The 144179-nt window shown below is 40.0% G+C and overlaps 1 protein-coding gene across 1 annotated transcript; it reads right to left on the bottom strand.

The window, feature by feature from the left end:
* Nucleotides 1-38479: 38479 nt before the first annotated feature.
* TMEM47 (transmembrane protein 47) lies at nucleotides 38480-138931 on the bottom strand. Its single transcript, XM_063457881.1, has 3 exons — nucleotides 138240-138931; nucleotides 60088-60228; nucleotides 38480-40456 (listed from the first exon to the last, which is right to left on the bottom strand). The coding sequence occupies exons 1-3, from the start codon at nucleotides 138457-138459 to the stop codon at nucleotides 40278-40280; spliced, it is 540 nt and encodes a 179-aa protein (XP_063313951.1). The 5' UTR covers nucleotides 138460-138931; the 3' UTR covers nucleotides 38480-40277.
* Between the last annotated feature and the right edge of the window lie 5248 nt (nucleotides 138932-144179).

The following is a 144179-nucleotide window of genomic DNA, read 5'->3' as shown; positions in this document are numbered from 1 at the left end:
ACATAAGGTTTGCAAAATATACTGTGCAAACTCACTTTGTGTGTCAAAAAGGCAGAAAAAACGCTTATGACCACTACACCTGGTACAAGCTAGCGGAAAAATGATCCCACGCTAAGGTTCAAAATATGCCTTTTGAAATACCCTGGGATGTCTTCTTTAAGAAATGGTATGGCTTTATGGGGTATTTGGATTATATAGCCTGGTAAAATACTCTAAAATGGGACATGGGCACAGCGTAAAAATTCAAAATTTGAAAAAAAATGGAATGGCTGTGTCCCAAATGTGCCCCTCCGATGTCCACATATACCTGGCAAAGGTACATACGGGGGTATTTTTGTACTCAGCAGACATAGCTGAGCACCATATGAAGTATTATACAGTGGTAGTACACATAAGGTTTGCAAAATATACTGTGCAAACTCACTTTGTGTGTCAAAAAGGCAGAAAAAACGCTTATTACCACTACACCTGGTACAAGCTAGCGGAAAAATGATCCCACGCTAAGGTTCAAAATATGCCTTTTGAAATACCCTGGGATGTCTTCTTTAAGAAATGGTATGGCTTTATGGGGTATTTGGATTATATAGCCTGGTAAAATACTCTAAAATGGGACATGGGCACAGCGTAAAAATTCAAAATTTGAAAAAAAATGGAATGGCTGTGTCCCAAATGTGCCCCTCCGATGTCCACATATACCTGGCAAAGGTACATACGGGGGTATTTTTGTACTCAGCAGACATAGCTGAGCAACATATGAAGTATTATACAGTGGTAGTACACATATGGTTTGCAAAATATACTGTGCAAACTCACTTTGTGTGTCAAAAAGGCAGAAAAAAACGCTTATAACCACTACACCAGGTACACGCTAGCGGAAAAATGATCCCACGCTAAGGTTCAAAATATGCCTTTTGAAATACCCTGGGGTGTCTACTTTAAGAAATGGTAGGCCTTTGTGGGGTAGTTTGAATTTAAAACCTGCAAAGATGCTTGGAAATTGCACATAGGCCCGGCGTCAAAATTCAAAGTTCGGTCAAAACTGATATGGCTTGGTCTCCTATATGGCACTGTAGCTTCACAAAATAGTGCCATAGACATACAATGGGGGTGTCCTTTTACTCAGAAGACTTAGCTGAGCATAATTTGGGGGGTTTTAACTTAGTGGCACACATGAAATATACAAAATGCCCAGCAAAAATGCAATCCATATGTAAAAAATGCACAAAATTATTTTTTACCACATACTTTGGCATGTAATGGTAAAAAAATGGGGGCATGTTAAGGCACAATATGCACCTTATGAGATACCCTGGAGTGTCTTCTTTTACAAATGGTAGGCCTTTGTGGGGTGTTTTGAACAGTCAAACTGTTATAATACCCCAAATGGAAGCATAGGCTCATTAAATCCGTCTCTCAAAATTCTACTGTGAATACTGAAAAGGACAGGTCTCCTGTATGGCACTGTAGCTTCACGAAATAGTGCCATAGACATACAATGGGGGTGTCCTTTTACTCAGAAGACTTAGCTGAGCATAATTTGGGGGGTTTGAACTTAGTGGCACACATGAAATATACAAAATGCCCAGCAAAAATGCAATCCATATGTAAAATATGCACAAAATTATTTTTTACCACATACTTTGGCATGTAATGGTAAAAAAATGGGGGCATGTTAAGGCACAATATGCACCTTACGAGATACCCTGGAGTGTCTACTTTTACAAATGGTAGGCCTTTGTGGGGTTTTTTTGAACAGTCAAACTACTATAATACCACAAATGGAAGCATAGGCTCATTAAATCCGTCTCTCAAAATTCTACTGTGAATACTGAAAAGGACAGGTCTCCTATATGGCACTGTAGCTTCACGAAATAGTGCCGAAGACATACAATGGGGGTACCGTTGTACTCAGCAGAAGTAACTGAACACATAATAAAACTTTGTACAGGAATAGCACACACCAACTTTACAAAATACACATGAGAAGTTCTTTGTTATAAGTTTGTGTGCGAAACCCCCCAAAAAACACAATTTTACTCCAATATTTAGCAGAGGTTGGCGGTAAAATGGCTACGTAGAAAGTGTCAAAACAACCTTAGGTAAATAGCCTGTGGTGTCTACTTTATATAAATATATACTTTTGTGTGGCAATTTTGTTTTCTTTTATGGCTTTTAGGCTTACAAGACAAACATACCAAATTCTAAAATCGCTCCACATAAAAAGTTTATTTTACTCCTTGTGCTTTGTGACCTGTAACTACCAAAAAAAACTGAAAATCCCAGACACATTATATATTCTGTAATTCAGAACAACTAAATGAATTTATTTTTAATTACTTTCCTTAACCTGCACTAATTATGTACACATTATTATTGCAAAAACTGTAAAAAAAACAAAAAATTCATTTTTTTGCATATTTCTGTATTTTTTTTATAATAAATAAGCATTTATATATATATTTGTTACATCAAATTAAAGCCCTTTCTGTCCTTTAAAAAACGGTATATAATATGTGTCAGTGCAATAAATTAGTAAAATGCAAATTGCAGTTGAACGCAAATAGCAAAAAATGCAAAAAATGCCGTTGTCATTAAGTGAAAGACAAGCTTCTGAAGCTCTGTCCTTAAGGGGTTAAAATATCTTTCCAAACCCCCCAAAAAATTTGATAAATAATTAAAGGGTTAATCCAACCGAATTTTGGTTAGAATAACTCCTGCTGGTATGATTCCCTCTTCCCTGGGATAAGAACTGACCTGCAATCCCATGATGTGACCAAGTTCTCTTTGCAGCTCAATTATCCTTCAGTTTTATCATTCCACTCAGTGCAGTGAAAGGGATGTCCTGGAGGACAATCTGAAGGGAGTACATCGGTGCCATGAAGGGGGATTGTGGTGCCATTGGATTGACTGCTGCTAGCATTCAATGCACTCTAACAACAGATGCCCAATATATCTACCTTTAGCACTGCAACATTTTAAATCAAAGCATGGTTTGTGATCCATAGGATAAATGACCAGAAATCAACCATGAACTGCACATTTCAAAATGGTGGGTCTTGTGAGCATGGTACTGTTTTTCAGAGAATGATTAAGGTAAGATGCTAGATTGGGGCTCCCTCTTAGAGTCCTGGGCTCTGTTCGGTGCATGTTGTGTGTTGTATCTCTGTGCTGGAGACTTATGGAGACTTAGTGTTTTGTGTGAGATTGCGTGTGAAGGTGGCTAAGAGCTGCATTGTGGGAGGGGCGAGCTGAATTTGCCTGTGTGTGCTTGACTGTTGTGTGAGTGGTAGCTGAAGTTTGAATGTGGAAGAATTAAAGGGCTGTATGTGTATGTGTGTGTGTAGGGGAGTGTGACTGATTGTGTGTAAGAAGTGTCTGAGTGTGTGTGTGTGTGGGGGGGGGGGGGCTCTTGTCCCCCCTTCCTGCATATTGTTTGATTAGAGAGGGTTAATTCATGGTGGTCCAATGGAAGTAATTCTTTGAAGGATCCCTGGTGGTCCAGTGGGTGATCTCCCTCACAGATCAGGTGTTCAGCCAATGGCTCAGCGCACTGGCTGTAATGCTCTAAATAATTGCAAAGTGTCATATGACCATGAGAGAGTTCTTACAGTGATCTTCACCCGATAAAGGTCCAGACCTAAAGGCTCCTTAGGCTCATGGTCCCTGGCACTTTTAATCTCTTTGTCAACCCAAGAAGAACCACCTCACAACAAGAGCCTTTGGGCCTTTGTCTGAGTGTAGGCCCTAAGCAGCCACCTATGCTGCCCTATGGATGATGCGGCTCTGCTGATTCTGATCTAAGAGTTAAAATCTTTCTGGGAATTACTGTGCTCAAAGCACAGACTTTTCTCTAGGAGCTACTTGAGATATTTTTTTAGATGATTCACAACAGTCATTTTTGATTGTTAATAAATCTGGAGAAAGTTTCATCATGTATTTCTTGTCACATCCTAATTTAGTACTAAGCTATATGATGACACACAGATTTTGGCTCCTGGTTAACGTTAAAGTTCTTGCTCTACTCTTTCAATTTGTGATATATACCAACTATGCATAGATAAAGCCCACTGGCTATTTCACTCATACTAAATTGCTAATACACTAGTTTGAGCTTTATACTACTACATATATGAATTTAGCATCATTTATCAACTCTGTTGTGTATCTATTTAGTGATGATTATTTGTAAATCATTAAAAGTATATATTGTACTTGTGGTTTATTTTTGTCCTTTAGCTCTCATGTAATTGTAAATTTGTTTTGTTCTTCAAATTTTTATTTTGCCCTTAAACTATCATAATTCTTTTATTTTATTCTCAACAACAGTGCAAAATAGCAATCAACAGTACACATTTTGCATTTAAATACATGCCAATATAACCTTGATCTGTTTATATTTAGTTTACTAGAAAAATATCTCATGACATTTTATTGTGCATTTATGAAACAATGACAATACACAAAGGGACAATGTACTGTGTTCTGCAAGAACAAGCACAAGATAATAAATAATTAATGGCCCTAGAAATGACTCTAGGTATAGACAGATTTATTATGCTGTTATATATTCATTATCTATAAAGTACCATCTATGTTATTTGATGCTTTTAAATTCATACCAGGAAGAAAAATAAAACTCTAGAGCTCCCAGCTTCCCTCTAAAGGTATATAAATGGATACATTCATAGCATTTTCAATTAGTATCGCAATAGTATAGAACATTTATAGACAGAAGTATATATTCACAATAAATGCATGGAAAATAACTTGCTATGCGCTTATTATATAAAGTAATGTATTTCCCCGAACAAAGGATGAAACTGTACCTGCAAACTTTAATGGTGGTAAATTGCTTATACGTGTAAATATTCAGCCTTCCCACCTACCTGGAAAATGCTTGCTTCATGCAAAAGTGATGTCATGTGGGTGTTTAAGTATAATCATCAACTCATGGTACAGAGGCAAATGGACAATTCATGTTGATCTCTGTCAGTGTTCTGCAATTATGCTTCATATTGTAGAAATTGTGTTAATAGATGTCCTCCAATTTCTCCCACTTTCATGTATTTTCCTCCTTCCAGCCATCCAACTTTTTGAATGACTATACACCTATATGATGCATAGGATGGAGGTTTAGACTTTTTTTTAAATCCATTATGTGCTACAGTAAAAGATGGAAAAAAGAGTTTTATTTATAATTCTCGGGTGTTAGAGAGTCCCCTGTCCTACTCCTCCAAAAGAAAAAAAGAAGCAAAATAAAGAGTTAACATTCCTCTATCTGTTGGTGATGTACAATGCATTGGCAATGCTTCGCATAAAGAATTTTTTAATTCAATGCTTCACTTCAAATTGGCACTTTAATATAGCACAAAAGAGGAAATACACTGTTAACCCCCAGAGAACTTCATCTTCAATGATTGGCTAGTTCTTTTAATGAGTGTTTCCATTATAATACTAATCACAGTAAACACTCTGAACATTATATTTTATGGTTATGTTTGGGCTTCCGTGAGGGCTAGGGTTAGAGTTATGTTTGGGCTCAAGTTAGGCTCATATAATATACTTCCATTGCAAAAAAAATACATATTATATGTAATGTTTATTATTCATTAATTGATTGTTCATTAATATACATATCTATGTATACATTTGCAAGACTGTTAAATCAGCTTTAATAAGAAATATTGTGTTAGGAATCGTTATCACAATGTGATATTTATTAGCAAATTAAAAATGACTGATTTTACAATCTTATACTTGTAAGAAATTAAGATTCTAAGGTTACATGAATGAATGACAATGCAAGAATATCACCTACATTCATTCCAATAGCAAAAAAATAATTTCTCTTTGCAAGCGTTATAAACTGGGAGAGCCAGTGTCATTTCATATTAATTAACAAATGCTAGTAATGTGCTGGAAAGTATGACAAATACAACCGAAAACTGATTAATAAATTTTGGTGTATGCAATGAACGCAATGTTAACTAATGGTCCAGGGAGGCAGAAAATTTTACTTTCTGGATTTTTTAAAATAAAAATCTCTGTATCCATTAAACTCATCATTTTAATGATTCACACTGAGTAGATCAGTTTTAGCAGGGAGGCTAGAGAACACTGAGAGGGCAAGTGAAAGGGCATGCATGTCATAACCCCTCTTAAGCTTTTAAAAGTGTAGTTTGATTTTATTGGTTGTTGTATATTCAGAATTTAAAGAGAAGCTGTTGTTACTGTCTACATGTATATAACAAACTGTTAGGGGGGGCGTGGCTTGGACGTCGACCGGGATAGTAGCCTAAGCTATACGCTCCGCTTCACCGGTCCATAAACGGCCCTATTAAATAGCATTTACTAGCCTTCATGGGACGCACCCGCAAAGGTGAACCTCCTAAGACCCCCAGGGGTTCCCAACTGAGCCACACTCAAGGTCCGATGGACGGCTACCTGCACAATACCGCAGACACGCATGGTGAGGCCTCGGGATCCAAGATGGCGCCTACCTCTCCTGCCGCCGGAGCTCCCTCAGCCTCAACCCTGGACGGCATCGGGGAAGAATTACACGCCATTGCAGCCTCTATGGCAATGAAAGCCGACCTCCTGGTGTTCACCACAACCATCCAGGACGCGCTGCGAGCCGAAATGGCAGGCATCAGGACGGAGGTGACTGCACAAGGGCAGCGCATACAAGCGCTGGAGAACTCCCACGAGGCCTATGCTACCAGGCTGGCATCCACTGACACAGCACTAGCCAGACAAGGTGAACTCCTCCTACAACTCCGCAGAAACACAGAAGACCTCGACAACCGCGGACGCCGCTGTAACATTAGAGTACGAGGTATACCGGAGGCAGAAGAGGAGGAGGACGTGGAAAGCTCCCTCACGGCCCTTTTCCACCTCATACTGCCAGATGATGCCCGGATGGATATTCGCTACGACAGGGCACACAGGGCCTTGAGGCCTCGCTCCATAGAAGATGGCACCCGAGATATTATCTGCTGCGTCCATTCATTCTCCGTGAAAAACACCATAATGAATGCCACTAGAAGCAGACCCACATGGGAATTCCGAGGAGCGCAAGTATCTCTCTTCAACGATCTGTCGCCGGTTACGCTGGAGGCCAGGAGGGCCCTGAGGCCTATCACCTCACTCCTCCGAGAATGCAACATCCCATACAAATGGGGCTTCCCATTCGCTCTATCAGCCCGACACCGGAACGGATGGGTGTCGCTTCGCTGGACTGATGAGATCCCCAAATTCCTTGAAGACCTGAACCTACCACACGTGCAGGTCCCAGACTAGATTTTGGGACCACTAGATGCAGGCCCGAGACCACAACGTGCACCTCGCCGACGGAGGGGGAGATCTCCACCAGGACCCCCACGGCGGAATAACCCGGAGTAGCACCCGCTGCTCTACAAGCGCTGACCCGCTGGAATGTTGCTGCCCTGTTCGTCCCCAGGAGAACGCCGAGCTGTAGCAAGGTACTGTTTTTCCCCTGCTCTTAATGCCCCCATCACACCGCTTACACCTCCCCACAGCTACTGAGTAGAAGCTGGGCTCTGATCACAAGGACTCTGGGGGAATCGCATAGCTCCCAATACTTACCCCTCCACAGCTCTCACTGCACCCGCAGAGCCATTGCCCCCACAGCTAAAGGCTCACCCTCCCCTCTCGAACTGCCCCCTTATACCATACATGGACCGAACTCCCAGTTTCGTCAGGAACTTGCTAACCTACCCATATCTACTCTGCACGGGGAGGTTGTTCAGGGCTTTGGGTGGCGGGTAATGGGGGGGAGGGATGTTGGGGCTTGCACCCGCTATGGAATGTCCGCCATGGAATACAGTGGCTTCACCGATGAGACCCGCGGAACTAACACACTTACTGAGCTGGGACATTGGACTTCGGCCCTCTCCCCGCCCTGATTAGCATATTGCCTCATAATGATACCACGGGAATGTTTATTAGGAATATGAGTACTATACTACCCCACACAGACGCCCTATGCTAGGACCCATACAGCTTGAGTACAGTACTGGGCAGGGAAACTGGGAAGGTAGTGAGGCTGCAGAACAACTGGTAGAATAGCCCGACTGTAGTAGGGGGGATAATACAGAAATGGGCGGCGGGTACTGAGGACTGGGTGGGGGGGAGAGAGACGAAATGACAAGTTGTACGGCCACTACCACTGCAGATATGACAACTTACTTCTGGCCCGGGAGGTTTATAGATTAACACCTGTGCCATGTCCATACCCGAAACGGATGCTAGTGGGCTACTATGGGGACCACAAGGAGACGACCGATACCCCCGGATAGACATAACCGACTACATAGGCTAACTAGACCCTGACGATTGGGAGAGGGAAACATATATTTACTGGGACTTGCCCTGGGGATGGGGACGAGGGTTGGCTTAACAGCGGGGCACGCAAGAGATGTTGGTGATTTACGTTATTAATGATTGTTTTCTTCCACGTTTAAACCTTACGCCTCTGGCTTATTATTTGTTGGTTCACATTATACTCCTGTATAAGCTGACTTACACCTCCCATGCATTTACACACCTGGGCAAGGACCTGGACGGATCGAGACACCTTGATTTCTACTTTACAAATTATATTCACACTGCATCTATCCTGAGTTTGACTACAACCACTACCCTACACTCCCACTTGTGTAAGACTCCCGGCGGAGCCACAGGCTCGTTCACCCACCGATCCAGTCATCGGGGTGTCACCTGGCCACTCCCGCCGGGACACGAGTGATCCTCTCTACGAGGAAGACCCGGGGTCACCACCTCCCCTCACCTCAGGGGGGACGACACCCAAAGGGGCGACTCACACGACTCACCCCCTTATTTTTAATCCCTTCAATACGGGTTACAGCCTCCTACTCCTACCCCACCTACACACACACACACACACACCACACTACGCGCACAATCCCAATCGAGACTGCGGTATACGCTCGAGCGTCGGACGCCTAACGAGTGTAGGTACACAATCGAACAATTGACCATAGTTGGACTTGACGGGACTCCTGCATACTTCACCTTACGTGGGTATATATTTTGCAATAGAGTGGGATTACACCTCTTGGGGGGTCGTCGGCCCACCTGTCTTGTGTGTCGCCACGCGGCTCCTCCCGCTGCTGTCCTGCACGTGGGGCCACCGGGGGGCTCATGGCCTATAACCGCACTCCCCTGTCCGTCATGACTCTCAACTGCAGAGGCCTGAATATACCAGAACGCCGCTCACACCTACTAAGAACCTTACACCGCAGACATATCTCGATAGCGATGCTTCAAGAGACCCACTTCAAAGCTGATGCGGCTCCTAAACTCAGGAACACACACTATCCGTTGAGTTACTGCAATAACCACCCAACCGCTCGACGTGCGGGAGTAGCGATTCTGCTGGCCGCGTATTGGGCTTCCGGGAGCTAGATAGACTAGCGGATGACCAGGGCCGCTTCCTCTTCCTAAAAGGAGTAATTGCAGACAGGACTTATACTCTCGTGTCCATATACGTCCCCAACTCAAAACAGGCACAGTTCCTACGTGGGGTTCTACATAAACTTCAAGAATTTTCGGAAGGAGCTCTGATCGTAGGGGGGATTTTAACGCTCCGCTAGACCCTCTCTTAGACTCTTCCACCGGCCACAGCTGCATCTCTCAAGCTCATATCAGGTCTATCCGCAAAGCGCTGGGGGAGCTGTCCCTGGTTGATTGCTGGAGGACACTAAATCCTATCGACAGAGATTACACACACTATTCGGCACTGCACGACCGCTACTCTCGAATAGATTTTGTGTTTATCAAACAAGCCGGGCTATCCCGCCTCCGTTCGGCGACTATCGAGCCCGCCACATGGTTGGATCACGGCTCCGTCCTGATTGAACTAGAGTCCCCACTCTTTAAACCAGCCACCTGGTCATGGCGCCTTAATGAATCCTTACTCCATGACCCTGCGGTAGAGGAAGAGATCTCCCAAGCACCGAAGACGTACTTCACGGAGAACGGGACGGACGGGATATCACCGGTGTCAGTGTGGGAAGCCCACAAGAGTGTCATCCGTGGTGTCCTTATCAGCCTCGCGACTCGCAAACGGAAAGAAGCGACCCGCGCCATGTCGGATATATACGACACCATTAAACGCTTGGAAATCCAACACAAATGATCACAGCTCGCCGAAACATACGGAGAATTGATGGAGGCTAGATGCTCCCTGCACACTCTCCTCACGAAACGTTATCAACGCTCGCTCCAACGATCGAAGACTTTTTTTTATACACATGCGAACAAGAGCGGGAAATTCCTTGCGCGCCTATTGAAAGGTGACACGCCATAAATTCAATTAGAATAGCCCAGAATTATGATGTGTATGAATTGGAAAATACTGTACACATCTACCTTAAATATACTCTTTATATATAAGTGTATATTCCTCCTAATAAGACACCCTTAATTGAATAATAAGAACAATTATGAACAACCTTTTTCCATTTCGGCAATTTATACAGAGTGTGGTATGAGAACATGAATCCATACCACTACCTCTTGAAAGGGGAAAAAAAGAGAGAGAAACAAATATTAATCTGCCAATGTATAAATGTACAGGCAGACCAAAAAACACTATCCTTTATAAGAAACAGATCAGATCGATGTCCACATTCAATCCCATTGGCTCTAATGTTTGTAATTGATGAATCCAGAAGGTTTCCCTTTGGGATAAATTTTTAATCCTATCCCCCCCACGCCAATGGGGGGCAACTCTCTCAATACCTATGCATCTGAACTGTTTCCATGAAAAGGAAGGGCATGTACTGCAATGAGCAGAAACTGAATGAGTAGTTAACCCCTTTTTGATGTTGTTCAAGTGCTCGAGTATACGAACTTTTAAAATTCTTGTAGTACGGCCCACATACTGTCTGCCACACGGACACTGCAGTAGATAAACTACAAAGTCTGTGTGGCAGCCTATGTCTGATTTAATGTGGTATATCCTCCCAGTAATGTAACTAGAAAAGGTGTCCGATCTCTCAATAGACACAGTCCTGCAGGCTTTGCATACATTGCATCCCCTGCAAGATCCTATATTAGTATTTGCAGGGGAAGTTTTAATAGCATAGCTGGGAGCCAGCATATTTTTTTAATTTTGGTTCTTTTTGAAGATCACTTGGGGGTATTGGGATAAATGTTTTCCCAACACTGGGTCTTGCAACAGTATTGACCAATGATTCTGTATTCCCTTTTTGATCTTTCTATGGTCAGTATTGTATTGAGTCAAAAAAGCAGATCTAAATCGATTACCCGTAGTGTCAGAGGTGAGTTTGTCCACTAATAATGTGTTCCTTTTAATTTGTGTTAAATGGCGAATTTCTTTTTCCAAGGCATTTCTCTTGTATCCCTTCTCTAGTAATTTCTTTTTAATATGATGTGATTGAGTGTGAAAATCGTGATCATGTGAGCAATTGCGTCTGAGTCGTGTGAATTGGCTTTTAGCTATCCCATTAAACATTTAACCACGGCTTATGGTGACAGCTATCCTGATGTACGAAGCCATTGCCATCAGTTGGCTTGAAGTAGCATTTAGTGCGTATCTGGCCAGCTTCATTAAACAGTGTGAGGTCTAGAAAATTAATTGTATTTCAACTCCAAACTGGGGTAAAGATTAGATTATATTGATTAGAGTTTAAAAATTTAACAAACTCAAAAAACGAACTAGAAGACCCCTTCCAAATAATAATCACATCATCGATATAACGCCGCCAGAGCACCAGGTTTTCCCTCCAGTCATGCCTTGACCACACAAATAGTTCTTCCCATCTGCGGACATAGGTGTTGGCATAACTGGGGGCAAACCTGGTGCCCATGGCAGTCCCCGTGATCTGTAAATAAAACTTACCATTGAAAAAGAAATAATTGTGCTCTAAAATAAATCTAACAGCAAATAAAATAAACGTTTTTAGGCCCTGTGGTAAATCAGGGTCTTGGGCCATGAAATGATCAATCGCCTCTAACCCTAATGAGTGACTGATAACTGTGTATATGGATGTAACATCCAGAGTGGCCCAACTATATTCCGGATCCCACTCAATGTTTTCAATTTCTTGTAGGAACGATTTTGTATCTTTAACATAAGATGGTGAGTTTTGAGCATATTTCTGCAGAAAAGAATCTGCAAAAGCAGATAAATTAGCAGTAATCGAATTAATCCCGCTTATATTGTCATCAAAACAATACCCAGTTTAATGATAAAGAATCAAATTTTCAGGGGCGTTTGAAAGGCCCACGAGAAAAGAATATTATTCAATTAAGGGTGTTATTCAATTAAGGGTGTATTAGGAGGAATATACACTTATATATAAAGAGTATATTTAAGGTAGATGTGTCCAGTATTTTCCAATTCATACACATCATAATTCTGGGCTATTCTAATTGAATTTATGTTAATATCTATGGGGCACCTAATTGAAGTCCCCTATCATAACTCTGTATATATTTCCCCAAACGGAAAAAAGTTGTTAACAACAATTCTTGTGATGTTTCATCCTTAATAAATTGTTTTATTTTTTCCACCACCTTGGAAGTCCTGTTTTTTTCACTTATCGTTTGGAGCAAGTGGAGAAAGGCATCAGCCCCCCATTATTATCGGGGGAGGCACCCTAGAACGCTATCTTTCATCTACATCTCGTGAGTGCATTTCATGATCACTTACTAAATATCAAATGTAGATTTACACTATGTACACTTTTGTCTTTCAATTTTAGACTTCTCAGCCGTATCCCAAATATTCCTGTTGTCTTGTATTTTGCTGTGTAAAGGTCATCTAATCTGGGTGATGACCTGGGAGGCTGTCTTACTTGAATGCTAAGATAAGTATATATTTTGTCACTTATACACATTATTTACTGTGGTGATATTTCAGCGGAATATGTAACCCTGGGCCCGCTCTTTCCGTTTTGATGGTGTACAGGGGCAATGAAATACCTCGGTATCTGGATCACCGAACATCCCCAGGAATTATACCAGCGCAACTTCGACACACTGTTGCGAAACATAACAACGGACCTGACGAGATGGTCCTATCCCCACATTACCTGGCATGGCCGCATAGCGGTCCTAAAAATGAACATCCTCCCTAGGATCCTTTATTTATTCCAGACCATACCTACAACTCTACCGGCAATGTTTTTCTCGACTTTGAAATCAGCGATCATCAAATCTGTCTGGAGGGGGGAACGATCCAGACTGCGATATGACATACTGTGCCTGCCGAGACACAGAGGAGGCCTTGCCTTGCCGGATATGAAAAAGTATTACCAGGCGACAGTTTTACAATGAATACTAGAATGGCACAACATGGACGCGACCAAACAATGGGTGACCCTGGATCAAATGGGTGACGCTGCAAAGCTGAAGGCCACTGTCTGGCTGAGGAGAACTACCAGGGGCAGCAGGGGGAGGGGAAGGACCTGTCGCAGAAACACTAAAGGCCTAGGAAGCCATCAGGGAGACACCACAGGTCTCCCCGACCCCCTGTCCCTTACTCCCGATTCTACACAACCCCAACATTGGAGGCGGACCACCGGCCGAGGCATGGGCGTTCCTGGGTGAGGCGGAATACATACCGATCTGCCAAGTTACTCACGATGGCACACTGAAGTCCCTGGACACGCTGCTGGGAGCGCGCCCGCGATCCCCCATGGCGATCTTCCGATATATGCAATTACGACATTACTACGACTCACTCCCACACCGGGACATGCTGCGCAGAGACCTGACGTGGTTTGAAGAATTCTGCTTTCGCGGCGCCTCCCTCGGGAATACCATCTCACACCTCTACCAATACCTACTGAATGGCCCTAACCCGGAGAACAACACCTTCCAACGCCACTGGGAGCATGCCTTAAATACAACGTTCACCCCCACGCAATGGGACAAGGCATTGACCTGGCAGCACAAAAGCTCCTCTAGTTCCCACTATCAAGAGGTTAATTACAAGTTGCTCTCCATGTGGTATAGGACACCGGTCCTGCTCCACAAAATTTTCCCCAATACTTCTCCATTATGCTGGAGGTGCCAGGAAGACAAAGGGACACTAGTCCACATTTGGTGGGAATGTAAACATATTGTCCCATATTGGGATCAGGTCAAATCCGATATCCACCGAATTCTAGGGGATGACATTGTCTGGTCGGTGGAACTCGTCCTACTTCATATATCAATGCAACCGCTATCCACATATAAAAAATCCATCTTGCGGCATTTGCTAAACGCTGCAAAATCACTCATACCGGCGCACTGGAAAACAACAGACGTCCCCACTCGGGAAGAATGGATCCATCGTGTAGCAGATATTCGAGAGGCTGAAGCTGTGCAGGCTGAGTTGGCGGGCAGGGGATCGAAATGTGCGGAGCTATGGGCCCCTTGGCTTGCCTTCCGGGCGGGGCGGTAGGGGGGAGTTGGACATGGGCACGGGCCATACGACATACCTATAGAGGGCACTACATTTTGGAACGACCCACCGGGGACGGCGGACGTGAGCTGCTCACCACACCATCCCCCAAGACAAGGGGGAGCTGTGGGGACATTGCCGACTGGGACGAATGGGCGGACTTATGAACACGGGGAAGAGACACACACGCAAAACTAACTGGCTCGACAGGACACTATCCCATTACAAAGACACGAATAGGGAGATGAACAGGTAACACTCACGTTATGAGACAATAGGGCAAGAACATCGATACCCCCACACGCAGAGGGTCATGTGACGGTCGATCATGACATTGCGCCGGACACCGGTAGCTGTGGAAAGGATCAACTCACACTCACATGGCCCCTTCCCTCGGACTTACTATGACTACAACAAAACGTAAACATAACGACTACGCAAGTCCTGGATAGTCCCACAAGTTGAGGGTACACAAGGTTATTACAGATGCAGGTATTGAGGGTATACGGCAGTCTCGGACTCACACCCCAACACTTTATCCAGTATACATCACACCGCTCAATACACCACGCCCCTGCACTACACCATAACCCATGCAACCCCCTTTCCAATAGACCCACACTGCGCACCCATGTACGCCCCTCCTATACATCATCCCTGGACATTCAGTCCCCATTAACATTTCACTTAATCAGGCAGCTGATCTAGAAGTGGACCAGTACACAAAACTCACCATGGGTTACACACACCCAAATCTGGCATCACCGCAATGCACTCGATTCCACCACCTATCCCTGATCAGGAGGTCGCTATACGTTGACCCGTCCGTTTGGTCAACAGACGCAATTTGGCCAAGGGGCGGACACTGGTTGAAAACACTACCTATGACGTGACCTTGCACCCTGGCAGAAAACATGAGCTTACGCTATCCTATCTACCCCGCAGACCGATTTTTATCACTCTGATACCGTAAGCTAACTCACCCACACGACACCCTAAGACGAACACACACCTCCTCATACTTTCCCACATCCCCACCCCTGCTGATACAAACCATACGAAAATATCATAAATACACAAACGACCTCTGGCACTCTACAGAACCCGCAACATCCGCATAGTCCCACTACCGGCGGACCTCACTCAACTACACAAACCCTCCACTATCACACACTATAACTATGTAATTGAAACTACAAAATATGTATAAGCTACCAATAGACAATGGAGAATATACGGAGGGTACAGTCCCTCATGTTGCTTAGTTATTTAATGCAGACGGCAAATGCTCATTCAATGTAAATTCATGCTCAAATGCTAATTGGGGCCTGCGTGCCCGAAACGCAATTTACATATCTGTCAATAAAAATGATTATTTAAAAAAAAAAAAAAAACTGTTAGAAGTTATCATAACTGTAGTTTCAAAAATAACCATAACTTAACCATAACCATAACTTTTTGTTTATTACGTGACACAAAGTAATTTGATGGCAAGACAGGAGGCTTCATATTTGCTTAATATTTCTTTACTATACCTCCCAGGAGCAAAGAAACAGTTAACAATGATGTAAAAAAATTCAACCAATCAGAGTGCACAACAATGTCATCAAGCTCCTCCCAACTCCTCTTTCTTTGCTGCTTGCCACCCAGGTGAGCTTATTCTAATTATATTGCCTTATAATAATTTAATTACCATATGAAGAGCTTTTTTTTCTCACATAAATTCTCACTATTTTATTATTTATTTATTTTACTTCTATTTAGTCCTTTGGATTAATGTTCAGTTTTATTAAACACAGTTTTGACTGTTTTGGGACCTTTTCTCTGGATTTTTACCTGTTATATGCCATTTTATTACATTAATTTAGTTACCTAAATGGGCCGTGCTTTCTTCCGTGTGTTCTCTCACAATATCTTCAAAAAGAGACCGCTGCCCAAATAGTATCTAATTACTTTTGGCCGCAGACTCCATTTCCCAGAGTCCGCCCTCATACTCGTGTCGGCTCTGACATGCCCTTTTCCCCGCCTCTGCCAGACTGACAGCATCCATTTTATTCCGACTCTGCGCTTCCGACCCTTTTCGTCTCAGCGCAAAGGTCAGAAACGTTCAGAAACTGTGGACAGCTGCAAAGCCTCTTACAGCTCTTGGTGAGTTTTGTCCAAATCATTATTTTATTTACCGTTCAAATCACTTTGCAAGAGTTATTTTATCCTGATATTCATTACTCCTATTTGTTTTGCTGTACATTTATCAAGACCTACTTATCTGAATTTCATTCAATAAACTAGAGGACTTTTGTGGGTGATTCACACTTATCTATTGTTTTCATTTTGAATTTATTGTGGGTGACCCCCACTTGTTGTTTTCTGTTTTAAGTGTTCCCCACTAATATTATTGTGGGTGACACCCACTTTCTATTTAATATTTCCAAATATTTACAGGTGTACCTATTGATTTATCAGGGTTAATTCCACTTTCCACTTTGATTTTGTGCGGTCATATTTCACCTTACTTTCTAATTGATTGTGGGTGATCCCCACTCACTCTATATAATAGTGGATTATTCCACTTTGTGTTGTTGTGGATGAACCCCACTGACCTTTATTAGTGGTTAAACCCCACTGTCTTATTAATCTGTGCTGCCGCGTTTACCCTATTTCTAAATTATAATATTTGGGTTAACCTCATTGTAACAGAACCTTACCTTTGCCTGGGAACATTTATTGCTAAACCGGCCCTTTAACCACTAACCAGGTACATTCACATTAACAGAGACTATAACCACAATGGAATGTGCTTACCTGGTTCATGTGGATTACTTTTAACCCAGTTCGGGACATTTAAACACTTTCATCTATTTTATGCAATCCGTACGGTAGAGATTCAGCATGTATAAGAATGAACACAAACTACCGAACACCGGACCACCCTGCTATTTAATTATGTGATATTTTACCTCCCAGGTCGGCACTTACCATCCGTATGAAACGCACAAACTCTTTGTTCCAGTTACTAGGTGGCCGCCATTTCTGGACTTTTACACGTGTTCGCGGCCATCTTAGTTCACGAACAGCAGTGATTTGCCGTCGAGTGTCTGGAACCAAAATCGGACACTCGAGTAGGCGAACACCGCTGAGACCTCCAGAACACCGTAAATTCGTGCTGGAACTACCGACCGTGCTGCCGTTCGGTAGAAAGACTATACCACATACAGGGATTGTAGCGACCATCAGGATGGCAGGATTTTTGTGCCTTTTCACTGCACGAACGAGGACCGACCGCAAGGCCAAAACTTATGGAACTATTTTCGGCTAGTGTGCCTGTGCGGTCGGTCAAAACTTTAAAGTCCCATAACTCCCGAACCCCTTTACCGAATGGGATGATTTTTAAGTATGTTGTTCCCCCAGACTTGGGCTATCTGGGGATATTGGATTTATGGATGTACCCCAAGTATTTAGGGTACATCCAAAACTCGGGTAAAAATGTGTGTGTGATAATTATGTTAACTGTTTATCTGAGGGGAGGAAATGTGTGGGATGTAACATGTTTGTAATTGGTTATTGTCCTAATTATGTAGGTGTCTCCCTTTCATGGGCAGAATCGCATAAAAGGAGAATCCCTGTCATTAAAATGTAGTTCTTCTGGACCCTTCAAAACGTAGCCTCGTCTTGTTCTTGGAAGGGGATTTTTACTGCATTATTACTTTACTTTTTAACAGCTGAACCTGACTCTCCTCTTGGATTTCGTAGATGGGAATAACCAGCTTCATTACTATACAGCAACTTGCCGGGAAAAAGTACGTCTCCAACGGCTGATACCCTCTCACTACCTGGGTAGCCGTTACACTCATTTTATTGTACAATATATTTTAAAAAATTCTTATCTTTGTTTACAAATATAATATGTCTGAACATTCAGAGCCTGCCATTTATTCAAAAATTAAGAGCATGGCTCTTCTCCACTATTGCGGAGCCAATTCCTAAGGCATTAGCAGCCTTTCATGAACAGGCTTCTACTGATCAGGAGGGAGCTCTGCTCAAAACGCCCCTGGAAAGGGGATAGTGTCTCTGCTGGCTAGGGCAAAGCTTCCGCCAAATCCATTAAATTATCTGTACCACGCTCTTCTCAGGATAATTTAGACCCTGTAGAGAGCTCTACATCTAAGCTTGAGGGCCACGTGATGGATGATTATTACTCCAGTAATTCTGATGAGCATCTTCCGGTGAATGCATCTCAAGATTCCTCAACATCAGAATTTGGTAAGGACACCTTTATTTCCAAGAAACCCGCTACAGACTCAGATTCCGGTAATTCAAATTCCAAAGAGCCCTTCTCAGGCATCCTACCTTCCCGAACGCAGGACCAGCTACTGAACACTCCTAATCGCCGATCCGCAAAACACACGAATAATCCCCCCAAGTACGAGATGAGGCTCTGTATTGAGGGTCAAGCAGGAATCTTTTTAATGTGGGCTACATGCCCGGCTTTTATGCAGGTCTTCCACCAAGGGACACTCCCATAGGGGACCTGGTGGAAAACTGGGACAAGTTTCTGTAACAACCAATCAGAATACATACAGGTATAAATACTCCCACATGAGCACTACAGTCCCCTCCTCTCTATCCTGGAGGTAATTGGGTTAAGTGCTAGAAGTAACTCAATTACCTTCCAGGATAGGGCATAACATCCATATGATATATACAATAAAAAAACATAAAAATACATAATTCCAAAACTACCGAACAGAATCCCCACCAGATAGCTTGGATCTGAGCGCACCATATTCTTGAACAGCGCTCAGATCCTATACACACAGTTCAATCCCCATGGAGCCAAAGTCTTTCACATAGTCTTTCATTGTGCGAATGGGCTTCCATGGGATAGCTATCTGGGGTGACTCTGTTCTCATCGTAATGTACCGAACGGCCCAGCGTTCGTATGAACGGATGAACAGATGAAGGAAGGTCAGCGGCTTCATTGGTGTTCGTATGAAAATAGTGTCCATTTTAGTTCCATAGATTCGTCAACGAATACCGCTGGGCGTTTGCATATCCAAGATGGCCGCCGCCACGTGTTCGTTCATACGAACGACGACCACTCAGCCGATCATTTGACAATAGAAAGTGTCTGCGGTTAACCACAACGTTCTAATGAGGCCAAGAGGTTAACAAGCAGCACACTTCCCTGCTGTGTGGCCGGCCATTTGGTAGTTCTTTTGGCAAAAGGGGAATTAAGCATAGGGACCATATGGACAGGGCAATAACTGAATAAACAGATGAACCAGCATAAAATAAAAGTAATACAAAGACAGAGAGGTCTGTCACAGGGTCCATTCACCTGGATCTATGTTGGAATGACTAAATCAAGTATGCTAGAGATTTTCTTTTGCTGGATCTTTTAGAATTCAGTCTTGAAAAGAATATTCTGTAAATCCCAAAGCAGCCTATTGTACCTCCTTGATGGTTGATGTAGGAAAATACTGTTTTCTTCAGAACACATTGACTGCTAAGATAGGGAGGCAACCTCAACAGTCAACTCCAGAATGTTTAAATGTAGATCGTTTATCTGATAGGATAATTATCCTTGAGCCATAAAATTCTCAAAATATGCTCCACATCCAAGTGATATAGCATATGCCATGATCTTCTATCAGTCTGCTTCATCCACAGGAAAACTTTTCTCAAGGTTTCTGTTTTTCTGTAATTTCAATCTGATATTGAGGAATTAAAACCTATTCATTCTATTTCACTTTGCAAGGGTGTTGTAGAGATTCACTTTGCAACACCTTACAAGGTTGTTGTAGAGATTATAGACCATTCCCAGGAGACTCATGCCAAAAATCCCATGCCAAAACTCTTGTGTTTGAATGAAATTCTCTTGGGCCTTGTTGAAAATATTTGTGTATTATAATAGATCTGTAATTTTATCATTATGACAATTGTTAAAATAGTATTTAAAAATATTCTGATATTTAGAAATGCCAATACGATGTATGATGCATATTGCATGTGGGTGTATTATGTTGGTATATGATTATCTTGTAGGCTGGAAAATAAGTTGATTTAAAATGTACTTTTTTTAGCAGTCATGTATCATACCTTCTATCCATAGCATTATCGTGAAACTTGAAATTACAGATATAAAATGACAACTACTGAGAACAAATAAACATATTAAGTTAAAAGTGTTTGTGTGACCAATATTAATGGAGAGTTGTATCTAATCTAATGGACTGTAATTGACTTTGTGTATGTGTATATAGATAGATATACTCTTCTAGTCAAAAGATTTAGAACACCTTTATTTTTCCAGTTTTTATAAAAATATAGACAATTAAGTCCAGTAAATTGCCTGATTAGGCTAGAATAATGTACATTTTAGAGTTGTAAACAAAGTACTTTTTCAGAGAACAAGTCAGCAACTTACTGCCATTCTTCAGCAATGGAAGTAAATTTGTCTTTGAACACTATTGTTATGACACTGGACTGCAGGCTTGACCGGTCAAGTGGAAGTAAGAAAGTCATTGCTAAGATAACACAATAAAAAAAGCATTGTCTAGGCCAGGTATTGGCACCATTCGGCACTCCAGATGCTGTGGACTACATCCCCCATAATGGCAAAGCCTCATGGAAGGTATCAACCAAAACATCTAAAGTGCAGAAGGTTGCCTATACCTGGTCTAGGCCATGACTACTGAAGGCTGGAAGCTGTTATGGACTGTTGAATCAAAATGTTAAATGTTCAATTTATTATGTAGGGTTGTTTGTATGGTATTGAGCAGTCCAAAATATGGTTTCTGACTGTCTGCTACCAGTTGATGGAGGATGCAGGATGATCTGGGGGTCTTCTGCTAGATTCAAAATCAACAATTTGCACAAAGTGCGGACATTCTGACCCAAAAATACTACCAAAGTATTTTGTAGCTTCAATAAACAATATCTGATATGTGTATAGTTGGTCAGGGAATTGTTAAGACACCCATAAAGGAGTGAAACCACCGTTTAGTAGATCTTCCCATTCCAGCAACACAGGCACAGCTACTGCAGACCACCAAACTCCTGAACAGAATACAAGGGAATGCTCCAAACTCCCAAACTGAGAATCATACAAAATCCTTCTCTCCTGGAACAGGCAAAAGAATAATCCAAAGTAGCAATCCCCCCACACACGAGAGCAAGCTCCGTCTTGAGGGTAAAACAGGAATCTGATTTATTGAGGGCTACCTGCGCAGTATTTATGCAGGTCTCCCACCTGGTGGACACTCCCCTAGGGGACCAGATGGAAGACTGGGACAAGTATAGTACAGTAGCCAATCACAGTGGCCCAGGTATAAACACTCCCCTTTTGTACAGACAACCCCTCCTCTCTATCCTTCAGATAATTGGGAAGAAATCCAGTTATCTCCATGGATAGAGGCAAACCGCCATTTTACATGGTATGATGAAAATACATAAAATTCAATAACTGTAAAACTACCGAATATATTCCGTACATTTAACGTATCCCCAGATAGCCTAGATCTGAGCGCACATTACTACCGAATGGCGCTCAGATCCAATACACACAATTCAATCGCCATGGAGCCAAAGTCTTTCACATTGTTTTTTCGGTATACGAATGGCTCCATGGGATGCCTATCTGGGTTAAGTCCATTCATGAAATAAAAAGTCCCGAATGGACCGGCGTTCGTATGCCGGATGACCAAGAAGGGAGATCGGCGGTTCCAGCAGTGTTCGGGAGACAAAGTGTCTGTATTGGGTTCCATAAGATTATCGACGAATACCCCTGCTCATTCGTGCGTCTAAAATGGCCGCCGCCTCGTGGTCAACATATGAACGACGACCACACAGTATTTGGTTCCAATTAAGAGGTGTCTGCAGTTAACCACAACGTGCTAATTGAGGCCAAAAGGTTAACCAGCAGCACACTTCTCTTATGGGTGGCCGCCCGTTCGGTAGTTTTGTTCAGTAGAATACGAAATAAACGAACGGGTAAGTACGGGCAGGTAATTCCACGAATACATATGAAATACACGAACCAGCAAGATAGTGCTCAGACAGGGGGATCTGTCACACGGCTCCCTCCTTGTGGGACACTCCGGCAGACCCGGCTTGACCCTTTGGCGGGTCAACTTGGGAATGACCGGACTAGGAGGTGGTAGGGATGTCAGTTTGCCGGGACAATCCATCTGCATTCCCGTTCTGCTTACCAGGTCGGTAGCTGATGGTGAAGTTATAAGGTTGGAGAGCTAAACTCCATTGTCTCCTGAGACCCAGTTAAGCCAGACTAAGGGATTGTGGTCCGTTATAAGAGAGAATTCCTGTCGGTATAAACAAGGGCTCAACTTAGGGATAACAACACACGAAAAGGACTTGGGAATTGTTATAGACAATAAACTATGCAACAATGTGCAATGTCAATCAGCAGTGGCCAAGGCCAGTAAGGTATTGTCATGCATGAAAAAGGGCATTCATACTCGGGACAAGAATCTCATTTTGCCTCTTTATAAATCACTGGTAAGACCACATATTGAATATGCTGTGCAATTTTGGGCACCTGTTCTAAATAAGGATATTATGGCACTAGAAAAAGTGCAGAGGCGTGCTACAAAATTAATAAGAGGAATGGAACATATCAGCTATGAAGAAAGGATAACAAATTTAAACCTATTTAGTTTAGAAAAATGTCGCCTGAGAGGGGATATGATAACATTATACAAATATATCCGGGGCCAATACAAACCATTGTGTGGAAATCTATTCACAAACCGGACTTTACATAGGACACGAGGCCATGCGTTTAGACTGGAAGAAAGAAGATTTCGTCTAAGGCAAAGGAAAGGTTTTTTTACTGTAAGAACAATCAGGATGTGGAATTCTCTGCCTGAAGAAGTGGTTTTATTAGAGTCCATACAGATGTTCAAACAGCTACTAGATACATACTTGCAAAAACAGAATATTCAAGGATATAATCTTTCAATGTAGGGTAATAACTGCTTGATCCGAGGATAAATCTGACTGCTATTCTGGGGTCAAGAAGGCATTTTTTTCCTAGCTTGTTGCAAAATTGTGCTTCAAACTGTGTTTTTTTGCCTTCTTTTGGATCAACAGCAAAAAAACAAATGTGAGGAAGGCTGAACTTGATGGACGCAAGTCTCTTTTCAGCTATGTAACTGTGTAACTTCTTCAGTGCGCAGACCAGGGCTAAACACTCCTTCTCCACTGCCGCATAACTTACTTCTCGAGGTAATAACTTTCTGCTCTCCTCCATCTTCCCCGACCTGGCTCAGCACAGCTCCCAGTCCATACATGGAAGCATCTGTGTGGACGAGAAAACGTTTGTTATGGACTGGGGCAGCCAAGAAAGGGGCTTCACAAGAGCTTTCTTCAGGGCTTGAAATGCAGCTTCAAAAGCTGGAGACCACAGGACCTGCTTAGGTAAATTCTTCTTAGTCAGGTCAGTCAGGGGTTTGGCGATAGTACTGTAGTCAGGGACAAAGCGTCGGTAATACCCTGCTGTCCCCAAGAAGGCTAACACCTGGGTCTTAGTGATAGGTGTGGGCCAGTTAGCCACTGCCTCTACCTTGGCTGGCTCCGGTCTCTGGCTCTCACACCCCACTCTGTGACCCAGGTACTGCACTTCAGCCATGCCTAGATGGCACTTGTCTGGTTTCAAGGTCAGGCCAGCGGTCCGAATCTTGACCAGAACCACCACTACATGGACTAGGTGTTCCTCCCAGGACTCACTGTAGACCGCAATGTCGTCCAGGTATGCACAAGTAAATTCCTGGAAGCCATCGAGGAGTCTATCCACCATACGCTGGAAGGCAGCCAGGGCATTCTTCATCCCGAATGGCATGACATTAAACTGGTACAGGCCAAATGGGGTGATGAATGCTAACTTGGGGATAGCATCCTTGGCCAGGGGAATCTTCCAATAGCCCTTACACAGGTCTATGGTGGTCAGATAGCGTACCCTGGCAATACGGTCTAATAATTAGTCTACCCGGGGCATCGGATTAGGCGTCAGTGGTGGTCCTCTCATTGAGCCGCCTGTAGTCCAAACAGAACCGTGTGGTCCCGTCTTTCTTAGGCAGTAGGACTACAGTCGAAGCCCAAGGGCTATCGGAGTGTTCGATGATCAGTCAAGTCATCTCCTGTATCTCCTTCCGCATTCCCTCTTGGACTGCTTCAGGTATACGGTAGGGGTGCTGTCGCAATGGATTCTGTCCCGGGATCTCAACCTTATCTACAGCTAGGATAGTGTAGCCGGGCTCTTGGGAGAACGTTGCCTGCTTCTCCCACAGAAGCTGCCTTGCTTGTACCTTCTCTGTGGGGCTTAACCGGTCCCCTAGCTGCACAAGACTAGTGAGGTCAGTCTGGGGGTCCTTCTCTAATAAATTGGGCAGGGGTACATTCTCTGTGTCGTCTGCAGCAGGGGCCCACACTGCAGTGACATCCTCTGGTCTCTTCTGATACTCCTTCAGCATGTTCACATGAAAGGATTGCTGGATCCTCTCATCTGCACAGCTGGCTATAGCATAGGTAGTATCACATACCTGAGCTAACACCTTATACGGGCCCTGCCAAGATGCTTGCATCTTGTTTGTCTTCACAGGCTTGAGCACCAAAACATTCTGCCCAACCTGGAAGACACGCTCCCGGGCAGCCCGATCGTACCACCCCTTCTGTCTCCCCTGGACCGCCTGGAGATTCTCCCTTACCATCAGGGATAGTTTCTCCATGTGGTCCCGGAGTTCCAGGACATATGGTACTATGGGGGTTCCCTCCTGCTCTGTCTCTCCCTCCCAGTGTCCTCTAATTAAATCCAGGGGTCCGCGGACCCTTCTCCCATAGAGTAACTCAAAGGGAGAGAACCCAGTGGACTCCTGGGGCATCTCTCTGTACGCAAATAGCAGATGAGGCAGGAATCACTTCCAGTCTCTGCAAGTGTCAGTAAAGGTCCTCAGCATCTGCTTGAGGGTGCCATTAAAGCGCTCGCAGAGACCGTTAGTCTGTGGGTGATAAGGTGAACTGATCAGCGGTTTAATGCTGCACACCTTCCACAGCTGCTGGGTGAGCACAGCGGTAAACTGGGTTCCCTTGTCGGAGAGAATCTCATTAGGGAACCCTACCCTAGTAAAAACCTTAACCAGGGCATCAACAACCGTCTCTGCCTCTATATTAGACAGCGCTACTGCCTCTGGATAACGAGTGGCATAGCCCACCACGGTGAGAATATCCTTCTTGCCGGATGGACTAGCCCTGGCCAGTGGACCCACAATGTCAATGGCCATGCGGGAAAAGGGTTCCCCAATGATAGGCATATACATAAGCCTAGCTTTTGGGTGATCCCCCCACTTACCTACCCATTGACAGGTGTCACACGTACTACAATAAACCCGCACATCTCAGTTAAAATTGGGCCAGAATAAATTTTGGGTGATTCTATGAGCTGTGCAGCGGGATCCTAGATGTCCAGCTAATGGCACATCATGCCCAATCCGCAGAATCTCTTGCCGGTATTTTGCAGGAACCACCAGCTGCCGATTCTGCAGAGGGGCAGCCCTTTTCTGGGAAGGTTTAGGTACCTATACAGCCTATCCCCCACACACTCATAGCATTCCCCATCCACCCCCTCTTCCCTAGCATCTGCCCTAGCCCTATACTTCTGAAGGGTCGGATCCTCCCGGGTTTCCATCCCATACGCCTCTGGGGTATCCCAGTCTAAGGGAGCCTGATCTAGGGTACAAGTCGGGGGAGAGGGTCTTACCTGGGTCTCAGCAGCAGGTGAGCCGGTATCGGTGGCATGGGTCTGGGCACGAGTCGTCACAGGGTTAACTTCAGTGTGACCCATCGGGGCGTATGCAGAAACAAGGGGGGCCAAGTCATTTCCTAGAAGGTTGTCAGCTGGTAAATCCTTCATGACCCCCACATTCACATGTCTAGCGCCCACTCCCCAATCCAAATGTACCTGGGCAACAGGCAGGCGGAACACAGCGCCCCCTGTGACCCTCACAGCTACAGTGTCTCCGGTATGCTGGTTCTCGGACACCAAGTTCTTCTGGAGTAAGGTCATGATAGTACCGGTATCTCGCAGACCACTGACCTCTTTCCCATTCAATTTAACCAGTTGCCGGTGCTGCTGTCTATTATCCTGGTGGGCAGCTTGCACGGGGTCTGCTTCGTGCAGGATGCCCCAACATTCCTCTTCTTCTGTGCAGTGGGCAGCAGGCTGAGGATTACGCTGGTTTCCGCCGGCGGGTCTCCTCCAGGACTGGGCTTGGTTAGCGGTGTTGTGTCCTAGCTACTTGCATCCGAAACACCGGATGGGCTGGGAGTAGTCCCGTGAGTTAAACCGGGGTGGCTGAGGGTAGTTAGTGGCTGGAGGTGGTGCTGGAGTGTGGTGCGCCGGGGTTTGGTAGGCGGTAGCGGCTGGGGGGGCTGCTGGACGGTACTCCACTCTTGTAGGGGACTGGTGTTAGCATTGTCCAGTTTACGGGCATCCGTATACTCATCTGCCAGGCGGGCTGCTTTATGCAGGGTGGAGGGTTTACGGTCCCGGACCCACTCTCTGACTCCTGTGGATAATTTGTCAAAGCAATGTTCCAGCAGGAACATCTGCAGCACCTCTTCCCCGGATACGGCTTGGCACCCCGCCATCCAGTGAGCTGCTGTGCGGTGTACCCTACATGCCCACTCGACTTAGGAATCTCTGGCTAGTTTAGCAGTGTCTCTGAACGGCCTCCGGTATGTAACGGCATACCTGGAGAGCAGAGCTTCTTTCACGGCATTATAATCCCCGATCTCCTTATCAGGAATGGCCCGAAAAGCCTCACTGGCCCGGCCGGACAATATAGTGACCCAGTCTTCTGCGGGTACCGCTCAAAATCAGCAAGGTGCCCATCAATCTCTCCTTCTGTTTCAATGAAGGGTTTAAATGCTGTAAACTGTACTTTTTTCTTTTCCACCGGGGTTACTGTGACTTGGGCTGCTGCAGCGCCGCTTTGGCGAAGTATGCTTGCCTCCACAGTTGCTATGACCCGGTCGATGATCTCTGTAGTCGGGTTGGGACCATCATGTGCCGGTCTGATTTTAACCGCCCGGTCAAAGCTTGCCTCTTCAGGGGTTCTATCTGGTATGCTGGGCCCATTGGCTCCTTCAGCCCCTGATACTCCATCTATTTCGGTCAGTATGGCAATAATCTCCCTCTTCCTGAGGTTGCTGGCAGGTCGGACCCGTTGTTCTAGCAGGTCTTTAAGTGTAGCTCTTTTCAGCCTTTCGTACGGTACTTCCATTAATTCTATACATGTTAAGATCTTTTAACCTTTCCTGGTAAGTTTTATCCTGCAATCCATGAACCAGTTTAGTAGCCCTTCTCTGAACTCTTTCTAGGTTATCAATATCCTTCTGAAGATACGGTCTCCAGTATTGCATACAATACTCCAAGTGAGGTCTCACCAGTGTTCTGTACAATGGCATGAGCACTTCCCTCTTTCTACTGCTAATACCTCTCCCTATACAACTAAGCATTCTGCTAGCATTTCCAGCTGCTCTATTACATTATCTTCCTACCTTTAAGTCATCTGAAATAATTACTCCTAAATCTCTTTCCTCGGATGTTGAGGTTAGCAGGGTATCAAATATCCTATACTCTGCCCTTGGGTTTTTACGTCCAATGTGCATTATCTTGCACTTATCCACTTTAAATGTCAGTTGCCACAGCTCTGACAATTTTTCTAGTTTACCTAAATCATTTGCCATTTGGCTTATCCCTCCTGAAACATCAACCCTATTACATATCTTAGAATCATCAGCAAAAAGACATAGCTTACCACCAAGACCTTCTGCAATATCACTAATAAAAATATTAAAGAAAATGGGTCCAAGTACAGATCTCTGAGGTACCCCTCTGGTAACTAGACCTTTGATTGGAATATACTCCGCTAACAACAACCCTCTGTTGCCTGTCATTTAGCCACTGCCTAACCCATTCGACAATATTGGGATCCAAACTTAAAGATTGCAGTTTATTGATGAGCTTTCTATGTGGAACAGTGTCAAAAGCCTAAGTCAAAAATCTAGGTAGGCAATGTTTACTGCACCACCCTGATCTATTATTTTAGTTACCCAATCAAAAAAATCAGTAAGATTAGTTTGGCATGATCTCCCTGAAGTAAACCCATGTTGTCTCTGATCTTGAAATCCAAGTGATTTTAGATGTTCAACAATCCTATCCTTTAACATGGTTTCCAACACTTTCCCCACTACTGAAGTAAGGCTTACTGGCCTATAGTTGCCAGACTCCTCCCTACTACCTTTCTTGTGAATGGGTACAACATTCGCTAATTTCCAATCTTCTGGAACTACTCCTGTTAACAATGATTGGTTAAATAAATCTATTAATGGTTTTTCTAGTACACCACTAAGTTATTTTAATAACTTTGAGTGTATCGCATCAGGCCCCATCGACTTATTTGTCTTAACTTTTTTTTTTCAATTTGACAATTTTTATTTTTAAATAAAATTAAATAAAACTTGGGATACAGAAGAGAGAAGGGGGGTAGTGTGGGAGATCACATATTGTCATCATACAGTTTATCCGTTGTTACATGGTACAGTAGTGTTTAACAACATTTTATACATTTTGTTCGTCCTGGACTTGCCCTCTAATATTGGGTTCTGGGACCTTCCTTACTCCTCATCCTTGTAAACGCACCCCTACGGTCCCTATCCGTGTGGGCTCGAACTGCTTTGTACCGATTTCAGTGTGTGCTTCCCAGTTTGTGTTCTTCTTAAGTTTTCAAAGTTCTAAGCCCTCCGTGTCTCCCCTCTAGTATCCCGGTGAGGGAGGGGGGTAGAATAGCTGGTGGGGTGGGGGGGGGGGGGCGAGAAAAGGGGGTGGATCAGCATGTTACCCTTCTACCGGTTCTGTCCTCTTGTTCATTTTGATGTATTCCTCTCTGTACCCTTGTACTACTATCTACCACCTATCTATCCTCTCGGTCCCCTCTGGTCTATATCCCTTGGGCTCCATCTTGTATGCCTGGGGGCCTATACCTGTTGTATTGCAAAGTCTCCTCGGGGGGTCGAACCATTGGTTTGGGGACTATTCACTGTCCTCCTGTCTCGTGGGGGCATTTATGGCTTCCCAGGTAGGTTGTGCTTCCTCAAACCTCTGGCTGTTGCCGTAGGTTTTCCTTGCTACCTTTTCGTATTGTAAATTAGTAGAGATTTGCTTTGTTAGGGCTCGTTTTGTCGGAGCTGTTATGGTTTTCCATTCCCTAGCTATGAGCGTCAGGGCTGCTATTAGTATGTGGGAGATCAATATTGCCCCACTCCCTTTGAACTGGCCCGAGTTCATAAATATGAGGCACATTTCTGGGGTAAGTGTGACGTTGGTGTCTACAACCTCTTTAATAATGCTCTCTACCATCTCCCAGTAGGGACGGATCACCTTTCACGTCCACCATATGTGGTACATCGTGCCTTCCGTCACCCCATATCTCCAGCACTGTGCGGATGTTCCCGGGTATATTTTTGCCAGTCTGGCTGGCACCATGTACCATCTATAATACACTTTCCTCATTAGTTCTAAGTGCATTGAACACAATGTCTTCCCTTTGTGTGCCATTACTGCTTTTGCCCATTGGGTTTCATCGAATTGTTTCCCCATATCCATCTGCCAGGCCTCACTGAATCTGTCCAGATGTACTGGGGTACCCACATTTAGGAGCGAGTAGCAGAGATCTTATCCCTTTTCTCTGCTTTGGATTCAGACATGTTCTCACTAACCCTGTAAGTGTGCTCACCCCTTCCGCTGTGGGTGTTTGGGCCCCTAGCATTGATTTAATTTATAGATATGGGAATATCAGTGTGGGGGACTTATTTGTCTTTACTTTTGACAGTTGAATCATTTGGATCATTCACACTGCTATTACTGTGACGATACATTAGCTATAATACACCAGGAATTATCCATTCCTTCTTGAAATCACTTTTTCTTGTTGAGTGTGTTCCTAATTTCTTCATTTTCCATTAAAAGATTGTAGTTTTACTTAACTTTATTTCACAGCTTTACCAGCATGTATAAAAATGTCCTTGCATGTGGGCATTTTGTCCAAATTTTCTAAACTCGTTGGAACTTAACTATGCTTACCTTATTATAATCGGATAGAAATTATATGGCTAACTGAAATGCAGCAATACCATTCTGGATAATCAAAACTGACTTTGTTGATTGATATATATTATACAATTGATTATATTCATATAATTTTTTTTATTATTATTCTTTTTTTGGTTTGACAGTTGGTACATGGCATATCAACAAAAGATGGTGACATAGATCATTTATCACTATATATGTCAGGGAAAAGTAACAATTGGTGTACAAGGTGCATTATATACATTATATTATGTAAAATAAACGTTTGTTGTTTATTGCTAGTGGAGCCTATTCGGTTCCCAAGCCATCAAAGGAATTTTTTAATAGGAACATGAGGAAATGTGAGAACACAATTTAACTACTGTTCAAAATAAGAGAAAGTGTTGACTAACCCCATACTTGAATGCGGACATACTGTTTTGTATTTTTAGTTATTTTATTTTATTAGTTGGAAGCCCTGATGAATAGATGGAGTCATGTCTCCGGTGCAGATCCGTACAGTTTTCAGAAAGAAGAGAAAGCATGAAAAGATCGGAAGAGATTGAGGAGAAAAAGAAGGAGATACATCAGCATGGGTATATGTTAAGAAGGAGCAGAGTATCTGGGGGGGGGGGGGGGGTGAGAAGCATCGTAGACTATTAGACATTGGAACTAATTCAAATATCGAGGTGGCTGAGGCATTGATGGAAAGAGCGAGGTTATTCATATTATTTGAACTGATTTTGCTTCTTCTGGTTTATCTAATCAAAAACTGGAGTTTAATATACCTTGGAATAAAATGTGCATTTTTACAATTTCTGCAACGCAGTCAACTTATCCTGACTTTCAAATTAATATTAAATCTTTTTTTTCTTCTAGATTTATGAAAGTCTCTTTAAAAGTAAAATATGTTCCATAGTTTTTTCTTATATACCTGACATTCAGACAGAGAAGGAATAAGATCCCACAAGGCCCTAGACAAGTTAGCAGTTTGGGAGCCCCTCCTCCATTCTTCACATAGGGATAGCTAATGGGGCAAAGTCAATACATGGTTCAGTGGTCCCTTTGTAAGTCTTGCAAACTAGGCAGGTCTTATAGTTAATCCTACTCTGCATTAACAAACATTAATTCATTCCTACAAAAAAGGCATACTAACTGGCACTATCATGAGAGGTAAAGGTAAATTGGAATTGCATTCAGACAACTCCCCTTTGTAATTGAGCGTATATTATTTTAGTTAGTAGAGAATAGAACAGATGTAAGTGATAGAGGAAAGAAGTATCCATTGAATTATCTTTTATTGAATACATTAATTCCACAGATTCCCTTTGCCTAATGTGATATGGAATTGGATAGCATGGGAATATAATGCAAAGTAGTTTGCTAAAAAAAATAATGCTTGCAAGAGGGAACATTATTGAGAGGGTCATCATATACCTAGTCATTAGTGAGTAAAGAGTGATTTTGGAAGAGGAGTGAGAAATACTATCAGATAAAGGAATTCTTGGCAATAATCCTTTTTATGTTTTCTAGTGTCACAGCCTCTAGCACTGTCCATTTTTGGTATTTTTGCAGGTAGTACCTCTAAACAAGTTATTTAAATGGTCTTGGCTGCCATGGAGAATTGCCTTCACACCTGGATTTCACCAGATAAACCAACTTGGGGTCATGTCTTTAAAAATTGTGTTCAAATTGGATTGGGTTGAGGCCTCCGAGAATAGGCAACAATGTTTTTTTTTCAATTCGTGGGAGCTTTATATTTAATCTTTAGATTAGCATCACAAGAGTTTTATGCACAAAACATTTCAATTCACTCACTGGTACTCAGCAAATATTTCACCAGAAGCTTCCGGGGGGACAAAGGGAAATCTATTTTATAACAGGAGTTAGTTATTTGGAGCAAACTGTGTTATTGTTGTTGACTTTGCTATTAATTTAAAATGGTAATTTTGCTTTTATATATATATATATATATATATATATATATATATATATATATATATATATATATATATATATATATATATATATATATATATATATATATATACATATATATATATATACACATATAATATTGGAACTTAAAAGTATGCTTTGTGTTATTATGGATTTATCTTGTATGATACATCTAAGGAGGTCATCATTGCAACCATGACACCTGTCCTTTTGACTCATTTAAAGCAATAACATGTCTTTGGAAAAAAATACTGACTGAGCATCATGGGATAACAATCAGCAGTGCCAAGCTTAGTTATCACTTTCCACGCTCACAATAGAAACTGAAATGTTTCTTTTAATTGGGATAAACATATCGCTCTTAGAATGAGATAAGATATCTGTGGGAATAGACCAAGACAGAGAAGTAATTTGCATAATGTGAAACATGGCATTTCAAATACAAAATGTGCATGTTTCACTGTGAGATCATTCAATTCGCTAAGCTGAATATAGTTTTCTTCTGTTTGACTTACTAACACGATTAAACATCTGGCTTAATGAGTAAAAGGACACAAGAACCGCTTGAAATATAGTTTATTTTTAGACAGAAATGGAATCCTAGGCACAGTATTAGGCATTATAGAGAACACAGAGGCAATAGGTTAGTGTGCACTGTTCTGTACAAAAATACAGTCTGAATAAATTACATTTCTAGCTATAAGATTGGACTTTATTTACCGGTCAGTTCATTGCATGTTTAATATTATACACTTACATGCTATTCCATATATATCACTTTTATTTCAAACACATATGTCTCTCTATATTTAATTTATCTTATACTGTACTTACAAAAGTTAAACATAATTGTGCAAGAAACAGGAGCTGGATATTCAATGGAGGCACATAAACATGTTATGCCATATAAATATGAATAAGTACTGTAGCCCTGCTGGCATTATCATGACAATTCAGTATATAAAATAAATTGAAGACTAATCTCATTGTAAGTCCAACCCTATACAATGACTAATAAGCATATTAATAATGTTGTCACTATACACACAGGCTTCTTTAAGAAAGGACATACCATAGACGCATTGTTAGCAAACAACTGTAGGTGGCGCTTTGTGCCACTTTTTTGCATACAAACTTAGATTTTTTTTTTCTTAAAGTGAAAAAAAAAAGATTCAAATATCACTTTGACTTTTTGTTACAGTTTGAATATGCATCTAACAAAAAATAATATTGGTGACATTTTGGTGTTATACTTTATATTTTTTATGGAACATATTAATCAGAAGACAAAATATATAATTACTATAAGCATTATATGTTTATCATGTAAGCATGTGAATCAGTGATCTTTCAATAACTAAAATATAATGTTGTTGTTTTGAAGATGAGGTGCTTATCAAAAGGACACTCCACAGCGCAGAGGTATAAGAATGAATCAGCTAAGCCATCAAGAAAAAAAAAAAAACAATTGCACCATAGCAACTTACTCTCCTTAAATAAGCATTTATGAGAAAATATAGGATGTTACATTTCCTATTAACCTTTTTTTTTAATTGTTTTTTAATAATAATAGCAATACACAAAAGAAAGAAATAAAGAAATTAAGGAAATTAATGCATAAGTAAATGTAATTTTTGGTTATCTTAAAAAGTAAAACTGTAATGCTTTAAATAAGATGTAGATACAAGGAGATGTATGTGTTTCTATAATACTCCCTATAACAAATTAGGACATTTTTGAATATATGTCATGTTGTAAATGCGCACATGCTCACTACCACCAAAGATGCAGATCACATCCCAGGAAACAAAAATAGAGATGCGATGTTCAGGTGGTTTTATAATCCTTTTTGGAGTGCCCCTTTGGTGTTTCTCAATAGTTTACTTAGTCCCTTTTATAATAATTAAAAATCTAGCTAAAGTTATATGACTTTGTGACCTAAATCTGTTTTGATAAACAGCAAACAGTACCTTTACGATGGCTAAGCATAGGTAGTTCTTTCATATTCCAAATGTGTGTAAAGACTTTTCCGACTCTTAAATCGTAAACATACTTTTAGTTGAACACAAAACAAAGTGGCTCAATGAACTGGTATTTGATGTTCTACTTTTACAGTATCTATATATTTTATTTAGCAACATTTTGTTCATGTATTTTATAAGCATCGTGCAGTAAATATAATAAACAGTACAAATAATGGTGATGCTCTATATAAAGTAATATTGTGCTTGGTTTATGCAGCAATTGTCTTAGATTCCATCATATAGCCTTTCATATATTAATTACCTCCCTGGTCCTTCTGCATTTATTAACGCATCTTAAAGCAAGCCATGATTTTAACACATATTTTACAGCAACAAGAGGGGATGTCTCATCTTTTACATTCTTAAGATTAACTTGCATGGATTTCATTACATTCTTTTCAAATATCTACAGGCTTGCCATAACCATCCATTTCTTGTCAGGCTCTTTTCTCTAAAGCTAGTGTTATTTTCTAAAGTGCTTTGTACAGTGTCAATACTCTCTATGCATTAACTTGTAGGTGCCGTCTTATGTTTTACAATCAGTAGCAATCATGTAGTAGTACTTTACTATACAAACTTGAAAAGGTTGTTATGGAACTTCATTTCTACGGATGTTTTGCTAGTCCTATAGTCGAACGGCTCTTAGAAGCAAGTATGTTTTATGTGTGGACCAGACAAAAAATACCATATTTACTCGAATCTAATGTGCCATTAAATCTAATGTGTATTCAAATTTTGAAACCTCGAGGCCAAAATATTTTTTTCACTGGCGAATGTAATGCGCATTTGTACTACTGTACAACATGTAGGTCGATAAGCAAGTGCCGCCCTCTGACTGGGTTGAAATTCGCCCATGTGAACAAAGATGTAAGGAACAGATTAACTTTACACAGAAACCAAGTCTTGCATCTGTGTTGCAGTGATGCGAATTTTGCCCTGGCGAATTCACGTCACATGCCCATTGTATCTAATGTGCCATTCATACTCTAATCTAATGTGCCACCGAATGTAATGCACGTTTAAATTTTGGAGACTTTATTTTGCCAATGAAGGTACACATAAGATTCGAGTATATACAGTGATATCCCTAAAAATATTTACAATTGTTTATGGTTGCTGATTTCAAGATACTTTTTAGTTATATTATCCTACATTAACGAAATACTTATTAAAAAAAATATGTTACTAAATGCTATAGATTTACAAAAAATGCACAAATCATATTTCTTTAGGCTGTGGTGTGTACACATGTGTGTGCTATAAATTAATTCAGCTGAATCCTATGTATACATTGTGAACTATGAGAGTGTTTTTTTCCCTTTTGCTAATTGTGTTATTTGTTACGGTTTCTTCTATTAAAATTCTGACTCCAACTCTAAACTATGTGAACACAAATACTAACTTTGGTTTATAAGAGTAACACTCCTATCATGCACCTTCTTCTATCCATTCTTTGCATCGATAAGCGAAATGAGAATTAAATAATTTTAAAAATGCACAAGTGATACCTTTTTTGGATAAGGTATCTTTCAAGCAGCTTAGTACCCTTAACGCTTGAAAAATATTAATTTTGCTTTGCCAATAGATGTATCAATTATACAATTATTTTATTATGGTATTCTCATTTGGTTAACTAGCTAACCTGGAACCGATAAAACAATTACTGTATTTGTATGCTGCAATTTATTGATATAATGAGGTATAAATACAGACTACATCAGGGCAACTGCATACAGGCCAACTTTGTATATAATACTAGGATTTTTGGAATATGTATTTTAAAACATAAATAATGATATACTAGAAATTGCCAGGATTGGCACATTTGTGTAATATGATAGATTTTACACTTTCATTACCACTACTATATATGATTTATAATTGCCAATAAATTGCAGTTTTTGTACAAAATTGTTGTTGAAACATTTCACTTGCAAGTCATTGACTGTATATGTATATAAATATTGCTCAATTACTTTCAGTGACAACAATAAATGTTGTTTCTGTTGGATATCCTATAATACAGTATCAAAATATTTTATGTTTGCATTTTACAATAGTTCAATGCATATCATACTATGAGTTGTTAGGTAATCATTCTGAAGAACTAGTGGATTTATTAACCAATATTATATGTCTAATGTTGTGTTGCCTTTTTTATATTTATTGCGCACATTGCTGTGCTTGTGCCCTCCAACCCATTGTTTCTACGAGTACTGATGATCTCCGGGCAGGCAAGGGATTGCCTCGACACTGGTTTTGAGATTAGTTAACACTTTTTTACATTTACAGGTTGAGGGGGTTTAAGATACTCCACCACACTGTACTGTTATATATAAATGAACTGTATGTATTTAGAACTCTGGAGTGTTTCCTTAATCATGGTGTGTAATGTAAAGTGTTACCTTTATGGATACAAAGTATTTGAAGGCTGGAACATTGAAAGCAAGACACATCTCTATTAACAGCTACATTTGTAATAATTGTTTTATTTCCCCTACTAAACCTTTGTTTTTTTAATTTGTTGTACAGAAAACCTTACAGCAAGATATCTAGCTCGATAGGACATGTGAAGTAGAATCACTAAACACAATAAAACCTAATTATTGATGATAAGTTCCATTAATAAAATAAAAAAAAAATATTTAACATGTAAATGTTCACAAAAACATGACATTTATTGGGAAGGAAATATAGCTGGTTCGCTTGTTTCTAGCTGTGTCACCTTTAAGCAGCTTAACTCTTATATGACCATAATGAAAGAAAATAATTTAAATGTTAAAGTTTACTATTAAAAATCTGACTCCAACTCTAAACTATGTAAACACAAATACTAACCTTTAATACTTTAACTCTAAAGAATTACTGATAATTCTAAAATTTGTTAAAAAGCAGCAAGTGATCTGTCTGCTTTTACAGTGGTGGCTGAAGTGGTAAAAGTAAGTTCTTCCTCATTGGAACCTTATTCTACCTGCTGCTATTAAATTTTCTTCCTTCCAGAAGCTGCCTTCAAATATTTTCCAAATGCATTGCCATTACACAACGGTTCAGTGAGAAATATGGGGAAATCAGTCAATAGCTGTAGAATAATGCTAATCTAATTCCACATCCTAACACAATCTATTGGTGTTAACATTCAGTTATAGTTTAGTTTTGTAGAATTGCTATACTACCCAAACAATATATTGTATAGCTGTAAATTACAGAGGCAGTGTTAAAAAAACAGCTTTTCATATTCAACAAACGGCAGTTTTCCAGGTGGATACTGGTAAGCAGTAAGACCAGGAATAACTTTCTGATATCTCATGGAATAATGTGGTACCTACTCATTTAATTAATTACAATTCAATGTACTTATCTGGTAAATCACTAAGTTTGATATCAAGCATACATAAGTGTTCCTAAAATCATATTAATTGATGGTCCAGGAAATAAAGAACAAAAAAAATAAAAAATAAAAGACTGACACATTTCAGTGCTGAATATTACTTTTCAAAGGAATTCATGTATATAGAAAATGATGAAAACTTAGTAGTTAGCAATTTCGTCTATACGTAACAATACAATATTTCCTTGCAGCTAATAATAAATTGGTAGGATGCATATTTTTCTAGTAGATTCTAACATATTTTATGTTTAACCCCTTAATCAGTTATTTTTATTGATTTACCAAAAGATTATAAAATATTTTCAAAGAATACCTACATAGAACTTTGTACAATTTACTAAAAATTGAAGGTGATAGTGTTCTAATAAATCGCACATCAATTATACTAGGTGTAAAAAAATATTCTAATTTTACAATAATTATTTGGCAAAAATAAAATATGTTGACTCAAAGCAGTTATTAAGTGAGCAGACAAAACAAAACTGCAGACTGCATTAAAGTTCTATGTATAAGATCACATAGCTTTTTATTCAGATACATGAAAACTTTGATTTCCTTGTTGATATAATTCTAAATATCATATGATTAAGATTTAATGGTAGAATATTTTCAGACAGTTATTCTTATGTACAAACTTGGCAACCACAAGCTGTATCCAATTTCTTAAGGTGCTTAACCTCTTAACTAATGATGGTCCATGTCACCTAACAATCTAGGGCTGAATTCCCATAGCAAGCAAAGCTTATTCTGCTTACTTAATTTCCTATAGTCTTCAATAGAAGAATTTAGAAAGCAACATATATCCTTACTCTTCTAAAGTAATCCAGCCCTTTATCTTGGAAGATCCAATTCCATATGGAATCTCTCACTTCTGTAGTGACAGGAATGATGTCCAGAAAAAAAAAACATGTCTTCATGATCAAAATGTGATGATGGCATAGAATGTTTTAACTGGGCAATGCCACAGAAAACTGGCACACAAAACACCAAAGTAAACACAGTTCACACAAGTTAAAATTGGTGTTGGTAAAAACTGAATAGTTTCCAAATTTGTTAGTGTCATAGTGTCAGAGATAATCTTGACACTGGCTATTGCATTTGTCTTATCTGCTGATTGTAATGAATCATATTATATTTTTTTTTTAAGTCATGTAGCTGGTATACTCTGGTATTTTGGCATCTTGTCTACGGGACTAATACGGCTAATCCAATTTACACAAGTAATTTAATATATGTACGGTGGGTGCAATATACTGTCACATAATGTCTTGTGCCCTTTCAAGGAAATTATTTGTAAACTAACAAAATATATTTTTGTCACGAGAATGCACACAAGGGTATCAGTCATACAGGGGCTCTAAGCTAAACAAATATTAAGGATTACTTAAAGTAACATGCACTTAATCAAGTAAGGCTTTGTAGAACACATCAAATTAGTTGATTAACTGCATATTATTCAAATAAATCCCTAAAGCATGTCATGACTGATGATAACTTAGAACTGGTTGGATAGGCTCGGACTTAGAATACGCTTTTTCCATTGGAAATATCGATACGCACTATAGCAAATGTATATACCTTTTTTTCACAAAAATAGTTCTTTGCAAGCTAACAATCAACTAAATAGTTTTTTTAGATTTTAAACACTAAATCAGAGTTCAAATAAAAACAGTAAATGTATTTTCTATATTGATTTCTGTTCTGTCCCTCTTATCCTAAACAAATAGGAGTCATGTTCCCGCAAATGTTGATTAAATTGTATCTGTGCTCTAGATTGCTACTATATAAACCACAGATGTTATGAAAACTCTGAAGTCAGTTTCTGTTTTCTTTTTTCCAGACATGACACAAACCTCATCCATCATTTATTCTTCCAATTTTCAAATCACAGCATCCAACTAAAGCAATCCAAGGAAGTGGTTAGCATAACAGCATGAAGCAGTGGAAAGATTCCTCCTTTTGGGTTTTGTATGAGAAGTATCCTGGTAGGATTTAAGCATCCAATTCACTCTTGTTTTTTATGCAATTTGTAATGTGACAATGGGTGTGCAACTTCGTCACTTCTACTGATGTAACAAGACATTAGCATTTTTACAGTTTGGCATTTTTTTTTATTATATCCAATATTCCAACAGTTTCTGTAAGTGAATGTAAAGCTGGTTATACTATTGGCAGCCAAAAGGCAAGGGAATAAATCAGATGAGCAGATTCTTTTGATGATTCCGTTGTGTTTTAGAAAACATAGATAGAAAAAAGTTGAGTAATCCTATTTGTTACACTTTCTTTCACTCAACGCGTCTAGTAGTAGTCCTCATAGTTTTTGGGGTTCAGGCAGTAAAGTATGGCACCTCCAAATGAAAATATAGTTGCTCCCCAAGCCAAGCCGTAACCCCAGTTAAATTCATGATATATTTTTAAAGTGACCGTTTCGATGAACTTGATTGGATACAACACAAGGCCGCAGACCTGGAGAACAACTGAATCAAAAGAAAAATATGTTATTCAAAATGACAGGCAGAACAAAACAACATAAACTGTATGTCCAATCTCAAAATGTACTGAATGTCACTCAAGTGATTTGAATTTTGATTTATACAGTGTACACTTTATTATAATAAAATAAATACATGTGTATATAAGCTATGGAAAAGCACTAATTAATTTCTAGTGTACAACAAATATGTTCAAAGAATCTTCAAACATTGAGGAATTGATTCTGAAACAGTCTCGTACTGCTTAAAATATCTTTAGTTATCATATTTATATTTGTATAAAATACAAATAAAAACATTACTAATAACAAAACTATGCAAATTGTATTGCTAAACATATATGTCCATGTTTTTTTTTCATGTACGTTAGTCGCACTATATAAATTCTGAATAAATTGAAATGTTGTACAAAACCTGTATATTTTTGCTAAACAAAAAAATAAATGCTAGATCAAAATAAGATAAATTGACTAATATGACATTGTAATGTACTTGAAGTATTTGGGGAATTTTCATTTAATGATTTGTTCACTTTAGAAAGGTAGAATGTATTAAAACTGATAAGCAGTTGATAGACTTGTGTTTAGACATGATTTTCATTTGATAGGAGTTTCTAATAACTAGCATTCCCGCTTCTCAGCTTTATCTAAAGAAGCTTATTGAAGTGACTGGTATTAGAGTAAGCTCTCAAAGTCCCAAATCAGTCTTTACTTCCTCTTTGATTGCTTCTAAAACTTTATAGAAGTCTGCGACTTGGTACACACAATTTCCCTTAGCAATCATACGAAATCTTTTTTTTCTTTTTTCATTTACTCATTCAGGATTGCCAAATTGTACTATTAATCTGCAGATCACAGGCAAAACTATGATTCCCATAGACATATATATGCAACAAAATTATTCATAAATGCCTTATACGAAATACACAAATACCAAAGATCAGAGAAGATCCATAACAGATACACTTAAATACAGTGCTTGTTATATATTGCTTAGAATATGTCTCCATTAAGGAAACTATAAGCTCTTGTGGTAAAATATATGGAACTTTTCCCTTTTCACTGTTAGCATTACATACAAGTTAACATAATAATGGTATTAGTATTTAACATGGGATTGGTAAGCACAGATAGTCATCCTGGACAATACATTATTCCTTAGGGGTGGTACATGCTATTAGTGCCTGTATGTCTCTCCATCTCTCTGGCACTCAATTTGCAGGAAGTCTCAGCACTCTGAAGTGGCATGGGTTTACCCAGTTCCCATGCATTAGCATAAAGAAAAGCATTCTTCACTTCCAGAATCAAGTATAAACACTTTGTTTCATGTGTTTGTGTAAAATAAAATGTAGTCTTTAAAACCTCAAACACCTTCATTTATACTATAGTAATGATTAACAGCTTCTCAAGGAACTTATTTAGCTGCTTGAAGCCAGCGATCACTGATCAAATGCCTGCAAGTGTGCAGAAAATGTCACTGCCTTCAAATTCAAAGGTTTCAATGGGGCATATCATATCATTTAGTCGCTGTTACTGAGACATGGTATAATGAGAAAAATGACTGGGACATAGCAATACCAGGGTACTCTTTATATAGAAAAGACAGGGAAGGCAGGGGTGGGGTGGCCCTGTATGTGAAGGATAGCATAAAATCTAGCCTAATAAAAGTTAGTGAGGTGAACATAAAGTCTGTTTGGGTTACGTTAGAATTTGGTAATCACACAGTAATTCGTGTAGGTGTGATTTATAGGCCCCCAGGACAAATTAAAGAGTTAGATAATCTACTAGTTGAGGAAATAGCTAAAATGACAATGAAGGGAGAAGTTATCATCATGGGTGACTTTAATCTTCCTGATGTCAATTGGAAAACAAAAATAGCTGCTTGTGCCAGGAGCACACATATTCTAAACTCCCTACTGGGATTGTCTCTAAAACAAGTTGTTGAGGAGCCAACTCGTAAAGAGGCCATACTATATTTAGTGTTAACAAATGGAGATTTGGTATCCGATATTACTGTAGGTGAAAGTTTAGGATCCAGTGATCATCAATCAGTGTGGTTTAGTATAAGAACAGTGACTGAGTCACACCACACAAAAACAAAAGTTTTAGACTTTAGAAAAACAGAATTTTCTAAAATTAGAATATGTGTAAAGGAGTCATTATCAGACTGGAGCAATTTAAATGGCGTCCAAGAGAAATGGGATTATTTAAAAGTTGCACTACTGAAGGCAACAGAAAATTGCATTAGGCTTGTCAGTAAAAGCAAAAAATTCAAGAAACCACTGTGGTACTCCGCAGATGTGGCCAAAATAGTAAAAAACTAAAAGTTGGCATTTAGTAATTATAAAAAAACACAGAGTGAGGAAGACAGAATGATCTATAAGATTAGGCAGAAAGAAGCTAAGCAAGTTATAAGGGCTTCCAAATCACACACAGAAGAGAAAATAGCACAGTCAGTAAAAAAGGGAGACAAAAGTTTTTTTAGATACATAAATGAGAAAAGAAAAGTAAAACAAGGATTAGTTAGATTAAAAACAAAAGAAGGAAGGTATGTAGGAGAGGATAAAGGTCTAGCTGACTGCCTCAATTAATATTTTTGTTCGGTATTTACAGATGAAAATGAAGGAGAGGGACCTCAGTTAAGAAAAAGGATAAATTAGTTATTTATTACACGTGAGTTTACAGAGGAAGAGGTTCTATTTCAACTGTCAAAAGTAAAAACAAATAAGTCAATGGGACCTGATGGAATACACCCAAAGCTATTAAAAGAGCTTAGTGGTGTACTAGCAAAACCATTAACAGATTTATTTAACCAATCATTGATAACAGGAGTAGTCCCAGAAGATTGGAAGTTAGCGAATGTTGTGCCCATTCACAAGAAAGGTAATAGGGAGGAGTCAGGCAACTATAGGCCAGTAAGCCTTACTTCAGTACTGGGGAAAGTGATGGAAATCATGTTAAAGGATAGGATTGTTGAACATCTAAAAACACATGGATTTCAAGATCAGAGACAACATGGGTTTACTTCAGGGAGATCATGCCAAACTAATCTTATTGATTTTTTTGATTGGGTAACTAAAATTATAAATCAGGGTGGTGCAGTAGACATTGCTTACCTAGATTTCAGTAAGGCTTTTGACACTGTTGCACATAGAAGGCTTATCAATAAACTGCAATCTTTAAGTTTGGATTCCAATATTGTTGAATGGGTAGTCAATGGAGTATATTCGAAGCTTGGGCTTGTCACCAGTGGGGTACCTCAGGGATCTGTACTTGGACCCATTCTCTTTAATATTTTTATTAGTGATATTGCAGAAGGTCTTGATGGTAAGGTATGTCTTAAGATATGTAACAGGGTTGATGTTCCAGGAGGGATAAGCCAAATGGCTAATGATTTAGGTAAACTAGAAAAATGGTCAGAGTTGTGGCAACTGACATTTAATGTGGATAAGTGCAAGACAATGCATCTTGGACGTAAAAACTGAAGGGCAGAGTACAGAATATTTGATAGAGTCCTAACCTCAACATCTGAGGAAAGGGATTTAGGGGTTATTATTTCTAATGACTTAAAGGTAGGCACACAATGTAATAGAGCAGCAGAAAATGCTAGCAGAATGCTTGGTTGCATAGGGAGAGGTATTAGCAGTAGAAAGAGAGAAGTGCTCATGCCATTGTACAGAACACTGGTGAGACCTCACTTGGAGTATTGTACGCAGTACTGGAGACCGTATCTTCAGAAGGATATTGATACCTTAGAGAGAGTTCAGAGAAAGGCTACTAAACTGGTTCATGGATTGCAGGATAAAACTTACCAGGAAAGGTTAAAGGATCTTAGCTTGGAGGAAAGATGAGACAGGGGGGATATGATAGAAACATTTAAATACATAAAGGGAATCAACACAGTAAAGGAGGAGACTATATTTAAAAGAAGAAAAACTACCACAACAAGAGGACATAGTCTTAAATTAGAGGGACAAAGGTTTAAAAATAATACCAGGAAGTATTACTTTACTGAGAGGGTAGTGGATGCATGGAATAGCCTTCCAGCTGAAGTGGTAGAGGTTAACACAGTAAAGGAGTTTAAGCATGCGTGGGATAGGCATAAGGCTATCCTAACTATAAGATGAGGCCAGAGACTAATGAAAGTATTTAGAAAATTGGGCAGACTAGATGGGCCGAATGGTTCTTATCTGCCATCACATTCTATGTTTCTATGTTTCCTACATTCAGTGAGGGGGGATGAGTGCATGGATTTTCCCTTTTCACTCTTAGCATTACACTAACATTCCAGAGAGTGATAAAGGGTGTTATCACAGTTTCAAATACTTTTAGTTTAGAAATACATGATTTAACTGTTAACATTTTTTAGTAAGCTGTATTAGTAATGGCTTCAGGGACCTTATAATTACCTTCAATCAAAATATTTGACCATTTATACTATCTCAATTTGTCACATCTACTGTATATGAGAATTTATTTTTTATTTTATCCTAACATTTAAGACCCAGTGTGAAATATTGTCACAAAGTCTAACGTTTTTATTACCTATATTATTTTTATAAAAGATGAAGGAATAAATGAACAATATAAATTGTGTAAAGTTTCGTAATTTAAAAATTAAAATGTTGTCTGAAAAACATTTTATATACAAAATTGCTATTTTGCAATATATATGTTTGTATGCTATCTATGGATCCCTTGCTTGAATATATGTTATGCTAATATTTTTTTTTTAATCATAAAGTGATTGGGTGTGAAGGGGCGAATGTGCTAAGGGCTAATTGGCTAATTCTGTGGGAGAAGAGATGTTTTGAACTTTTCTGAACCTGAACTTTCTGTTTTTAATACATTTATCCCAGGCAGATGGGATAAGGAAAAAGTACCGTATATACTCGAGTATAAGCCGAGTTTTTCAGCCCATTTTTTGGGCTGAAAAACCCCAACTCGGCTTATACTCGAGTCAGAGTCTGTATTATGGCAATTTGCATTGCCATAATACAGACTGGGGGGAGAGGGGGGCTGGCAGAGCTGTACTTACCTTTCCTGCAGCTCCTGTCAGCTCTCTCCTCCTCTGCGCCGTCCGTTCAGCACCTCGGTCAGCTCCCAGTGTAAGTCTCGCGAGAGCCGCGGCTCTCGCGAGATTTACACTGGGAGCTGACAGAAGAGCAGAACGGACGGCGCAGAGGAGGAGAGAGCTGACAGGAGCTGCAGGAAAGGTAAGTACAGCTCTGCCAGCCCCCCTCTCCCCCCCACTGAACTACCACTGGACCACCAGGAAAGGAGAGCCCCCCTCCCTGCCATATATCAAGCAGGGAGGGGGGACGAAAAAAAAAAAAATAATAATAATAATAAAAAAAAAATTAATAATAAAAAAAAGGGGTATAAGGACCACTATGGGAGGGGGGGGGGGGGGGTATAAGGACCACTATGGGAGGGAGGGGGGGTATAAGGACCACTATGGGAGGGAGGGGTGGGTTAAGGACCACTATGGGAGGGGGGGGGTATAAGGACCACTATGGGAGGGAGGGGGGGTATAAGGACCACTATGGGAGGGAGGGGGGGTATAAGGACCACTATGGGAGGGGGTGGGATAAGGACCACTATGGGAGGGAGGGGGGGTATAAGGACCATTATGGGAGGGAGGGGGGGTATAAGGACCATTATGGGAGGGAGGGGGGGGTATATGGACCACTATGGGAGGGATGGGGGGGGGATAAGGAACACTATGGGAGGGAGAAGGGGGATAAGGACCACTATGAGAGGGAGGGGGTGGGATAAGGACCACTGAGGGAGGAGGAGGGGAAGTCAGGACATATGGGGGGGGGGGAGGGGGCGGCAAATTTTTTTTTGCCTACGGCGGCAAATATCCTTGCACCGGCCCTGCACACACTGCATTCACACACTGCATTCATGCACACACACACTGCATTCATGCACACACACACTGCACTCATACACACACTGCATTCATACACACACTGCATTCATACACACACTGCATTCATACACACACGCTGCACTCATACACACACACATACGCACACACTGCATTCATTATACACACACTGTAAATAAATATTCAATTAATATATTTTTTTTAGGATCTAATTTTATTTAGAAATTTACCAGTAGCTGCTGCATTTCCCACCCTAGTCTTATACTCGAGTCAATAAGTTTTCCCAGTTTTTTGGGATAAAATTAGGGGCCTCGGCTTATATTCGGGTCGGCTTATACTCGAGTATATACGGTAGGTAGTCCAAGACTTTTTTTTTTAAAATGTTACGGTGTCTGCAAAACACCTTTAATAAGCCACCTTCATCTTTTTTGTGCAGTACAGCTATGTCAACTAGTATCTTGCAAGTAGATTTTAAAGTTGGCATAATTTGACATTTGTGGCTTAGTGACTATACCCCAGGATAAACAGAGTGAATCCTTCTTTATTTATACTTATGCCTGTATAAAGTTCAGAGAATAGCCTGGCAAACTGTTCATGTGAGTAATTTTGAAAAAAAGACAGTTCTGCTCTAGTTCCCCAGAGTTATTGCACACCCTGCTGTAAAAGACATAATATGGAGCATTAATCGTGGGACTTCCTGGGAACAAAAAATAAAAAAACACCAAGACCTATTTCAAGTCCCTGGTTAATGAATTTCTGTGTTGAGCATCTCAGTTGAATTAAATGTCCTTTCAAAGATATCTAGACTCTGTGACCTTTTTTCTTTTTGTTCACAAGATTGCATATAGTAGGGATTTTGCATTATACTTTAATCCACTGTTATTTAAAGTTTCATTGAGTTTTATATTAACATATTTATACACAAGAAACCAAGTTTTCAATTAAATTATGAATCAAACATGTAATATTTTAAAAAAATGCATACTTATATGCATAATTATGACCATAAATGTATCCATACGAAGATTATAAACTGCTCATTAGTGGAAATATACTGTATTTGTATTTATAGTTGTTTCTTAAATAAACCAGCAAACAATTTGTTATTCTCTGTATTTTCAAAATCATGTAATGTACTAGACAAGAAAGCCTACAAACAATAAATTAAGCAATGAATTGATTTGAAAGTATTTTTTGAAAAGTGATGTGATATTGGTCCAAATATGAAAGGTTCAATGAGCATTGTACCACTTTAGTTGCTACTGGAATATCATTAATAAATAAATCCATGGCATATTATTTACAAGTAATGGAAATAATAACACCAGTACAAGATATAAAAAAGGCATTGAAAAATTACTTACAATACGCATATACCTGTAATCACTGGTAATAGGTGTGTAATTCTGCCACTATTAACAGTATAGCATAATTTGAAACACTTTCACGTTTCAATAATTGTGAGCACCTAAAAAAAAAAAGCCATCACATTTTGTATTTCTTATCACTTGAAAAGTCTATTGCATCCTAACACAGGTGCAATCAAAATTTTGTTATATAAGATGAGATATATCCTAGTCAGTATTTAAAGGGATGTATTCCTGGCCCTATCGCCGCTTCCCCTATCCCTTACCCATCCCCCCTCCCCCTCGCACCGCACCCCGCCTGGGTGAACAAAAGGTTAAAAATCCTTTATTAACTCACCCTTTCCCAGCGTCATGTCCCTAGGCGCTGGATCCTGGCACCACCCCCTCTGACAGTCCGTGATTAGCAGACACTAATACGCATGCTCTGTAAATGCCGCACGTTCATTAGACCTCACCATAGGAAAGCACTAAATCAATGCTTTCCAAAGGTCTGTTATGATTCAGGAAGCCCTCTTGTGGCTGTCTGGTAGACAGCCACTGTGGGCAGACTTACAGCTGCAATGTAAACATTGCAGTTTCTTTGGAACTATGATGTTTAACATTGCAGAACTTGGTGCAAAAGGGACATTGCACCCAGACCACTTCAATGAGCGGAAGTGGTCTGGGTGCCGACAGTGTCCCTTTAAGTGAATAATAAGTGAAAATATTTTACCAGGAAAGATACATTGAGATTTCTCTCGTTTTCAAGTATGTCCTGGGTCCACAAAACATTGCATTGATACATTATGGTACAATAAAATACAAAAACAATATTAATACACAATACAGTATATATAAAATTTAACATGGAACAGGTAGGAAATATATAATCAGCCATGACACGTGCATTCTGTTTTGAGGTATGTAGAGAGGGATCTCTTAAAGGACTTTAGGCTTGGGGAAGGTTTTAAAGTGTGCGGGAGGTCGTTCCACAATTGCAGCACTCTGTAGGAGAAGGAGGATCGGGCTGCTTTCTTTTTGTATTGAGGTAGACTAAATAAAGTGCTGGTACTGGATCGGAGTTTATAAGAGGTGGGAACAGCCGAGGAGAGCATTCTGCACATGATAGACATATGCTGAAATTATTTGGTTTAAGTAGCTGTGTGATGTGAATAATTCATTAAGACATTTACAATTGCAGGTGTAAAGCACTAATCTCCAGAAACACTTGTACAATTGTATTGAGCTTCAATAAAAAAAAAAAATGAGATTACTTTCAATTCAATTTATGTGCATCACGCATATTCCTAGTCAAAAATGACTTCCCAAGTTGCATTTATAAGGGAAATTGTCATGTAGTCATAGGGACTAAATGCTTGGCTTTGATAAAAGCCCACCTTCTAAAACCTGTTATGACACCAGCAATTTTATACCTGAAACCGACAAGCTGTGCATAAAGATTTGTGTTGATATTTCTAGTCCATTGAAAGAGAGGGATCACTGTGACAGGCTTAAAAATGTGCAGAGTGACCGTAACAGCAGATATTATAATAACTAACATGGGTGGAAATTGAGCTAAAACACTATCTATTATATATTTCTTAGAGGAAAGATTTATTTTATTTAAATAAAAATATTGTGATAAAAGAAAATGAATCTTAAACATTCTCTTATTTTATTACAAATATTGACAGGATACTATTGTACCAATGATTAAAGGACCACTATAGGCACCCAGACCACTTCAGCTCAATTAAGTGGTCTGGGTGCCAGGTCCATCTAGGGTTAACCCTGCCTGCTGTAAACATAGCAGTTTCAGAGAAACTGCTGTGTTTACATATGGTGGCTGTCTCATTGACAGCTGCTAGAGGCGCTTCCACGCTTCTCACGAACAGTCCCCCGTTTGGTCTTTCGCATACCAGCCTTCACGTATTGCTAATTCATGTAAACGTCTAACTCATACGAACAAGTATTTCTGTTGGTTCTTGGAATCGCATGAACACTCAGTGGTTTAGAGTATGCGTGCAATTCTTCCACGTTTTAGTTGTCAAATAGATGAATGTCAGATGGTTATGCGAACTGTGTTTGTTGCATGTTAATCTAATATTGTAACAGTCCTCCTGAGGGAGTTGTTTTGTATTGCAGTCAGATTGTATCCTAAAGCATATAAGTAATAGTATTTATTAGATATGACTCACCGGTGGTTTAATTATACATATGTTTGCGTGTTTTAGATTCAGCTGGATTCGAATGGAGCCGGATATATGTATCTCCATCTTGGATATCTAGTACAATAGTCATTTCTAGGTGACACACTTGTCCAACCTTCTCCTGCCAAAGAGCTCATCCTTCGTTTTCCTTTATTGCCTCATGTCCTTCAGTGGGGTAGGTTACTTTTAATTATTTGGGTCCACGATCTGGCCCACGCAGAGGCATATGTTCTCAGACACTATTCTACATTTTCTCAAATTTAGGTTGCTGTACTGGGTGACATGCTTTGTCCAACCTTTTCCTGCCAAGGAGCTCATGCTTCCTGGCAGCGGTTGCCTTTGTTGCCTCGTGTCCTCCAGTTGGGTAGGTTACTTTTACTTATTTGGGTCCACGATCTGGCCCACGCAGAGACACTATTCTACACTTTCACAATTTTAGGTTGCTGTACTAGGTGACTCGCTTTGTCCAAGCTTTTCCTGCCAAGGATCTCATCCTTCCTGGCAACACTTGCTTTTGTTGCCTCGTATTCACTGTAGCGGTCCCCTGGTAACCCGACCGGTTAGTTCTGCTGATTCCCTTCCTTCAGCCATTCAGGAACCCTAACAACAAGCAAGTATACATTTACCCCCCAGCAACTGGACACAACACACAGCTCTGGAGGTACAACAGGAACGTCTATTTTGTTACACATGGTTTTACAGCCATAGAGACATGGGGTCTCCAACACAAAACAACAGGGATTTCAATCCCAAGAAGCTAAAGAGGAGGGAGGAAGGACAACGCATCTAGGTTAAACTGGGCTGGCAGTGTCTCTGTGGCAAAGTCCGGCTCTGACAGGAAAATGGAGGGGGAAGAGGGGAGAGGTACATGCAGACACTACATTCACAAAAGGAAGTGGAGGGGCACTTCACACCCCTTTGTTGACCAACAGCTGCATGTACAGGCACAATACATGAAATACATAGAAATACAAGTGGGAGCACATAATACAAGGGGAAAACCCACAAATAAGCAGTGGGCATGGTACTTAATAATGGTGGTCCATCATATCCACCAAGTAGGGTAGGTTACTTTTACTTATATGGGTCCATGATCTGGCCCACGCAGTGGCATACGTTCTCAATTTTGCTATAACCTGCTATTATCTTTACTCCACTCCTGTCGATCCTACTTTCAGACTTTACAGTCTCAGGTACGACATATTACTTTTCAATATAAAGTGGTCCCCTATTAGTAGAAATTACTGGCTGTTAGGGATCTGGGATCTATGGTAGGTTTCTGGCCTTTATGCCATAGGCTAGTGGTCCTCATCCTCATAAGTATATGCCCATTGGTCCAACACATAGTTATTAGCCTCACATGGTTGCATAGTGAGGGCCTTACCTGTCACTCCCATTCTGTCTTCTGCTTTAATTGTCACCGAGAGGCCAACACCCTGCCACAATGTTCGGTTGCCTCAAAAGTCCCTCGTACTAACGCATAGTTAGAGCCTCTCAAGCCACTTGGCAACTAGCAGGGCCTCACCTGTCACCTATTAGTGGAATTGTTTTGCCGCTTGGCAATAGCTAGTCTACCATTACTGATTGGGTTTTACACTAAATGGTGCTTTTATATTTCAGTATGTCCCAGGCTCCTGATGTCCTGGAAGAACTGTCCAAAGTTGTCTTTGCCTGAATTCGTCCTGGCTTTTGGGATATATAGGGATGTTTATTGTTCTGTTTATCCCAAAAAGAAAGAGGAACTGGTTGTGTGCATGCATAAGCTTGTGGATCTGGGGTACAAGTACTGTGGTCAGGGCCGGATTTTCCTATAGGCTTACGAGGCTTCAACCTAGGGCCTCAAGATCAAGAGGGGCCTACATTAAAATTGTTAGCAAAATTAAAATTACACTATTCTAAAAACAGTGAACACTAAAACACTGAACCGAAAATAAGGAGAAATTCTACACATTTGATATGACCAGTGGCGTACTAAGGTGGGGGCGGTCCGCCCCGGGTGCCACTTATTAGGGGGGTGCCCGGGACAGACTGCAATGCCCCACCTGCCACGATTGCCGAGACCGGCGGTCTGCAGCTCCGCAATGTGCTGTGCCCAATCAGAGCGTTGCCGCGGGTTACCAGCACTCTGGTTGGGTCTCGCGAGATCCATGGTCTGCATCCATGGTCTGCGGACCGGAAATGAGGGCCACCGGACCACCAAGGATCCCACCGGACCACCAGGCAGCCCCCACTTCCCTTATAAATGCAACTTGGGAAGTAATTTTTGACTAGGAATATGCGTGATGCACATAAATTGAATTGAAAGTAATCTCATTTTTTTTTTATTGAAGCTCAATACAATTGTACAAGTGTTTCTGGAGATTAGTGCTTTACACCTGCAATTGTAAATGTCTTAATTAATTATTAATGAATTATTCACATCACACAGCAGTCCCCACTGGACCACAAGGTAATTTTTTTAGTCACCCCCCCTCTCCTCATCACCCCCTTCCTCTCACAATCACCCCCCCTCTCCTCATCACCCCCCTCCATCTCACAACATATTGATATATATCACAGTAATGATGTATTTTATTGTCTCTCATGTAATTTACAAACTTAAAAATGGGAGGTGAAAGGGCCTCATAAGTGGAATAGCCTAGGGCCTCTTTTCATCTAAATTCGGACCTGACTGTGGTACTACTTTCTACGACTACCACCGTTCTTTTTCAGCAAAAGTGGCTGCAGCTCTTACTCAGTTCAACTTCTCTATAGATTGGAGTAGACTGGACACTGAGTTATTCTGCAGACACTTTGCAGGCCTCAGGACCCCGGCTTGTGCGGTTTGACTGTGTGGTTTGCCTGCGGTTCGCTTTTTTGGTTGACTGATTATCACAAGGGTTTCACACGAGTATCATTCCCTTGCCATCTGGTACGCTTGAATGTAACAATTTACAGTCAGCCTTAACAGATCCAGATTTGGTGGGCAAACTGATTAGTACTGAATTGGACCTGGGATTTGTTCTCGGCCCTTTTAGGACCCCCCTTTTTCCTCATGTATAACAAATCCTATTGGAATAGTCACTGGCAAATCTTCGCAGAAAAGAAGACTGATTGTTGACCTTCCCGCGCCACATTCCTCCATAGTTCCTAGTCTTAACTCCCTCATACCCTCTGAAGAGTTCTCTTTACAGTACTCTACCATTAACAATGCCATCTGGGTCATTCTCACAGCTGAGGAAGAAGCATGGCTTAGCAAAACCGATATTGTCAATGCATTTAAGTTACTTCCTATCCACCCCTCACTATGGCATTTGCATGGCATTGAGTGGCATGGTCTATATTATTTTTCACCAGATTCATGTTCAGTTCCAAGAGTAGCCCCAAAATATTTGCTATTTTTGCGGAGACCCTATGCTGGTTGCTACTTAACGTGTGCAGATGCTCTATGTTTGTACATTACTTACGATTTCCTCATGATAGAAGACAACTCCCACCCCTCTCACAGTCTTGCAGCTGCAATCGGTCTTTGTGAATCCCTGGGTAAACCAGTCTCCCCTCAGAAGACTGAGGGTCCTAAAACGGTAATTCTTTTTTTAGGGATTCAACTTGACTAGGTTTATATGCTGTCCTGTCTTCCTCATGATTATTATTATTATTATTACGTTATTATTTATATAGCGCCAAAAAATTCCGCAGTGCTTTACAATGGGTGGACGAACAAACATGTAGTTGAAACCAGACAATTTGGACACACAGGAACAGAGGGGTTGAGTTACCATGCTAGAAGAAGTGGGGTAAAGTGACAAAAAAGGTAAGGATAGTATTAGACTAATATCAGTCAGGAGCTATTAACAGTTTAATTGATACGCTTTTATGGAGAAGTGGGTTTTTAATGATTTTTTTGAAAGAGTGGAGACTGGGTGAGCATCTAACGGAGGAGGGAAGTGAGTTCCACAGGAAGGCGAGCATCAGAGGTGGGAGTACGGACAGAAGATAGACGTAAGTCTTCAGAAGAGCGTAAGGGCCGAGACGGGACATACTTGTGTATTAGGGAGGATAGATTGGTGGGAGCAGCAGTATGTAGAGATTTGAAAGCAAGAACCAGAATTTTAAATTGAGTCCTATATCTTACAGCAAGCCAATGTAGGTACTGACAGAAGGGTGAGGCGTGGGCGGGGCGGGCGACAGGAACATGAGCCTCGCCACTACATTCATTATGGACTGTAACGGTGCAAGTTGGGAGCATGTAAGACCACTGAGAAGCGGATTACAGTAGACAAGGCGAGAAAGGACAGTAAAATGGACCAGCACCTTAGTTGCAACTGGCGTTAAGTAGGGTCAGATGTGCGCAATGTTTTTGAGATGGAAGCGGCAAGATTTGGCGATAGACTGAACATGAGGCATGAAGGAGACGTCGGAGTCAAAGAGAACACCTAGGCAGCAAGCCTGCGTGGTGGAGCTAATGGTAGCACCATTGACTTGGAAGGAGACAGACACAGGAGTAGCAACACTTGAGGGAGGAAAGATCAGAATTTCAGTTTTGATCAAGTTGAGTTTAAGGAAGTGGGCAGCCATCCAGTTAGAAATAGCAGAGAGAAAGTCAGAGACACTAGTCAAGAGGGACGGGGAGAGATCAGGAGAAATAGATTTGCGTGTCATCCACATAGAAAATTATACAGGAAGCCAGTATCTATATAATCTATGTCATCCACATAGAAATGATACTTGAAGCCAAAGGAGCTAATGAGTTTACCAAGGAAGGCATTATAGCTGGAGAACAGTAGGGGACCAAGGACTGAACCTTGGGGGACACCAACAGAGAGGAGTTGGGGAGAAGAATTACAGCCAGAGAAAGCAACAATGAAAGAGCATTGGGAGAGGTATGAGGAGAACCAGGAATGAGCAATATCTTGTAGACCAATATTGCGGAGGATGAGAAGAAGCTGTTGATGATCAACACCATCAAAAGCCGCAGAAAGGTCAAGGAGAATTAGGATAGATAAAGTGATAAAGTTGAGTGAGCTTTGTCTAGTATCAACCTTTACTTGAGATTGGGTTCCTGCAACCGGAAGGAACTGCAGTCTCTGCTTGGCTTTCTCAATTTGAGGATCATTCCACCAGGCAGATATTTTATTTCACGACTACTCTGTTTGCTCCCTCACCTTTCTTCAAACTACTCGCGCGTCACTTTGGGCCCTCGCGCAACGGCAGACTTGAGCATGTGGCCCAATGTCTTGGAACGGGAAAGCAATGTTTATCCAACCAATCTCTGATAGTTCCCCGACTATCTGGATAGATGCTGCGACCAATATTCACAGCCATCTGTGGCAATAACTGGCTCTGGGGTCCTTGGCCTGTTGAAGTCAAGTCACATCCAGGTTTTGCTTAAGACTTCCGCATTGTTTGAACTGTACCCTATTGTGGTGGCAGCAGTTACCTGGGGGCCTGGCTGGGCTGGTTACTTAGTCAGATGCTTCTCAGATAACCTAGCTACCTGCCACATTGTCAACAAGGGTTGAGGGATTATCATGAGGGTTTCACACGGGTATCATTCACTCTTCTTTAATTATCATGAGGTTTTTGAGGAAACTCACTTGGGTGGAGGCCATTCACCAGTTTTTTCTCTCATGTATTCACATCCCGGGGGTCTCTAACGTATCGCTGATCACCTCTCTCATTTCCGCTAGCAGGCATTCCATGAGACTCTACCCACTGCCTCTCATCTAGCTACTCCTGTCCCCCCATTTCGAGACATAGTAATGGTTTGAATGTATTGTTGTCACATGCACAGAACCTCACCCACTTGGCACTCGCGGATAACACTAGGAAATCCTACGACAGGGCTTTTCATATTCACTACTGATTTCTATATTCATGACACATTTGCAATGGTGTCTTTATTGGGTTTCACTTCTTTTTGCCACCTTAAGCTAAAATTATCCTATAGCACTGTCAAATTCTACCTAATAGGCATTCAACATCACATGTTAATGATACACACTAACAGCACAGGATTCTTCTTCTCTTACCAAATCAAAACCTTGCTGAAAGGGATACAGAAATCTGACAAAATATTACCCCCTAAGAGACTACCTATCTAAGGTAAACTATTCCAATCTATATCCAGTTTATTGAACCACATACCAATAAAGTAATCAAAACAGCCATATACTTAGCCTTTTACGGTTTTACCCAGGATCACTACATCCTGCCACTCAACCATTCTAAAATGAGTCAGAAGATTTAATATACCTTTCTACCCTACTTACAACAAAAGGTGCCCAGTTCTGGTTTTAGGCACATACTTCAGCACTTTTCAAAAATGACCTCACCAACCACTTTGTGAGCTACATGGCTCCACACTCACTACATCTACATGCAGTTCGCGTGCTACTAACCAGACTTGGCCTTAATTCAAATCACTACTCAGGCCACACTTTTTGCATAGGGGCTGCCTCATCGGCCTCCTCCAATACTACTCTAGCACATATCATTAAATCCATGGGACGCTGGAAATCATCCACGTAACTCTATATATCCCGTAACCAGTTAAAGAGATTCGTCAAGCCTTTATGACTTGTCCAAATAATTGATGTATTGTAGAACGAATAACATTTTGTATGGTACACTTCCTTTTGCCCTCTTTTTTACAGGCCTACTGGATTGTCGGTTCCGGCACACCACAGCCGACTAGTGTTTTTCAACTATGTTATTATTACTATTCATATGATATTACTAATTATATGTTATTTAACCATTACGGCAATATTGCCCTGACCACAAATTTAAGGCAGGGCCTGTAGTTGTGGGTGGGGCTTGGGGTCCCATTGGTCTGGCGAGTTAACCCTCCCACCACTCGCTCTTTCACATCACACTCTATAGGTGGGCCCTCTTTTTTACAGGCCTACTGCATTGTCGATTTCGGCACAAAACAACCAACTGGTGTTTTTAAACTATGTTATTATTACTATTCATATATACATATAAATAAATATGTATTCACTGCCTCCTGTAATCCTATGTGTAGCTTTATAGTATATAATTTTAAAATCAATATTATATATCAGTTTAATATTTCATGTGAATGTGATGTTCCTTCATTGCAATAGTAATAAATTTATTGTAAATGACTGTACTAAATTCAGTGATTCATTAATAAAGTTACTTAATGGCAGTACAGACTCAGCTCCTTATGAACTTCTGATGAAGTGCTAATTAGGCATGAAATGAGCTGGAAACTCTACCATTTTTTCAAAGTCAAGGGGTTTATCTGCTTTGATTTAGTAAGTATGTTGGGTCATAAATAGCATTTCAAGAATGCTGTTCTCTCTTGTTACAAGGATTTAGGGCTTTTCTGTAACAGAGCTCTCAAAGCAAGATTTATCCTTCTTGTATTGTAAATGTGAATGATAGTGGGTCAGAGAAATGATCTGGAAGTCCCTCTCTGTAATTTGTGACATTAGAATTTTGCTCTTTTAAAAAGAGAGCACAAATTTGCATTTAATGGTTCATTAGAACTCAATTTTTTTAAATGCAGTCGAATATAGTCGAGCTGGAAATTAGAGGATTTTTATAATTTGGCTATTCTCATCTATATTTTATAACTTCAGTCATTTTAATGCATTACATTTTCACATATTAAACAAGCTTTCATTGAAAGGAGTTAATGGGTGGTAGAAACACTTTTATAAGACACTTCCCAGCTATAGGTGCATTTCCTCAAAGTTGGACATTCAAATGGACATTTTCATCAGAGTATACTGGAAAAATTACGATACAAATTGCTCACTCCTGGCAGCAGAAAATTTCCATTAGACCCTATAGAAAATGTTGATTGGTCTAGATATAACACAGCATACAGTTTTAGAATTGTTCAACTTATTCCCTGGACAGATATGACTCAAACTATAATTAACAACTCTAAATTAAAGAACAACCACAAAAAATAACATAGCACACACACACACACACACACACACACATATATATATATATAGATATATATATATATATATATTCTTGTTAATTGAAGTTTGAGGTGTGGTGCAGTCTTCATGCAACAAAAATGTACTCTACTGAAATATAAGAGCCACTATGGACAGTTGAATACAGTCTTCAGGAACTCCGTGAACATTTGAGGATCCCACTAATGGTGCCTTCTACATCTATATGAGGCAAGGCAAGAGTTGGATCAACAGGTTTGGAATCTTTTGCCACTGGACCATCTGTGGCTTCAAAGTGGCAGCCAAAAGGACAAGAATCAGTGCCAGTGTAAATAACAGTGAACAATCAGAGAAAGTGGTAATAAATGTGAAACTCAAAATTGATCACATACCTGATCATGCACAGTGAATTAATAAGAACTAAACAAAATAAATAAGAGTCACTGCTGACCTCCAGCATTAGTCTGGAAGTGGAAAAATGTCCCTCCTCACTGAATAAAAAGAATGATGAAGAAGGTTCCAAAACAGTCCAAAAATGCTTTACGCAAAGTGCTTTAATCCATTCAGGGGAAAAAAAGGGTTGCACTCAATCACAGAGTTTAGCCCAGGGTGCACTGAGCATGGGTCAGCAAACCCCATATAATCTGTATACATAAAAAAAATCTCAGGCACTTACTGTGATTTCTTCAAGGCAGTTCATTGCAACGTTTCGACCTGAAACCAGGTCTTTATCAAATTTGATAAAGGCCTGGTTTCAAGTCGAAACGTTGCTATAAACTGCCTTGAATAAATCACAGTGAGTGCCTGAGATTTTTTTTATGAATCCATTTAGGGTTCATAATATATAATGATATGAAGCACTCAACTTATGGGACAATGCCTGGGGACTTGGTGACAATGGGGACAATGCATTCCAAATCCTCTGGCTGGAAGATCTGTGCCTTTCTCATTGTACAGTACATGAATACTACAACTAATTTTAGTTAAATGGCCAATAATTGACAATCCCACCACATATGCCATACATTAGCATATAACTATAGACAATCTTGAAATAAATATTTTTTCATACCTATTTGATCTTAGGAGTATGCAAACTAGCCAATTAGCTTCAGAGGAGGTATTTTATTTTCATCATTATTTTCAGTGGATTTGTGTTTGTTGCTTTATTTTAATTTGTTTAATTGTATTGTCTGTCCCATGTGCTTTTACTCAAATATATGGGTCAGTATACTCAGCATATTTTCTCATACTAAGCTCAGAGGCAGTTGATTTGAAATCCTTTCTAAGTATTTTCTGAAGCTCTAAACAATATTAATTGTGCTAATTAGAGTAATTTGGTTGGAACAACCTTGCCTTTAGTGAACGCATGACTTCAGAGATTTTTTTTTCTTCACATTTCGATTTTGTAAAATGCTTCTGCAAGTCATTTACAAACAAAGGTGATGCCGAATTATCTTTTGTAAACAGACCCCATAGGCAACAAACAATGGTGCTCATATTTTATGTAAGAGAAAATTAAAGCAATAATATTGTTATCAGACTGAAATAGCCGCACATTAATCCATCCATGTTCAATGTTTAAACCACATGGGATTTTTACCATAGCAATAATATTTTGTTTACTATATCTTCAGCGTTCAGGAGCACAGTTCAATGTCAGCTATTTGCCACAGATGTCATTAGCAGAGCGGCTAAATTACTGTGATTAATAAGCGAAGAATAGAAAAATTCAAAGCGGCAAAGAAAAAGCTTCTTACATTGATAGGAAAGCAGCTACATTTAAATGCAATACTATTCTTCTTCGTATTGTTGCTTCAAGGGCTTGCACTTACAATTCATTTCTCTGTCTCAAGTGGTTAAATAAGCAACAACAAAAGCAGAAAATATGTGAATATAAAATGAGAAGTGCTGTCAGCTAAGGCAGAATCATTTTCAGCAATTGTGTATGCTTTTTCAAAATATGCAGACAGATACAGAATTCATGTGTAGGGAAATCCAGGTTACATAAGGTTGTCATTTAATTGTAGCAAATGTTTTTTTATCTTGTAATATACCTAAAAGAAAAATCAATCAATCTATAATTTAGTCTTTGCCAAAGAAAATATAAAACCTATTATACTACAATAATTTATAAGCTGTTTTATAATTTATAAGAGAACAGAGTAACAATAAAACATTGAAACAGAAACAATAGACTAAGAGTATTAATTGAATTGCTCTGTAATAATATGGATTACCTGCAGCAAATAACATCACCGCCACTGGTCTGTAGAAACGCCTGCGAGAACCCACGCATATAGAGATTAGGCCAACCAGGAATGCAATGAGAATAATTGCAGCACCTCCCAAGAGTAATGCAAGGGTAGCAATTTGCCAATCTACAAATAATAAAAGATACATTGTTATTGTAAAATTGTGTGGTGTGCTAAAACTGCAGATAATGAAAGCTGAAGCAAAGCAATCACGTTCAATTGCGAAAAATAGAAAACAAAGAAGGAAACTAGAGCCACTTTTAGGTAGTTTTAACTTATCAACAAGTAGACATTATGACTTTATTTTGATTAATAATGATATGGTTTGTGTCCACCGACATTCCCATTGTAAGGTCTTGTGTATTATAGGGCAGTAGTCCTAAACTAATTATCTGTAAAAAGAAACAAAATAAACATCTCCATTCCATACTCTCACATTTGCACACCTAACTGCACCACAGGCCAAAGTTCTTCATTGATTTTTCCTGGAACTAATTCTATTGGGTGTCCATATTCTGACTGTAGAAAAAACATTTTCAAAGAATGTCTTTGGGGAAAATGTTGTGATTGCCTTGGCTATTTGATAGCTTCAAGCTAAAATGTTTTTTCAGTTATTGACAATAGAAATAATATATTGCTTGTGGTACTTGTGATGTTTTTTTTTTTTCCATATCATTAGGTGTCAACTAGTCAATAAATAAAGCTACAGAGTATTGTTTGTGTACTTTTGTTTAGAGTGTTTGTATACTTGAAGATTCTGTTGTTGATAGTGATGTGATAATGTTGATGTTGTGGTCTCTTAAGGCCAAGTTGAGAGGATAGAAAGATATGTGTCAACAAATGCAAGCTACCGAAGAAAAAATAAATGGAAAGCTATTTAAGGTACTCACCTCCTTTGATCTCTAACCGTATCAGGATCAACAGCACATGTTCCACTCACCTCTCCCAATTTCAGTACACTTTCTAAACAATTACTTAGGTGGCCCTTTTTATTTTCAGGCACAGTCGTACATTGGTTCTGGCACATCCCAACAGAAACATGTATTTTCCCTAAGTTATGTATTATTATGTTATGCCATTTGTGTCCTGACAACAAATATGTATATACATTTGTGGTCGGGACACAAATGGCCATGAGCTGTTAGAGTGAAGCATAGCATAACAATACATAACATAGGGAAAATACATAATTCAGTTGGGCTGTGCCGAAAACAATGTACGGGTAGGACTGAAAAAGTAATTGTTTAGGAAGTGCACTGAAATTGGGAGAGGTGGGTGGGATATGTGCAGCTGATCCCAATATGAGGTGTATATATATATTCTGAAGAATGGACAATGAACAATCATATATGGTTTTGGGAAAAGTGATCTGGGGGTGCTACATTGTGATTTAATGCATTGCTAATGTGAAATGGGTTAGCCTTAATTTATATTTTTTGTAGGATATCTGCTCATACCTACCTAAAGAATGCTGTACATCTTATGAAATAAGAAAACCTTAAAGTAATTGGAAACAAAACTGGAATTTCAGTAGCATTGCATGTTTCCTCTGCATTATTAGAATTTTACATACACACATTCACATACAATGGCAATTACTAACGCATTTCAAGTTTCAGAATACTACGGATGATAAATGTAAAGTATTATATTCCCTCCCTGGGAAATAATTTTCCCATCTAAACCATGCCAACTCTGCCCTGAATAGGAGTAAATCAATTTTAAACAGAACTGCCTTCCTGGCAGCTTTGGACAACTAGAGCGTGTATGAGTTATAGTAAACAGAAAACAAAATAGCAGACACGTAAGCTTCTATTCACATGGAATACAAGTGAAAGAAAAACAAAAACAAAAAAGCTACATGTATCAGCAAACCATAAAAACTCGTTTCCAACACTTTACTAGCTGACAGCAAGCAACACATTGATGAAACTGCGTAAGATAAAATCATGCTGTTTGTAAAGATCTAATTCTCATGAGGATTGGGAATATATTATCTCATGCAGTTGAATAGTCTGTATTGACAAGTTACTGATGTATTAATTTTCCTATAGTTATATACTCGATTTGGATGTAACATCAACTTAAATGACTGTCACTTAGATACAGAAGTTAAAACCCTAGAACATACAAATGCCATAATATATATCCTCTAAATGTAGATATATAACATTTAAAGGGAAGCTTCATATTAAAAAAAAAAAAATCTAAACATAAATTAACAATGCACTGTTTCTATAGGAAGCATATTTCAGATTGCTGGAATTAAGGGTCATACAATTTCCATTTTGCATTTATTCAGTTTCTTTTTGTGATGTGTATCTTTTTTTGTCATGTAAGCTAATCGTTGTTTGAAAAATCATTGCACGATAAAAGACTCATACATATTACATATTACAATGAAAACCTCATACAATGAAAGACTCATACATATTACAATGAAAACCAGCTTAGTATGACTTTAAGTTACCTAACAAGCATCACAGTCATGTCCTCATTCGAACAATCCAGCACTACCATTCAAGTGATCATAGGTTGATAACAACAGTATAGTGAATGCTGACACTGTATAACTGGATGCCTGGAATCTAGTTTAACATTTAACCTCTTCACTGCCATAGCAAATGTAACTCAGGTTTTGCCCTCACCGGAAACAGACCTCATGTAATTACTCTAGCAAGCCATACAATAGCTCACCCACAGGCGAATAAAGGTACCCCTATGCATGGGCTGGCGAGGTACATTTTAAGATAGGGTAAAAAAGATCCTGGGCTATAGGGCCTAACTTTCAGGGCTTGACACCCCTGCACATTAATTATTTTTTTTAATTTATAGCCTAATTTGTTTTCAGAAATATATGATATCATTTATTATGAAACTACATTTTTTTTACTATACACATTGTGTCTTGAAAATACTTTAGGCGTGGCACTAGAAATACAATCTAAGCGCTAGAATATAATGTTCCCATATATTTGTTGAAATCCCCAAATTTTTCCAAAATGTCATTACACTATATAAAATGAGTGTAGGTGTGTGTAGTGATATATTGCTAGTTTTTGCTGCCCAGCAAACGTAAGTGCAGCCCACAATCACCCCAAACACTGCCTCACTTCCTGAACCTCTCACTATGTGTGAGTGTGTGTAACTCATATACTCACACTCTCTTACTCACATTTACATTTTCTCTCTGTTGGAGTGGCCAATTACCTGTAAAGCTCTTCACTTCACTAATTAACTGATGTATGCCTTACAGCCAATCACAGGAGATGCCAGGGAGAGGATAGGAGATGCATATGAGGGAGGTATGATATTGTGGTAGGCGGGTACTGAGGGGTGTGATACACACAGAAGTAGTATGCCCAATGCCAAACTGACATAAAAATGCACCACGCTGACTGAGAGCCACCTAGTCACAAACAGCAGACCAGCAAAAGTGCGCTACTAAAACTACTAAAGCCTCTCTGTATGGCCCTCATCACAGTGTTAGCGCAACTAATGATATGCTGGCACTATGCTTGCTGGGATAGTTGCCTGGTGTGATCAAGAGACCGGGGAATCAACCTTCATTGACAGGACCTGAAAATAGGGACTAAATACTAATAGGGACAAAATCATGGATCTTGTAAGGAGAAGGGCCTAAAGATGTAGGGAGATGTACTGCTGATTAGCACCTAAAGCTTCCAGCTGAACCCTCTGCTCTCCCAGCTTGGTAAGGATGGCTGGTTGCAATCATGGTAGTTGCTGCTGCACCTCCAAACTACCCAGATATCACGAACGTGGGCTATTGGCCCAGCCGAGACAGTGGGGAGAGTGTGGAAGTAAAAGGGTTAATGACACCAGACCCCTGGTTACCTGTTGTTAGTCCCAGCACCCACTAAATTAACCCCTGCAATCCCTTCTACACTAACACCCTAGTACACACTTTAATGCCATCACCAAGACTTTATATCTGGGCGTCTTAGGTTACCTCACACAGAGTAGAATTATAGTATCACAACCTTACTTTACTGATCAGACATATATAATTAACCCTTTTGGTAACGTGTTTTCCTGAGCTTTCCTCAGAAGAGTGAGGAGAGAGAACAAAGACACAAGCTGATTAAGTAAACATTAAAACTGATAAAAAGATTTACAGTGCTGTGTACAAAAATACAGAAATAAATGACATAGAGAAACACAGATAACAAATTGCAAAACAATAATAAATAAAACGGGAGAAAACACAAGAAATCCTTACATATATTTAGCCCTTATATATACCGTATATACTCGAGTATATGCCGACCCGAATATAAGCCGAGGCCCCTAATTTTACCCCAAAAAACTGGGAAAACTTATTGACTCGAGTATAAGACTAGGGTGGGAAATGCAGCAGCTACTGGTACATTTCTAAATTAAATTAGATCCTAAAAAAATTATATTAATTGAATATTTATTTACAGTGTGTATGTGTGAATGCAGTGTGTGTGTATGAATGCAGTGTGTGTGTATGAGTGCAGTGTGTGTGTGTATGAATGCAGTGTGTGTGTATGAGTGCAGTGTGTGTGTATGAATGCAGTGTGTGTATGAGTGTAGTGTGTGTGTATGGGTGCAGTGTGTGTGTGAATGCAGTGTGTGTATGAATGCAGTGTGTGTGTGTGAGTGCAGTGTGTGTATGAATGCAGTGTGTGTGTATGAGTGCAGTGTGTGTGTATGAGTGCAGTGTGTGTAAGAGTGCAGTGTGTGTATGAATGCAGTGTGTGTGTATGAATGCAGTGTGTATGAGTGCAGTGTGTGTGTATGAGTGCAGTGTGTGTATGAATGCAGTGTGTGTGTGTGTGATGCAGAGTGTGATGCAGAGCCTTGGTGGGGGTGGGCATTTTTATTATTATTTTAATATTAATAGTTTTTTTTGTTATATTATTGTTTTTTTAATTATTATTATTTTTTATTTTATTATTTTATTTATTTTATTATTATTAATATTTTTTTGTCCCCCCTCCCTGCTTGATACAAGGCAGGGAGGGGGGCTCTCACTCCCTGGTGGTCCAGTGGATGGGCACTGTGTAGAAGGGGGCTGGCAGAGAGTTTACTTACCTCTCCTGCAGCTCCTGTCAGCTCCCTCCTCCTCCGCGCCGGTCCATTCAGCACCTCTGCAAGCTCACACTGTAAGTCTCGCGAGAGCCGCACTATGACCCCGCGGCTCTCGCGAGACTTACACTGGGAGCTGACAGAGGTGCCGAACGGACCGGCGCGGAGGAGAAGGGAGCTGACAGGAGCTGCAGGAGAGGTAAGTAAGAGCTCTGCAGCCCCCACAGCCCCCTGTCTGTATTATGGCACTGTAAGTTGCCATAATACAGACAGTGACTCGAGTATAGGATGAGTTGGGGTTTTGCAGCACAAAAAATGTGCTGAAAAACTTGTCTTATACTCGAGTATATACGTTAATCCTTGTGGGAGATTCAGATGTTACAGATCTCCAAGTAGTTGTTAAAAAAAGAAATCTCCCCATGGATAATCCAACATTCTCATTATATAGCTCAAACTAGTTGTTTCTAAGTGATCAGAACCCTGGGCGGATCAGAGGGGTTTGGCCTGGCAGTTTATTGCCCTCTCCAAATTTTCTTAAATAATGTTGTCTTTTGAAGAACCCAAAGTCAGAGCATATGCACCAATACCTTTTACAATGCCCTATGTCCAGCTCTGGTGATGGTTATCTAGTAGTTTATGGCTTGGGCCTGGTGTAAGATCAAAGCCTACAATAAATGTTATCCCAATGTTTACAAGAACAACTCATAACATATATCAAATGCCAACTCATGCATTTTTGATCTTGCTGAAAATGCGCATGCTAGATACAGGTGCATATACAAATTAAGTCATATGTATATAGACTAGAATAAGGTGCTTATATTATAGCATGTTAAGATGTTCTTGTACATGGAGAACAGCCCCTTCTACTTATAATGGTCTAAAAATCACAATATGGGGCAGAGCCACTGGCAGTCACTTTACAGTGCAAGGGACGGGAGGGGAAGAGATCATATGCATTCTGTTAATCTGATAGCCACGAGAGACACAGCAAATAGAATGGGTGTCATTAAGTGACACTAGCATTAAGTGACAAAAATGCTGCACCAAGACATGCACCACTTATTAACACGTCCTTTGCTAAAACATTCTATCTGATATAGGCTTGACAACTTGTAAAACTGCAAGCTTCAACTTTTTACACTACGTAGGTGTCAGGCTCTTCCATATGGACAGACCATTCCTGTGTTTAAAAAGGCTGGCTAAAACCAGGAGTTGTGATCTGTCATTTACTCTGAGAATAAGACAACTGTCAAATGTGCCATCCACTGTCCACTCACTTGCTCAATATTACTTAGATGCATCTCTGAAAAGCTACCTGGATTCTGACAATAGACTAATGTAATTTTAAAACTGTTAGTGAGTTAACTCATTCTGTTAGACATCCCAAGAGAACAAGTGTCTGAATCACAAACGTAGGTGTGTGGCAGGTACAGCATGACATTGGGGAATTAAATGTAAACCACTGCTTAATCTTTAGTAATGTGGAGCTATATTGATTGTTAATTGAAGCCTAAAATAGTAGAGGTTAGCATGTGGTACATACCCCAGACTTTAACCCTTTAACGCCGTTCCGGCGTTCTATGCAGTCCCCATTATAATGGGCTTTAAAGTCGTTGCAGCGGCATAGAACGGCATAAACCAGGCAGCCATCCCCCGGCAAATAAGGCCTCCGGGGGGCCATGGGATCGCTCTCAAAGAGCGATCACATGTCCCCCTATAGCTGGCTGTGCGTCTGCCAGCCGGGGGACATGAAACATGTTTAAAATAAATTAAATGTGTATGTATATATATATATATATATATATATATATATATAAACAGAAACGAGGCACCTGGTAGTTGCTGATTTTATTATCTTTTGTTTGGGATGAGTGCCAGAAACAGCTAAAATTTCTCTCTCTACATATATATATATATATATATATATACACATCTTATATATATGTAACGTCATACGTAGTGTATTTTAATGTTAATATAATTCTATATATTAGTATTACAATGCACTTAGAATGAAGTTACATATATATGAGATATATATTATATATATAATACATATTTATATATATATATATATATATATATACATATATATATACACGTATAATTACAATAATAAATAAATAAAATAATAAAATATATATTTTTTAAATGTAAATAACTTATATATACATATGTAATTTCATTCTAAATGTATTTTGTTATTAATATATATATATATGTAACAAAATACTCTTAGAATGACATTCTATATATATCTATCTATATATAAAATACAAAAACTGCAAATATATATATATATTATGTATAATTACATAAATGATTGCATAAGTATACATGTAGAATTTACATACACATACTATATATGTATATATATTAAAATTCTAAGTGCATATTTAAGTAATCTTTTAACATAATTATGTGATTTAAATAATTAAAATTTGATTGACATGCCTGACAACCCAGGCAGAAAGTGCAGAGAATTTAATTCACAAGCACTATATTTAACCCTGTAACTTTCCAAGACACCATAAAACCTGTACATTGGGGGTACTGTTTTACTCGGGAGACTTTATTGAACACAAATATTAGTGATTCAAAATGATAAATTGTATTACAACAATGATATTTTCAGTAAAAGTGAAGTTTTTTGCATTTTTCACACACGGACGGCACTTTTACTGACAATATTGTTTTATATGTTTTACTGTTTTGAAACACTTATGTTTGTGTTCAGTGAAGTCTCCCAAGTATAACAGTACCCCCAATGTACAGGTTTTATGGTGTTTTGGAAAGTTAGAGAGTCAAATATAAGGCTTGCATTTCATTTTTTTTCACACTGAAATTTGCCAGTTTGGTAATGTTGCCTTTGAGACTGTATGGTAGCCCAGGAATGAGAATTACCCCCATGAATGCATACCATTTGCAAAAGTAGACAACCCAAGGAATTGCAAATGGGGTATGTCCAGTCAATTTTAGTAGCCACTTAGTCACAAACACTTGCCAAATATTTGGTTTTTGCTTTTTTCACACAAAAACAAATATGAACACTAACTTTGGCCAGTGTTTGTGACTAAGTGGCTACTAAAAAAGACTGGACATACCCCACTTTCAATACCTTGGGTTGTGTACTTTTGCAAGTGATATGCCATCATGGAGTTATTCTCATTCCTGGGCTACCACACGGTCTCAAAGGTAACATTACTAATCTGGCAAATTTCAATGTAAAGAAAAAAAGAAAAATGGAATGTGCTATATTTGACCCTGTAACTTTCCAAAACACCGTAAATTCTGTTAATGGAGGGTACTGTTGTACTTGTGAGACTTTTCTGAATACAAATATGTGTATTTTATTGCAGTAAAAGCTAACAGTATTATGACATTTACAGCTAAAATGTGAGGCTGAACTACAGATTTTTTTTAAAAAAATCTTAATTCCTCACAGTTTTTTTAAGTTTTATTCATAATAAATTACATTTAATATATGAATAGTTCATGAGAAATTAAAGCCCTATTTCTACTGAACAAAATGATATATAATAAGTGTGGGTGCACTTAATATGAAAGAGGTGAATTACGGTTGAACAGACATATAGTGTAAATTACAGGTTTTATTTACATTTTGTTTTGATCAGAACGTGTACTATTGACCCATCCTGAAGGGGTTAATAAAGGTATGGGAAGGAACAATGAAAAAATAGGGGTGCAGAACAGACTGCTGCCAATCTTATTTGGAGTTCAATTTGCAAGCCTCTGTTTGCTATGCAAATAGCACTTTTCTTTCTAATCAAGCCAATGTGCAGTCTACTTTATGCCATTCTAGGGAAGATTGCAGTTTATATGAAGGGTTTTGGATGGAGAGGTTTAATAATTAGTTCAAGATCTGCTGAATGATAGGGATGAAGGTTCTCATTTTAATAATGGTTCTTTAGTTATCAAAAAATAATAACAAAGATTCAATTTATAAAGTTTGAACAATTAGATATACAATGTAAAATTAAATATAATAAAATAAATGCAAATACATATCATGTAAGCTGCTGTAAATTCAACCACAATCTCACCTGATATGTGAAAGCAGAATTCTAATAACATAAGATTTGAGGGTTTGAAATCATATTATTATTATTAAAATTCAACATACATAAATGTAGGTGTCCATACAACAGTACAATTGGAACAAATTCAATATATATATATATATATATATATATATATATATATATATATATATATATATATATATGAGTTTAGGCTATTGGATTTCTCCTGATAATTCCGTAAATCGACACTTAAATTAATGTAAAGTGACTATCAATAAATTATTTTAAGCGTTAACATCTTATGTTATTAAAAGTGTTATTAAGTGCAGCTGTCATGCCCACAGGGATTTCGGATGGAGCGCAAGTTACCCTATTCTTTGGTTATTTGGTTGTATTTATTGGGGCTGTTATTGATTATTGATGTGTACTATAGTCATTGTTTCCGCCCAAGAGTAGTGGGAGTTTAAGTTCAGTACTTATTTCTGTATATGTGTATTTCTTTTGTATCACACAGCCATGTTACAAGGCTGCTGCCTATCTCATGTGTTCCTATTAAGGGCTAATAAGTATGTAGGGCAAGCATGTCAAACTCACGGGCCGCGAGTACATGCTGGTGTTATAGCAGGTGCCTATTCTGCTATTCCACATTGCAGGTGCCTATTCTGCTAAAACTTACCGGGCCGGGGAGGAGGCCAGCGAGGGAGCTCAGTGTTCCTGCACCCTCGCACGCGCCGTCTGTAGTGAAGCCGGTCGCCGGAATATGATGTCATTCACTAAAGCGCGCGAGGGAGCAGTGAGGAGAAGATCCCTAGGGAGATGCCCCACATCAGCTCTAAACGGTAGGGAGCAATAAACTATGTATGTGCAAGAATGTGTGAGTGTGTGTGTCAGTGAGTGTGTGTGTGTCAATGAGTGTGTGTGTCTGTCTGTCTGTGTGTATCTGTCAGTGAGTGTGTGTGTCTGTCTGTCAGTGAGTGCCTGTCTGTCTGTCAGTGAGTGTCTGTGTGTCTGTCAGTGTGTGTGTGTGTTTGTCAGTGTGTGTGTCTGTCAGTGAGTGTGTGTGTGTCTGTGTCTGTCAGTGAGTGTGTGTGTGGACAGTGGTGTACCTGGAGGTGCATGGATGCACGCAACGCCACGTCACATTCCTGATATAACATCAACGTGCTCCACCTTCATAGGGTTTCAAGAAGTAGCGGGAGGATTCCAGAGGCCGGACTCCGGAGTCGCATACTGGCAGCGGCAATGTGAGTGAAGTCTACTTGTTGGCTAGAGGAGGGTGCTGGGATTTAATAGGGGGGGGGGGGGGGATTGGGATTTAGTATAGGGGGTGGTGTGGTTTAGTAGAGGGGGATGCTGAGGGTTTTTTTAATACTGTAATTTTCAAAATAAACCAACATTTCTATGAAAATTTAATATCAATTTTTTTTTTTTGCAGCCCACATAATTCTAAACCTTGTTTATGTTGCCCGTGCTAGACTTTGAGTTTGACATGCTTTTAAAATAGAGGGGAGCTAGAATCTACCAGAATTTAACTCGGCTGATTTAGTCCCATGTACTCAGCCCCTAATGCAATGATAACACATTGTTACCCAATTACAGCCCTAAATGTATTATTTATTTTATTACTGGCATTTATAAAGAGCCAACATATTCCCCAGTGCTGTACAATTGGGGGAAAATGTACAATATACACAGACAAATACAAACGGTAGAGAGGAGATCCGGCCATTAAAGTTCTTTTACACAAAGTGCTTAGCTAGATAGCTCGTAAGCTTATAATCTAAAGGATAGGATGATGATTTAAAACAAGATGTAGCAGGGGTTGAGACAAGAGGTACATTATTTATTTTTTCATAGTGTTCTAATACATTCATGGAAACGCAAAGCCTGGTAGTATATATTTTTTTATTTCCCTATCTGACACATGTAGCTACAGAGCTCCAATAGAAACCATGTGACTGCTTTATTTGTCCAATGGTAGAACAAGACCTGCTCAGAGTGACTCTTTAAGAGATTACAAATGGTTAATATAATTTTTTTTAATCCAGACAAAAATTCTGCAGACTATCAACAAGATCATGAATTATGATTTATAGGTATGGCTGTGTGCTAAACCAACCAATTTAAGTTATTTCATTTTACAACTTTCTATTCTTTTATAACTTTAAAAACCATTGTAATCACACATAAAAGCCGCTATTATCTATTCTCATTACTCACTTTTGAAAGTTATGCCAATAATTTATAGTCTCTTTCCAGAGATGAATCTGAAATGTAGGAAGAGTTATACATAGTGGTTTATTAGGACTTATTGCAGTTTTAAAAAAAAGGCATTTTATTTAAAATTATTTCCCCACAATTTAAAGCATTTTTCCTACTTTTCCTATTTTTCAAAACATTCAAGTATTGGAGCCTAACAAAAAACTCAAACGTTGGAAGGGAAGAAAGCAGGACTATAGACTGGGGATTGTGTGCCACATATGCACATCACATCATTGTTATTGTGGCAGTGGACATGTCATGATGAAACTTTAGCATCCTTCCTGACATGCATAAACAGTGGTCATGCTAGTCTTTTTCCTCATGTTGTGCCCATGCACAGAGCACTGCTGATTTGCTCTTTTATAGGCTAATTTGTTCACCTAATGTGGCATTTGAATTGCTCTTAATGGCAGTTTTTTTCTGATATCTCCAGAAACAAGGCACAGGGCAATAGAGGCCGCAGGGCAGTGAGCACAAATTGGACTTTATAGAATTGTAAGCATGCTTTTTCACTTTAATTTTACAAACTCCCCAAACTGTCCTATATTGGGTGATAATTTGTTCTTGAAATACAAATGGCAATCCATGCCATCAAAACAATATATGCCAAAATGTAATTACCGGTACCTACACTTTTATCAGTAGGACTGTTTAGTGCTACAAATGAAAAAATACGCAGGGTATCCAATAATAGCATCAGAGCCAGCCCGTCCATTGGACAGACAGGGGCCATGGCCCCAGGCAACACTTTAACATGGGCGGCGTTTACCCGCCCTGGCCGTTAGGAGCCTGGGCAGCCTCTGCTGTATATATATGCAGCAGAGGGGAATATCTAATTGGAAGATTTAGGAGGCCGTCTAAATCGTCTTAGGGCAGACTGATTTGTCGGGTCCTCGGTCAGTGACCACAGGTTGCCCCCCCACACCCTGCCACCCACCACTGTCACCCCGACACTGTCACCCTCACATCCTGCCCCCTACCACTGCCACTGCCACCCTCACATCCTGCCCCCTACACTACCACTCCACACCTTTCCACCCATTACTGTCACCCTTACATCCTGCCCCAACCACTGTCACTCCCACAGCCTGCCCCCACACTGTAACTGTCACTTTCACACACTGCCCCCCCCCCCCCCACACTGTCACCTTCCTATACACTGCTCCGCTGTACTATCATCTTCCTAAACATTCGTTCCTCTATACTGTACATAATGTCCCCCCCCCCCCCCCTCACCCTTCCAGCCCGCAGGTAAGAGGCTGGGAAGGGGGGAGAAGACTAATTTAATTTAAACTGCTCATTCCCCCATCATTTGTACACACTACATGCATTATACAGACACTACTACATATGCAGGCACTACATCCACTACACAGACACTGCATCCACTAGACACACTGCATCCACCACACACACCCTGCATCCACTACACACACTACCTCCACTATAAACACACAGATAATGTATTCAATACACAAACTGCATACAATACACACTATTGTGACACACCATGACACAAAAACAAACACAGCATCCACGACACACAGACACTGTATCCTAGACACACAGACACAGCATCCACTACACACATAATGCATTCACTATACACACTGCATCCACCACACAAACAGACAATGCATTCACTACACACACACTGCATAACATAAGGAATGTTGAGGGAGGGGGGAGAGAGGGGGGGGGGGGGGCAGCATTTCATCCTTGGATCCAGGCAGCACAATGTCTTGGGGTAGCCCTGATTAGCATAAAGCCCTTAAGTAACAGATTGTAATGCCAGGAAAGAAAGCCATTGGTTCTTAAGGGTTTAAATACAGTTGCTTTTACAGAATTTTTACATGAGTCTAGGGACTGATTTAGAAAAATTATAGTATCACTAAGCGTTATATGAGATTTGTTTTTATCAGCTACTTAAATGTAAAAATAAATCCAACCATAAATAGCTAGAATGTGTCATTTCATCATGTGTAAGTAGAATGAATGAGACAGGAATTTTGTAAAATATAAAGTCCCAAAGTATATGGGTAGTAATACAGAATTTGTACTTTTGTCCCTGAACAGTTAATCACAGACATCCTAAGTGTCCCGGTAGGTCCAGGAGACTCCCACATATCTAATTAGGCTCCCTGACACCAGCACACCATGTTTAATATCCCTGAAATTACACACAATCTAACATAAAATATGTGTCAGATTGTGTGTGTTTAATTTCCTGGATATTACACATTTAAAATGCCTTTAATAACTGCCCTCCGCCCCCCCTACTGATTTCTCACCCGGTGGATGTTATTTCTGAGCAGGGGTCCAATCGGGTGCCAGGCCCTTTAAAAGCCTGGCCGGCCCCTGCAGTTCCTGTTGGCTGGGAGGAAGGGGAAGTTCACTTCCTTCCAGTCAAAGAGAAAGCCGCATGGGAGGGGGGAGGAGGAGGAGGCAACAGCACAGGAAGCATGGAGAGGCTGGAGTGAGTAGCTACATGCTCACTCCCATCAGACTCAGCCATGACCCCAAAAGGTAAGCTAACAGGTGGCTGCAATGTGTGTCAGATTATGTGTGTATGTGTCAGTGTGTATCTGGGTTGTCAGTGTGTATATGTGTCAGTGTGTATGTGTGTGTCAGTGTGTACCTGTGTGTCAGTGTGTATATGTGCCAGTGTATATTTGTGTGTGTTAGTGTGTATCAGTGTGTATTTGTGTGTCAGTGTGTATCTGTGTGCATGTGCCAGTGTGGGTATATGTGTGTCAGTGTGTATCTATGTGTATGTGCCAGTTTGTGTATGTGGTAGTGTGTACCTGTGTGCATATGCCAGTGTGTGTATTTGTGTATATGTGCCAGAGTATTTGCGTGTATGTTCCAGTGTGAGCATATGTGTTTATGTGCCAGTGTGGGCATCTGTGTATGTGCCAGTGTGTACCTGTGTGTCTGTGCCATTGTGCATATTCATATTTGTGTGTATGTGCCAGTGTGTGCATCTGTGTTTGGATGTATGTGTCAGTGTTTGTACGTGCCAGTGTTTGTTACTGAGTGTGTGTGTATTTGTATGTATGTGACAGTGCATGTATCTGTGTGTCAAGTTGTGCATATGCCAGTGTGTGTGTATCATTGTGTGTATCTGTGTGTCAAGGTGTGTGCATGTATCTGTGTGTAAATAGTTGTAATATGTTGTGTGTCTGTGACTGTGTGTGGAGGCCCTCGTGTGTGTGTGTGGGGGGGGGTATGTGGTGGTGGGCAGGGGGCGTGGGGTGGCAGCCTCCTTCCTGAAATGAGGTTTTGCAAGTTGGGATGTCTGGAAAAAAACAAATATTTGTTTCGTACAGGTGAAATACTTTAATACGTGTTTTACATTTTTGGGAAAAAAAGAAAGTGCTATTGATTTCTCATTGTATAAGTAACGTGACCGCACCCTTTAACCCCTTAAGGACACATGACGTGCCTGACATGTCATTATTCCCTTTTATTTCAGAAGTTTGGTCCTTAAGGGGTTAAGCATATATGAATATACATTTTTCTCACACAAAAGTATAGAAATTATCAAAAAAAGTATGCTAAATATTTGTGATATTTCACAGCTTTTGTTAACTGTATCTTGAAACTGAAAACCCAGTGTTTTAAAGTTTTGTAAAATAATTGAATAATATGGTATCCGCAGAAATCATAAACAAAAGCTGAAAATTATTTATATTACATGATTGAATATTTTAGTGAGACTAAGTGGCCCAATATAACTTAACTTTTATTATATAACTTAACATTATTAAATAAAGAAAAAGAAGTATGGAATTTTGTGTGGGCCTTATTAAAGGGACTCTCCAAGCACCAAAATCATAAGAGTTTAATGTAAATGGTCTCCATTCCTAAATGCTGTCCCAGAGAAACAATGTTTAAGTTAGTCTGCCTCCAAGAACATGTTAGTGTTTTGTAGGCATTCATGTTTAGCATCATGATTCATGACCACCAAACAACAGTTAAATCTCCACATTCTATGAGGAGAATCCTGTGGCAAAGTGACAATTACCACGCATGCGCAGCAGGGACTTTAAAGCTTCTTTATGGAAAGTATTAGATTGACCCAAGATCATCCTAGTGGTTCCTCTGAAGAAGGCAGAGCAATAACCCCCACAAGGGCTGAATAAGAGGCAAGTTTCTCCGTCTTGCAGAGTTCCTTTGATTTTGGATAGGTGCATACCTTAAATTTGAAGGGAATCCAATAAAATGTAACAGCTGTGAAATAAGAAGTGTGTCAACAGAAGAATAATAATACACTAAAAGTGTTTGTTTATCTGTTTAACAGCAGTATGTGTGCCTACTACCAAGTCACCTCCTAATATCACACGATCTGTCCACAAACAATACAATTGTGTTACTACTCTAAATTCTCAAAAATCAAACACAGCAAAGTGATTTGTCCACTGCCTGATTTGTCTACTGCCTAATTCTGAAACGTACAATTTATATTCCTGAGATATAGATTCATAATACACCAGTCTGTCTACACTTAGGAAACATTATAATTGGCAGCTAATGGCAACTGACAATGCTGGCAAAGGCTAGAATCTCCTTGCGATTATCTGAACATTAGACCATTATATTATGTATGTATTCCACTTAAATCCTATTTCAAACCCTGCTCAAAACGTTCCCTGCCAACAGATAGAACTGCTAAGTTAGGAGGCACACCAGCTCTTATAATGTTATATTTTAAATCAATACTTCACTAGCTTAAATTTTTAAATAGCTCTCTTGTAAAGTGGCTATACAGCATCCATACCAGATGCACCTGCCACTTATAAATTGCTCATGCTTGTTCAGGTTTTTCAATTTTTTTTGTCAAGACCTAAACAGAAATATGTGAATATATAAAACAATGGAAAACAACAACAAGATTATATACAAAATAATTAAGTAATCACTTAGAAGAGTTGTTATTATTGTAGAAACTTTTATTCACACTTCATATTATTTCACATGGGAGGCATACAAGTTGCCAAATGTTACCACCTGACAGTAGGCTTCATATTGTGCATGAAATTCTCTACTGAACTCCAGCAGCACAGTTTAATCATAAAACTAACAACCAATCAACAAAGAGATACCATGTAATATCACATCCTCTTTCTTTGCTGCTCCTGCATTGCTGTTACAGGTCAGAGTATTTGCTCTTATTGCTATTTCATTATATTTAGTGTATGTGTGTATATATGTTTCTTATCACTGTTTACCCCTTGTGATATATTCTGTTTTATGCTCACCCACCTATTTATCCTCTGTCCACCTGCTTAATTACACAGTTTGTCTATCTTTAGTGTGGGTGGCTGGTGTGCGTCTCCTTACTTTGTTCAGTTTACTTACTTTCTCTGTGGACAGAGCTTTTTGTACCATTAATCATGGGCAAGTCCCCTTAACATGTTCATTCATTTAATTTATATCTGTCTCTGAAAGCCTCTGGAACATGAGATACAGAGCTGCCTGAGAGTGGAATACCCTTGACCTTCACTCCCCATTAAATGGCCAACACGCTGGAGTTCGACATGACAGTCATAATTTTTATGTCCAGGATGGGACACGGCCCCACAAACAGATTGAAAAAGGTTTAAAAGTGATCCAGAACAAACTCCTGGACCTACTTGGACCACTGGTGAAGATCTTGTACTTCGCAGACCTGGTGTGACCTGTTCCATCATCACCAGATTTACATGCAGGGAATATCTCTCCTTCTCTGGCAGAGTTAAGCATGGTTCCTGGACCTGGTAGATTTATCTCATGACAATCTTCTCTATCTGATGTCATTTCCTCTCTTACTGATTGATTCCCATGGATCTCGTGGCATAGATGCTTTCCGGGGATCCTGGTTTGTTGATGCTCTATCGCGGGCTATGGACTTTTTATGGGACTCAAGGGATCGTGGTACTAGAAAAGTTAGGAGAGGGATTGCAATTCATTAACAACACCTGTCCCCATCATTTCACATTTGTCTCACGTTTCTTTTCCTCAGGGCGTTTGTAGCAGTCTATATATGTTATGCAATAAGACATGCAGGTGAGATAGCACAGTGGGCTAATGCTTCAACACTTGAATCTGTTCAACTCTTTGTTCAGGGTCAACTCAGCCCTTCATCCTTCTGAGGTAGATAAAACGAGTACCATTAAATTGGGTAATAGTGATGTACCGAACTGTCCGCCGGCGAACAGTTCCCGGCGAAATTAGCGTGTTCGCGTTCGCCACGGCGGGCGGACACATGCGCAGTTCGATCCGCCCCCTATTCGTCATCATTGGGCAAACTTTGACCCTGTGCCTCTCGGTCAGCAGACACATTCCAGCCAATCAGCAGCACTCCCTCCCTTCCACACCCTCCAACCTCCCTCCCAGCATCCATTTTCGATTCATTCGGAAGATGCATGCTTAGTGAGAGGAGGGAAAGTTTAGCTGCTGCTGATTAGATAGGGAAATTGATAGCTAGGCTAGGGTATTCAGTGTCCACTACAATCCTGAAGGACTCATCTGATCTCTGCTGTAAGGACAGCACCCCAAAAAGCCCTTTTTAGGGCTATAACATCAGGCTGCTTTTTTTTTTTTTTTCCTGTGTAATGTAATTGCAGGTGCCTGCCTGCCAGCTTCTGTGTGAGGTTCACATTGGATACTGTGCCTACTTGCCCAGTGCCACCACTCATATCTGTTTTAACAATAGGTTAAGCTTTACATTTAAAATAAATATTTTTTTTTCACTGTAATAGAAGAGCAGTTGCCTGCCTGCCAGCTTCTGTGTGAGGTTCACATTGGATACTGTGCCCACTTGCCCAGTGCCACCACTCATATCTGTTTTAACAATTGGTTAAGCTTTAGATTTAAAATAAATATTTTTTTTTCACTGTAGTAGAAGAGCAGTTGCCTGCCTGTCAGCTTCTGTGTCAGGTTGGATGCCTTGCCCATTTGCACAGTCAGTGCCACCACTCATATCTGTTTTAACAATTGGTTAAGCTTTAGATTTTAAATAAATAATTTTTTGTCACTGTAATAGAAGAGCAGTTGCCTGCCTGCCAGCTTCTGTGTGAGGTTCACATTGGATACTGTGCCCACTAGCCCAGTGCCACCACTCATATCTGTTTTAACAATAGCTTAAGCTTTAGATTTTAAAGAAATCATTTTTTTTCACTGTAATAGAAGATCAGTTAGTTGTCTGCAAGCATCTGGGTGTCAGGCCTACTTCAGCGTGTGCTCTGCAGACCTGTGCCAGCGTGCTTTGACAGTTGCCAATCATATCTGGTGTCTCTTTAGCGTGCTTTTACAAAGAAAAAAGGTTTCCAGTGTAAGCTAATAGCAGACAGTCAGTGTCCTTCAAGCGGCTCTGTCAGGCCTTCCTTCAGCGTGTGCCCTGCAAAACCCTGCCAGCGTACTTTGACAGTTGCCACTCATATCTGGTGTCTCTATAGCGTGCTTTTACAACCAAAATTTTGTTTCCACTGTAATAGAAGAGCAGTTGCCTGCCTGCCAGCTTCTGTGTGAGGTTCACATTGGATACTGTGCCTACTTGCCCAGTGCCACCACTCATATCTGTTTTAACAATTGGTTAAGCTTTACATTTAAAATAAATATTTTTTTTTCACTGTAATAGAAGAGCAGTTGCCTGCCTTCCAGCTTCTGTGTGAGGTTCACATTGGATACTGTGCCCACTAGCCCAGTGCCACCACTCATATCTGTTTTAACAATTGGTTAAGCTTTACATTTAAAATAAATATTTTTTTTTCACTGTAATAGAAGAGCAGTTAGTTGTCTGCAAGCGTCTGGGTGTCAGGCCTACTTCAGCGTGTGCTCTGCAGACCTGTGCCAGCGTGCTTTGACAGTTGCCAATCATTTGGTGTCTCTATAGCGTGCTTTTAAAACCAAAATTTGTTTTTCACTGTTATAGATTGAATAGCAGTTACTTGTCTTCAAGCGGCTCTGTCAGTCCTTCCTTCAGCGTGTGCTCTGCAGAACTGTTCCAGTGCACATTGCCAATTTACGTTGCACTCATTAGAACCAAACACTGTGGGGTGATTTCACCAAGGACCACACGACGGAACAGGATCTGATTTTTAGGGTCCTTCAAATTGAAAAGGAGAATCCGGTATTTATTCTTATATCTGCTGTCAGTACACAGGAAAAGTTTAAATATTTCTTGTTCTACGTGCTCTGCAACTCCACGCACCGACTCATCCAATACGTGAAGATCTGGGGTTTCTCTGACTCTCCTCAGTAGTGTATCAAACAGAGTCTGCACTGTGGTAACACGGACATCTTCAGGACATAACTCAACTATTTGCAGATAGGCAGTCTGCAGCTTCTCTTTTTCACCTGTTCTCTTCTTTCTCTTATGCGTATTCTTGTCTATATGCAGGTGGTCTCTTGCCTTTCTTTTAACCAATTTGTTCCTTCCATATGGTTTCAAAAGATCTCTGGCATCATTACTTTCAACGCAAATAACGTCATCATAGTTAGTCTCCTCATTATTCACCGGGAAGAGAGTGTTTGCACTGACTACCCACAGCATGCTCTTGCCATTGCCTACTCCACCTTCAACGACAGGGTGCAAGTCCCAAGGAGAAGGATCATTCACTTTATTATCTGTCTTTATTTCACAAGTAGTGCCTGGAACATCCTCATGGGTCACAAGATGTAAATCTGGACTAATGTCAACCCCAGGGTCTGGAAAATCATCAATTTGAAATTTTTCGAATAATCCCAGTGGGCTGCCACATTCTTCCTCCTCTGATGGTATTAAAGTTTGCAGAGATTCACTATGGGGTGGTGTCAAGCATTTTGGAGAACAATTAAGCATCTCCATCCCAATACGTTTCAGATGTCCTATCAGCTCTTCCACCCTATGCGATACTATGGGCAGGCTACCCGTGACGTCATTACTCACGGCCCTATTTCACGCGGACACTCTGTGTCAGTGTGTATCATGGTCTCTGTGGACAGGGAACAGTCTCTATTCTGCTCTGTGTCAGTGTGTATCAGGGGTTTTGAGGACAGGTGTCAATCCATATCTGCCAAGTGACCCTATGTAGGGGGAACAGTCCCTATTCTGCTCTGTGTCAGTGTGTATCATGGTCTCTGTGGACGGTGAACAGTCTCTATTCTGCTCTGTGTCAGTGTGTATCATGGTCTCTGTGGACAGGGAACAGTCTCTATTCTGCTCTGTGTCAGTGTGTATCAGGGGTTTTGAGGACAGGTGTCAATCCATATCTGCCAAGTGACCCTATGTAGGGGGAACAGTCCCTATTCTGCTCTGTGTCAGTGTGTATCAGGGGTTTTGAGGACAGGTGTCAATCCATATCTGCCAAGTGACCCTATGTAGGGGGAACAGTCCCTATTCTGCTCTGTGTCAGTGTGTATCATGGTCTCTGTGGACAGGGAACAGTCTCTATTCTGCTCTGTGTCAGTGTGTATCAGGGGTTTTGAGGACAGGTGTCAATCCATATCTGCCAAGTGACCCTATGTAGGGGGAACAGTCCCTATTCTGCTCTGTGTCAGTGTGTATCAGGGGTTTTGAGGATAGGTGTCAATCCATATCTGCCAAGTGACCCTATGTAGGGGGAACAGTCCCTATTCTGCTCTGTGTCAGTGTGTATCATGGTCTCTGTGGACAGGGAACAGTCTCTATTCTGCTCTGTGTCAGTGTGTATCAGGGGTTTTGAGGACAGGTGTCAATCCATATCTGCCAAGTGACCCTATGTAGGGGGTACAGTCCCTATTCTGCTCTGTGTCAGTGTGTATCATGGTCTCTGTGGACGGTGAACAGTCTCTATTCTGCTCTGTGTCAGTGTGTATCATGGTCTCTGTGGACAGGGAACAGTCTCTATTCTGCTCTGTGTCAGTGTGTATCAGGGGTTTTGAGGACAGGTGTCAATCCATATCTGCCAAGTGACCCTATGTAGTGGGAACAGTCTCTATTCTGCTCTGTGTCAGTGTGTATCAGGGCTGGGCTTTGAGGACAGGTGTCAATGTTAGGTGATTTCTGCCCTTTATGGATTAAAAGCAGACTCTGCATCAACTGTGCAATTTTCCATGGGAGTTTTGCCATGGATCCCCCTCTGGCATGCCACAGTCCAGGTGTTAGTCCCCTTGAAACAACTTTTCCATCACTATTGTGGCCAGAAAGAGTCCCTGTTGTTTTTAAAATTCGCCTGCCCATTGAAGTCAATGGCGGTTCGCGCGGTTCGCCGGTTCGCGAACATTTGCGGAAGTTCGCGTTCGCCGTTCGCGAACACTATTGGGTAATAGTAACAACCCTGGATGTGGGGCAAAATTAGCATCCCCAGGATGTTCTTGAAAACCAGAGCAATCTGAATGAACCTTTCCTGGTTAAATACTTTGTTATTATTATTTCGGCGGCGCAGGTCCCTATCCAAGAAAACCCTGTGGGTCTGGATTCATTGGTTTGTCACATTCTACGGGCATTAAGTGGTCTCATTCCCCAGCACTGAACTATTTTCTTTTATGAGATGTTGACGTGGTTTTCCATTTCCTTCGCAAATGACCAGATGTCACTTTGTTGCTTCATAATCTTTCAGCAAAGCTTACAATCCTATTTTGTCTAGTCTCTTTCCAATGAGTCACAGATGTTAGAGCTTTTGATGTTGATAGTTCCTCCTTCTCTCCGGAGGGCATGAAGTTTTTGGTCTTGTGACGTACTAAGCAAATTATTCCACAGTTATACCTGTTTTTCCAAGCATTCCTCAACTTTTCATTGTTAATGCAGTATGTTGGGGTCACTGTCGCTTGTGGCATTCGAGATCCTGCCAACTCCTCATTTCATCTGTTAAAGGACCACTCTAGGCACCCAGACCACTTCAGCTTAATGAGGTGGTCTGGGTGCCAGGTCCTTCTAGGGTTAACCCATTTTTTCATAAACATAGCAGTTTCAGAGAAACTGCTATGTTTATGAATGGGTTAAGCCTTCCCCCTATGTCCTCTAGTGGCTGTCTCATTGACAGCCGCTAGAGGCGCTTGCGTGCTTCTCACTGTGATTTTCACAGTGAGAGCATGCCAGCGTCCATAGGAAAGCATTATGAATGCTTTCCTATGTGACAGGCTGAATGCGCGCGCAGCTCTTGCCGCGCGTGCGCATTCAGCCGACGGGGAGGAGAAGAGGAGGATCGGCGGAGGAGAGCAGGAGGAGATCTCTCCGCCCAGCGCTGGAAAAAGGTAAGATTTAACCCCTTTCCCCTTTCCAGAGCCGGGCGGGAGGGGGTCCCTGAGGGTGGGGGCACCCTCAGGGCACTCTAGTGCCAGGAAAACGAGTATGCTTTCCTGGCACTAGAGTGGTCCTTTAATCCATACTACCAGTATCAACTACTACATTGAGGAGATGAATCCGCTGGCTCCTCTTGTTAGGGGGGTAGACTCTAATTTGTGTGATAATTCGATATGGGGTGTAGCAGTACTGCCATTTTTTTATGCAGGGGTGTCTCTTGATGATAGTATGCGTTCTGCGCATTGGACCCTGGGAGATACTTTTTGAGTTTTTATTTTGTCCTTCCTTCAACACTTCTTTTTCTATACTTCCACAGTGTTAAACATCCTAAACATGAAAAAAATGGAAGAATGAGACAGCGCTTACTTAACTTATAGGCAGCAACCTTAAAAGGAATCCCTCAAACCCTTTAAAATAAGACAAGAAAAACAATAAAAAAGGCTGCGCCACAATCAGTAATAAAAAGTCCAGTTAAAAGGCAAAAGTCCAAATATATTATCCTTACAAATGGTCTTTAGTGATGAGGTCTTCTACTATTGCAGTGGATCCACTTTATATGAAAGATAAAAAGAGAGAAGGACAACCAATGGTGCAGTATGTAAAATTCAAGTATAGACGTCAAGTATATAGTAATAATATAAAACTCACATTTGCCAGAGCTAATAACCAGCTCTGGGGTGAAGCGCATTCAGCGGTTTAATCCCCACTTGTGGGATATAAATGGATTCCTCTCCGTCACTGTTGTCCAATTCTCGGATAAAAAGAGACAACCAATAGTGCTCACTGTATGGTAATATTGATAAAAAAATAAAAGAATGTACTTACAAGACAAGAGCAGACCAACTGCTCTGTGATGACAGCGTGGGTGGATTTATCCCCACCTAAGGATTTCTTTAGGTACAGGAAACTTCCAAAGATGTATTTCAGAGGTTTTACATAAAACCAATAAAAGGTGAATAAGATAATACCGCGGGGAAGGGAGCCATCAGACCGTCTGGATGGAGGAACAGCTAAGTCTCTACCTCTTTCGGAGGTAGAGACCACAGGTACCCTGACAATCACCCAGTTGGTATTGAGTGGTGAGGGTGTTGGGGACTCGTGCTGCGGGTAGTCCTGCTTAGATCCTGATGTCGGGTCTGTCCATCTCTTGTTGTTTGTGATAGGCTGTGCGTGGTCTCTACAGTGCCCCATCTGTAGGGTCACAGTAATGGTCTGCTCTTGTCAGGTTCGGTAATGTGTGTGTTGGTGGGGTGGTCGTCTGTGCGTCTCTCTGATGCGTGGGTGTGCAGTGTGTCTGTTTGTGTTGTGTTAGGGGTCGTCGTGATGGTGGGATTAGGTAGGTGGGTTGATATCCCTGCAGGTGGTCTTATATAGGTGAGTTGGGGTATAGGAAGGGGTTACAGCCTGTGGACCGCCCGGGGCGCCGGGCCTCCCCGCCCGAGCCCTGGGAGGGCCGAGAGTGTGTAATGTGGAGTGTGAGTTTTGTGGCGAGCCAGTGTTGTGGTGGAGTGTTGGCGGTTCAGTCTTTACTTATGATGTTGATCGTGTCCCTGTCTGTGTGTGCGAGTCACCAGGGGATGGTCGTGTCCCCCTCCAGCCATGGGTCCCATATTTTGTGGAACTGTTTAGGGGTGTCTCGAATTAGTGCCGTCAATTTGTCCATTTGCGAGCACTCTACTATTTTTCGTGTGATCATGTCTTGTGGTGGGATACGGGGCGTGGACCAGGGTTCTGCAATGGATCTGCGGATGGCCAGTGCGATTCGGGCTATTAGTTTGTTTTCTGATCTTGTGAATGGTTCTATGGGTTTGGATAGCAACAGGGCCCAAGGGTCCACCGGGCACGGTTTGTGTAGCAGTTTGGTGATTAATTGGGTGGCGCTTTGCCACAGCGGGCGGAGTTTCGGGCATGTCCACCAGCAGTGTAGGAATGTCCCTGTCTCCCCGCACTGTTTCCAGCATGTGTTAGTCGGCGTCTGGTGCATGGAAGCTAGGCGTTGTGGTGTGAGGTACCACCGGAACAGCATTTTATATGCTTGTTCCGAGTGGGTTACGCATATGGACACTGAGGCTATTGCCTCCCAGATGTCGGGCCAGTCCGTCGATTCAGTTGGTGGGCCTAGGTCTCTCTCCCATGCTAAAATGTATGGGAGGGAGCGTTGTGTGGGGTGGTTGGCGATGGTCATGTATAGGTCTGATATTTGGCCTTTTCTGTTTGGGCGGGTTGTGCATTCACGTTCGAATTTGGTGAGCGGGGCCGTCCCCGCTTGCTTGATACTCGGTGTAGCCGCGAAGCTTCGCAGTTGGATATACCTGAAATGGTCAAATGTTGTTAGGGAAGAGGATTCTGGGATGTCCGCGAATTGGATGGTTTCGGTGCCCTGATAGAGATGTCCTATTCTGGATATATCTCTTTGCTCAAAGTTGGCAAAGTGTTTGGGGGTGAGACCTGGGGGGAACAGTTTGTTCCTCCAGATGGGGGTCATCGGGGATAGGAAAGAGGAGAGGTCATATTTGTCCCTCGTCTTGTCCCACAGGTCCAGTGCGTGGTTAATCGCGGGAGCCGTCGGCGGTGGTAGGGGTCTATGAGGTCTGGGTGTCCACATGTATAGGGACGGGTGGTCGCGTCCAAAGATCAGGTGTTCCAGGTCCACCCATCTTTTCTTTCCAGGCGGGATATGCCATTGCTGGATCTGGGCTAAATGTGCTGCTGTATGGTAGTGTAAAAAGTTAGGTAGGCCCAGACCTCCCGTTTTCTTTGGCACGTATAGTGTGCTCCTTCGCACCCTTGGTCTACGTCCGTTCCATATGAACGTGTCAATAGCTGATTGGAGGGCTTTGAAGTCCGGTTTATGTAGCGGGATGGGTAGGGTTTGGAAGAGGTAGAGGAACCTAGGGAGGAGATTCATTTTAATGGAGGTCACGCGCCCTAACCACGATATCCCCAGGGGTCTCCATTTGATGAGGTCCTCATGTGCTTTAAGGAGTATGGGGGTGTAGTTCTTGGCATATAGGGAGGAGACGTCAGCTGGCAATTGGATTCCGAGGTAGGAAATAGCCAGGTGGCAGATCCTAAGTGGGAATGTTTGGCGTAATCTTTCTAGGCTTGCAGAGTCTAACTGCACGGGAAGGAGTTCAGATTTGTTTAAATTGAGCTTGTAGCCCGAGATGTCGGAGTATTCCTGTACGATGCTTAGAAAGGGCCCTAGGGAGTGTTCCGGGTTGGTCAGAGTCAGGAGAATGTCGTCGGCGTACGCCGAGATCTTGAATGTCTCCCCCCTCACAGTGATCCCCTCCACCTCCCCGCTGGCTCGCACCGCCTGGAGTAAGGGTTCCAGGGAGAGGGCAAACTATGGTTTATGGGTTTTAATTGCTTTTTATATTATTCTTTAGTATTTATTTGCTATGTGGGTGGTTATATAGTTATATAAGTTTTGGATAAGGTGTTTAATTTTTTTGTTATTATAAAAAGTTTATTATGATGACATGATGTAATTTTGGATACCTTGCACATATTTTTGTTTCTTTCTGTGTGACCTTCACTTGCCTACAACTGAAGATGGTTTGCAAGTTATCTACGGTTACACTTTCTGCCTGTCTGAGGATCTCACAGGCAGGGCCGGCCTTAGGCATTTGGGCGCCCTGTGCAAAAAATCTTCACAGCGCCCCCCCCTCCCCCACTCCTTACCCCTTCCCACACACCCTGTCACACACACACACACAGGCAGGCAGACAGCCACACACAAACACACACACAGACATAGAATGTGACGGCAGATAAGAACCATTCGGCCCATCTAGTCTGCCCAGACAGTCACACATAGGCAGTCACACACAAACACGCACACACACAGGCAGACAGCCACACACACAGCCACACACAAACACACAGGCAGACAGCCAAACACACAGAGGCAAACAGCCACACACACACACACAGTCACACACACACAGACAAACAGTCAAACACACACAGACAAACACACACTGTCAGACAGCCACACACACACTGGCAGACAGTCACACACACACACACACACACACACGCAGACAGTCTCACACACACACAAACATAGGCAAACAGTCACACACACACAGGCAGACAGCCACACACACACAGTCAGACACACACACTCACTAACAGACAAACACACTCACAGACACACACTAACAGACACTGACACACTAACAGACACAGACACACACTAACATACACAGACACACACTAACATACAGACACACACTAACATACACAGACACACACTAACAGACACAGACACACACTAACAGACACACACTAACAGACACAGACACACACTAACAGACACAGACACACACTAACAGACACACACTAACATACACACACACATACACTAACAGACACACACTAACATACACAGACACACACTAACAGACACAGACACACACTAACAGACACACACTAACAGACACAGACACACACTAACAGACACAGACACACACTAACAGACACAGACACACACTAACAGACACAGACACACACTAACATACACACACACACACATACACTAACAGACACACACTAACATACACAGACACACACTAACAGACACAGACACACACTAACATACACACACACACACATACACTCACAGACACACACTAACAGACACTGACACACTAACAGACACAGACACACACTAACATACACAGACACACACTAACATACAGACACACACTAACATACACAGACACACACTAACAGACACACACTAACAGACACAGACACACACTAACAGACACAGACACACACTAACATACACACACACACACACATACACTAACAGACACACACTAACATACACAGACACACACTAACATACACACACACACACACTAACATACACACACACACACTAACATACACACACACAATCTAACATACACACACACACTAACAGACACAGACACACACTAACATACACAGACACACACTAACATACACACACTAACATACACACACACACACACACACACTCACCCACATTAACACATTTTTTTAAATTTATTTAGACACCCCCCCAGCCTCCTTACCTTTGGGAATGCTGGGGGGGTCTCTTCCTTCCTGGTGGTCCAGTGGCTGCTGGGCTGGGTGGTCGGGCGGCCGGCCGGCGAGGGAGCACTTCCCCTGAGCTGTTTGCTCAGCTCCCTCGCGCGCCGCAGAGTGAGGCTGGGAGCCGGAATATGACGTCATATTCCGGCTCCGCCTCCCAGCCTCACTCTGCGGCCGGCGAGGGAGCTGAGCAAACAGCTCAGGGGAAGTGCTCCCTCGCCGGCCGCCCGCCCGCCCGATCGCCCAGCAGCCAGGCATGTCTGTTAGCCGCAAGGCTAACAAGACATTTGCCTTGGGCATTTGGGGGCGGCTTTTTTTGCCGCCCCCTGGAAAATGCCGCCCAAGGCAAATGTCTTGTTAGCATTGCGGCTAACAGACATGCCGTGTGAGCTATGCGGCCGCAGGGCGCCCCCTGCACCATGGCGCCCTGTGCGGCCGCACAGCTCGCACACCCCTAAGGCCGGCCCTGCTCACAGGACATGTTCAGTTGATCGTATTTATTCCATATTGTTTATGTATATTTGTTATTTGTTAGTTTGCATCAAAGACAGAGGAAGTGCTTGGGCTAGCAGGGCCTTAGATCACATAGTATCTTTTTCTGATTGGTTGTTAGTTTTATGATTAATCTATGAGCTGCTAGAGCTCAGCAAAGAGATTTTAATGCTAAATATTCACCTCCTGCTGTATTCACTATATTGTGTACCTGTACTCTACATAGAGCTGTGTGTGTGTGTGTGTGTATGCAGATGTGGGTCAACAAAGTGTGTGTGTGTGGGGGGGGAGGGGGTAGCCTGATCCAATCACAATGCTTACTCAGGATTGGCTGAGACTGACAAAGAGGCAGATCAGGGGCAGAGCCAGCACAATTCAAACACAGCCCTGGCCAATCAGCATCTCCTCATAGAGATGAATTGAATCAATGAATCTCTATGAGGAAAGTTCAGTGTCTGCATGCAGAAAGAGGAGACACTGAATGTTTGGATGCATTTTAGACAGCCATGACCCAGGAAGGATCTCTAACAGCTATCTAAGGAGTGGCCAGTGAAGTTATCACTAGCCTGTTATGTAAACGCTGCATTTTCTCTGAAAAGACAGTGTTTACAGCAAAAAAGCCTGAAGGTAATGATTATACTCACCAGAACAAATTCAATAAGCTGTTGTTGTTATGGTGACTATAGTGTCCCTTTAAACAGTTCAGTTCAGTTGAGTTGACTCCCAGGACTATGTTTCATCTGGTTATTGGGGGAATGGGTATTTACTTGTGCTGATGGTTCCAGAGTGGCTGAAGGAGGTAATAGCAGAGGTAACCAGTCGGGTTAACCGTGGTCTGCTACAGTTGGCATTATCTATAATTGTCTTTATTCAAAAGCCTGCAATGGGAAATATGGCAAAATTTTAAAATGTAGGCTAACTTCAAGAGTAGATTGTGGCTATGTGCCAACATCGCTATGGTGCCATTGTAAATAGATAAAGATTCCGGTACAAGCATACCCCAAAAGTTTGTATACTGGATCCTCATTGTTATATTGCTATTGTGGAATTAATACTTATTAATTTTGTGAAGATTCTGATAACATTCATTGACTGAGCACGTCAGCTCTAACTCAGACAAGGAATACTGCGGGGGACCCACAACTTTTGGTCAAACAATGAAAAAATATTTTGACACAAAATCAGGGATTCCAGGAGCAAAATTGCCTGGCATAACTACAACTATGCAACTATGCAATCTATATATTACTAGACTGAACAAACTTATAAATGCAACACTTTTGTTTTTGCCCCCATTTTTCATGAGCTGAACTCAAAGATCTAAGACTTTTTCTATGTACACAAAAGGCCTATTTCTCTCAAACATTGTTCACAAATCTGTCTAAATCTGTGTTAGTGAGCACTTCTCCTTTGTCGAGATAATCCATCCACCTCAAGATGCTGATCAGACAGCATGATTATTGCACAGGTGTGCCTTAGGCTGGCCACAACTAGAGGCCACTCTGAAATGTGCAGTTTTACTGTATTGGGAGATGGCTTGTGGTAGAGAAATAAACATTAAATTCACGGGCAACAGCTCTGGTGGACTTTCCTGCAGTCAGCATGCCAATTGCATGCTCCATCAAAACTTGGACATCTGTGGCATTGTGCTTTCACATTTTAGAGTGGCCTTTTATTGTGGCTCACTAACACAGATTTAGACAGATTTGTGAACAATATTTGAGAGAAATAGGCCTTTTGTGTACATAGAAAAAGTCTTAGATCTTTGAGTTCAGCACATGAAAAATGGGGGCAAAAACAAAAGTGTTGCATTTATAATTTTGTTCAGTGTAAGTGAGTCAGCTAATCCAAATATGGATGAAATTGATACTTGCTAATGTAGAATTGGAAATGACGCATTAGCAACAAGGTGAGTTGGCTCAGAAATAGGTACGGCACCTTTAATTTAATAGCACCATAACCACTTTAATTAAGTCACATATTTTACCTTGTTTTTGACTATCTAGTTATCATGAAATAATATTATCAACTATTATGCTGATGTATTTCCTCTTCAAGTATAAAACTCAATAAAAACATTTGTTATAAAACGAGTTTCAATATGAAATGGGATAGTGAGAAATATGAAAACATGTAGGTGAGAATGAAAATACATATTAGCAAAATCAAGAGTTGTAGGAAGAAGCAGGAATAAAATATCCTAGGACAACATGTCGAGGCAAGGACTCCACAAGACCTCTGAACCTGTGGCACCAATACATTAGCAGCAGATTCTATAAGTCCTGCAAGTTGTGGGGACTCCATGAATTTATTGTTCCAGCACAACCATCAGATGCTCGATTGAATTGAGATCTGGGGAATTTAAAGGCAAAAGTAACACTTTGAACTCTTTGTCATTCTCCTCAATAAGCCACTTACCTGATCTAAAATATAATGTGGCTCATCAGACAAGGCAACCTTCTTCTATTGTTCTATGGTACAATTCTGAGGCTCTTGTCCCCAATGAAGATGCTTTCGGCTGTGAGTCGGAGTCATCATAGGCACTCTGACTGGTTTGCAGCTTCACAGCCTCATATGCAAACTACAATGCCTTTCTATCATGGCCAGCATTAGTGTTTTCAGCTATTGGAGCTACAGTAGCTCTTCTGAGTGATTAGACCAGATGGGCTAGCCTTCTCTCCACACGTGCATAAATTACGCTTTGGGCGCCATCACCCTGACGCAGATTCACCGGTTTTCATTCCTTGCACCACTTTTGGTAGATACTAACAATTGCATACTGAGTACAGTCCACAAGGCTTGCTGTTTTAAATATGCCAGTCATCTAACCATCACTTTTTGGCCCTTGTCAGAGATTTTCTCTTGCCCATTGTTCCTGCTTCCAACACTTGAAACTGACTGTTCACCTACTGCCAAATATATCCCATAACGTGAGAGGTGCTATTGTAATGGTACAATCAATGTTATTTACTTCACCTCTCAGTGGTTATAATGTTGTGGCTGCACATGTAAGAACATAAATGTTTTGGAAGTAAATTTTTTAAATAGTATTTTATATATTACTTCTGCATATTTGTTCAGAGGCCAACTGATTTTCATTGACCTTGTCTGTATATGGTACAGTGGCGATAACATTTTATCTGAATATATTTGTGCTCTGTTATATATGTTAAACTTAACATGAAGCATTACTATCTCCTGCTTTTATCAAGAGAGTAAAAGCTATTAACTGGAGTTTTCAAGAGGACAATTAAATCAATTTAATGAAAATGCAATTTGAGAAATTATAACATTCACAGAAACTGTATATGCAATGGCATATTACATTATTGCTTTTACTATATTGTTAATGTTTAATTTTTTTCTCTCTACCGATTAGAGAAATGCATTCTATCCAATCATTATTATTATTATTATTGCCATTTATATAGCGCCAACAGATTCTGTAACAGATTCATCATGATAGGTAAAATAAAAAAAAAGAATTACTTGATTGTAAAATTTGCTGTTAAATGTCTGTACGCAACTTATATAAATCATCACTTTTAAATAAATCATTTATAAATTCAAATATTGAAAAAATGCAATAATTCAGCACTAAAGACAAGAAAGGAGCTAGCGGACAACAGATAAACACTGATCACAACTACATGCATATATATATATATATATATATATATATATAATTACATTACATAGACTAGTATCACATCATTGAAGGAAACAGAATAATATGATCACTGCTGCAATATCCTTGAAAGAGCAAGTGTTCAGGTACACTGGAGCATGTGTCTTCTGCAAGCAACCACTCACCTATGGCTACATTCTATATTTCTAATAGCCATGTAAGCATAGTTAAAAGCCTGATGCTGACTTTTAGAAACATAGAATCATCCAATAAGGTCCCTGCTACATTTCCCTCATGTGTCCTGGATTTGGGGGAACACTACAAATTTTGGACACCTGTCTGGCTATCACAATCCATTTAGGTTTTATTGTGGTTGTACCAGACAAAAATCCCTAATAATTGCAATGTAAGCCTGTCGTTAGCTTTTGTAAAATCGAATAAACAGAAGTCTCCCGAAGGTAGTTCCCTTTTGGCCTTGCATGCATTTAAATTAATTTGACATGTTCATTTTTGGGAGGATTTAAGGAAAACTCACACTTTTCTTTAAAATGTTATCAGTTTTCTTGCTAGTATGCAAAACGTGGCAGAAGTGTTTTTTATGCTGTGTATGTCATGTTTACAGGCTGAATACCCAATTTGTTTTGTTTTTTTTCTACTTATCTCACATGACATCTCCATTGCTTTGATTATGTTGAGATATACATTTTTCTATTTTATATACATATTTGGCAGAACCAAATTCAGAAAAGCTGCCCCAATCAAGATAGTTAAAAACAGAGGGCCTAGTAAAAAAAGACGATTTCTATTCTGAATGCTTTAGTTCCTTTGTGGGTTCCATTCTGCTGCATATGTATCTGAAATATTAACATTATTCTTTTGTTTTTGCATTCCAGAGTATCTTTAATTAATTAGTATGTTGTAATCTTATTGACTGTTTAAAATTAAAATGCTTTCCTAATTAACAGCATTAACAGTACTGCTTACACACTGATTAATCGCCTTCTATTTCTACATTTCAGCAAGTATATCATATTCCTCCCATAATGGCCTGTATATGTTGAAAGGTATCTACTATTTTGGTTAGTAAAAATTTTTATAATCAAAGGTGAAAATGATTTATACCACAACAAGTAGTGCACTAATAGGCTAGACAGGAGGGCGTACCACACTAGTTGACAAGCTGGAGGGGTCTGCCCACAGCAGCCCTGTTCCGTCAGTCACTCTTTTCAGGTGTTCTGTCAGATTTCTGAAACCGTCAGAAATCTTGACTGATGTCACATCCGTCAGCTGTGGCCTGTGCTGCACATGCATGGTCGGTCTCATGACGGGTACAGAAATCTGAAGAATGCTGGGAGCATGCGCAAGATGGGGAGTGACATGATCTGAGCTGACATGGTTAGTCCTCCTCAGCATGGTAGTGCAAGGTAAGTAAAGCTAGCTTCACACTCACATTATAGTTAGGGCATTGACTAAAGCACTTGCACATGGGCCATTTAAATGTCCCATGTGCATGCCCTTACTATAATGTGAGCATGAAATTAGCTTTGCTCATCTTGCAGGACCTCACTGAGGAAGAGTTACGATGCCAGCCTGCATCAGATTTCTGGACCCCCTAAGGAGTGCTAGCATGCATGTACAGCACAGACCACAGCCCATCCACGTCACAGGACATGGCGTGGGTCAATATTTCTGATGTGGTACAGACTTCTGACAAAACCCCAGCTGTCACTCTCTTTGAGTCTAGTAGGAAACTGCCCCACTGATACAAAGGTGGAGTTGTATGCTGCTTGAACCTGCTGCCTGCTAGCTGCACAGAGGGGGACGCAGGAAGGAGTCCCTGCTTCCCAACCACTAGACACCAGGGATAGCTCTACCTGTGGCCTCCTGGGTTTTCCCGTGTGCTTGTTTCTGTGTTTTACAGTGTGTTTCTGTGTATGTGATTTAGTGTGTCCATATTCATATGTGAGTGCATGTACAATTGCATGTCTATGTGTGTATGCTTGTCACTGTGTATGTATCCTAGTCTCTGCGTGACCTGCTTCAGTCTCATGGCTCAAACCAACATATTCAATGATTTAATCACTGCAAACTCTATTGGTCACTATTCTATCCTAATTCTCCTTGACCTTTCTGTTGTATGTTGATCATCAACAAGCGGCACACTGAAATGTAAAACTCTTGTTGGTGTGCCAACATACATATTCACTCTGAATGCCAAGGGACCTAGGTATGCCTCTGACTACAACCATACAACTATAATATATGACCCAACACGCAGTGTTTATGTAAAATACACATTAACAAAGATGCTAAGGTCCTTAGAGTGTTCGGATTTAATGGAATATAGAATGGCCTAGAACAAGCCGAGGTCAAGGGTACAGAATGAGACAGAAATGAGGAGACAAGCCAGTAGATCAACGATACCAGAAATTGAATAGTCAAGAACCATCCAAAGTGAAAATACCAAATAAATCACAAGATAAAAGCACTCTCTGATACAACAAATAGAAACCACGACAGGGCACTGCCAAAAAACTGTTTGGGATTTAAATAACCCTAGGAAGGTTATTGGTCAGAATTGACCTTGTGACTCCAAAACGTGCAACAACACACACACGATCGCATAATTGTTTTGATGGTCATGGCTGGGACTATTAGACCGCCATTCTGGCCAGGGGCTACATCATGAGTGGGTCAGGCGCAATCTGCTGCAATTTAGGTAAGTTTATTTTAGTGTACCCGCTCCCATCAGGCATGGTTATGTGATTGCGCCTGCTGGGCGCGTTTACACTAAATCCCAGTCCCCCCATATACTAAATCCCAGTCGTCCCCCCCCCCTAGCCATTTTGTGTGTATCTCAAATTACAATACATTTTTTTTATGTGTTCAGTTTTTTCTGCATACTGAAAGCATCAGTTTCATTGGTTGCAATAAATACAATGCTAATTTAACTGATACCATGATGGAAAAACAGGCATGTACATTGTCAGGGTTATTCTAAGAATACAAAGTTAATTTCAAGTTTGAGGTCAAAATAGCGATATAGGAAAAATTCTCTAAGACAGATATTTTTCAAGCTTGGCTATTTTGGCCTTAAAGGACCACTCTAGTGCCAGGAAAACATACTCGTTTTCCTGGCACTAGAGTGCCCTGAGGGTGCCCCCACCCTCAGGCACCCACTCCCGCCGGGCTCTGGAAAGGGGAAAGTGTTTAAAACTTACCTTTTTCCAGCGGTGGGCGGAGAGCTCTCCTCCTCCGATCCTCCTCTTCTCCTCCCCGTCGGCTGAATGCGCACGCGCGGCACGAGCTGCGCGCGCATTCAGCCGGTCACATAGGAAAGCATTCATAATGCTTTCCTATGGACGCTTGCGTGCTCTCACTGTGAAAATCACAGTGAGAATCACGCAAGCGCCTCTAGCGGCTGTCAATGAGACAGCCACTAGAGGAAATAGGGGAAGGCTTAACCCATTCACAAACATAGCAGTTTCTCTGAAACTGCTATGTTTATGAAAAAATGGGTTAATCCTAGAAGGACCTGGCACCCAGACCACTTCATTAAGCTGAAGTGGTCTGGGTGCCTAGAGTGGTCCTTTAAGTGTGAAATTCACTTTGAGTTCTCAGCTTATTAAATAATGCTGACAGTATGGCAAAAATGACAAATAATAGTTTTTAAAAACGTTGGGTAATAGTTTTTTTTCTGTTAGCTATTATGGCCATATATTTGAATGATTATGAATTCACCTTGAATTCCAAACAATTCTCACTTTTTGGGCACAATTCATTCCCTTTTTCATGTACAATAACAACTAACCATAACTCTAACTCTGTCTGATTATCATTGAAATGTATATAATAAACGTATTGCAAGCAACATACCAGGGAAATGTAGCCTACATACAATGTCTAATCCTTTTCCTTTGTTTATGTCACTACTTCTGTGTTTATATAGATATCCCAATATCCATGTTTCTGTCTTCCAATTCATACCTCTGTGCATCAGACATGTCACAGTTGGTCAAAAAATTATTCAATTTATTTTATTTTATTTTAAAATTATATTTTGTTTCTGTCTCATTAAAGCATGATTTTATTTTTAGCTATTTAACAAAATTAGCATGACGTCTTTTATCTAAAGATCAGTTTTTTATGTACATTTTCACCTAATTAAATGGCATTTGGTTGTTTATCACAAATGCAAAATAGAGATACAATCATTATTAACTTTTTAGAGTATGATACTGCTCTAGGCTAAATGAAAAGCTTTAATTAATTTACAGTACCATTTAACTCTAGAATAAAAATCTGAATTAAGAAAATTAAAATCAGTGGAAAAGATGCAGTGTACAAAATAAGGAAGACCATCATACTCATAGCTCAATCATCTCTGAAATCAGTTGGAGCTCCGAAAAGAGAAAACAGTATATCCCATTGCACAGCACTATGGAATTTGCTGGCACTATATAAATGATAAAATAATAATAAATAACAATAATATTGCGAGTAGAATAGTAATCTTTTGCCATTTGATAATTAAAATCAACTAATTTACTTTGTATTAATTTTTAATTTAAAAAAATGCTGCTACTGTTATATGCCCACTATAAAAAAAAACAAATGCTGTATCGCACACAAAAACAATTGTTTAGACATTTTTTTTTTTTTTTTAAAGGAAGTGTAATCTAATGCCCTATTGGTATGCAGTGAAAGAGTGGTTCCGCTTGTAACTATTTCCTGTATTTCAGAGAATATATTTATCTAGCAACAATAACAGGACAACATTCCTAGACTTCTAGACATAGCCTGCCAGAATCACAATGGCAAAGATTACGCTTAATTAACCGTTTGAGGTTGAATATTTTTTTCTGGGATATTAATACATGCTTAAATACACACGATAAGCATTTCCTTTAAGCCTTGCAATTGCTGAAAGAATAACACACTTTAGGGTTTTAGTATGTCCAGCGAATCCCTAAAAGTTACAATAGAACCCACAATGACATAGTACCTCTCTGATGTCTGACTCCTAATTTCAGAAATGTTAACCCTGATACCTGATGCCTAAGTCCTAATATCAGATGTCTTACTCTTGATACCTGATGCCTGACTCCTAATATCAGATTTCTTAGTCCTGACACCTGATATTGGATTTCTTACTCCTGATACCTGACTGCTGTTGCCTGACTCCTGCTATCTTGCTAATTATACCTATTGAGTATTGAGTTTTGATGAATAACTGAAGTTGTTTTGGATTCAAGATGAAGGATGTTCTAAAAGGTACATTGTACTGGGAGATGTAGAGGTGCATTTTTAGTATTGTGGTGTACCTAGTCATACTGGGATCTGCTTGCCCTAAAATGTTCAGAAGCTCCTAATGATACCCCATAGTAATGGCATAGTGTTACAGCATGACATACATGTAGGCTGTTAATAACGCACGTAGTGGTGGCGTTGTTCTCTTTATACTGATGGACGCTAAAGGAGTTAAAAAAAATAGCAATACACGATCATGCTTGCAATTACCATTTCCCATGCAGCAGCTCCTCACCTTTACATGTTTAATCTGTATCACTATTCAAAGTCATAAAGATTTAAGAAATGGAAAATGTATCCAGAAATAACTTTTCATTTTAATTAGCTCAAAGTATACCTTACATTGTATTTTGTATAAAGCCATGGTGAGCAATTAAAAATAACATCTTAGTCCCAATGTGAAAAGACAAACAAAATATGATTCTTTAATTTTGTGTTTGCATCTTTAGTCACTGCAGCTTTTCTTAAAATGGATTTGCAAATTGCTACTGAATCTACTGTCAATGCCAAATGCTGAATATTTTAGTAGCCTTACCAATTTTCCTTCATTACAGCATCCAGTCAATATGAAAGGAGCCATTGTCTGATGCAACACATGTTTATATTATAGCAGGCTTCTGTCTGGAAGCTAAAATATAAATGTTTTTTTCTTTCCATGTTCATAATTGTTGCATTTGTTAATGCTGAAAACACAGTCTTGATTGTATCAATATATAAACAAAAATGGATTATTGCTTCTATATATAAATGGTTGGTTTATAGCTGAATGTGAAAAACAGCCATGTCGAAAATACCAGGTTGCATCCAAAGAAAATTATAGAGTGCACTTAGTTTTCATTTTCAATTATGATTTGTAAATAAACATAGTTGTGTTTAGATCGAATTAGACTACTGGGTAGAAAAGATATGGCAGAATAGTGAAACGTTTTCTCTCCAATAAGAGATGAAATGGAACATTTTGCAATGGGAAATCACTTTTGAATTTTTTTGCAAGGTGAAATCATGTTTGTGGTGAGCTGTGTGAATTTTACATTGCAAAAATTTGCATTTTAAAATCCATACCAGTAAGTTGTCTATCTGTTGCATAAGATATAGTCGGATTCTGTGTAGCAAGAGATTATGAACAGTTTAAAGGAATACTATACACTATATGTCTACCTTTATAGTATTCTCCTGTGCATTTAGTTTAAAGGAACACTGACATGTTAAGGACACAAATCTGTATTCCTACCTCTATAGTGTCCCTGTATAGTTTAGTGCCCCCATTCACCATAAAATTAGTAAAATCACGTTTTACTTACCTTTTTTCAGTGCCAAAACTTCTTTTGGCACTTCTTCCTTCTACACCTCCCACAATGTCATCAGTGGTGCTGGCCCAATCAATGCTTCTCATAAAGTCCAATCAATGCTTCTCATAAAGTCCAATCAATGCTTCTTGTAAGGAAACATTGCATTCAGTGCTTTCCTATGTTCTGCCGCATCACATGACCAAGTTTTACTCTGTCAATGCAAAGGATGCACCGCAAGTGGCTGTTTGGAAAACAATCACTAGTACTGTGTTTAACCCAACAATGTACAAAACTGCAATGTTTTACATTGCAGTGTTAAAATGACAGAGCCACTGCACACATATCTAAATAAAAAATTAATTCACTTTTTTTCCAGCGCTGAGATCCAGTCCCTGCAGCCACTCTACCATCTTTCACAACATCATGCTGGCTCTCCTCTCTCATCCTATCCAATGCTTTTTGTAGAGGAATATTGGGGGTGAAATGTACATATACAGCCAAAAGTTTGACTTGGTTCTCACAGTTGAAGAACTCAGCCCCGAGAGACATATCTAACCTTGCAATGTAAAAATTGCCGTATCAACTAAATGGCAATGTAACCATGTGTTGCAATCCACCATGAGAAAAAAATGGAAAATTAAAGCAAATTTCTCTTTATTCCACGTTATTTCAGTAAAAAACAGCATATAACAATTTTCTCAAATGAACAGGGAAAATCATCAAACTATGCATACAGAATGGGGGAAGGAGAAAGACATGCCACATGCCAGTAATCTAAATGCTTTTCACATCTGCACCAGATGCCAACAGTAACACCATTATTGAAAATGAATCCATTAATAATGCCCAGGTTCAAATCTCCCCCTGACTGGGATCACCATTAATTGATTAGATCAGGGATCCCAACGAAACAGATCCACCCAATAATTACCAGATCTCCATACATACATCACATTTCAGATTATATTACAAGGCTGTGATTAAAATAATGTCTTTACAAGTGTTTTTTTTTTTTTGTTTGTTTGTTTGTTTGTTTTTTGTCATTTCCAGACTTCTCTATCTGGTGTGACAAATATCACAGGTCTAACTTGAGAGGATAAAACAACATGTAACTTAAATGCCAGTTGAGTGGTTGGTGAACAGAAGCTGTCATCATCATTTTAATTTTAAGAGCTTCAGGCAAGCAGGTATCATGCACATTTTATTGCAGCTACATTATTCTACAAGACTGCATAACAGTATAACTTAAAGAGTCATTCCAAGCGCCATAGCAATTTATGCTCCTTTTATGAGTTTTGTTATTAAGGAACTCCCCTATCTTTGACTATTATAGCTGCTTTAGATTGCAAAATGTACATATGTACCTCTCCATCTGCAATCATGTGTGGCTGTATATATTTACATTAATAAAAAAAATGTTTGTTTTCTCAGCAAGGTAGTAGAAGCCACAATATGAATAAACGTGCTTTGCAAGGTAATAGAAGCCTTGCCTTGCCTTTAATTTCCTTGTGCACTAGTTTATAACAAACTAACGATGGGTGCTTAGCACCACATAAAACAATGGCAGCTTGGTAGAATGGGTGCTTAGCACCATATACTCACTGAAAACAATGGTAGCTTGAAAGAATGGCTGCTTAGCACCATATACTCACTGAAAACAATGGTAGGTTGATAGTATGGCTGCTTAGCACCATATACTCATTGAAAACAAAGGTAGCTTGATAGAATGGGTGCTTAGCACAATATACTAATTGAAAACAATGGTAGCATGAAAGAATGGGTGCTTAGCACCATATACTGATTGAAAACAAAGTGGTAGCTTGATAGAATGGTGCTTAGCACCATATACTCACGGAAAACAATGGTAGCTTGATTGAATGGGTGCTTAGCACTATATACTCATTGAGAACAATGGTAGCTTGATAGAATGGGTGCTTAGCAACATATATTCATTGAAAACAATGGTAGCTTGAAAGAATGGGTGCTTAGCACCATATATTCATTGAAAACAATGGTAGCTTGATATAATGGGTGCTTAGCACAATATACTAATTGAAAACAATGGTAGCATGAAAGAATGGGTGCTTAGCACCATATACTGATTGAAAACAAAGTGGTAGCTTGATAGAATGGGTGCTTAGCACCATATACTCACGGAAAACAATAGTAGCTTGATAGTATGGCTGCTTAGCACTATATACTCATTGAGAACAATGGTAGCTTGATATAATGGCTGCTTAGCACCATATACTCACTGAAAACAATGGTTACTTCATAGAATGGGTGCTTAGCACCATATACTCACTGAAAACAATGGTAGGTTGATAGTATGGCTGCTTAGCACCATATACTCATTGAAAACAAAGGTAGCTTGATAGAATGGGTGCTTAGCACAATATACTAATTGAAAACAATGGTAGCATGAAAGAATGGGTGCTTAGCAGCATATACTGATTGAAAACAAAGTGGTAGCTTGATAGAATGGTGCTTAGCACCATATACTCACGGAAAACAATGGAAGCTTGATAGAATGGGTGCTTAGCACCATATACTCATTGAGAACAATGGTAGCTTGATAGAATGGGTGCTTAGCAACATATATTCATTGAGAACAATGGTAGCTTGATAGAAAGGGTGCTTAGCAACATATATGCATTGAAAACAATGGTTGCTTGAAAGAATGGGTGCTTAGCATCACATACTCATTGAAAACAATGGTAGCTTGATAGAATGGGTGCTTAGCACAATATACTAATTGAAAACAATGGTAGCATGAAAGAATGGGTGCTTAGCACCATATACTGATTGAAAACAAAGTGGTAGCTTGATAGAATGGGTGCTTAGCACCATATACTCACGGAAAACAATGGTAGCTTGATAGTATGGCTGCTTAGCACTATATACTCATTGAGAACAATGGTAGCTTGATAGAATGGGTGCTTAGCAACATATATTCTTTGAAAACAATGGTAGCTTGATAGTATGGCTGCTTAGCACCATATACTCACTGAAAACAATGGTAACTTTATAGAATGGGTGCTTAGCACCATATACTCACTGAAAACAATGGTAGGTTGATAGTATGGCTGCTTAGCACCATATACTCATTGAAAACAAAGGTAGCTTGATAGAATGGGTGCTTAGCACAATATACTAATTGAAAACAATGGTAGCTTGATAGAATGGGTGCTTAGCACCATATACTCACTGAAAACAATGGTAGGTTGATAGTATGGCTGCTTAGCACCATATACTCATTGAAAACAAAGGTAGCTTGATAGAATTGGTGCTTAGCACAATATACTAATTGAAAACAATGGTAGCATGAAAGAATGGGTGCTTAGCACCATATACTGATTGAAAACAAAGTGGTAGCTTGATAGAATGGTGCTTAGCACCATATACTCACGGAAAACAATGGTAGCTTGATAGAATGGGTGCTTAGCACCATATACTCATTGAGAACAATGGTAGCTTGATAGAATGGGTGCTTAGCAACATATATTCATTGAGAACAATGGTAGCTTGATATAATGGGTGCTTACCAACATATATTCATTGAAAACAATGGTAGCTTGAAAGAATGGGTGCTTAGCATCATATACTCATTGAAAAAAATGGTAGCTTGATAGAATGGGTGCTTAGCACAATATACTAATTGAAAACAATGGTAGCATGAAAGAATGGGTGCTTAGCACCATATACTGATTGAAAACAAAGTGGTAGCTTTATAGAATGGGTGCTTAGCACCATATACTCATGGAAAACAATGGTAGCTTGATAGTATGGCTGCTTAGCACTATATACTCATTGAGAACAATGGTAGCTTGATAGAATGGGTGCTTAGCACCATATACTCACTGAAAACAATGGTAGCTTGAAAGAATGGGTGCTTAGCATCATACATTCATTGAAAACAATGGTAGCTTGAAAGAATGGGTGCTTAGCATCATATACTCATTGAAAACAATGGTAGCTTGAAAGAATGGGTGCTTAGCATCATATACTCATTGAAAACAATGGTAGCTTGAAAGAATGGGTGCTTAGCATCATATACTCACGGAAAACAATGGTAGCTTGATAGTATGGCTGCTTAGCACCATATACTCATTGAGAACAATGGTAGCTTGATAGAATGGGTGCTTAGCAACATATATTCATTGAGAACAATGGTAGCTTGATATAATGGGTGCTTAGCAACATATATTCATTGAAAACAATGGTAGCTTGAAAGAATGGGTGCTTAGCATCATATACTCATTGAAAACAATGGTAGCATGAAAGAATGGGTGCTTAGCACCATATACTGATTGAAAACAAAGTGGTAGCTTGATAGAATGGGTGCTTAGCACCATATACTCACAGAAAACAATGGTAGCTTGATAGTATGGCTGCTTAGCACTATATACTCATTGAGAACAATGGTAGCTTGATAGAATGGGTGCTTAGCACCATATACTCACTGAAAACAATGGTAGCTTGAAAGAATGGGTGCTTAGCATCATATATTCATTGAAAACAATGGTAGCTTGAAAGAATGGGTGCTTAGCATCATATACTCATTGAAAACAATGGTAGCTTGAAATAATGGGTGCTTAGCATCATATACTCATTGAAAACAATGGTAGCTTGAAAGAATGGGTGCTTAGCACTATATACTCATTGAGAACAATGGTAGCTTAATAGAATGGGTGCTTAGCAACATATATTCATTGAAAACAATGGTAGCTTGAAAGAATGGCTGCTTAGCACCATATACTCACTGAAAACAATGGTAACTTGAAATAATGGGTGCTTAGCACTATATACTCATTTAAAACAATGTGGTAGCTTGATAGAATAGGTGCTTAGCAACATATACTCACTGAAAACAATGATAGCTTGATAGTATGGCTGCTTAGCGCCATATACTCACTGAAAACAATGGTAACGTGATAGAATGAGTGCTTAGCACCATATACTCATTAAAAACAATGGTAGCTTGATAGAATGGGTGCATAGCACCATATACTCATGTAAAACAATGTGGTAGCTTGATAGAATGGGTGCTTAGCAACATATACTCACTGAAAACAATGGTAGCTTGATAGAATGGGTGCTTAGCACCATATACTCATTGAAAACAATGGTAGCTTGAACGAATGGGTGCTTAGCATCATATACTCATTGAAAACAATGGTAGCTTGATAAAATGAGTGCTTAGCACCATATACTCATTGAAAACAATGGTAGCTCGATAGAATGGGTGCTTAGCACCGTATACTCACTGAAAACAATGGTAGGTTCATAGTATGGCTGCTTAGCACCATATACTCACTGAAAACAATGGTAACGTGATAGAATGGGTGCTCAGCACCATATACTCATTGAAAACAATGGTAGCTTAATAGAATGGGTGCATAGCACCATATACTCATTTAAAACAATGTGGTAGCTTGATAGAATAGGTGCTTAGCAACATATACTCACTGAAAACAATGGTAGCTTGATAGAATGGGTGCTTAGCACCATATACTCATTGCAAACAAGGGTAGCTTGATAGTATGGGTGCTTAGCACCATATATTCATTGAAATCAATGGTAGCTTTAACGAATGGGTGCTTAGCATCATATACACATTGAAAACAATGGTAGCTTGAAAGAATGGGTGCTTAGCATCATATACACATTGAAAACAATGGTAGCTTAAAAAAAGAGTGCTTAGCACCATATACTCATTGAAAACAATGGTAGCTTGATCGTTTTCAGACACTTCCTAGTTCACTGATGGATCACCGATGAATATCCTGGAGTTTTCCAAGGTATACATTTAATTTGTTTTCCATCTTGTTGTTAAATTCTGTGCATGCACATTGTACAAAATCCCAAATGATTCTTAACTGGCATTAATGTCTTTGAGCAAACCATTTTTGAGCAGTTTGTCAGTAAATGACACTATACTGGCAACAAAAACCTTACACCTCTACTGTCACTGAGTTATTGCAGAATTGGAACATCATCTATATATATATAAATCCATCCACATTTGGATGGCAATAATAGTCCGTGAGCACTAGAAGCAGTTACGCATTCATGGTTTTGACATAGGGGCACTACAAACAAACTATATATTCTCAGAGCCCTGTATGTGAAAGAGGAAAAACGGCAATAAAAGTGAAGTGATATGTCTTAAACTGACCTTGGTTTCATGAAATTGTCAATTTAGAACTCTAATCAATAGGTTTCACAAGGTCACAAAGTCTTTGGGTGTCTAAATATAAACACCTCATAAAATATTAAAATCACTTGCTTTAGCACCATCAATAAAAATGTCTCTGCTCATACCGAACATTAGAAATGACAGTGCTTCAAATAAGCAGTCACAGAAAAAAAAATAATGCATACAATTACATCTGAGAGTTGTGTAAAGTAAAAGTAAAAGCCTACCCAAATGCACCCTTGTGTACCTCTTCTTTTAGAATAAAATGAATGCATTTTACTGTGAAAAAGATGTCTCATAATAGTAAAATAGAGTATTACCCATTTAATTGCTTTATTTATCTTTAGACAACATTTGTATGATAAGCCTGAAATGTGCAAAGTGATTTTACAAGAATTCTATAGATTTGAAGAAGAGAACAGGAACACTACTCTGTAGTTAAATGTAAATCCTTATTCACCTGCACATACCTAAGAATACAATAAAGCACAAAGAACAAGCTTTTTTCAAAATAAAGACCTGTGAGTGCTGCCGTTATTTTTTTTCTTATTATAATTATTTGTTTGCTTATGTCTGTGACCTTGATGAGCACCTGGGCGTAAGCAAGGTATTAATGCCATCGGTATAAGGTTTCTATCTGTTGTATTAGTTGTGTGTGTGTGTGTGTTTATATATTGAGTATATATATTGAGTAATTAATTTTTTTTTATATATATATATAAATATATATATATATATATATATATATATATATATATATATATATATATATATATATACCATATAATTAAATATGAACATATGAACAACCTGAATTTGAACATTGAGTTTTTCATGTGTGCTGCATTATTGCTGCTTGTAACATTGTCCAGTGCATAGCTAGACAGAATGATATAACATATTATTATTTTACTTTGAAAATAATTTAAAGTGGTCTGTGGGTAATTCAGACTGAAGACAATAGATGATTGAAGAAGAACTTTGACATATCCGATATAATAAAGGGAGGGGAGATGTGACCAAAATCGTGCCATGTTTTGGTGTATCAAGGCAGGCTTGATCATAACTTAAAACCCAAAATGAAGAAAGTCAAAGAGGATTGGTGCTCAAGGGAGGAAAGAGAGTATGCTTTGTTCTAGAGCTATTAAGTTTCAAGAAGCAGGCAGTCATTCAGTTGAAGACAAAGGAGAGGCAATTTATGAAACAATCAAAGAGAGAAGCAGAGAGACCAGGAGAAATGAAGAGAGATATATATGACAGCCATCAGCATGTAACTGGTACTGGAATTCATTGAGGTTATTAGATTGCCGCGGCAGACAGTATACATCACCGATAGGGCTAACTTGCAAGCTATAGCAATGAGCAGACTGTGAGAAAGGTTATTGAAACTAGGCCACTGGATAATTTGTCTCTGTTTCTAAAAAAGGATAGTCACCAGAATAATTCCTACATTATTAATTGCGGCCATCACCAAGAAGGCTTCTTAAACTTGTGCATCTTTGGTTACCCTAAATTATTCATTAGGTAACAGAAAACAATCGCCTTTTAGTAAAACAAAGATATTTTGAATGATAAATAACTTTAACGACATCCCAAGTGTATCTCCAAAGACTATGAATTTAAAATGCAGCACAACAGAATACCTCGTATTGTTTAATTTTGTTTCAGTAAAACAGTTCCCGTTGCTTTTGGACCAAAAATATTAAAATAATACAAAAACAAAATTGCAAAACCTTTTCTTAAAGGAAACTACAGTTAAGTCTGGAAATATTTGAACACTGACACAGAGTTTTTATAGTTTTGGCTCTGTACGGCACCACAATGGATTTAAAATGAAACAATCAAGATGCAATTGAAGTCCAGACTTTCAGTTTTAATTGAAGGGGTTGAACAAAAATATTGTATGAAACGTTTAGAAATGACAACCATTTCCATGCATAGTCTACTTATTTCAGGGGCTCAAATATAATTGGACAAATTAACACAATCATAAATAAAATGTTCATTTTTATTACTTTATTGAGAAGTCTTTTTGCCTGAAGTCTGGAATGCATGGATAGCACTAAATGCTGGATTTCTTCCTTTGCCAGGTTTTTACCACAGCTGTCTTCGGTTGTTATTCGTCATAGGTCTTTCTGACTTTTTTATTGTCGTCAGCAAGTGAAATGCAAGCTCTATCAGGTTGAAATTGAGTGATTGAATCAGCCATTTCAGAATATTCCACTTCTTTGCCTTAAAATCTCTTGGGTTGCTTTTGCAGTATGTTTTCGGTCATTGTCCATCTGTAAAGTAAAGCGATTTCAATCAACTTCACTGAATTTGGCTGAATCTGAGCAGAAAATATATCTCTAAATACTTCAATATTAATCTGACTTCTTCTGTCTTCTGTCACATCATCAATAAACACTACTGACCCAGTGCCACTGGAAGCCATGCATGGCCATGTAATCATACTACCTCCACCATGTTTTACAGACGATGTGATATCCTTTGGATGATGAGCCATTCCAAGCCTTCTCCATACTTTTTTCTGATCATCATTCTGGTACAGGTTGATCTAAGTTTCATCTGCCCAAGGAATGCTGATCCAGAACTATGCTGCCTTTCTTAGGTTTTTTTTAGGCACAGTCTAATCTGGCCTTTCTATTCCTAAAGCTTATTAATGTTTTGGTAGACTTGGCTAATGATATGCCTACTTCCTGAAGAGTGTCTTTATCTGGCTGAATGTTAAGTATGAGTTTTTCTTTACCATGAAAAGGATCCTATGATCATCCACCACTGTTGTTTTCCGTTGACGTCCAGGCCTTTTTGTGATGCAGAGCTCAGCAGTACGTTCTTTTTTTACTCAGAATATACTCTGTTGATTTGGTTACTCCTAATGTTTCTGCTATTACTCAAATGGATTATTTTGTTTGCAGCCTATGTGTAACCTGTTTCACTTGCATTGAGAGTTCCTTTGACCACATGTTGTGGGTTCACAGCAACAATTTTCAAATGTGAATACCACACCTTGAATCAACTCCAGACCTTTTACCTGCTTAATTGGTGATGTACGAAGGAATAACCCACACCTGTCCATGAAAAAGCTTTTAAAGCAATTGTCCAGTTACGTTTGGTCCCTTGAAAAAGAGGGGGCTACATATTAACCCATTAAGGAAACATGACAGAAATATTCCGTCATGATTCCCTTTTATTCCAGAAGTTAAGGGGTTAAAGAGCTGTAATTCTTAAACCCTTCCTTCTATTTAGATGTAAATAACCTCAAATAAAGTTGAGATATTGCACTTTAAGCCCATTTTCATTATTTAACTGTAACTTGAATTTATTTTAGTAAGCAGCTGAAATAACAAAACTTGTATCAGTGTTCAAATAGTTTCAGACCTAACTGTATATATTACAATTTAATTGATATATCCCAAACAAGAGACACATGTATTTTCTATTGCATGTTTCCTTTTAAGGTATATTAAAATGGTATTTAGTAGCTGCAGACTTCATACTTTTCAGTCTGTGCCAACAAATTGACCAGAGGCTCCTCATTACATTTCTACTCAGTGAGTCTTATGGAAGATAAAGAAAAATGTCCCGTCTATCTTATTGATTGCAATAAGTTCTAAAAGTGCCTGTTTCTATAGTAATCAGCACCGTGCCAATTTCTATTGAAAAAAAAAGGGACACTCTAGGTGTATAAAAGCACTTCAGCAAGCTGAAGTATGTTTTGTGTTTTCGAAGTGTTCCGTTCAAATAATAAAAAAAAAAATTAAGGGACAACAAAATCCCAACATATAACGTACTGATATATACAAGCATAAAATAGCGATCTCAATGTAAGAACATAAAAAAAAAAAAATAAAGCATTTTAAAGCCGTTTATAAATAAGTTAGGTTTTCATATCTAAAATATGTCAACCTCCTGGTTCATACAAGAGAAGGTGAGGTTTTTGTTTGTCATTTTTTTTATTTATTCAATCTCATCAGACGAGAGGTATGCTCACCTACAATTTAAATCCTCCAATATGATTGATTTCAATACATTGATGTCACGTTTGTTTATAATTATGTAGAAATCCAAAAACCCTATCTAGAGTCAAACCATATTTGAATAATTTACATTTTAACTGGGTCTTCTAGGTGCCTCTGGTTTGCATCCCTCCTGCCTTGTCTGATATATCTATTATGTGGAAGTAGGAAATTCTGCAACCCGGGTAAGTGCTAAACCATTCTTAAAAATTTTTTGACTCTTACCCAGGAGCAGTGCTAGGAAAATCCTTACACCATAACCACTACAGTGTTATGTAGAGTACATAATGAATATAATGTACAGTGTTGTGTTGGCTATGCAGCCTGTGCTTGCTCCTGGCTATGTATTTATTGAGATCCAGGAGAGCATCAGCAGCATGCTGTTCATGGGTAGATAGGAGGGAAGATAACATATACGGCTGGTATTATTTTATGAAAGTGAAAATTAAGTGTATGGGTTACCAAGGTTTCCTTTGGGCTGCTTCTGGGATGTAGCAATGCCCCTGATAAGGTTAGGAATTAGTAGAAAGCATGTACAAAAAGATGGATGAATTAGGCGCTCACTATATGAAATAATAGGCCGCAGTAACCAGTACAAGGAACCCCAACCTTGTAAAAAAGTGACGTGAAAAAGAGAGGGAGGAGACCGCGCCTTGAATATATAGAACTAGATGGATATACAAGAAAAGTATACGTACACAATATTGGAAGTAGTGGTCTTCTTGCACAATATGACCTCAAAAATAAAAAGGAACATACAAAGGATAATAGTGCAATATGTTTAGTACAATGAGTATATAGATGAAAAATACTAATAGTTTTCCACTCACATATCCCAGAGCTAACCTAGAGCTCTGCCGTTAATGCGCCTGGACGGAATAATCCCCGTCTAAGGATATATATGAGGTAGTGGTGGTCCCAAACGTCTCGGATGGAGTAATATGTGGAGAGACAGGAGAATCCGGATAGTGCAATATGTATTTATAGAATGAAGGGTGAATAAAATGATATAAAATCAGTACTCACATTTACTAGTGCAGAACTTGCTCTAGTTTCTTTAGCGTAGGTGGTATAGTCCCCACCAAGGAACAGGATGGTGAACAATATTGGCAGTGATGGTCCTCTTACACAGTATGACCTTACAACAAAGTCATGAAACTTGTATATGTATTCTTCTTTTCTTGTGCCAGGGAGGGGAGAACCTTACCCCTGGTGGTCGGCTGGGACAGGCTGCACTGGAGGCCTCCAGTGCAGGAGAACCTTACCCCTGGTGGTTGGCTGGGACAGGCTGGAGGCCTCCAGTGCAGCCTGTCCCAGCCGACCACCAGGGGTAAGGTTCTCCCCTCCCTGGCCCAAGAAAAGAAGAATACATATACAAGTTTCATGACTTTGTTGTAAGGTCATACTGTGTAAGAGGACCATCACTGCCAATATTGTTCACTATCCTGTTCCTTGGTGGGGACTATACCACCTATGTGTCAGGATCGGGACAGGGATCCAACACGCAAAGTACAAACAGGACAGGGTACGTATACCGGACCTTAGAATGGCCGGACTAACGTACGGAGAGTAAAGAGAATGGTCAGAAACAAGCCGAGGTCGAGGGAACGAGAGGACAGGTGAGCGAGGAACAAGCCGGGTCAAGGATACCAGAGGGAAACAGAGTAAGTCAAACTAGCCGGGTCGGAACCAAAGGAATAACTGAAATCGCCAGAGCACTGTGTGACTAGACAGGCTAGAACCACGACAGGGCAATGAGTGAATGGGAGAAACAGGTTTAAATACCCTGGTTACAGTGAGTATACCCGCCTCCGACGAGTCCTGAGTGGCTTCCAGTCACTTGAGTGACAGATCGGTCCGGACTGACGTCATGACGTCGGGCAGCGTGCGTGACGTCATAAAATTAGACGGATCCCTCGCGGCCGGCGTGAGAGTGTCTAGGAGAGCCGCGAGGGATGGAGGAAGCCGACCTGCTGGAGAAGTAAACTACTAAGTCTCTACCTCTTTCGGAGGTAGAGGCTTCAGGTACCCTGACACTACGCTAAAGAAACTAGAGCAAGTTCTGCTCTAGTAAATGTGAGTACTGATTTTATATCATTTTATTCACCCTTCATTCTATAAATACCTATTGCACTATCCGGATTCTCCTGTCTCTCCACATATTACTCCATCCAAGACGTTTGGGACCACCACTACCTCATATATATCCTTAGACGGGGATTATTCCGTCCAGGCGCATTTACGGCAGAGCTCTAGGTTAGCTCTGGGATATGTGAGTGGAAAACTATTAGTATTTTTCATCTATATACTCATTGTACTAAACATATTGCACTATTATCCTTTGTATGTTCCTTTTTATTTCTGAGGTCATATTGTGCAAGAAGACCACTACTTCCAATATTGTGTACGTATACTTTTCTTGTATATCCATCTAGTTCTATATATTCAAGGCGCGGTCTCCTCCCTCTCTTTTTCACATTAGTAGAAAGCAGTATATGGATTTCAGTAACAACTGAAGCATCGACCACTTTAGATTGGCGCAGCTTCAGGAAGTAACTAGTGTGTAAAAGTAGATTAAAGCTAGTTCAACAGAAATATGTTTTAAGGAGAGGACATGAAGGAAAATGACAATGTTTCATTAAAGGGACACTATAGTCACCAGAACATCTACAGCTTAATGTAGTTGTCCTGGTGCCTACTGCCTGTCCCTGTTAGCTTTTTAATATAAACACTGCTTTTTTACAGAAAAGGCAGTGTTTACATTACTGCCCAGAAACACCTCAAATGGCCACTAGAGGTGCCTCCAGTGTTAATGCTGCACAGTGTGCAGCACTTACTTTCCGTGTCTCCATGCCTTGCATATAGGTGCTGAAAGCTCCTCTTGGAGATGCATTGATTTAATGCATCTCTATGAGGAGATGCTGATGGCCCATGTGTGGCATTTTGGGAAAGCCATGAATTGACTGATGGGAAGCAATGAATTGACTGATCGTCAATTTTAATATCAGCCAAGGAGGTGGGGCATGGGCGGAGTCAGCCACGGCAGGCTGACATGGCATTGTTATAAATGTGAGTTTTCACCCTTTTCAGTGAGTGGTAAGGGGGGTCAGGTCCATAAATTATGGTTTTAGCACTGTAGTGTCAGGTAGATACTTTTGTATTCCTGACACTATTGTTCCTTTAACATCTCAAATAAAACACTGTATAATTGCATGTGTGTGTATTTTTTTGTAATGCATAAATATAAAAAATATCTCTTTTACTTGCATCTCCTGGCTTACCCTCATTCTATAGTGGCAGCCATCTTTTGTAAGGAAGCACTTGATTAAAAACCATGAAAGTACCAAAGAGCAAGTGTGCATTCATGAATTCTGCAATCATGTGCAAGTGCAAACTATTTTTAGAATGCACTCTGTCTTGAGATCAGACCTTGAAATTGTGTGTTGTCTTAGCAGATAAAGGGTGCTTTTGGTTGAAAATGGCTACAAATGGTCACTCCCAAAGAGCAATACAAAATATACGTTTGTATTCCTAACACTATTGTTCCTTTAATATCTCAAATAAAACACTGTGTATTATAGCCTGTGTGTGTATTTTTTGTAATGCAGAAATATATGCATTTTCATATCCATATAATGTGTTTTTATCGACTTCGCAAAATTATACAATTATTTTGTACACACACAAATAACAGAAAACAAAAACTGACAGATACATGTGTGTGTAAAAGTCTGCAGGTTTGTCTTTCTAACAAATGACTCATACTGCATAACATAAATGTGAAGGATTCTTCTACGTTTGTTTACCTATCGATATAAAAAATACCACATCAGCACAAAAAAGCAATTTTGCACATTGGACCAGTCCACAGTGTAAAAAGGACAAAAGAGTCTCAATGCTCACTGTGCTAACAAGTGCTCATTGCCAGCAAAGTGTTACATTTCTCTCTTGTGTGTTCAGTTTCTATCACTCTCTTTTTGGAAGACAAACTATACAAATGACCCAGAGTATGAAAGTAGCACTCCAATATTAGTATTCACAGAAATAGATTGACACTATTTAAACTGCAATTGGATAAATTATTGCAAAAACATAACATGCAGATATTGGACTGCTATTGTGGGGTCAAGAAGGAATTTTTTCCTAGTTTGTTGCAAAATTGGAAGCGGTTCAGACTAGGTTTTTTTTGCTTTTTTGGATCAACAGCAAAAACTTATGTGAGGATGGCTGAACTTGATGGACGAAAGTCTCTTTTCAGCTATGTAACTATTGGATTTGTTTGGCATTGCAATGCCACATAAAATACATTTAAATAATTCCTGCTTATATATGTGCATGCCAAGTATAATCCTCATCTGGGTAGGACACATATATGAGGTACACTTCCCTCTGCCTTGTGTAGGTTCCACTCTTAAGTTGCATGCAAGAATATGTGTGAAAGACTCGTGAACAGTATACTCAGAAAAAGTTGTAGGGTGTCTCTAGACACACAAATATGTTATTTAAAATATACTACAATAACAGTTCTCTTTGTTCTAAAAAAAAAAAGCAACACAAATGCCTGGTTTTAAATGGGAATCTGTATGACACACAGACCCAGGGCCGACCCAGGGCATTGTGCTGCCTGGATCAAAGGATTAAATGCTGCCCTTCAGAGGGACTGAGGGAGGGAGGTGGTGGCAAACTGGGTGACAGGTGGCAAAGTGACTGAGGGAGGGATGGGGTGACACAGGTGACAGAGTGGGTGACAGGTAGCAGAGTGACTGAGGGAATAAGGGGGTGACAAGTGACAGAGTAACTGAGGGAGAGGTTGACACAGTAAGGGAGGGGTGACAGGTGGCAGAGTGACAGAGGGAGGGGGTGGCAGAGTGATGGAGGGGGTGACAGATGGCAGAATGACTGATACAGTGAAGGAGTGGGTGGCAGAGTGACTGAGGGGGTAATAGAGTGACTGAGGGAGGGGGAGACACAGGTGACAGTGGGTGACAGGTGGTCCAGTGGGCTGTCTCTCCAATCTGCCCAGAGAAGCCCTCCAGTCTGCAGCTTCGCTGGGTGTGAGCTGCAGACTGTGCAGTGTCTCGCGATATCCAGAAGTCAGAGTGTTGCTGTGGTAACCCACGGCAACACTCTGATTGGCCATAGATCGGGAGACACTGCACAGTCTGCAGCTCACACCCGGCAGAGCTGCAGGCGAGGCCGTCCCTGTCAGAGTGCCAACTGGAGCAGTGGCTCCACCGCGAGCTATGGACGGGCCGGCCCTGTACACACATCCCTACATTAAAAAGCCAACACTGTACACAAAAATTGTTCTGCATTCAAACGCCAATACAAACACATCTCTACATTCACATGCCAACATGGCAAACACTCCCCTGCATTTATACACTAGCACTACATAAAAATTAACAACTTGCATTCAAACACCAACACTACAACAAAAACAGATGCATTCAAACATCAACAATCCACACAAAAACATGCTTACATTCACGGATACTGCATCCAGATCAAGCCCTGAAAGAATGGGTAATTAACAGATCCAAAGCTGGCAAAGCATCATAGGATTTGCAGGGCAGGGCACCTTTTCTCTATAGCGGGTGGGGGCCCTTAACAGATTCTTCCACCGGGGCCCTGACTGGTTTCTAGTTATGTCCCTGGCTGCATCATATGCGCACAATATCAGATTTAAAACACTACAGAAAGTGTAGAAAAGCTGTGTTAGAAATAGCATGACAAGCCAGGAACCGCATACCTTTCTACTTCTACATAATTAGAAAAGTGTTAAACTCCTCATTCTGATCATTTAAGGACTCATTGGAGCAAGAAAGGCATCTCACATGAATCTATGCTGCCTTGAGGGATTGGCATTGCAACCAAGTGATACAAGGCAGACTAAGGAACAAGGGAGCAGGGAATCATTTTCATTTGCCACCCATCCACCCTACATATTATACGGTTTTCTGTTCTGTTGTTGCTAGTCTATGTTTTCTCTGTTTATTTTGCCACAGCTGCAGCATTTCTTTGCCAGCAACAATAGATCAACATCACCCAGATAGGCTTGGAGAGTTACAGCCTGCTTTAGTTTGAGGATGAAATGCAGGTTAAAGTGGGATTTGAAAAACAAGTTAATGGCAGCTGTCTCCTGGTTAATTCCTACAGCTGACAGTATTTAAAGGTGCTGTCATTATTTGTATAACTTTTGCTCTTACACACTATAAAACTGTATTATATGGATATCAGGGAAGGGAATGGCAACTGGGGTTTGTTGGTTCAAGGGGTCAGCAGTCATGTGTTTAACAGACATCTTCTATCTGACAAACCATTTGGTGTTATTAAATGATAATGTACTACAAGTACAGCTTTCCTTCTATCTTGAAAAAACTGAAAAAAGAGGCCGTCCTCTACATAAAATTAGTGGAGGGTCCTTAAAGGGTTACTGGCAATGTAGGAGGGGAATAACCACACTAAGTGTGAATCCCAATAGATTACCATAGATTTCAAACCACTTATAAGAATAAAACATAATAATTTATTATTAAAAACCAGGCATATAATATAAACAAACAACAAATAGTGTCACAACAAAGTGAATATGTGAAAATGAACCATGTGGTTTATAAACCGGTTTCTATGGTTTTCAAAGTCTTAGTGATTGATTCAGCTACAAGCTTGCAAAGGTTATTGGTTTAATATACCAATCAAATGCAAAAGATACAATGTTGCTGAAATCAGATAACTGTTATATCTATATATATATAGACACAAATCCTATTCTGTAAAAAGGGCAAGTACGCTCTCCAGTATATTTGAATAGGAATTAGAAGGTTAAATTATGTTATAGAATTTTAAAGTGCTGAAAATGTAAACAAATGTCCTGTATTTTAGATGCAAATGTTGGTTCAAGGGTTGTAGTTATTAGACCTTATTTAAAGCAGTGAATTAGCACATATTACCACAACGAGTCTCTTAATGTATTAAGGAAGGGAATAAGTACTCAAAGGTTCATCTAAGTGGGTGATACAGGAAAAGGTCTTCCTTCCATATACTGTATGTCTCCAAAGGTATCAAAACCCTAGTTAGAGATGTAGATCCCTAATAACCGCCTAACAGGCAGTTACCAAAGTCAGCAGTTAGCGTAAAAGTCTGTTTTCTATTAGTGATGAAGAAACTACAAATGGTATTAGTAGTTAGCATAATAAAAGGAACATCTCTATATACTAGCTAGATTCCACCTCCGTTGCTTCGAGGCAGCCTTGCTCGCTAGCTAACCCCAGCATTTATAAAAACAACCCAAGAAGGATAAACTGGAACTAAGAACCACAGGTCAAAGTGAATTTAAAATCAATAGCACATAATGTGCATTAAATCTTGCAATGCCCTAATCTTGACACGCATTTTGGTGCATCAGCGCCTTTCTCAAGAGAGTCTTTCTTGGTACACCTGCTCCTGCACTGCATATGGTCATCTTGAGCAAGAAAAGGTGGATGGTGATGAAGGCATTCGTGGTCTCAGTGCATCTGCGGTGCACTCTCAAACATTGAATAAGCTGAAGCCATTCCAATAACCAAAAATGCAATCGGACTTCTGCAGCTGCCATGCAGCAAGGTGCCCAGTGGGAGTGGTAAGTGTTAAACAGTGTTAAATGGGATGGTGTCAAGACAGACTTGCCATTATAACCACTTAACCAGTCTGTAACAGTTACAGTGCTTGGAGTGTTTACAGTGCTTGGGGTTTTAGTTTATTTATTTTTTCATCTTTCTGGGGTCAATTTTGGCAATATTGGGAAAATGTAGATTCAATTCTCAAGGAGTTACTAACTTATATTAATTTACAAGAGCTGTACTTCAAGGAAATAACGTGAATGCAGCTTGACTACAGTCATTGAATGCGTTGTCTGCTGAAAAGGATTGCACTATACAACTCAAATGGAGTTTGATAAATGCATACATTTTATTATTACCATTAACAATAATTTTGGTTTAAGCATTTAAGTATTTCAATTCGGTTGATGATATACGTGTTTATTAGTGATGTCCCGAACAGTTCGCCAGGAACCGTTCGTCGGCGAACATAGCGCGATGTTCGGTCCGCCCCCTATTTGTCATCATTGAGTAAACTTTGACCCTGTACCTCACAGTCAGCAGACACATTCCAGCCAATCAGCAGCAGACCCTCCCTTCCAGACCCTCGCACCTCAATGACGAATAGGGGGCGGACCAAACATTGCACGTGTTCGTGACGAACGGTTCCCGGCGAACTGTTCGGGACATCACTAGTGTTTATATCTAAGGTCATAATTTCCTCTGCAACACTCCAAAGATGTCTTAAATCCCTTAATAGATCACACAAAGTTTTTTTACACAGTCCTACATGAGAAGGCCCCAGAGGTTTACACTTTATAATACTATGGTGATTGAGCTTACAATTTCAACCATGACTACTACAAAAACACACGAATGTTCTATTGAAAAAAGTCAATGTTAAAGGACAAATGTCATCAAATTTCCACTTTTATAAAAAAAAGTATTAAACAATATATAGTTGTTGTTGTTTTTTTATCTCGTTGAGCAGGTCAGGCTCTCCTGTTTTCTGCTCAACCTAATTTGCTTTTTTACCAATCATTTTTTTATTATTAATCAAGATAGTGAGTGTGTGGATGGAGGTGATACTGCAAGAAGGGGATTATGGTGTGTGGGAGGGGGTAAACTGTAAGGAACGGGGTGATAATGTGAGGGAGGGGATATACTTTGATGGAGGCAGGTACTACTGTGAGGGAGTGCGGTCAAACTTTGTAGGAGGAGGGGATACTGGTAGCAAGGGGGGTGATAGTGTGAGGGACGGGGTATACTGGGAGGGAGGGGTGGTAGTGTGAAGGAGGTAGGGGGTGATAGTGTAAGGGAGGTAGGGAGGTAGGAGGTGATAGTGTAATGGGGGTATACTGAAAGGGAGAGGGGTAATACTGTGAGGGGGCATACTGGTAGGGAGGGGAATACTGAGAGGGACTGGGGAATACTGGAAGGGAGGGGGTGATAGTAAAGGGGTTGCTGGGAGGGGGTAATAGTGAGGAGAGGGGGTTGATAGTGAAGGAGTTACAGGGAGGGAGGGGGTAATGGAGTGAATTAGGGGGTATACTGGAAGGAAGGTGATAGTGAAGGGGGATACTGGTCTTGTGGGGGCTCCCTGGTGGCCCGGTGGTGATATCCGGTCTGCAGCTCCGCAGTGTGCAGAGCTGCAGACCATGTATCTCGCGAGACCTGGTCAGAACATTGCCATGGTAACCGTGGCAACGCTCTGATTGGCCAAATCTTGTGAGACACATGGTCTGCAGCTCTGCACACTGCGGAGACCAGCGGCCATGGGCTCTCTCCTCCCAGGCAGACGTCACAGAGGGGCCTCACACCCGGCGGCATAGTGGGCAAGCCATTGGCCCCCTCATGGTGTCGGGTCTTGGGTCACTGACCGAGGACCTGACACAGTCTGCCTTAAGGTTGTTTAGGCGGCCGCGAGGCCCCAGACAGTGAGAGGCCTTAGGCGGCCGCTTAAACCACCTAATTAGAGAGCCGTCTCTGCACATACTTCCCAAACACCCCTATTTAGGAGGGTCAGTCCCTATTTTGGACCCAATTCTCTCTGTCCTTCTTTTCTATCCTAATAGCTCTCTTTTTTAGAGGCTTTATATTGTTGGTGTATATGAGTGGAAAGCAGAGCTCAAAACAATAATGTGTCTTTAACCTATAATAAATGTTTTTAGAAATCAGTCTATGTAAATAAAATACATTGTTCTTCTTCTTAATTAGATTTTAGTTGCATATATTAATTTAAAGTCATATCAAATTTCTCAGAACAGCCTGCTACCCAGCCACACTCCCACTCACAACCCTAAAATGAAAATGTACCTCTTTAACCATTTGAAATGTTAAGAGGTATGGCTTCATTGATGTCATAAACTACACATGCTGAACTAGCACTGGAACATAATTCTAGGTGATCACCAGACCTCTGTCTTGAACTGTTCCAGACCAAGCCACACCCTTCCAGTACTGGGAGATATTCTTGATAGACAGACAAGGGAGTCAGTTCAGCAAAATGTCTGATCTTTATTAAAATGAACAATGGTTTTAAAATAACATGCAATAAATGGTAGTCTAGGGGTAGTCATTAATTATCAATTATTGCCAACTATTACTAAACAGAATAGACAGCATGCGCACACATCATGGTATGGTCATGTAACAAATCATTGAAATAAAACTTATCTATAGGGTATTATTAGGTGGGGTCTTCTTAGGATATTAGGGTATAGGGGTAGGGTGTTCTTAGAATAGGAAAGAACAAAGATGGTCATGTGCCAAGACTACGTATGTGAAGTTCTGGCATGGTTAGGTGCAAAACTACGTATGTGACATCCTTGCAATGTACAATGTACAAGGTTGTTAGTCTTATGATTCAGCTGAGCAGAAATTAACCTTATCAACACGTTTTATCATACAATACATTTGGAAAGTGTTTATTTAAAATGCAAAGAGCACCAAAATAAATTATGAGATTGGCCACTCCATAATCTGAGGTCACACTTCATAAAGTTTTAAATTCTTGAGATACAGCAAACATAAATTCAATGATAAGCACATTTGACTGTCTGAGGGACAGCCCAAAGGGGTCTTCACAGGATCCAGCTACCCTCCATCCTTCATTTAAAATACCACAGTGACTTTAAGTTGAGCATACACCTTCTAAATCTAACAGCTCCTGCTGCCTCTCAGGGTTGTGTGTAAGAGAGATTTTAGACAGTGAGTGAGTAGGTAAATTATAATGAAGACACTTCAACTACTCCCACACAGCACAGGCACACTTTAGGAACAGATCTGCACAACTAGACCAGCTACCAAACAGCAACTGCACAACTGAATGTTAAATGATATGCTCCTCTATCGTAAATATCCATTAATCAACAGCATTGAAAGCACTGGGATATTGTAAATGTACTGTTCAGTAAGGAACTGCAGCATATAGGGAAAATAAAGCAGTGTGTGTCCTAAAGGAACACTATAGTCTTAGTGATACAAAAATGTATTCCTAATACTTTAGTGCTGGAATAAATGGTTAGGTCACCGGCCCCCTCTCTGTGGAGTAAAAAGGTTATTTTACTTACCTTTGCTCCACCATTTCACCAGTTCTGAAATCAGCCAGCCCTGTCTCCTTAGCGGAGAACATCAATCTTGGATCCGAAAAGCCATGCTGCACTAATCAGCATCTCATAGAGCAGGGGTTCCCAATCCAGTCCTCAAGTACCCCCTACGAGACCAGGATTTAGTGATAACGCTGTTGTCTCTAAAGTGTTTTTTTTCTTTCTAAAAACACCTTAAACACAACTGGGTAATCCCTAAATCCAGGACTGTTAGGGGGTACTTGAGGACTGGGTTGGGAACCACTGTCATAGAGAATCAATGCACCTCTATGGGGAGCATTCAGTGTCTCCACTTGAGGAAGCACCTCTAGTGGCCGTCTGAGTGACTGCCACTAGACGTGTTACTAGGTAGTAATATAAACACTGCCTTTTCTATAAAAAAGCAGTGTTTTCATTGTTCAGCCGGCAGGGATACCAGAACCATTACATTAAACTGTCCCTTTAATTTAAAAAAATTCCATATCATCACCATCCAACATCTAAACCTAAAAAATGACCATATTTATATTTAATAATACAGCTAAATAAACAGGTAATATCTATTGTTACATTTTTCCTTTAATCATATTAAAGAACATATTCGAAAAATGCAGAAAATCCAAAGGATACATTATACAAATCATGAATTATTAGACCACGGGTCGTCTTCTTTTTAGCTTTTGTGATGTACCGTGTAGTTGTAGTATTCTATCCAAATGTTGACTTCAAAATGTGTATTACCACATAATTGAAATATAATACTTAATGCTACTTCCTTCATCAAATTACAGTGTCATTACAGATCCATTTTCAAAGCCGGATTTAGATGCTGCAGTTACAGTTCTGTATTCATGATTCTGTTGGCTGTAGCTACCATTATTGGAAGCTGTCGTTTAGCGGTTTTAGCTATACTTTTTACTTAAAGAGAACCCATCATGCCCAAAACCACTCGTGCTCTTTTGGAAGAACAAGATAATTCATCTATAAGTGTGCTAGCAAGCACTTTAACTAGCAAATTTATAGATTGAAAGAAAAAACTATTTAAAAATAGGTCTTTCTCCCACTTCTCGGTCAAATTTATGGCATAGACTCCTTTGACTGACATAGAAGAGCCAGAAAGACCATCACTGGTAGACCTTCAGCCCTCCCAAACATTGCAACTGCAATGCAGACTAGATGTTGCATGAATAATAACACCCACGAAGTTCAGAAGATGGCAGCGCTGGTACGAAGGTGAGTATATCTTAATAGTTTACATTGAGAATGTCATGTTTCTGTGATATATGATGTGTTCAATGTATTTGCTGGAAATTTAAGGTAAGTTTATTTTTCCATAACAGGTCAGGGTCACTTTAAAGCTGTAGAATGTATAGGTTGCTAATTTGCAACAACAAAAAGGGAATTGTCTGTCTGAAAAATGGGGATAGGACTGTTCTGAGAAATTTTACTTGACTTACAAATAACAATGCATGCAACTAAAATATATTTAAAACCAGAATAATTGATCTTATTTACACAGACTGACTTCTAAACACATGTATTGTAGTTTAGACAAATTACTATTAGCATTATTGCTGTGGAGCTGTTATCCACTCAGACACATCAATAGGGGACACTTGGAGGTATCTGCACGATTGCCTTGTATGACTTCATATAAACGTGCCCATCAAATGTAATATAGTTCCTTGCCTGATAGCACTCCAAGTGCACATCTTAAAGGGACACTGTAGGCACCCAGACCACTTAAGCTAATTGAAGTGGTCTGTGTGCTGTGACCCTTTTGCACTTAGTGCTGCAATGTTAAACATTGCAGTTCCAGAGAACTGCAATGTTTACATTGCAGCTCTAAGTCTGCCTACAGTGGCTGTATGGCAGACAGCCACTGGGGGCGCTTCCGGCATCAAAAACTGACTTTTGGTCCATTATTTGACGCCGGATGCCCTCATGGACCTCCAGTGTCAGATTTTCCCCACGGGACCTCCTATGGGGAAGTCTTATGTGTGCGCAGCCATTGCCGTGCATGCACATTAGATCTCTACCGCTGGCTGACGTCGGCGGGGGAGGAGTGTGGGTTGAGCCTGACCCTGCGCCGAGGGACATTGGCGCTTGATTCAGGTAAGTGGCTGAAGGGGTTTTAACCCCTTCAGCCCTGTTGGGGGGGGGGGGTGCGAGGGGCACTATTAACCCCACAGTGCCAGGAAAACGGCTTTGTTTTTCTGACACATAGAAACATAGAAACATAGAATGTGACGGCAGATAAGAACCATTCGGCCCATCTAGTCTGCCCAGTTTTCTAAATACTTTCATTAGTCCCTGGCCTTATCTTATAGTTAGGATAGCCTTATGCCTATCCCACGCATGCTTAAACTCCTTTACTGTGTTAACCTCTACCACTTCAGCTGGAAGGCTATTCCATGCATCCACTACCCTCTCAGTAAAGTAATACTTCCTGATATTATTTTTAAACCTTTGTCCCTCTAATTTAAGACTATGTCCTCTTGTTGTGGTAGTTTTTCTTCTTTTAAATATAGTCTCCTCCTTTACTGTGTTGATTCCCTTTATGTATTTAAATGTTTCTATCATATCCCCCCTGTCTCGTCTTTCCTCCATGCTATACATGTTAAGATCCTTTAACCTTTCCTGGTAAGTTTTATCCTGCAATCCATGAACCAGTTTAGTAGCCCTTCTTTGAACTCTCTCTAAGGTATCAATATCCTTCTGAAGATAGGGTCTCCAGTACTGTGTACAGTACTCCAAGTGAGGTCTCACCAGTGTTCTGTACAATGGCATGAGCACTTCCCTCTTTCTACTGCTAATACCTCTCCCTATACAACCAAGCATTCTGCTAGCATTTCCTGCTGCTCTATTACATTGTCTGCCTACCTTTAAGTCATCAGAAATAATCACCCCTAAATCCCTTTCCTCAGATGTTGAGGTTAGGACTCTATCAAATATTCTGTACTCTGCCCTTGGGTTTTTACGTCCAAGATGCATTATCTTGCACTTATCCACATTAAATGTCAGTTGCCACAACTCTGACCATTTTTCTAGTCTACCTAAATCATTTTCCATTTGGCTTATCCCTCCTGGAACATCAACCCTGTTACATATCTTAGTATCATCCGCAAAAAGACACACCTTACCATCAAGACCTTCTGCAATATCACTAATAAAAATATTAAAGAGAATGGGTCCAAGTACAGATCCCTGAGGTACCCCACTGGTGACAAGCCCAAGCTTTGAATATACTCCATTGACTACAACCCTCTGTTTCCTGTCACTCAGCCACTGCCTTACCCATTCAACAATATTGGAATCCAAACTCAAAGATTGTAGTTTGTTGATAAGCCTTCTATGTGCAACAGTGTCAAAAGCCTTACTGAAATCGAGGTAAGCAATGTCTACTGCACCACCCTGATCTATAATTTTAGTTACCCAATCAAAAAAATCAATAAGATTAGTTTGGCATGATCTCCCTGAAGTAAACCCATGTTGTCTCTGATCTTGAAATCCGTGTGTTTTTAGATGTTCAACAATCCTATCCTTTAACATGGTTTCCATCACTTTCCCCACTACTGAAGTTAGGCTTACTGGCCTATAGTTGCCCGACTCCTCCCTATTACCTTTCTTGTGAATGGGCACAACATTCGCTAACTTCCAATCTTCTGGGACTACTCCTGTTATCAATGATTGGTTAAATAAATCTGTTAATGGTTTTGCTAGTACACCACTAAGCTCTTTTAATAGCTTTGGGTGTATTCCATCAGGTCCCATTGACTTATTTGTCTTTACTTTTGACAGTTGAAATAGAACCTCTTCCTCTGTAAACTCACGTGTAATAAATGACTCATTTATCCTTTTTCTTAACTGAGGTCCCTTTCCTTCATTTTCATCTGTAAATACCGAACAAAAATATTCATTGAGGCAGTCAGCTAGACCTTTATCCTCATCTACATACCTTCCTTCTTTTGTTTTTAATCTAACTAATCCTTGTTTTACTTTTCTTTTCTCATTTATGTATCTAAAAAAGGTTTTGTCCCCCTTTTTTACTGACTGTGCTATTTTCTCTTCTGTGTGTGATTTGGAAGCTCTTATAACTTGCTTAGCCTCTTTCTGCCTAATCTTATAGGTCATTCTGTCTTCCTCACTCTGGGTTTTTTTATAATTACTAAATGCTAACTTTTTGTTTTTTACTATCTTGGCTACATCTGTGGAGTACCACAGTGGTTTCTTGAATTTTTTGCTTTTACTGACAAGCCTAATGCAATTTTCTGTTGCCTTCAGTAGTGCAACTTTTAAATAATCCCATTTCTTTTGGACTCCATTTAAATTGCTCCAGTCTGATAATGACTCCTTTACACATATTCTAATTTTGGAAAAGTCTGTTTTTCTAAAGTCTAAAACTTTTGTTTTTGTGTGGTGTGACTCAGTCACTGTTCTTATATTAAACCACACTGACTGATGATCACTGGATCCTAAACTTTCACCTACAGTAATATCTGATACCAAATCTCCATTTGTTAACACTAAATCTAGTATGGCCTCTTTACGAGTTGGCTCCTCAACGACTTGTTTTAGAGACAATCCCAGTAGGGAGTTTAGAATATGTGTGCTCCTGGCACAAGTAGCTATTTTTGTTTTCCAATTTATATCAGGAAGATTAAAGTCACCCATGATGATAACTTCCCCCTTCATTGTCATTTTAGCTATTTCTTCAACTAGTAGATTATCTAACTCTTCAATTTGTCCTGGGGGCCTATAAATCACACCTACACGAGTTACTGTGTGATTACCAAATTCTAACTGACTCTATGTTCGCCTCACTAACCTTTATTAGACTAGATTTTATGCTATTCTTTACATACAGGGCCACCCCTCCCCCTTTCTTGCCTTCCCTGTCTTTTCTATATAAAGAGTACCCTGGTATTGCTATGTCCCAGTCATTTTTCTCATTATACCATGTCTCAGTAACAGCGACTAAATCTACACTATCAGTTGCCATTATTGCCACAAGTTCATGGATCTTATTCCCTAAACTGCGAGCATTTGTAGACATGACTCTAAGCTTATCATTTTTTAACACACTTGCTACAGGCACCTTCTGTCCTTGTTTTGGGGGACAATTGGATTGATGTTTTATCACCCTTTTGCCCCCCCCTCCTAGTTTAAATACATCCTAGCAAAACCTCTGAACTGCTCACTGAGAACATTTGTTCCCTTTTGAGAAAGATGCAAACCATCTTTTTTGTACAGTTTATTTCCATTCCAAACAGAGCTACCATGAGCAATAAAGCCAAATCCTTGCTCCCGACACCATTCACCAAGCCACAAGTTAAAGTCCCTAATACGCATCCGCCTGTCATTCTGAGTGTTATGCACAGGCAGAACTTCAGAGAATGACAATGTGGAAGCAACCTGCCGTATATCATTGGCAAAAACACTAAAAACTTCCTTAACCTCTGAAACCTCATTGCAAGCCAAGTCATTTGTCCCTAAATGGACAAGTACATCCAATTCCCCTTCCTGCTTTGCTTGCTTAACAATATTACCGATACGTCTCCTGTCTCTGTGAGCAGTAGCTCCGGGACACTATAGGATCCCTTTAACTTTAACTCAAGCTTTCCTAGTACTATTGCATATGCAAAGTTAGGTTTTGAAAGGGTCTGTCCTAGCAACATTGGCACTTTACATTTCTGCATGATGCTTAGAGCACCCATGGCCCATTGATAGTTATTTATAGCTGTAGAGTTTCATAACAATCACTGGTGTTTTAACATAATCTACCATGGCTGTCAATCAGGCAGCTCATAACTCTTAGTTCCAGGCTGCATTACATTAATGTATCCATGTTGAAAGTGCAGCATGGGCACGACACACACACAAAAGGAATGCTCTGTCCCCTACCTGGAGAGAATCGAATCACAGACTGTGAACAACAATCAGCAGCTCTGCCTTAGCAAAACACAGTCCAGTTCACTAAACACTGAAGTTGGCTGTGTATAAAATGATCATCTACAATATTCGTACTGTGGGTGAGGGATATATTATTTATCCCATAAACTGCATAGAGGTTTATGGGATAAGATAACTCCCCAAAGTCAGGAATGAAAATGATGCATTTATTGACAACTTGCAGGTGACTATATTTTCTTTAAAGGACCACTATAGGCACCCAGACCACTTCAGCTTAATGAAGTGGTCTGGGTACCAGGTCCATCTAGGTTTAACCCTTTTTGCTGTAAACATAGCAGTTTCAGAGACACTGCTATGTTTACCTATGGCTTAATCCAGCCTCTAGTGGCTGTCTCATTGACAGCCGCTAGAGGCGCTTCTGCGCTTCTCACTGTGATTTTCACAGTGAGAAGACGCCAGCGTCCATAGTAAAGTATTGAGAATGCTTTCCTATGATACTAGCTGAATGCGCGCGTGGCTCTTGCCGTGCACGCGCATTCAGCCGATGACGGAAGAAGAGGGAGGAGAGTCCCAGCACCGAGGGAGCCCAGCGCTGGAAAAGAGGTAAGAGATTCACCCCTTTCTCCCCCTTCAGCGCCACGGGAGTGGGACCCTGAGGGTGGGGGTACCCTCAGGGCACTATAGTGCCAGAAAATCAAGTTTGTTTTCCTGGCACTATAGTGGTCGTTTAAATATAGGTTATTTTTTTAAAGTGTTCTTCGACTGAACAGATTTCACAAACATCCTAAATTCTACACATGCCATGATGCCCAGGATACAGAAAGCCGTTGATATTTATCAGTGAGTCAATTTGTGCTTTAATGGACTAAAGGAAGGGTATAGCATTGCAACGCTGTATGTTTACCATTTTGAACGGACATTTGTATATTAGCCCTTTTCCAAAGGATAATCATGTCAGGTGTTCACTCTTTTACCACTAGCAATATATATATATATATATATATATATATATATATATATATATTATGACCTCAATTATCTGGTGGGAACTGCTCTAAGTGCCCCTGTGCACAAGCCACCACTGATGGATCTATGTATATATGTGTGGGCACTGGAGAGTAGCCCATAAGTGAGAAGACCATTGGCCTCCAGATATATTAAGTTTGAGACACATGTTTTATTGTAAAGAAATAACTGGCAAAGTAAAAGAGTATGTAGATCTATATAGTTTGTATAGCTGATAAGCTTGTGGGTTAAATTTTTGTTTGCAAAGAATCTTCAGATGAAGTTTGCCCTTGCATGGTGGTGCCTGGGGGAAAGGGGATACGCTTACCTGAAACTTTGTTTTTGTCAGCCTGGATCTGAATTAGCAGGGAAAAAAACCCTCATCATGTCTTCTTGTTATGATGCAATGAGACACCATACACATCTATTGAACATTATGCTAGAGGATAGCTTTTCATCTTTCCTATGTGAAAAGTATATGTTTAATTGTGCTGGCATTTCAGCAAAATATACATAAAGGTTTTTTTTTTTTTTTTTTTGTTTTTTTAGATAGGTTGTATCTTTAGAAAAAGAAGTGACAGTGTCATATTAATAGTTTCTCCTTTTATCTCTGGGAGCTGCATAAATTAGCAATACGGGTTATTTATTGGTCAGTCAGATTTGCTTTATAATCCTACACACATACATGTCTATGCTATGGAAATGTTGCTATAAGTGCTCTATTTCTCTGTTAAATTGTGGAGAGATCAAAGGGACAGAGCCAACCGTGATTAAATACAATCTAAATTACACTGCTGTGCATCAACTACATATCACAGGCAGTGTACAATATCCTGCTCTAAAATACAGCAGCTCTGATAAGATGATGTTTCTATAACTCTCCCAAAATGCCATGCGAATAAACATAGGACTTTTTTTTTTTTTTACAGATTTACATTCCATATTTCTGCAGACTGCCTTTGCAATTACCTGATGCTATAGTACACAGCTTTTTATGCCAGATTTATGAATTTAGAATGTGAATAAATCAGTGGCCAACTTGTTTACACTTTCAGTCTGAATATAGTAGATTTGTAAGGTTAAGAAAGCATTGATTTTTTTTAAACCCATTTATTATAATTATTTATAGTTGATATATTGAATTGAGGACACAAAATGGAGATTTACACCCCTTCCTTAGCAACCTGGTATTGAACCACTAAAGAAATCAGTAGCTATTTAAACCCTGTAGCAGACTTTTTCAAGGTCAGAGACAGATTGTATTACTGACTGTACTATACCACATCTCCATAAGCGAGACAACTCCTAAATAGACATGAGCACAATATTCAACTGCGACTTCAGCCTTCAACAGTCTATTAGACAAAAAAAAATTACTGACACAGGCCTCCTATCATGGAACAATTGAGATTAAGACCCACCAGCCATGATGTGATTATTCATGGCGTTTGCCCTGTCATTTAGCCCCAATTGGGAGTAATCTTCATCAACCCTTCTATCACCCCTTTTTTAAGTTAGATCTAAAGTTATGGCAGGGGTTAGGCTTTGCCACAAAAAGAAATGCACTGACACAAAAAAAACAAACAAAAAAAACCCAGAAAGACACACATTGCCTACACATAGATTATAGTCTGTTACTACCAGTTTAAAAAAAGAAAGAAATTCTTCATGTACATATTTGCAATCTTGAACATTTTCTTGACTAGAAATTCCTATATATGGCATGTTCTATAGCTATTCAAATTTTGTATGGTTTATCTGTAATTCAAAAGAGAGTCAAATAACATTCTGCTAAAAGCTAAAAAAAAAAAAAATAAACATTTTAAGTTAAACACAGTACAACCACAAAATCCAGAACTTGCATAGCTGATTTGTGAAGCTGTTCCCCACGCCATAGAAAACAAGGAACAAACTCCCAAACAAAGTTTAAATCTTTAATTTTAAATAACCTCAATAGTTCTAGCTGAAACATGAGAAAGTTATCAATATCACCACAGGTGTGCTTTGCTCTAAGAAAGTGACTGTATGCCAGTAGTCATTTAAAAAAACAGCATTTTTGAACTGTCTAAATCAAAATGGGGCTCATTAACTTAACTCCAAACTGCTATAACTATAAGCCAAACAACACACATTAGGCTAATTTAAGCAATACCTCCATCTCAAGTATAGTAACAACTTAATTATTAGAGCATACATTTTGCAAAATTCATAATTTGGTATATTTTTTAATAAACCCCACCCATAATGTATTCATCTTAACCATACTGATCACCCAATTAAAAGGAAATAGCTAAACAGATTGCCAGACACTGCTGTCCGTTTTATACTCCTTGACATTAGGTAAAATGATGTTAGAAAGGACTTTAGCAGTCTCACAAGAGCCCTTTATACACCAATAGAAAGTGTTAGATTTGCAGCATAAAGGGTCTGTTCAAGCATAGTTATTTATTTACTCAAGAAATAGCTGTGAAACCAGAGTCTTTCTTGTGACCTTGAAACTCGCTGTCCCAATTTTCATTCTCACTTTTTCTATATAAGAAGTGTATTTCAAGTACTTCAAAATATTTGAGAAACCAAGATGAAGTGAAATAAATGTGGAGGGATTGTGTCAAGGGGGTGAAAACACATCTGTTTCTTATTGCTGGATTTAGTATGTGAAAGGGGACTAGATTCCTTATTGTTCAATAATTCTTTTGTTTTCTTATACAAAACCGAGACAGCTGACACATAGTGAGCTATTGGAGAGCACATGAGCCACCTCATAAAATGCTTAAAAGCTTTGTCATGGTTTCTCAACTTAACAAATACAATTCCAGGGACACAATTACTGAAAATATGAATGCAGTAAAAAAAAAAAAAAAAATGCAACCTCTAAAAAATGCAAATACTCCTTTTTAAACCAATTTCTATCTCTAGTACATAGAATGTTTGTCTTCAAACCATGGATATTTTAAGGCAAAGTCAATGAACTGGGATAATAGATTGCGGTTGCTAAGGAGATACTTTTTAAGCAGACAATCTTCCATAAATTTCCATTTCTAGTTAGATGGCAAAAAAGTAACCAAGGAGACTTTTAAAAAATAAAAAAAAATAAATTTAAAGACACAGCTGAACAAGAAATGGTATACACACAGTGCTGGAAGTGTAAGGTTGTGATAAGTATGCAGTATTTAAAATAATTTATTGTATGAAACAAATACATTGCAGTCTATCAACTGGAGTCTACAATGACTTTTGAGCTGACATGAAATCAGTTGTATTTTTTTATTTAAGTCAGTTGAAGACACTTTTTGAAGTAGGTTCACTCTCAAAAAATGAATAGCTATACAAAAATACAAAAAATATTTAAAATACGCTGAAAAAAATATTGACCATGTGAGGCTTACCTGTCATTATGTAACTCTGGATGATAGTTGGATTGGAAACTATCAGTCGAGGCTCATCCAGTCATCATGGAGAGGGCTACTGAAACTGTATAGACGATCAACAAGTCTAAAAAATTTAATTAGTAAGCAGGCATGGGTCGGCTGAACATATGACAGACCTCTCCACATGCCATTTTAGGTGGTGGGGAAAATGAGACAAACAATGCGCTGGGTGATTTACACCCTGCTTACCACTGCATGACTCCAAAATAAGAACAGTACCTACCAACAACAGAAGGATGCAAGGAATTGGATCCGCCCAAACCAGTATGTATTCAGGAAAGTATAAAAATAAATTACAGCACTTCCTTTTGACAGTATCGTCCCTTTATTCAAGTGCCCAAAGTGTACAATAGTAATGTTTTGACCGGCGAAACGTTCTTTATCAAGCCTTTATGAAGTTTCAAAAGGAAATGCTGGAATTTATTTTTATCCTTTCCTGCTGACCAGTGAATCTTTGATAAATGGGCCCCTCTACTACTATATTCAATGTGGGGAGATGTACTTAATAATAATACATAAGAACGAGTAGATCTCCTACTCTCCCAATGCTTGTTAGTTAGAGCTCCTCTTCCATGGCCTGTTGGTTTGGATAGTTATATAAAGTACAGGGCCTGTAGCCTACTTTATATTTGTGGGTGTCTTCACTAACATGAGCACACACTCTACATCATGGTTTAGAATCTGAATAAATCAGTGGGCAACTTTTTTACACTTTCAGTTTGGGAATATAGTAGATTTTGTAGATTAATAATGTATAGATTTGTTTAACCTACTTATTATAATTATTTATAGTTGATATATTGAACTGAGGACACAAAATGAAATTTGCACCCCTACCTTAGCAACCTGGTATTGAACCACTGAAGAAATCAGTAGCTATATAATCCCAGGAAAGTTATTTAGATCAATAATTCAGGGATGATATAGTGTGTGTGCCCATGTTATCACTGAAGGGATTAATATGATTTTCTAGTCTCCTCTTTTCAAATTAGTTTCTGTCAATCCTATTGCTCCATTCTCTCTCTTTTTTTATTTTTATGTAATTCAAAAGAGAGTCAAATAACATTCTGCTAAAAGCTAAAAAAAAATAAACATTTTAAGTTAAACACAGTACAACCACAAAATCCAGAACTTGCATAGCTGATTTGTGAAGCTGTTCCCCATGCCATAGAAAACAAGGAACAAACTCCCAAACAAAGTTTAAATCTTTAATTTGAAATAACCTCAATAGTTCTAGCTGAAACATGAGAAAGTTATCAATATCACCACAGGAGTGCTTTGCTCTAACCACTGAAGAAATCAGTAGCTATATAATCCCAGGAAAGTTATTTAGATCAATAATTCAGGGATGATATAGTGTGTGTGCCCATGTTATCACTGAAGGAATTAATATGATTTTCTAGTCTCCTCTTTTCAAATTAGTTTCTGTCAATCCTATTGCTCCATTCTCTCTCTTTTTTTTATTTTTATTTAGGAGCCCTTATGACCAGGGGCATATCTGGAGCTTTTGGCAACTGGGGCGGATCCTATATCTGGCACACGCCCTCCCCCCCTCAACTTTAAAATTTAAAAAACACCTGCCACTTTTTTAATGTATTTAGCACCGAGCAGTGTTTGTGTGTCTGAATGTAAGCATGTTTTTTTGTATGGAGTATGTGTGAGTGAATGGATAGGTGTGTTTGCACGTATTGGCATTTGAATGCAGGAGTGCATTTTTCTGTAGTGTGATTTTTTTAATATGGGGGTGTGTTTTTATGTAGTGTTGACATTTGGATGCAGGATTGTATTTGTGTGTAGTGTAGGCGAAATGCTGAAATGTATGCACATATACACATATACATACATATACACACACTGGCACACATTCAGATACATAGACACATAGATGCACACATAGATACAGACAAACACTAAAACACATACAGATAGACATACAGATACAAACACACATATCGATACAAACACACACACCTACAGACACACAGAGAGACACACAGGCACAGACAAACCGATACAAACACAGACACACCGATACAAACACAGACACACATACAGATACACAGACACACATACAGATACACATACACACACTGACTCATACAGATACACATATATAAAAACACAGACATAAAGATACACAGACAAACATGTTTACGTGTGTGTCTGTGTGTGTATAGTGGATGCAGTGTGTATTTGTATAGTGTATGTAGGTGTGTGTTTGTATATTGGATGCAGTGTTTGTATAGTGTATGCAGTGTGTGTGTGTAAAGTGTATGCAGTGTGTGTATAGTGTATGCAGTGTGTGTGTTGTGTGGGATAAGTGCTGGGGAGGTGAGCAGGGTTTATTGCTTGGGTTCGCCCCACCTCCATGACTCTTGCCTGCCTCCCCTGTTTCTTGCCTGCGCCCCTCCCTGTCTCTTCCCTGCCCTGCTCCCTGTCTCTTACCTGACCCCCTCCCTGCCTCTTACCTGACCCCTGTCTCTAACCTGCCCCACCTCCCTGTCTCTTACCTGTCCCCCCTCTGACTCTTACCTGCCCCCTCCCTGTTTCTTACCTGCCCTCCCTCCACCATTACCTGCCCCTCCTGTGCACCCTGTCCCTGTCTCTTACCTGCCCCCTTCCCTGTCTCTTACCTGTCCCCCCTCTCTTACCTGCCCCCTGTCTCTAACCTGCCCCACCTCCCTGTCTCTTACCTGTCCCCCCTCTGACTCTTACCTGCCCCCTCCCTGTTTCTTACCTGCCCTCCCTCCACCATTACCTGCCCCTCCTGTGCACCCCATCCCTGTCTCTTACCTGCCCCCTTACCTGTCTCTTACCTGTCCACCCTCACTGACTCTTACCTGCCCCCTCCCTGTTTCTTACCTGCCCCCTTCCCTGTCTCTTACCTGCCCCTGTCTCTTACCTGCCCCCTTCCATTTCTTACCTGTCCCCCAGCCCTGTCTCTTACCTGCCCCCATCCCTGTCTCTTACCTGCCCCCATCCCTGTCTCTTACCTGCCCCCTTCCTGTTTCTTACCTGCCCCCTCCCTGCCTCTTACCTGCCCCCTCCCTGTCTCTTACCTGCCCCCTCCCTGTCTCTTACCTGCCCCCCATCCCTGACTCTTACCTGCCCCCTTCCTGTTTCTTACCTGCCCCCTCCCTGCCTCTTACATGCCCCCTTCCTGTTTCTTACCTGCCCCCTCCCTGTCTCTTACCTGCCCCCCCTCTCTGACGCTTACCTATCCCCCCCACTCCCTGACTCTTACCTGTGGCCAGGGAAGGAGGACACAATACAATCCCTGGTGGTCTAGTGCCACAGCATGGGTCCCTGGTGGTCCAGTGGTACAGCATAGGGGCCCAGGAGTGTCCACCTTTCATCCACATCTAGCAGCAGCAGGTCCTCTGTTCTCGCGATCCACCATAGCAAACCGCGGCAACACTCACACAGATCACGAGAACAGAGGACCTGCTGCTGCTGGATCTGAAACGAGTGTGGAGACTCCTGTAAGCGGCCCAGTCCCTGTCAAAGTGCGCCCCAGACACCCCCCTAGTTAGTGGCACCCGGGGCAGACCGGACCCTCCCCGCCTTAGTACACCACTGCTTATGACTCCAATAGATTGTCAGTATTAAAAAGAGGATCCAGGCACTCCCAAGTATCTTCAAATCTATTTATTGGGTGAAGTGAGACACCGCAACGTTTCGATCCCTGAAAGGGTCTTTGTTAAGTTTGACAAAGACCCTTTCAGGGGTCGAAACGTTGCGGTGTCTCACTTGCCCCAATAAATACATTTGAAGATACTTGGAGTGCTTGAATCCTCTTTCTACCACTGATATTTACTCCCTGGGGCTAGTGCTGGGCCTTGGTCCAGTTTAGCACCTGAATCTTCATTGATTGGAGTGCGGTTAATTTTTTTCTTTTTCCAATAGAATGTCAGTGATGACATACGTTTACATAAAATCTCCATGTCATATTTTTTGGCATATCAATCTCTTTCTGTGTATATTGCTATGCATTTTTCAGTTGGAAAGTTGAGCTAGTTTCATTTTTTTGTTTTAAAGGCACATTCAATGCACCATAGCCAGCATGTTTGGTAACGTTACGGTCAGAGTGCCTGGGCAATCCTTTCAGTACTATATGCTAAAGTTGAAGGCTTATCTTCACCTCTACTACAGTGCTGATACTCACTCTGCTAGACATTTCAATCTTTTCCTTGCACAGAAGGACTTCTTCTACCAGACATTACAAGGTCCTGCATGAATCAATGTAGTACTTTGTATGGTGAGTGGTAGGGAGAGCTCCACCTTACTTTAGATCATAAGTTCAAGTTGTATTTCAAAACAGATTCCTGGTTTTACCACAAGTGTACTTAGTGTATGAAGGTATTATACATTTCATATTTTGTGTTATGAAATATACTTTTTTTTTCTTTTTTGCAACTTTTGAAAATCTCTGAAGTATTGTGAAGACATTTGCAAAGACAATTGTGTTATCATCGGTAGTATATATATTACTCCTCCAATATTTTTAGAAATGACGGACGGATAAACAATTAAAATTCCCAAAGTTTGTTACATTTCCTATGTTTTCCTAAACAGCAACTATGCTTACACATTTTCTCCAAATATTCCATACTAACTGTAGATCCCATGTTCCAAATGCATGCTTCTTTATAATTGAATTTGCTAAATGTGTAATTTTTCAGATTTTTAAAATCATTTCTATCTTATGTTTTGGTTCTATTTCCGTCCTCAAGCTACTCAGACAGAAGATATGTCCTTGTGGGTACCTCATTGAGCATCCATTGCAACATATCCCAGAATGCTTTGCTCTAAGGACAGATAGCACTGCATTTTGGGTAAGGCACAAACGTGCAAGCATCTAATCTGTGATTAGTTTACTACCAGTGCTAGAATATGAATCTGCTACTTAAGTCATTTGGCTAGCATAAGATATAAATAACATTTTTGGCATGCTCAACCATGCTATGCATGACAGATACTTAAATACAGTTTTAAAGAAACTTCATCAATTTAGTACTCTGTCTCCATAATAACACATAAGATGGAAATATTTCCTTCAGCTAATACTATCTATGCAATGTTACATCTGTAATTGACTTCACTGAGACATATTTACAAGTTTATATGAATCACTTATGACCATACTGATGTTTAATCAGTATGCTTACACATTTTCTCCAAATATTCCATACTAACTGTAGATCCCATGTTCCAAATGCATGCTTCTTTATAATTGAATTTGCTAAATGTGTAATTTTTCAGATTTTTAAAATCATTTCTATCTTATGTTTTGGTTCTATTTCCGTCCTCAAGCTACTCAGACAGAAGATATGTCCTTGTGGGTACCTCATTGAGCATCCATTGCAACATATCCCAGAATGCTTTGCTCTAAGGACAGATAGCACTGCATTTTGGGTAAGGCACAAACGTGCAAGCATCTAATCTGTGATTAGTTTACTACCAGTGCTAGAATATGAATCTGCTACTTAAGTCATTTGGCTAGCATAAGATATAAATAACATTTTTGGCATGCTCAACCATGCTATGCATGACAGATACTTAAATACAGTTTTAAAGAAACTTCATCAATTTAGTACTCTGTCTCCATAATAACACATAAGATGGAAATATTTCCTTCAGCTAATACTATCTATGCAATGTTACATCTGTAATTGACTTCACTGAGACATATTTACAAGTTTATATGAATCACTTATGACCATACTGATGTTTAATCCCTTCATTTAGGAGCATGGTTAAGTACATTTCATCACAGTTCTGACATGTCAGTGGTCTTGAAGAATTTAGAACACATGCATTCTGTAAGAGATTAGTGATGCTAATAACATGTACAATATCAAAGGGAAACAGTGATGCCATCAACAGATCTTTATAGAAAGACTCTCTATGGCAAAGTATGTTTTACCCTAAGTGCCACTGACCTCTTTATGCTACTATTGTCTGAGTATTAACCAACTTTCAGGACATAAAAAGACCAAACAAATAAGCAACTACAGAGAAAACCCTGGTTTGTGCTGCATCCCAACACAAAAGACAGGCAATAGGCACATCTTAAATATGCAGAGCCTTCTGAAAAATCTACAATTTACTAAGGCTATCAAATGGCTAAAGACCTACAATCAAAACATAAAAAACAATTTTTCCCCCATCAAAACAACTGAATTACTCAAGAGAATGCTGTAAATATATTTGCGGTTTTCTGTTACAAAGTAACCAAGCATATTATAATTACATGTTAGTATGCTTGTGTCTAGAGCAGAAATGAACATAATGTACTTATAATACTATTTGCAAAATAATTATAATCACGAGCTTCACTGTATGAATGTAACTCGTAATGTACAACAGGGATAGCCCTTCTAGAGTTTTTAGACATACATTGTGTTTATTCCCCTGGCACCAAATGTCAGGAGAATAAGCATCACAATAAAATACAAGCCTATATTGAGCAGCGCTTCGGAATATGTTGGTGCTTCATAAAAAAATAACATATAAAACCATATATAAGTGGCAAGGGTGTTATGTATTTCAGACATAGATCATGTTAGTAAACACGTTATTAATCAGACATCTGTTGCAATTATTACAGAAGGCAAATGTAAAGATTTGTTTCCAAAGAAAGCATTGTGTAAAATATGTCTGTCTGTCTATATCAAAATGAAAGTGTGACTTACAGAAAGGCACCTGAATACCACTAACCTCCAGCTAACTATGTGCTACTGTATACAGCAATTTAATTATTTATTACTACAACAAAGAAACTAGGAATTAGTAACGGCATCCACACAAACCTTACACAGCAGCTTCAGTAGCATTGTTACAATCTCAGTCTACCACCTCAAAGACAGGATTATTGTCTGCTTTATCGTGAAATAAGGAAATAAGTGTACAGATATATTATAAGGAAGATGGGGATCTAAGGTATTCTAACACTCATCCTACATTTCATCATACAGCGTTACCTATTTGCGTATGACATGTGTTAAACCTATATTTTAGGTTTTTCTTTACAACAGTTAAAAATAAATTGCTGGCTGTTAGAAAGCAAGGACATGTCCCATGAATACAATGCCATGTACGGAAAATAAAACGCGACATTCTAAAAAACTTGTATAATATTAACTACAAAAGCAAAAAGTCAGAACATTCCACCACCATTAGCAATAAGAAGGAATCCCAGTCAGAACAACTACTTGAAAAAGCTCCTAAAAAGATAAATAAATCCTAATGTGTATTTTAGTTTTCAGATGATTTAACACTATGGCTATCAAGATCAACGCATCTATTTTGCACTTAGTGGGTTAAACTTGGTGCAGTTTGGTGTTCTTTTGATTAGAGATGAATAGGATGCAGACACACAAAACATCAGCAACAAAGGAATGAAATGCCTAAACTAAACAGCTTTCAACACACACAGATATACACACTGGAATGCCAAACCCTGCTGCACCCCATTGCTGATACATAGCATGCTGTGATGTTTAGGTAATGCAGCTAATAATGGCACTGTTTAAGTGTAGATGAGAGGCAGCAGGGTGATGGGTGCCAGGAGACAGCAAGCAGACAGATGGTAGTTTGCTAGTTCCCTAAAGCAAGGGGTGCCTGGGTTCTGGATGGAACAGTGCGGGCAGGAAGCTGGGCAGTGGATCACTGGGGGTGAGCAGTGAGGGCAGGGAGCTGGGCAGTGGATCACAGGGGGTGTGCAGTGAGGGCAGGGAGATGGGCAGTGGATCACAGGGGGTGAGCAGTGAGGGCAGGGAGCTGGGCAGTGGATCACAGGGGGTGAGCAGTTAGGGCAGGGAGCTGGGCAGTGGATCACTGGGGGTGAGCAGTGAGGGCAGGGAGATGGGCAGTGGATCACAGGGGGTGAGCAGTTAGGACAGAGAGCTGAGCAGTGGATCACAAGGGGTGAGCAGTGAGGGCAGGGAGATAAGTAGTGGATCGCTCACCGCTCTGCAGGGTGGACTCGCACAGCCAGTGGTTGGCAGGTTTCCGACAGGACTCCCATAGGGAAAGGTAATACTGGTTGTCCGCCGTCACCCAGGCTGGGCTCAGAACGGCTCCGATGTCCAGACACAGGGCCAGGAAGATGCACACCAGTCCCACCAGCTTGAGTGGGGTGAGAACCGAGGAGCGCACCTCCTCCATCCCGCTGGCAGAAGAAGCCATGGTCCCCTCCCCGGATCAGCAGCCGCCAGACAGCACAGGAGGAGGCTGGAACGGGGGTTTGCAGAGAGTAAAGTGAAGGTGAACAAGGCTACAGAGTGTTTCCTCTCAATAAAGATACTTTAATACTCCAAGTATTGTCTGGAGATTCTAGGAAAGTGAGGGGATACCCTGGGCTTAGCGACAGAGATGGGAGACAGAGGGGTTGGTCAGTGAAGTGGAAGGAGCAGGTGGTGGGTCTTTCTTGTTCAGTTCCTTCTGCAGGAGATGTTGATGATGGTTGATGATAAGAGGTGACTTCCCTCCTCTTTCTCTGCCTGACACTTGTTTTCCTTGAATCAGATGTGGCTTGCAGCTCCTTGCTCCAGGACAGAAGAGAACTGTTATCTAGTGACCTCCGTCTTTGCATAACTCACTCCCTCCCCTTCTTTTTCCTTCTCTCTGTGCCTTCTTCTGCTCTCTCTCTCTCTCTCTCTCTCTCTCCCTCTCTCTCTCCCTCTCCTTCTCCTCCTCTTGGCTGCAAGGGGGCACCGGCCAAGTTGCTGACGTCACTCCCCAGCTCTAGAGGAAGGCTAACAGAGGAGGGACAGACAGGGGAGCACAGAGAATTAAATGCATGTTACATGAAGGAGGGAAAAGCACATACACACATCTCAAGAGTAAGGGGTGTACGTGATTTTATATATTCATATAAACAGCTATCATAACTACAGGGATTTTAACCTTGAACAGATGCAGGCTATAGCTTTTTTTTTTTTTCTTCCTGTAAGATTGCTTTAGTTCTTAATCATGTCAGCTCAGTGAAGTATAGCTTATTATTTTCATACTTTCTGTCATGGGTTTTGGAGGAATTTACCTCAGGAATGCAATTTAAAATTTAGGTGGTAGAGTTTTTTTTATGTGCTAAGAAATTACTTTTTGGAAAAAAATAAATAAAAGATGAATAATACTGTAACATTTATTTAATTATACTGCTTTCATCTTTCTTTATTTGACATAAAAATTATACTAAAAAAAGACTGAATGACTTCTAAATATCTAGTAAACTCTTCTGATTTAATTTCCATCATGGGAAAAGTATTTTAGAAACATCTGTTATGCCAAGGGCAGCCATCATCATTGGCACTGCCTTCTATTATATATATTCTTATCATATGCAAAGTTTCCATCATTTGATATATGTGGGCAAATGCAGCATTACCAGTCTAACATTTTAACAATTTGAGTGCTAAGGCAGTTCTGAATTATGATTATTGGAGCCTAAGAACATTTTGAGCTTTTCCCATATTTTGCTTTAAGTTATATTCCTAAAATCTGTGCACAATTATATTAACAAAAAATATAGTGGGTATTTTAAAGACCGATTCTTCTTTTTTTTTTTTTTTTAATCACAGATAGAAACATAGAATGTGATGGCAGATAAAAACCGTTTTGCCCATCTAGTCTGCCCAATTTTCAAAATACTTTCATTAGTCCCTGGCCTTATCTTATATCTAGGATAGCCATATGCCTATCCCACGCATGCTTAAACTCCCTCACTGTGTTAACCTCTACCACTTAAGCTGGAAGGCTATCCTATGCATCCACTACCCTCTCTATGAAGTAAAACTTCCTGAAATTATTTTTAAACATTTGCCCCTCTAATTTAAGACCATGTCCTCTTGTTGTGGTAGTTTTTCTTCTTTTAAATATAGTCTTTTACTGTGTTGATTCCTTTTATGTATTTAAATATTTCTATCATATACCCCCTGTCTCATCTTTCCTCCAAGCTATATATGTTAAGATCATATATATATGGTGATGATGACACTCAAATCACGTGATAGCGCAAGCGCAAGCCGGAAGGAGGTGTTCCCCGGTGTTTCTTGATCAGAGGCTGGAAAAGATTGAAAATTAGCTAGCAACACACCTGAAATGTAAGTTTTAATTTGATTGATGTTCTTATTTAAGCAATGTAATGTTCATTTGTATTTTTATAAATGTAGTCAATAAGGAGCACTCTCTTGGATTTTCAAACAGTGTTTAATCAAGTGTTAGTAAATCACATCAACACTTTGACCCTACGGGGTCTTTATCAAGATAGTAACAACGTCCAAAAGTATCTATACATAGCAGAATAAGAAAATATCTAACTTATTCCATCTGTGAGGTGATACCTGCGTCCATCAAGTGGCGATCGATCATGCGCATGCGTGATTACGTTCGCGTGTACATGCGTGAAGACATTCACCTGTGCGTGCGTGATAACGTGACCTCAGCGTGACCCCATGTAAACCAACAGTATCCATGGGAACCTTACGCACCCAATAAAAACCATACTAAACGGAAGATCCAAAAGATAAATAAATATCAAATGCAATAGAAACCGGACCATATCACCCAAAACAGTGAAGTACATACTGCAGAGAACAACATCTCTAAAATATCTGCATCCCAATAATACAAGCTAATAGGTGTCTATAAAGAGAGATGTGTGAAAGCAGGAAAAGTGTAAGCCTGTGTAAATGTGATAATGGGTAAAAAAATGTAATGCGAGTGGGGGGTGTACACAGATATATAGGTGCAAATCAATCAAATAAAAATGTGTATACACAATCAAAAAGTGGATGTAAGATGTGCCAAACAAGTGACGTGTAAAAATGTAAGATATAAACCACCTAAGTATCTGTAGCATGCAGCATACTGTAAATAACATGGGACAAATAGATATCCTCGTTTAATCCCTTGGGTTGTAGAGTGCCCAGTTGTTTAATCCAAAAAGTCTCTTTCTGGAGTAGTAATTTTGACCGGTCTCCCCCTCTTTTTAGTGTTGGTATCACATCAATGGCGATGAACTTGAGTATTGGTTGTCTGTGGTTATATGCAAGAAAATGTTTGGCCACTGGTTTGTCCGTTCTCCCATCCCTGAAGGCAGTCATAATAGCAGATCGGTGACCCCTAATCCTATCACGGAGGGTTAAGTCTGTTTTGCCAACATAAAAAAAAACCACAGGGACAAGAAATTAAATAAATGGCATGATCCGTAAGGCATGTGATATAATGTGTGATCTTATATCTTTTACCAGAGTGTGGGTGTACAAATGATGAGCCTGTCAACATGTGTCCACAGGTGACACAACCTGTACAACGAAAGCAACCCATCCTGTTTGATTTAATTGGGACCAAAGTTTCTCTGGGTAAATCCGTTTTCATCAGTAGATCTTTCAAATTTTTATTTATAGTGTAAGCTATCCGAGGAAGATTAGAAAAAATATTGCTGAGGGTTTTATCTGCTGATAAGATCTCCTATCGTTTCCTAATATTCCTGGTATAGTATAGAAGCATGTTCCTATCAGAGGGTTTCTTGTAGAGGCTGTAGCCAATCTTATCATTACACCTGTACACCTCCACATCTAGAAATTTAATTTTTTCAATGCTCCAACTGAGACTGAGCTGCACCGGAGATTCATCTACATTAATTGTCTCAACCATATATTGTAATTCATCCTTAGGACCAGACCAGGCAATACAAATATCGTCCACAAATCTGTAGTACGAAATAATATGTTGGCTGAATTTCTCTAAGATGTATGATCGCTCAAACATATGCATATAGCAATTAGCATAAGAGGGTGCTATGGTCGATCCCATGGCTGTCCCCCTTGATTGGATGTAAAAATTATTCTCGAACCTGAAGTAGTTATGGTGTAATAAGAACTTGAGACATTCCATCAAAAATTCTATGGGTGGTCCTCGGTAATTGTCACACTCACATAGCCAGGTACGGATCGCTTCTATCCCTTCATTATGCGAGATAATCGTAAATAAATTTTTAACATCAATAGCGGCAAAAATAACCGGGGCATTAGGTAGAGTAAGTTCCCTAATTTTGGCAAAAACATCTTGGGTATCTTTCAGACCAGTGGGTATGCTTTCAATACACGGTTTGCAGTGGTGGTCCACAAACTTAACAAGAGGTTCCAATACCCCTCCCCGAGCCGAGACTATAGGTCTCCCTGGGGGTTTATTCAGATCCTTGTGTACCTTAGGCAAGGTATACAAAACTGGTATCTTCGGGTGTTCATTTATCAAATATGCTGCCATGTGTTCGTCTATCCATCCTGATGTCATTCCTTGTTCCACCAATCTCTGTAATTTCTTCAGGAAAGAGGTGGTGGGATCATATGTAATTTTGAATCACTATAGCACCCCCTTTATCTGCTGGTCTGATTGTGATCAAGTTATTAACTCTAAGATCTTGTAATGCTGCCTTTTCCCTAGCTGTTAGGTTACCTGCGGTGGGTCGATGCTTGGATAGGGTCTGTTCTATATCATGCCGTACCAGTTGTCCAAAAATTTTAATCGTCGCTTGTGTAGTTTTTGGTTCACAGGTATTCTTAAGTTTAAATGGATGTTTTTCTTTATGTCACCATTGATCTCTGGAGATGTTCAGATTTAGTGTCCTATCCATTTTAACTAATTCCACATCCAGTGTGAATCTGTCCGGTCCGGAAAATGGAACAAAAGTCAACCCTTTGGATAGAATATATGATCTGCCGTTAACTGTTTAGTGGATAAATTAAACACCAGGCTCATTTCTTCCTTGGTGGTTTGGTTCTGAGGCTTCCCCCTCTCCCCCCTCCTCATGGTTCGGGGTCTGCATTTCCTCTTGAATGAACTGATGTTGAGGGTGGATCATTGGAGTGTTGACCCCCACCTAAAAAAGGTTGCAAGGATTCTTGAGTAGTAGACCGTCTGTCAACACCAGTACCTTCTGTTTCTGATGTAGACTCAGCCGAGCTAGTATCAATAGACATAAATTGTGGTTTCCTAACCCGTATTTTCTGACGTTGAAATTGGGGTCTCCGTCTTTCACCACTTAACCAATGGTAAACTGGATGGTGTGTGTAATCATAATTAACCCTGTCAGGGTATTTATATCGGCAGACATTTTGTGCTATGATAGAAATTAAAATGTACATTGTCAGTCACTCTGAACAGAGTAGACTCCATTTTGTTATTTTCAAGTTAACAAAAGACACAAAATTTCTATCCTTTCTGTAAAACTAACCACTTTGCCAGAGCTAAAAGAATGCATAGTATAAACAAATCAAGTGATAAGAAATGAGAACGGGGGATAGACAGACTGCTAGCTAAATGCTAATGGAATATAATTAATTCTAAACCCAGACATTTGTGACAGAGAAGATTAAATAATTAAATTTTACTTTCGATATTGTATAACGTCCCATTGTAAGTTTAGGGGTCATACTTAGTTATAACTGTCATCTTAGAAATTATAGCAGAGTTTGCCAGACACATAGTCTGGACAAAACTTAAAGAAACTATTTGATCTGACAGAAAACTCAAGTTATAGACAACTATAAAGATAAGGTAAATGACGTCAAAATAGCCACCAGGAAAAGTTAACTCTTTCCTGGATAGGTATGTTTAGTGGGACAAGACTGCCCTCTATAGACCAAATACTTAAATTGTTAAAAGGAAGGTAATCACACCCCCAGTGTCCCTATTGGTCTATCACCTAGTGAATTTTTCCTTTAAAAGTTAAGACAAAGAAAAGGCAGAGAGTATGCAGAGGAAGCAGTTGGAAGCAGGCTAAGTCAGGAGACAGAGAAAGAGACCCATGACATTCAGTTCCTGAGACTACCTACTAATCTGATGAAAATATCTACTTAACTGGTAATTATACTGGCTTCAATTAATTAATCTAAATTAATTAAAAT

This window comes from Pelobates fuscus, chromosome 1 (genome assembly GCF_036172605.1).
Source record: "Pelobates fuscus isolate aPelFus1 chromosome 1, aPelFus1.pri, whole genome shotgun sequence".
Lineage (NCBI taxonomy): Eukaryota > Metazoa > Chordata > Amphibia > Anura > Pelobatidae > Pelobates > Pelobates fuscus.
This window is presented reverse-complemented; position numbering and strand designations above follow the sequence as displayed.

Coding starts and splice junctions, on each gene's coding strand:
- TMEM47 (XM_063457881.1), bottom strand. CDS start 138,459: ATGGCTTCTTCTGCCAGCGGGATGGAGGAGGTGCGCTCCTCGGTTCTC. Junction 60,229..138,239: donor CGAGTCCACCCTGCAGAGCG/GTGAGCGATCCA, acceptor TATTATTTGTAG/ATTGGCAAATTGCTACCCTT. Junction 40,457..60,087: donor GGTGATGTTATTTGCTGCAG/GTAATCCATATT, acceptor CTTTTGATTCAG/TTGTTCTCCAGGTCTGCGGC.